At 43.7% G+C, this 144,179-nt stretch overlaps 1 protein-coding gene across 1 annotated transcript; it reads left to right on the top strand.

Moving 5' to 3' along the window:
* The first annotated feature begins 60,063 nt into the window (after window positions 1-60,063).
* On the top strand, window positions 60,064-136,453 carry MTPN (myotrophin). The gene is made up of 4 exons (XM_040345680.1): window positions 60,064-60,231; window positions 91,000-91,113; window positions 96,185-96,268; window positions 135,920-136,453. Exons 1-4 carry the CDS (start codon window positions 60,160-60,162, stop codon window positions 136,004-136,006), a joined length of 357 nt encoding a protein of 118 aa, XP_040201614.1. The 5' UTR covers window positions 60,064-60,159; the 3' UTR covers window positions 136,007-136,453.
* Window positions 136,454-144,179: the final 7,726 nt, after the last annotated feature.

The following is a 144,179-nucleotide window of genomic DNA, read 5'->3' as shown; positions in this document are numbered from 1 at the left end:
ATTTGAATGGAACCCACAGTACCGGACATACTAATTCAAACTGTATCCCAAAAAAATAGGGGACATTGTCCCAGAAGTGGGCAGGAAGTTGTGGCCAGCGGCCTCTCACCACCAAAGATCTGTGATTACATCTTCTCATTCTCTCTGTCTGTAATGAGTGACATTGGCTGTGACTCAAGATTCAACTGTAGTGGGGTATCACCCTTTCAATGTGATATAAAAGACTACCATTGCTGATCGTGAAGGATCTCAGTTCCCTCTTGTGACCGAGATGGGTTAGAGCCACTTGTTGTTTACATATTGTTCTGGTACCGCAGAGAATGTTGGGGAATTGAGTTCAGGAGGAGAAGAGACTCCATTTGCCCTGACCTATAATAAACTACATTACCCAGAGACCAGCTGGATAACCCTAAGATGCTTTGCCTTCTGCGTCGCCTGCTGTAGAAGGTAATTTAAGGGAGTGGACGTTTTTGGCGGAGTGCCCTTTGTAGAAGGAGAGACGGAACCTCTGTCTGAGTGATCGGACGGGCCTTCAGTATCCCTGCGACCTGTCTGAGAACCGGAGGCTGCCGGCTAACAGGACTGTGACTGGAGATCGGGAACGGAGTGCCCCAGAAGGACAGGGCCTGAATCGGTTGGGTGAGATGGGCACTTGCCCGAGATTACTGACTGTCTTGAGGGAGGGCGGATTGCTGATATCCATCTTTGCGGTTTGACTGCTCAGGGAACTTTCATCAGTTTACTATTTCTCTTTTGGATTATAAATTGCTCTTTGCGCTCCAACGCACAAGTGCATGAACTGTTAGTATAAAGTTGTATTGAGGTGAGGCCTGGGACGCCAGGCCAAATTGATTAGCTATAGCTATAATACTTAAGGACTATCTATGTAGTGTTACACACTGTTAATATATATTTTATTGCTCGTTGATCGAGTAATTGGTTTTATTACATTATACAGTATTGTAGAGAGACAGAGAGCTGGGTGAGGCTTGACAAGGGGGCGTTTTAATGTGTATGTTTTGTTGAAGGAGTTCCCCTTGCTGTGTGCTTACACAGGTCTGTATGACATTAATGTCTAGCTCACACCTATGCATCATCGTTGTTACTGATCTTGCAGGGCACTGCAAATAATTTATCACTGTTTTACTCATGTTCCTTTGTTTCCATTTCAAGTAAAGTATTACTTTGGTTATCTTGACGTCTGTGTGCAGCCTGTCTTTCATACTGCAGGATCCCTTCCATTTAAGGTACCCCTTTAATTTGCATAATCTGTTGTAGTGTAACGGGATATTGTGCTTCCCCATAAGTTACTGGGGTCCACAACTCCCATATTACCAGTTGTGTCAAGGGAGGGTTTTGAGCCACTTTAAGGGGTTGATCACAGAGGGTAGACCCAACACTACCAGCAGCTCCTCCGGGGGTAGTGCTACACAACAATGATGATCAAACTAATTCAGTCTTCCCTCTTCCTGGGCTTCCCCAGTGACGTAGCAGAGGGTGCGTCAGAGGGTGTGGGGTCACGTGACGGGTGGCCCTGCCTCCCCTATATAAGTAATGTCACAGCTTCAGCGCGTCATTCGCTGGGCTGTGCCCAGCGGTGAGAGGAGGTCGGCGATGCTGCTCTCTGGATGGATCTTCTCATCGCTGGAGATCACCCGCACCCATCGCTGGATCAGGACAACGTTGGAGCAGAAAGCCGGGAACGAGTGGATTATCACCGCTGGAGTTTTTTTTTTTTTTTTATTAATAAAGGACTTTATTCTACGGTGTGTGTGTGTTTTTTTTTTACAAGAATTTACACTTCCTTCGTGAAATGGTAGGGGTACAGTGTACCCCATTACCATTTCACACGGGGGGGTCAGGATCTGGGGGTCCCCTTTGTTAAAGGGGTCTTCCAGATTCTGATAAGCCTCCCGCCCGCATACCCCCACAACCACCGGGCAAGGGTTGTGGGGATGAGACCCTTGTCCCCATCAACATGGGGACAAGGTGCTTTGGGGGGCACCCCAAAGCACCCTCCCAATGTTAAGGGCATGTGGCCTGGTGCGGTTCAGGAGAGGGGGGGCCGCACTCTGTCCCCCCCTCTTTTCTGTGGCCAGCCAGGTCAACGTGCTCGGATAACGGGTCTGGTTTTGGATATTTAGGGGGAACCGCACGTCATTTTTTTTTAAATTGACGGCGGGGTTCCCCTTAATATCCATACCAGACCTGAAGGGTCTGGTTATGGATATTTAGGGGGAACCGTACGTCTTTTTTTTTTTTTAAATTGACGGCGGGGTTTCCCTTATTATCCATACCAGACCTAAAGGGTCTGGTTATTGAATTTGCGGGGACCTCCGCGCATTTTTTTTTCCCGAACTCCGAACCCGCACCCAAACTTTTTCCAATTATTCGGGTTCGCTTAACTCTAGTCACCAATTAAGTGCAGGGGAAAAAGTTAACAACTAAAGCTTCTATCTTGGCTGTGACTTCATGATGATTAGGGATGACCATGCAGAGGTGCATGCTCCTCGGATTTCTATTTTTTTGGGGGGAGGCTGCTTTAATTCTTGCAATCCTGAGGGTATGGTGGGTCTGGTGACATCATGGGTCCCTCCTTTTCTTCCTTGGGGCGGCTGGGGGAATTTTTTTCTGTTTACAAAGAAACGTCCAGGAGAACTGTGAGCCCCCAGGGCCCACATTAGGATCACAGCAAGTGTGTTGGATAACATGGCTATCACACCACTCGGAAGATGACGGGTGCTGAGTCTGCAATGGACAATGCTAGGCAGAAGATAACTATCGTAAAAGCTGCCTTTTTATTGTTTGCACTGCTGGTCTGCTGATTAAAAAAAAAAAAATGTGTAAAAGATTCTCCATTAATGTAAAAATACAATTTTATCCAGAGAACTATGACATGTAAAATTCGAACACCATGTCAAAATTGTTTTCAGAAACACGTATTTAACATGAGCAGATGATAACATTACGGTTTATCTTCAACAATGTGACTATTTTTAAGATACGACATGCATTTCTCTGCTTCGGTCTCATTGAGTCTGTAGTTTCCTGATTTCTCATTACAGTTTACTCTAATGCTTTCCTTTTTTCTTCACATTTTCCTCAAAATGTAATGATATTTAAATTGAATTCCCAAGTTGCACTAAACAGAGCTGATTGGAGCCTGTGTGATGCACAGCCTTAATATATCTGAAATGCAGCACCTGGGGCTCCTGGCTGCTGCAAAAATGACTAAAACAATAGCAGGTGAGGAGGGAGAGGAACAATGCGGGAAAGAAATGTTTTTACTGTGAAATGGATGATGGTATTGGTCAGGGAATAGAATCACAATGAAATGACATAGTAGCAAGAAAAGACATATAAACAGCAACAAAATTCAATTAAAACAAAAACAACGAGCAAGCCCTGCCTGAAAACCCAATGCTCTGAAATGATGTGGAATCGGAGGCTTCGTATTTTAAAATGCAGCCCAGAAATTAAACCAGAAATGTAATCTCCTTATATTTTGCCTTCCTTAGTTCCTCCTTTACCCTTCAGCAACATGTTGATGAATTAAAAAAAAAAAACGTTATTTTTTCAATTGATGATTATTTTTTTTGTTAATATAATTATAGTCCCCAGTGAAGTAATTACTGGGTCTCTGTGCAATGCAGGCATAATGGCTGGTGGAAGGGGTTGGCAGGGTGATCCCAGACCTTCTTCAATCTAATGAGAACCTGCAGAACCAAGAGCTGCTGACATCCTTCTGTATAGAGTGGGGGGTAATGCAAGATAGATTCATGGGCGCCAGACACTTCTTGAATGCAAAGAGATTTTATTTGTCTTGAACAGAACTTTGGGAGAGAGGGTTAGGGCCAGGGACACCCTTAGGTAGTGGCAATGTTAATCAGCAGACTCAGGGACTTCTACATGTAGACAGCCATCAGGCAGTGGCGGCTGGTGCTCAAAATTTTTGGGGGGGCGCAAACAAATGAAAAAAAAAAAACATTAATTGCAGCCTCACTGTACCCATCAATTGCCGCCACTGTGCCCATCAAACGTGGCCACTGTGCCATAATATTGTCGCCACTTGACCATAAAATTGTCGCCACTGTGCCATGCTATCAAACGCAGCCACTGTGCCATGCCATCAAACGCAGCCACTGTGCCCATCAATTGTCGCCACTGTGCCATGCCATCAAACGCAGCCACTGTGCCATGCCAAACGCAGCCACTGTGCCATCAATTGTCACCACTGTGCCATGCCATTGTCGCCACTGTGCCCATCAATTGTCGCCACTGTGCCATGCCAAACGCAGTCACTGTGCCATCAATTGTCACCACTGTGCCATGCCAAATGCAGCCACTGTGCCATGCCATTGTCGCCACTGTGCCCATCAATTGTCGCCACTGTGCCATGCCAAACCCAGCCACTGTACCATGCCATTGTCGCCACTGTGCCCATCAATTGTCGCCACTGTGCCATGCCATTGTCGCCACTGTGCCCATAAATTGTCGTCACTGTGCCATGCCAAACGCAGCCACTGTACCATGCCATTGTCGCCACTGTGCCATGCCATTGTTGCCACTGTTCCATGCCAAACGCAGCCACTGTGCCCATTAATTGTCACTGCTGTGCTATGCCATTGTGGCCACTGTGCCATGCCATTGTGCCCCCTCAAAAACCACCAGATTGCTCCCCCCCCCTGTCTCCCGGTACTTACCTTTCTCGGGTCAGCCATCCTCCCTCCACGCTCCCTCGATGTCTTCTCCCTACTCTCGCCCTCGATGTGGCTTCAGCCAATCAGGTTACCAGTAACCAGAACCAGTGAGCCGCTGGCTCTGATAGGCACTTCCGCACAGCCAACCAGCTGCCGTTATTCAAGGTCTGGCCATCTGAATAGGCGGCGGCAGCCGGCAACAATAACATAGATTCATGCAATGCATGAATCTATGTTATTATCAGTGGCGGTGCAAGAGCCAGAGGGGGTGGCGCTCCAGTGCCCCCTATAGACGCACCGCCACTGCATGCAGGGAAAGGCATCCAGCAAGACACCACATTCTTGCACAACTGCGTGTTTAGGGATGCTGTCTCCTATGGAAACTGTTCCTAACACAAGTTGTAACAAACTCCATTACTTTCTCTACAGTTACTTCTTGTAGGTTCTCAATCCACTGAGCTCCCAGTCTCTCTCACTAGACTTGCTGATTCACTGCCACGGAATCCCTTGAGCTCTTACAATCTTCACTTAAGTATCTTCCTCAAGCGTCACCACTGCTTCCCTGCTGGGTCCCTGGCTTGGCACTCCAGATACTTCTCAGGCTTCACCTCATTGGCCTGCTCGGTCCTTGGCTTGGCCCTACGCTGCTCTCTTGCTTCTGTATAGGCCCTCAGCCTAGCAGCCAGATGTGCCCGGGATAGGCCCAAAGTCCGGCCTAGCAGCCCGGGCAGTACAACACACGTCCACCCAGACAGCCGTTCAGGTGGCACAGAACAATGATCACCTGACTCCACCCAAATATTTAGGTTCTCCCAGCAGGCCAAGGGATTTAAGAAAACCCTGCCTATTGGCTGAGGTACCTCATATACTCCTAATCTGTCCTTGTTTTGCCCTTTTAATTCCTCTTTAAGGACTGCCACCATAGCAAATATACCACTGCAGGTTGGCCCTCCTGTGCAAAATCACGTATATATATTTGTGATTCTGCACTCCCGCCTAGGGGGCACGTGCACTGCCGCTGGCCCACTTCTGCTGTGTTTGCTCACAGCAGAAGCCGATCTGCCGGTGCCGGGCACTGGATGTCTTCCGGAAACTGCTGATAATCAAGTAGAGACACATATCTGTGATTTGCCTATGTAAACAAGGCAGATCTTTGTTCTGACAGGGGGGAAATAATGAATTTTGTGTCCCTATAAAGTAGGAAATTAAATCCATAATTTCCCCGAATAAAAGCAGCACACATAGTATAGTAAAACACTGGCTAGGCAGACATGTAAACCTTTGATGGCCCTATATGTTTAACCCCTTCCCAGCCAGTGTCTTAAGTACAGTGACTGTTTCCTACAAAGTGTCAGTTAGTGTCAGATTGTTCGCGGCAATATTGCAGTCTTGCTATAAGTCACTGATCTCTGCCATTACTAGTCTAAAAAAATGCAGTATATATACACAATAGTTCATAGATGCTATGGGCCAGATTCACAGAGGAAATACGCCGGCGTATCTACTGATACGCCAGCGTATTTTCAAATTTGCCGCGTCGTAGCGTTGTTTTGAATCCTCCAAACAAGTTACGACGGCTTTAGGCTTCGATCAGACAGGCGTACGGCTTCGTACGCCTTCGGATCGTAGGTGTAATTCTCTGGCGGCCGCTGGGTGGAGTTTGCGTTGTTTTCCTGCGTCGGGTATGCAAATTAGATGTTTACGGCGATCCACGAAGGTACGCGCGTTCGTCGCATTCGCTTACGTCGTCGCTAGTCGGCTTTTCCCGTCGCAAAGTTACAAATCCTCTTTAGGTGGTGTAAAATTACACCATCCATGTTAAAGTATGGCCGTCGTTCCCACGTAAAATTTTTAATTTTTTTTTTTTTTTGCGTAAGACGTCCGAGAATACGAAACGACGTAACGACGTAACGCACGTCGCCATTCAAAAAATACGTTGGGGCGCCATAATTTTGCGCAAAGCACGGCGGGAAATTTCCTAACGGAGCATGCGCAGAATGTTTGGCGCCGGAGCGTGCCTAATTTAAATGGTACGCGCCCCATTTGAATTAGGCGGGCTTGCACCAGACGGCTTTACGCTACGCCGCCGCTAGTTTACACGCAAGTGCTTTGTGAATCAAGCACTTACGCTGAAAACTTGCGGCGGTGTAATGTAAACGGGATACGTTACGCCGCCGTAAAAGTACCTGAATCTGGCCCTATAATTTTTGTGCAAACCATTCAATATATGCTTATTAGAATTCATATTAGTCTAAATTTATGAAGAATTTTTTTTTTTTTTTTTTTTTTTTATTATTGGATAAGTTTTATAGTAGAAAGTAAAACATATAGTAATTTTTTTCAAAATGCACAGTCTTTTTGTTTATCGCTCAAAAAATCAATAAAACGCGAGGTGATCAAATACCAACATATTTGTGGCAAAAAATTTTAATTTTATTTGGACACAGCGTTGTATGACCGCACAAGTGTCAGTTAAAGTAACGTCGTGCCATATCGCAAACAATAGCCTGGTCATGAAGGGGGATAAAACTTCCAGAGGCCAATTGGTTAAGCAATTTTCTGTACAGGAGAGGAGCCTGTACAACAGTACAAGGCTGAAGGGAAGGCTGGAGGTCAGATTTAAATAATAAAAAAAGGGCAGAGACTGTGGCAGTTATTCACTACAGGCAAATCCACTACAAGTGCAAACTACAAGTGCAAAAAGCACTTGAAAATGCACTGAAAGTGCACTTGGAAGTGCAGTTGCTGTAGTTCCGAGGGGGACATGCAAGGAAAAAAAACAGCATTTTAGCTTGCACATGATTGGATAATAAAATCAGCAGAGCTTCCCCTCATTTCAGATCTACCCCTCAGATTTACAGCGACTGCATTTTCAATTTTAAGTGCACTTTCGTAAAAAAAAAAAAAAAATGTTATGCTATGAGCAAAAAATGGAAAGGGTTGGGTGTTCGGTGTAATGCTTTAGGTGCTCTCAGTACCTGTCTCCAAAGGTGTGCCCAGGCCAGGCCTGCACAAACATGTAACACCTCTCTAACAGCATTTATAGAAATTATTCTGCAAAAATAATACTCGTCCTTTTTTTACTTCTGGTTTGTACTTTATGTGCCATTTTACTTGGAATGTAAATGCTTCCTGCAGTCATGTAGCATCAGATTCTGCCACAGAGGGATCATTAATTCAGTCATGCAAGCAGGGGACAAGAGGATTAATGATTGCCTTTCTTAAAAATAAAAGTAATCCTACTTGCTTCCTTTTTTATGATGAATTGTCTGTAGATGTAATTAATCAGACATGTTGCCCAGCCATTTACCTCTCATTGCAATGTAAGTACACAAGTCCATACAAATATGATTTTAAATACGCAAAAGCCCTAAAAAAAGAATTTAAAGTGGATGTGCCACTAAAAAAAAATATTAAAAGCCAGCAGCTACAAATACTGCAGCTGCTGACTTTTAATATTAGGACACTTACCTGTCCTGGAGTCCAGCGCCGTCCGCAGCAGAGGAGGAGCGATCACTCGTCACTCTGCTGCTCCCCCCACCATCCTCAGTGAGGGAACCAGGAAGTGAAGCGCTCCGGCTTCACTACCCGGTTCCCTACGGCGCATGCGCGAGTTGCGCTGCGCCGCTGATTGGCTCCCGCTGTGCTCTGGGAGCCGAGTGTTTCCAGAGCACAACGGGGGGAGGACGGGAGGTGACGTTCTGCCCGCAGTAAACCCGAAACTGCGTGGCCGGAAGTGGGTGCAAATACCTGTCTTTAGACAGGTATCTGCACCCCCCTCCCCCCTGAAAGGTGTCAAATGTGACACCGGAGGGGGGAGGGTTCCGATCAGCGTGAGTTCCACTTTAGGGTGGAGCTCTGCTTTAAGATACAAAAAAAAACAAAAAGGTCTTATAGAAGTCACCTAATAGGGTGCCATTAAAAAAGCATCAGACTTGATGCGGTCTTGTTTCTGCGCCACGTCTCCATTCTAGATCATATTGACACTTTTTCTGGGCTTCGGGTCAATTGGCACAAATCTACAATTCTTCCCCTGGGTAAGGATGTCTGTCAGTCTGTCACTGCCTCCACACCTCTCCAGAGAGTGTCGAAGGTTAAATATTTGGGCTTACCATTACCAACTCAGTCTCCGATTTCATTAGGGTAGGAAGGCTGCCGCTCCAGGTGAGCACACTAGAACAATCAATGTCCACTCAGAAACCAATGGGTGCAGGCAATGCACTGGATATGCAAAAGAGGAAAGATATGGACAGCCGCACTCCAATTTCTTAAAAAAACGTGCCCTTTATTGGGTAAAGGAAAAATGCACTACAGGTATCAGCACACAGTGGGAAAAACAGCTGATGCGTTTTGCATTGGATATCAATGCTTAGTCATAGCTGACTAAGCATTGATATCCAATGCGAAACGCGTCAGCTGTTTTTCCCACTGTGTGCTGATACCTGTAGTGCATTTTTCCTCCAAATTCATTAGGTTGAATGTGATGCCAATTATATAATTGTTTAAGCAAAAAATCAGTGCTTGGCAAAATCTCCCTCTCTCTTTGATAGGAAGGGTGAACTTGAGGAATTCGCCCATGTGGATTCCTAAAGCTAGTTTTAAATCATTACATGGTTTAGTGTTAGAATTGATATGGCAGGGGAGAGTGGCTAGACTTAAGCTTGGGGTGTTGCAGCAACCTTGGAAAGAGGGGGGTCTAGCTGTGCCAAATTGTTATAAATACTTCCTGGCAGGACAGTTGATGATAGGTAATAGGTGGGTTACTGGTCCATATGATGACGCTGCAGTTGCCCTAGAGGCGGCACTCGCGGGTTCTTATGAAGCGTTGGCTAATTTGGTATTTAGAGGGCCCAGATCACCCTATGTCTTAACTACTTCTATGAGGTCAGTTTTACATGCTTGGATGGTTGCCCATAGTGAGGAATCTGGGGGTCCTTTCCCACTTTGGCCTCATGCCCCTTTGTGGAGAAATCCTTCTGCCCCAATTTTTTACCTTTTGAAGACGAAATTTGGGATTAAAAAATGTCACCACAAATGGACAGATGAAATCTTTTGATGAACTGAAATCTCTATCAGTTGCCAAACACGCATTGTTTTCTGTTATATATAGTTACGACACACATACCAAACACAGTTTAAACATGTAGGCCTTCATTTCAAGTGTCTGCCCTTGAATCCATGCTAAGAGAGGATGATCTTCAAAAGTCCCTATTTAATGGGCCAGATTCACAAAGAGATACGACGGTGTATCTACAGATACACCATCGTATCTCTGACTTACACTGGTCCTATCTATGCGCCTGATTCATAGAATCAGATACGCATAGATAGGGCTAAGATCTGACAGTGTTACACTGTGTTACACTGTCGGATCTTTTTTTCCATTTAAAAATGGCGCCGGGGGCGTTCCCGCTGATTTACGATAAATAATATGTAAATCAGCGAGATACGCAAATTCACGAACGTACGCGGACCCGACGCAGTCTTCTTACGACGTTTCCGTAGCGGCTTTCCCGGCGTATACTTACCCCTTCTTTTATCAGGCGCAGCCAATGTTAAGTATAGCCGGCGTTCCCGCGTCGAATTTGAATTTTTTAACGCCGTTTGCGTAAGTCGTTCTCGAAATACGGACGGACGTCGTTTACGTAAGCGTCGAAACCACTGACGTCCTAGCGACGTCAGTGGGAGCAATGCACGCCGGGAAATTCCCCGGACGGCGCATGCGCATTTAAATCGGCGCGGGAACGCGCCTGATTTAAATAGTACACTCCCCTAGCCGCGGAATTAGAATTCCGCCGGGGGATTTAGGATCAGCCGTCGCAAGTTTGGAGGTAAGTGGTTTGTGAATTAGCCACTTGCCTCCTAAACTTGCGGGAGCGGATCTTAATGCAAGTAGATCGAGCGGATCTATAGATCCGCTGAGCTACGTGAATCTGGCCCAATATCTATAAGTTCCTTTTCCCTGAGACTGTTAGGATCCTGAGTGTGTGTGTGTAGAGCCGTGATTCCAGATTTGGACTCGGAGGATTAGGAGGATGTCTGGGATGCACCCTTTACCAGACTAATCTCGGCCTGTGACCAACTGATCCACTACAAATTTCTGCATCGAATATACACGACCCCAGAGAAGATAGCTAGAATTTTTGGTTCAGTCACCTCTTCTTGCTGGCGATGCTCTGCAGGGGGGGCTGACTGTATGCATATCTTCTGGGACTGTTCTGGTATACAGAAATAATGGAAGGATATTTTGATGTGTATACAGGAGGTGACAACTATCTCTCTAAGTCCTTCTATTAGACACTGCCTGCTCGGGCTGGTAGATGATTTGGCCCCTACTACATCTATACGGACCTTACTAACCTTGTTATTTTTCCATTCTAGGAAAACCCATAGTTCTGTCCTGGAAGAGTTCTACTCCTCCATCAGTAGAGTCATGGAAGGTTTCAGTGAATAGGGCCCTACCCTTTAATAAAGCCACATATTTAAACAGGGGGCACTTCTAAAATTTGATAGGATCTGGAGTGGATGGATGGCCTCACCTCTCACTGTAGCAGATCAGTCTTTTGTTAATGTTACCAGCTCTGTGCCAGAGATTATTTAACATACACAAAAAATGTCTTCTGGAGAGTGTGGGTAATTCTTTGTATGGATCTTCATATTTTGGTTGATTATGGGTGTGTGACTCTTCTGGGAAGGCGGTGTGGGTCAGGTTGGCATGCTTCACACGCAATGTTCATGTACATGAAAAAAAACAATTAGGTAGATTCAAGTACCTATGCCTAACTTTGCGGCGGCGTAGCTTAAGGCATTTAAGCTACGCCGCTGTAAGTTAGCTAGGCAAGTACATGATTCACAATGTACTTACCTGCTAAGTTACGGCGGCGTAGCCTAAATCGGCGGGCATAAGGGCGCCTAATTCATATGTGTTTGAGGGGGGCGTGGTGTATGTTAGTGGGGCTTGACCTTACGTTTTTTAAGTTTTTTGCGAACTGCGCATGCCCTACATTTCCCAGTGTGCATTGCGGCTAAGTACGCCGCACGGGCCTATTGATTTTGACGCGGACGTAAACGACGTAAATCCCGATTCACGGACGACTTACGCAAACAACGTAAAAAATTTGAATTTCGACGCGGGAACGGCGGCCATACTTGACATTACTATTCCAATAGGGCCTAGCTCTAACTTTACGCGGCCTATCTCTTACGTAAACGGCGTAAAAGTACTGTGTCGGCCGGGCGTACGTTCGCGAATCGGCGTATCTACTCATTTACATATTCTACGCCGACCGCAATGGAAGCGCCACCTAGCGGCCATCCAAAATATTGCAATCTAAGATAGGACGTCGTATCTTAGATATGTTTAAGCGTATCTGTGTTTGAGCATACGCTTAAACATAAGTCGGCGTAGATTCTGAGTTAGGTCGGCTTATCTACTGATAAGCCGGCCTAACTCTTACTAAATCTACCTATATGTACTTATTTTTAAGTGTTAACTGTTCTGTTTGTTTGTTTGTTTGTTTGTTTGTTTGTTTGTTTGTTTGTTTTTTGGATGGTCCATCGTATTGTGGTGGACGGTCTTTGAATGTTTTATATTTTAAACTTTGTGTGTTTTTGAAAACAATAAAAATAATTTTCGAAAAAATTTAAAAAGCATCAGACTGCTTTGTGTTAACTAGGGATGAGCAAAAAAGTTCTCGTTTACCAAAAGTTGCACAATATTGGTGAGATCATGCATTGAAGTCAGTTGGGAAGTAGAAATGAAGGTGGTTCTTTTGGGTTTTTAATGGTGACATTGGGTTTAAATAGCTTCTGAGGTTTACAGAAGCTCCTTCAACTATTATGGATCTTCTCTTTTTCAAAAAAACAGCCCCTTGTTCGACTCAATATTTTATTATTATTATTAGACATGATTAACATAGTGCCAACAGTTTTACTGTTATTATACAGGATTTATATAGCGCCAATCGTTAGCTCAACACTTAAAGGGAGACAGTAAAAGAGTCATAATATCATTCAATACAAAAAGATTACAAGGGTCTGACTCATGAGAGCTTACAAACTAAAACTGAGGGGCAAGTAATACAAAAGGTTAAATTTGTGAGGGGATGACTTGATGAAGATAGCACAAATCCAGCTGTTGGGTAAAGGCAGGATATACTTTGTTGAAGAAATTAGTATTCAGGGATTGCTTAAGCGTATGCAGACATAACCGCCGGTCCTGTTTGACAGGCATGCAGGTGAGCTTATGCCTCAAGAGATTTAATCTAAATGTTACCACAGAGCCTGGACCAGCTCTGTGACCTAACAGCAGGCTTTATTCCACTGTCTTATGAATATGGGTCCCTTAAAATAAGTGCACTCCTGTTACCCAAAAGAGAAGTATGACCAAGAAAACTTTTGTAATACTTCCCTTTTAAGAAACTCGTTCGCACCAGTGAGCCATGCTAAACACATGCCCGCTGGTGTTAGACACAGTGCCAATGCGCCGAACCTGTGTATTTCCTTTATAATGCATGTGTTTCTACTATGGAGGCTATCAAAATGTAGAGTTAGGACTGCAGATAATACTGGGGTGCCCTAAAGTAACTCTGCAGCTCATGCATGTATTTGCAAATGAGTGCAAACTAAACCCCTGTTTTTGAGGCATACTGTTAGACAGCATAAGTCGGTTGGTTGCAGGCTGGTTGGTAAGTTGAGCTGGAAATTTTCTTTGGTTTTGTTTGAGATGCAATGTGGTGGTTTGCGTCACAACCTGTTGGGAGTGCTGATTTGATTTATATTTGGGTTGGAAGGTATGAATGAGAAAGATGCCAATAATAAAAACATGCCATAACCTGAGCAGCAGAGACTTCCCATCTGGGACACAACCATAGGCCATGTGCGGTTGTTTGTCACACTACTTATAGACCAGAAAGTGCAAGCACTCTTCAACTACCCTCAGGCAACAGTAAAGAGAGGCCTGCAACAATTCAGCTCAAAAAGAGGTTATGTTTACTATGGGTAGAGAAAAGGGAAAATATGAGTGGTGCTTGTGGCTCTTATTTTAGGGGAACAGTAGCAATTCAAGTTTTTCTAATTTGCCCCTTAGATGGTTCTCACAGTAAGTGGTCAGCTGGCATATCCAGGGACCTTTTGACTGTCCTAAAGTAGAGGCAACCTCAGTTTCTAAAATCTTATTTAAGCTTTTACATGTGAATGCCATTTTAAAGAGTTTTAATACTGCAATTTTCATTTAAATAATCCCTGGAGATTCCTGGTGTCTCCAATTTGTTATCCTACATTGTCATTCTGTCATATAGGCCTTCAATGGAGACAAGTAGCCATTTCAACACACATCATATAGGCATGGGCCACTGTTGTTATCATCAGAGAAGATGCCTTGAGAAATATTATGCAGTCATCTCTGGAATGCATATACTGTAGACAGGAAGAAAAATCAAATCGTCCTCAGCAGCAGAAGCAGCACACGTCACCGGCAGAAGAGCAGACTGGGCTGTGACATGCTATGAGGACGTAAATCGCTATTACATGCTGCTGCACCCCATCGTGGATTTCTTAAAGGGACCGTGACCTGGTGTATTTCTGGCTATTATCCGGTGTTTCGGAAGTATCCTGCAGTAATTTGAATAACGCTGTTATCAAATTACCCTGTGGTAAGCCTCAGTCCATATGGTGGCGGGTCACAACTGTCAATCATCTTTACACTGGGTGCTGTTCGGGTCGGAATTTTCGTTTATGGACTTTGTTATTGGATTTTTTTAACAATTTGTTCACAATTTGTTCACGATTTATGCACTCTTATGGTGCACATTTTTTCTGTGTTTCACTTGTAGAAGACACAAAGGACTTCACTGTTTATATTATTATATTATAATATTGGTTGGCGCAATTTTTCTTTCTTTTTATAGTTAGAATCAGGTGTCAGGAGATAAGCAGCACTGAGTTGCAACAAAAAAAACTGTGAAAACTAGTGTTTTATTTAGAAAATAAAAACAATGGCCCGGATTCACAGAGACTTAGTTTGTATCTTAGTTGCATATTTACGCTGGACGCTAGGTGGCGCTTCCGTATATTTACGCATAGAATATGTAAATTAGGTAGATACGCCGATTCAGAAACATACGTCCGCCCGGCGCATTTTTTTTACGTCGTTTACGTAAGGCTTTTTCCAGCGTAAAGTTACCCCTGCTCTATGAGGCGTAGCCAATGTTAAGTATGGACGTCGGGCCAGCGTCGAATTTTGCGTTGTTTACGTTGTTTGCGTAAGTTGTTCGCGAATAGGGCTTTGCGTTAGTTACGTTCACGTCGAAACCAATGAGGCTTTGCGGCGTAATTTGGAGCATGCGCACTGGGATACGTCCACGGACAGCGCATGCGCCGTTCGTAAAATGCGTCATTTACGTGGGGTCAAGAGTAATTAACATAAAACACGCTCACCTCCTCCACATTTAAATTAGGCGGGCTTACGCAGGCCCAGTTACACTACGCCGCCGTAACTTACAGCGCAAGTTCTTTCTGAAAACGGGACCTGCCGCTGTAAGTTACGGCGGCGTAGTGTATCTGAGATACGCTACGCCCGCCGAAAGATACGCAAATGTATCTGAATCCGGGCCAATGAGCATTTGACATTTTGTCAATTTGATTCTGTCAAATGATCTTTAATGTAAAAAATGACCATTTGTCACAACAAAGAAACAAAAAAAAGGTCAAGTCAAGTCAAGGACGGGAGAGTAGGTGACACTGCCTGTGGATCTTGTTGAGTCAGGAAGTATCGTCCTGCTGTTGCAAAGGTATAATGCTGCAGAGGTTTATAGCCCCAATATTAGGGATAAGCTCAGCTTCTTCCTATTACCTATGTGGTAAATTAAGGCTGTAGCATTGCCCATACAAAAATACATGACAGAAAGCTGACTCTTTTGATTGGTTTCCATATTCTCAAGTTTAAAAGGTTTGAGAAAAGAAATGAGAATTGATTTTGCGGCCAACTTAGATTCTTTTTTTTTTTTTTTTTATCGTCAAAAAAACAGTCCATGCGGACCCACATTTTACAATCAAAACATATAGAACAAGTAGACCCTGCGTCGGGTAAGTAGTATACAGTTGCAATGTCATACTTACAGGCAATAACATTTTAGAGCACTCTAGTCTTAGATTACATCACTACACTGTACTCTTGTAACTCCTGGATCAAGTCCCTATGAACTAGCTCCTCCACCCATTTTCCATGTTCTGAGAGAGAATATAGAAGGGAAAGGAAAGATAGAAGTATAGAAAAGAGCAGAATAAGGTTGTAAATGAAGTGGTGGGGAGGTGTGATGGGGGAGGGGGAGGGGTGGTAGGGGGAAAAAGGGGGGGGGGGCTGCACGAGCAGGGTCAGCCCCAAAAGCGCCCAGGGCGTCACAGATTTTCCTGTCTCCGTGTATTACTTGGGTACTTAAGTCATCCCAGTTACTGGGGGTTTGTCTACTATCGGCTGGTCCGGCTGTTGTCCATCTGTCTCCCTGAGTCTCTGTCCCTCTTCCGAGAATCTGAAAATGTTGTACAGTTGCCAAGTGTCCGAATATGTTTCCCTACGCTGCTGGCTGGATAGGATCAAGTCTTCCATGCGGCTGATCTCATCAACTTTGTTTAGCCACATCGCTATAGTCGGCGGGTGGGGGGACTTCCAGAGAAGGGGAACGCAGGCCCTAGCTGCATCCAAGAGGTGGCGCACTACTGACTTTTTGTATACCCCAGGAGATAGATCATTCGCGTGTAAGAGGAAGTATGCCGGGTCCTCCGGTACATTGCTTCCTGTAAATTGTTGGGTGACTCGCCGTACCTCTCTCCAGAAATCCCCCAGCCGCGGGCAGGACCAAAAGATATGAAGCATAGTGCCTCTGTCCTGTTGGCATCTCCAGCAAGTGTCTGTCGTGTCAGGGAATAACTTACTTAATACGTCGGGGGTCCTGTACCAGCGTGTGAGTACCTTATAGTTCGTCTCCTGCGTCTTGGCACAAACGGACGACTTGTGTGTAAAGCGAACTATATTTTTTTTTTTGGCGGCCGAGAATTGCGTGCCCAATTCCCTTTCCCATTTGTCCAAGGCAGGGATCTGGTAGTCTCCCGATGGAGTGATCAACATTGTATACATCTGGGATAACACGTGTGGGAGTACTCCAGAGTCATTACACAAGTCCTCGAGTGCCGTCAGTGGCATCTGAACCCTCCCTGTGCAATACTCTGCAATAACACCAATACTCTGCAATACCCCCCATACTCTGCAATACCCCCCATACTCTGCAATACCCCCCATACTCTGCAATACCACCAATACTCTGCAATACCTCCCATCAGGGCCGCCATCAGGGGGGTACAGGCAGTACACCTGTAAGGGGCCCGAAGGTCCCCAGGGGCCCGGATGGCAACCCCCTTTAAAAAAAAAAAAAAAAAAAATTTTTTTTTTTTTTTTTTTTTAGATTTTTTTTTTTTAGGGGTCCGGAGGTCCCCAGGGGCCCGGAGGCCCACAGGGCCCCATATGGAAACTCACCCTTTTTTTATTATTTTTTTATAAAAAATATATATATATTTTTTTAAATATATTTTTATTTTATTTTTTATTAAAGGGCTAATTTTTTTATTTTTTTTAGAGGTCCAGAGGTCCCCAGGGGCCCGAAGGCCCCCAGGGCCCCGGATGGAAACCCCCCTTTTTTTTATATAAAAAAAAAATTCTAATATATATTTTTATTTTATTTTTTATTAAAGGGCCATTTTTTTAGGGGTACGGGGGGCCCGGAGATCCCCAGGGCCCAGGATGACAACCCCCCTTTTTTTATAAAAAAATAAGTATTTTTTTATATATCTTTTTATTTTATTTATATATATATATATATATATATATATATATATATATATATATATATTTATTTATTTATTATTATTATTATTATTATAGGGCCCAGAGGTCCCCAGGGCCCCGGATGGCAACCCCCCTTTTTTTTAATAATAAAAAAAAAATTATATTATTTTATTTCTTTTTTTTCTTTATATATATATATATATATATATATATATATATATATATATATATATATATATATTTTTTTTTTTTTTATTAAAGGGCTCAGAGGTCCCCAGGGCCCCATGTGGAAAAACCCCTTTTTTTTTTTTTTATAAATGTTTATTTTATTTTTTTTATTATTAAAGGGCCCAGAGGTCCCCAGGGTCCTGGATGGCAACCCCCTTTTTTTTTTTTATAAATGTTTATTTTATTTTTTTATATATATTTCTTTTTTTTATTAAAGGGCCCAGAGGTCCCGGATGGCAACCCCCCTTTTTTCTAATTTATTTTTATAAAAAAAATAAAAATCTGAGGTCCCCAGGGCCCCGGATGGCTACCCCACTTTTTTATATATATTTTTCTTTATTTCTTCTTTTTTTTGTAAAGGGCCCCCCACGCTTCTCAATTCGCACCAGCCCCCCCCCCGCTTCTCAATTTCAGGCGGCACCCCCCCCCCCCCCGGTTCTCTGCTCCAGGGGGCCCATGCCTGAAGCTGTGTAAGGGGCCCCATATTTCCTGATGGCTGCCCTGCCTCCCATACTCTGCAATACCCCCCATACTCTGCAATACCCCCCATACTCTGCAATACCCCCCATACTCTGCAATACCCCCAATACTCTGAAATACCCCCAATACTCTGAAATACCCCCAATACTCCGCAATACCTGCTAATATGACAGAAACAAGATTTTTTTTTTTTTTTTTTACAGAGTTTTCAGTGTTTTTTCTTTTATAGCGCAAAAAATAAAAAACCCAGAGGTGATCAAATACCACCAAAAGAAAGCTCTATTTGTGGGGAAAAAAAGGACAAAAATTTCAGATGGGCACAATGTTGTATGACTGAGTTATTGTCATTCAAATTGTGAGAGCACCGAAAGCTGAAAATTGGTCTGGTTAGGAAGGGGGTTTAAGTGCCCAGTGGTCAACTGGTTAAAAGAATTACTCCCTGCTAAAATGTACTTTTCTAAAAGTTTTTTTGCATTGGTACATGTCCTCCATGGCAGTGCTCAGCCATGTATCCCTTTTTCTCAAAAGCTTGCATATTGGCCTTGAAAAAAAAAAGAAAGAAAAAAAATGACAAGATTCCACTCCCATAGACTCAAATGGGGTTCGCTATGTTTGGGGTACGCAGATTTTTTCAATCGTTCAAAGAACATCCAGCAGACCAAACTTTGCTTGGTTCACTCATCACTATTTGAGAATAAATGTATTTGTAATTTCCATGTTTCAGAAGAATGCCAGGGTAAATGTACTTCCTATGGTGTTCTAGATGGAAATCTGTCACGTCGTATGTAAATGTTTCATTTTGCAATCAAAGAGGGGAATTTAAACCAGCCCTTTCAAGCAGAATCCCCACAATGAAACGCACTGCCTTTTCTTCTGCTGAGAAGGCAGCTAATGTTAGGTATTGGTAAATTCAACATTTTCTGCTTAATATTTTTTATGATGGTCATAGAGAATGTTCAGGTCTTCAAAGGTAAATCCCTGTGCAATTCAAATTCACGGGGAAGTCACAAATCCAAAGGCCATGACTTCTAGCAGCGACGGTGAATCATATTCATCTCTGAGTGATATTGTCTGTGAAATGGTTCTACTTTACTGGAAATGTAATGTCTCATCTGTAATTGTATCAAGAGAAGAGGATAAAGAAGATATGGCTGGAAGAGTCCCACTCTGCTATGGGCAGTCTTTGACAAGATGATTTTCAGTGTGAACATTGCTTGCAGAGAAGGGATTAAAATTAGTTTTCACCTTTAGACAAAAATATATCACAAATAAAATGTAGTTAGATCGCTGAATGTGCTTATCTAGCTCTTCTCAAGTGTTTCCATCTACTTTTGTGTCATTCAAACAGTAGCTTTAATCCTTTCAATAAAACCATCAAAACATTACGGGGCAGATCCACAAAAGGATTACGCCGGCGTATCTATTGATACGCCGGCGTAATTTTAAATTTCCCGCGTCGTATCTTTGTTTTTCATCCACAAAACAAGATACGACGGCACCTGGGATCGATCCGACAGGCGGCCGCTAGGTGGCGTTTCCGTCTAAATCCGCGTCGAGTATGCAAATTAGCTATTTACGGCGATCCACAAACGTACGTCCGGCCGGCGCATTTTTTTACGTCGTTTTCGTTCGGCTTTTTCCGGCGTATAGTTAGTTAAGTATAGCCGTCGTTCCCGCGTACAATTTTGAATTTTTGACATCGTTTGCGTAAGTAGTTCGCGAATAGGAATTTGCGTAGAATGACGTCACCGTCGTAAGCATTGGCTTCTTCCGGTCAAATTTCGAGCATGCGCACTGGGATACCCCCAGGGACGGCGCATGCGCAGTTAAAAAAAAATTTGTTTACGTCGGGTCACGACGTATTGACATAAAACACGCCCCCATTACATCCATTTGAATTCCGTGCCCTTACGCCGCCAGAGATACACTACGCCGCCGTAACTTTGTAAATTCTTTGCAAATTTTTTGTGGATACGAAAAAAATAAAATAAGTTGCGGCGGCGTAGTGTATCTTAGATACGCTACGCCCGGCGGGAAGATGCGCCCAGGTACGTGGATCGACCCCTGCATATTTTCTAAAGGCAGATACTCTAGAAAAAAAATACTGTAGTGTTACCATGACCCAAGCCAAGATGGCTGCTATTGAATTGGACATGATCCCCAAGTTCGAGAGGATGTGGTAGCCCTGGATTGCATATATTGGACAATAGAGTACTACTGCCATGGTTCAACATCTCTTGGATTGGAGCGGTGGCTCTTGGCTCGACCACGCGGACCCCCCTTCTGGTTCCAGTACTCTCTTTTTTCTCCATTGTATGTTCTTATAGTTATCGTTATTAATTTATTTTCTTTTTTTTCATTTTTCTCTGTTATTTGCTATTTTACTATTATGATTTTGAAGCTCCCTTTGTATTGTTAATAACTCTTTGCTTCACAGAGGACAGTAAATATGTCAGTAGTTACTAATAATTACATAAAACCTCTAAACTTAATAATCTTAATGTCATTAGTGACTAAATAGTATACCATACTTTGTCCACAAATATTTACTTTACTTTGTATATTTACATATATTTACATATTGGAATAAGAATACGTATTGGAATAAGAATATTTGAGCTTCTAAAAAAATACTGTAGTGGTCTATTTGGGTAATTTTTGTCCCCAGAAAAGAAATAAAGGGGACATTTTCCAATAAGGACAATAGTTCTGGTGACCTAGAGGTCCATGCAAACAAAGCCATTTTTTTTTAAAAGCACTAGATCTATGTTTTTTTTTATCTAATGCTTTGCATTGTAGATGAAAGATCTGGGGTCCTATTGACCCCAGATCTCTCCATAAAGATGACCTGTCACTGCTTATTTCTATCACAGGGGATGTTTACATTCCTTGTGATAGGAATAAAATTGATAAAAAAAAATTAAAGAAAAAAAAGAAGTAATAAAATAAATAACAATAAAAACATTTTTTAAAGAGCTCCCGTCCCCCCATGCTCATGTGCAGCAGTGAACGCATACGTAGGTCACGCCCACATATGTAAACGGTGTTCAAACCACACTTGTGAGGTATTGTCGCAAGCAATAATTCTAGTGCAAGACCTCCTCTGTAACTCTAAACTGGTAACATGTATAAATTATTAATCCTGCAGTGCTCATGTGCTAACAAAGTACACACTCAAAGGGGGAGAGGGCAGAGTGATGGAGAGGAGATCTGTAACTGCTGCTTCTCCTTTCACAGTCCAGTCACAAGCTGGGGGGAGGGATCTGTATGTGTTACTTAAAGCGGGGGTTCACCCAAAAATAAATGTTTAACATTACATTCAGCCGAGTTGTCCTAATGACAATCAGCTGTTTTTTTTTCTGTACATACCGTATTTTTACCGCTGCTTTCGGGTATGTCTTCTGCGGGACTGGGCGTTCCTAATTGATTGACAGGCTTCCGACCGTCGCATACATCGCGTCACGAGTTGCCGAAAGAAGTCGAACGTGGGTGCGGCTCTATACGGCGCCTGCACACCGACGTTCGGCTTCTTTCGGCAACTCGTGACGCGCAGTATGCGACGGTCGGAAGCCTGTCAATCAATTAGGAACGCCCAGTCCCGCAGAAGACATACCCGGAAGCGGCGGTGAAAATACGGTATGTACAGGGAAAAAAACAAAAAACAGCCGATTGTCATTAGGACAACTCGGCTGAATGTAATGTTAAAAATTTATTTTTTGGGTGAACCACCGCTTTAATTGCAGCAGAGATTGCCTGCCCTGCCAGATATTGAAGTGCTGTGTGGCAGAGCTGTATAAATCTAAGAACTAAATGAATAGAAATAGAAGTTCTATGGCAGGTATAACACCTTCCCCATATGCATTTCAACTGTGTGTTTATCTGTCTGCATGGAGTTCATTTGTATGATACATTTTTGTCATGTTTAGCAGTCTTTATAAATTACATTCACCTTTCTGACATCCCACTGATCCAATTTTCCTGCAGTCCTCCTTTAATTTACTGTTGGATGGTGGCCATGTCCAGACTCAGAACACTGTCAAAGAGTATGCAACTGTTTACATTCTTTCTTGTCCCGTTCTGCTTTAATCTACTTAGCCGGCCCCACGGGCATAAATTGGCTTTAATACAATCCACGTCCTTCGATACTCCATTACTGGCGATCACGTCCCTCCAGACTTCATGTAAAACCTTTGAAAGATATTTTACTTGCTAGATCTTTAGATGAGAAACATTCAAAAACACTTAAATAATTGAAGTGCCTTTTGAAACTCGAGATAAACTACATTTAAGATCACGAGTCTTTGGAGACTAAAACTCTAAGAAGAATTAAATGAAATTCCTGCCAGGACTCCCGGGATGGGCAGACAGGTGAGACTAAATGTTTTAAATAGAAAAACTTTAAAACTAACTTTAACATGATGAAGAACTTTCCTTTCATTCAGGGGTGTACAAAGTCATTTCTAGGATCCAGGGAACAAAACCTTCCACTGATAACTGAGAAGGTTGTACAAAGTATCAGATGAAATGTTTTGTGTACATCCTATGTCCTCTTCAACCCATCGCTAATTCATTACTGCAGGCTGGTAGAATAACCTCGGCAGGCAGATCATTGTACGAATTTAAAGCATATCAAAGCCCAAAAAAATATTGTTCAATATTTCTATTGAGGTTTAGCCAGATAAACAGAATGAACAACATTTGCAAAGCAAGTAAATAGTATCGCATGAGAGGGTACATATAACAGATCTATAAAAGCAAGCTTCTCTGAATGCCCAAAAAATTAAAAAGGTAATATATTGCAGTTCACTAGTCCTTATACGTGGTGACTGCATTCATCTTTTAAGCTTTTTTTCCCGTTATTTTCATCTGGTGATCCTGCCTCACACTGGTAGCTACACTCACTCCTCCACTGTATCTATGGAGGCGCAGCGTAGCTGCCCTTGGACAGCAGCAAAATCAACCTGCGAAGAGGATAGCTTTAGATCAGTGGCTCTCAACCTGGGGGTCGGGACCCCCTCGGGGGTCGAATAATGATTTGCCAGGGTTCACCGAATCCTGGGCTGTTCTTGAAGCCCACACCTCTCTCCCAGCCTCTTTGCAGCCACCCATTCAGTTCATGGCATGAGAAATGTGAAGTTGGAGGGACTGGAGGAGACCCTATCTCCTGATTTTGGCATAGGTGTCGATGCTTTGAGACACAGTCAAAGCCAGAGACAAAGTGAGTAACACTACCTGTGATTATAGTTGCCTGTAAAAGTCCCCACTACAGTTCTCAGATCAGCAGATGACCTTGATCAAGAGCACCAAAGTTGGCTGATCAGAACTCCCCCCAGCACTGCCACTGATCCCACCCCCCACCAGTAATGCCACTCAAAATTACTTGTCTTGCTTTGGGTGCTGACAACCCACGCTACGAAAATGAATTTAATAGTAGGGGTCCCCACAACTTGAGACATTTTATCAAGGGATCACGGCACTAGAAAGGTTAAGAACCACTGCTCTAGATGAACTAGAAGATTTAGTTGGACTTTACATAAGTGAATAACAAAATAAAGTCTAATTGCAGACAATTTTTTTTTTTAAATCAGTAGAAGGGATATTACTTACATTTAAAGTGGTATTAAAGCTTTGGCTTTAAAAAACAAACTGGTTTTGCACAGAGCAGCCCCAATCCTCTACTTCCTGGGTCCCTGACCGGTGCTCCTGGCTCCTTCCCCTTGGCCAGTTCCCCCAATAGCCAGCCGCTTGCTATGGGGGCAATGATGCATGCTCTTTAAGCCCTGCCTTATGCATCCATAAGACTCATAGAGCTGTGGCTTGGCCCCGCCCCTACTCTCTCCTCATTGGCTGTGATTGACAGCAGTGGGAGCCAATGGCTCTTGCTGCTGTCTCAGCCAATGAGGAGAGGGAGACCCAGGCTCTTGTGCACAGTGCTGGACTGAGAGAGGGCTCAGGTGAGTATTAGGGGGGCTGTGGGGGCAAGAAAGAAGATTTGTGCCTTCATGCAGGTAAAAAACCTTCAGCCTTTACAACCACTTAATTGTGAAGTGTCCCTTATTCTAATGCCACCTATCATCGTTTTTAGGAATCTTAAGTCTTCTGCCCTCCCCCTCCCATACTCTGCAGCTGTAATCTTGTGAAGCTGTGAGGGTTAATACAAGAGCTGGACCTGTGACAGGCACTCATCCAAACAGCCAGCTATGCCTGTCCTTTAGGCCCCCCTCTTCCATTCAATGGAGGAGAGGGGCCAAAAGGGCAGGCACAGTCGGCACTCTTGACAGGTTTGCACCCGTATTAACCCCTGCAGCACCAGAAGACTACCGCTGCAAGTTAACGCGGAGCTCCACTCAAAAGGGGAGGCCCAGCTCGTTCACGCCCCCTTTCCCATTCATTGCCACATTTGGCACTTTTTGGAGGGGGAGAAGGTACCTGGTTTTGACAGGTACCCGCTCCCAATTCCGGGTAAGATCGCCGGAGGGACCATTCAGAAAGCACAGCATGACTCGCGCATGCACAGTAGGAAACTGGCTGTAAAGCCTGAAGGCTTCACAGCCGGTTTACCTTGCCGGCGCCTGCACCCGAAGCAAATTGAAGAATTGACTCTGGGTGCAGACATCGCTGGATCCCTGGACAGGTAAGTGTCCTTATATTAATAGTCAGCAGCTACTGTATTTGTAGCTGCTGACTTTTATTTATTTTTTTGCCTGGACTGGAGCTCTTCTTTAAGAAAGATCAAGAAGCCACTACATCCAAGACCTGGTAAGCTGTAAAATATTACATTATTGATTTGGATTTAGATACACTATACAATTATGTAATGCTACTTTTATTTACAGGTGTATTGATAGCCACATTTTTTTTTTTTTTCGTTTTTGACTTAGGGTGGAAGAATTTTAACACCTGTCAGATTTGTTTTTGATGTCTGTGTCCTTTTGGGGTGATTTCCCTGCCCAAGAAAATAAATCTCTACAAACTGTAGGCACTTTCCATCTCTTCCCATCTTTGAATATCCCAGTTCCTGATATTGCAAAATAAATAAACAAGCAGGGATGGTGGGAACCTCTCATAACAGAAATTCAGATTTACACTGCTTGCACTAAAAAAAAAAAAAAAAAAATATTGATGCATTATTGATTACAGAGCAATAATGTGTGTCTTTTATATCTGTCTGGACGGAGCTGAGCATCATCAGTCATAGACCTAGTGAACAATGAGCCTGTTGTTTAAAGCTTGCTGCACATTGATACAACCACTAGAGGGCACACAGTGTCAGCATTCTGACAGCAGGAATATGTTCATCTCACTTGCAAATGTTATAGCAAAAAAACTAAAATTGGTGATTGCATTTTTATAAATGTAAACCAAGGATGAGTAACTGCCATTTATTTTACCATTGTTATAACAGGTTCTATTTTATGGCCCCTGCATTCATTTTGTGTGTTCTGAAATGCTTCTGTCAATGTGAATGTGATTCAGGGCAGTCTTATAGGCAACTGAATAATAATAAGATATGGTTGATTTCAACTGTCTGGACAAACATCAGAGATTAAGCAAACAACCCCATGGAGCAGATCGAAATTTGTGTTTTTTCACTGTCAGAATTTTCAATGACAGGCAAGAGAATGAATGTGGAAGGACGGTTTGTAGGTGGGGTGCAGTGCTTTGTGGTGAAAATAACACTCTCAGACCCAGTGCAACAAAATAATTTGTATTGAAATAACGCAGAGTCAGTTCACAAATAACCTGGTGGGAAGGCAGCCCAACCAGGAACACTTACAGTTCCAACAGCGTGTAGAGAGCAGAATGTAGGAGCTGAACTGACATCGTCTGAAGAGAGGGGAACGATGTGGCCTGGCTGTCTTGTGCCCAAACAGGCAGGTGTCTGGAGAAGCTGCAAGCTCTACACTTTCCTCAACAGGAACCTCCCCTGCCAGTTCTGTCCCTACCAGGCGGGGTATCTACTCTACCAACTCACAAATGTGTGCCAAACCTGGCAGCCAAGACTTTATAAAGGCTCTGCCTGACCCAAGATGGCGCCCAGAGTCACATGGGTCGACAGCATCCAACGGGATAGCTTCCCCAGTGACCCATGAAACCATAGAGGAACCCTGTTCCTCCTAACTTCCCCTCCAACTGCAGTGCTGCTGCGAGACAGCCCAACCTGCAGTGGAGAAAGTAGACTGCACCTGCCTACAGGTTTTATCAGTTTTCTGCAGGATAGGGGAGGCATTTCAGCTGTTACGCATTACTGAATATGCAGGCGCCACTTGTCTTCATTGTATGCACTGATGTCTGATATCTGGGAACAGCCGGGCAGTAAACACAAACATCTTGTGCTTAATCATTAATAATGATAATGGTAATGATTAAGCACAAGATGTTTGTGTGAAACGCGTCTACGTGACCTTGTGTTGGTGTCTTTGGTGTTATCACTTTAAACAATAAAAGGCAAATCTGAATTCCTGGATGTGCAGTCATTTATTTTCTTACAAGTTTCCCATGGAGGCGGGCACTCAGGTTATCATCATACACATGGAACAGCAGCTCTTTTTCTTTATAATTGGCTTTGGGGGATCACTCAACTGGAGAGCAGGTGGGTGTGGGGTATAAAGTATTTGTACTTTTTTCTTTCCCCCATAGTCAAATATGTATTTAAACCTTGCATTGCAGGGTAAACTGCATGGGTAAATTTAACAACAGCCACAAAGCTAAACTTTTAAAGCGGGGGTTCACCCTAAAAAAAATTATTTTTTCTAGCATGCCATCAAGCATACTGCCTCTAATTTGCCTAAAGGAAGCTCATCTTAGTCCAGGAGGTAGACGTGACTTTGGATGATGGCCAAAGATGAGTCCAACCTTTCGGAGAGAGAAGCAGAAAAAGGCATTGCCATGTGATCCGTATGTAATAAATACCTGTAAGTATTACACTTACACATTACTAGGTATGAATGCAATTTACACAAATGATACAGTATATTTGGTCCACTTAAAGCGGTGTTTCACCCTAAAAACAAATTTCTAGCATGTCATCAAGCATACTAGCGCGAGCTACTGTACGCCTTTCTTTTATTTTTTGGCGCCGTACTTACGGTTTACTGCCGTAGTGAAGTTTCAGACTCCCCAAATGGGCGTTCCTATTCAGAGGGAAGATGATTGACGGCCGGCTATGGCGCGTCACGCTTACCGAAGATAGCCAAAATAGGACTTGCCTCTTCATGGCGCCTGCGCAGTCAGCCGTGAAGAGGCAATTCCTATTTCGGCTGTCTTCGGGAAGCGTGACGCGCCATAGCCGGCCGTCAATCATCTTCCCTCTGCATAGGAACGCCCATTCCCCGCGGGGAGTCTGAAACTTCACTACGGAGTAAACCGTAAGTACGGCGCCAAAAAATAAAAGAAAGGCAGACTGTAGCTCGCGCTAGTATGCTTGATGACATGCTAGAAATTTGTTTTTAGGGTGAAACACCGCTTTAAGTGGACCAAATATACTGTATCATTTGTGTAAATTGCATTCATACCTAGTAATGTGTAAGTGTAATACTTACAGGTATTTATTACATACGGATCACATGGCAATGCCTTTTTCTGCTTCTCTCTCCGAAAGGTTGGACTCATCTTTGGCCATCATCCAAAGTCACGTCTACCTCCTGGACTAAGATGAGCTTCCTTTAGGCAGATTAGAGGCAAATTGGAGTGTTTTTTGGTCCCATAGACTTCAATAGGAACCTCTGAAAAATGCACAACATGAGCGTTTTACTAGCGTTTTGTTTCTCGTTTTATGGGCAAACAGCAGTTCTCCGCCCCAATCTCCTCTCTCTAGTGCATTCTATTGGCTAAAATAAAAAACACCTGAAGCTTAAATACACATTTAAAATGCTTATAATGCTCCTCTAGAACGTTCGTATACGCTTGCAAAACTCTCTAAAAAAAAAACACTTGAAAATCACTTTGCGCAAATGTGAATGCAGCCTCAAATCTGACACAGATCAGCCCCTGCTGCATCCTCTCACTTTGTGACTTGCTACAAAGGTACAATGTTACAACCTGAGGAGAGGAGGTTGGGACCAAAGCTCACACTCACATGGCTGCTATGTGGTGGGTAGAAATTTCCCCTCTTTCGGAGGAGGGAAGCTGTTGAGGCAAAAAAAGGTGAATTGTTCAGTCTAATATCACCAGACACACAGGAGGATCAGAATCATTAATGGCTACAAGTCTCCCATGTGAAGTAAGGAGTATTTGTTTAGCTGTCTTAGCAGTGTAGATTTATTCTCCTCACAATTTTTACTATAGACCATTTGCTTAAATGAACCCTGAATGAAGAATAACGTCTAAAATACCAGTTTTCTCCTCAGCTAAAACCTGATAAGACAGCTGAGGATTGTAGTTCTGCAACAAGACCGTTTAATGAAGTTTGTATGACAAAGAGTACTTTATATACATATATATATATATATATATATATATATATATATATATATATATATATATATATATATATAATAATTATATAATAATTATAATATCAAATATTGTGACGTCGTCAATATTACTACAACTCTTAAGTCTTCCTATATTTTTTTTACGGACTACTAGGCCACCTATTTCAACTCTTGCTTGCTGTGGCAGTGGAAGGGCTTAGAAAGCTTACCAAGACCCTGAAATCTGATATGCTGAAAAAAGTGTTAAAGTGGATGTAAACTCGGAAAAAATAAAAATGTCTTTGATGTCACAATGTACAGTATAAGATTTCCTATCATCTGTGCCCAGTCTTGCCACACAGAGTTAATCCAGCTCTGAGCAATCCTCTTTTATTGTTCATAAAACGGACTTACAGAGAAAAACCTTAGTCCGTTCCGTCTCCTTGTTGTGAGTTACAGGTTATTTACATATCTCATGCACTAGCCTGGAGATTATATTTTAATTCCCACCCCCACTCCTTTTCTGAAGTCATGTTGTTACTTTTCTGGATTTTGACTGGATGTTAGTGATCATAGCAGAATTTAGTGTAAGGAATACACAGGAAAAAATGCATGTTGACAACGGGAGTGTAGAGGAGGACGGGAGTCTACTGACATCACGACTCCACCCACAGAGCTCCAGACAACAGATCCACTCACAGAATCTGCAGTTTTTCAGGTGTCATAACAGACAGAGGGGTTAACATTTGACAGGTAAGGATACATGCAGGAGGCATGTATATCCTTATAGATCAGCACTATGGCAGTAGTTTAGAAAGAATGAGAGTGGGTTTACATCCACTTTAAGAGTGAATTCCCTTCACTTGCACGAGGGGTGCACATGCGCATAGTAGCCAGAGGTGGCAGTAAAGAGCTTGATGTCTGAGCTCAATGCCACAGATAGCAGACGCTTCAGAGATCATTTCAGCACTGCACAACACGGCTCCCTCTCACCAGCTCCTGCCTTCTCCTAGCCTGGTAGGGCCCCTCCAGATGCTCAGGCCCCTTAAAGTTGCATATCTCCCAACTTTTTGAGATGGGAATGAGGGACACCTATCACCAAACGTATGCAGGCATAGGACACACCCTTTGCCACACCCCCTTAAAGGAGAATTGTACAAAAGATTGGTTAAACCCACAAGTGCTTTTTTTACCATTACTATTCTTTTATGTTGGCTTTTGGAATTTACAAATGCAGCAATTTAGAAATCAGATGAAAGATTTAGCCCTGGAAAACACCTTTTGATAGATAAAAAGTGCATTGTATATACATCTATATTGATCAGGCCAAAATGAGGGACAAATGACGAGGAGTAAGGGACAGAGGAACATTGATCCAATATTCACTTTCTGTGTAATGTTGGTTACTATCCTCAATATGTATGTTGATACTTTGTATTTTTTATGCCAATGTGCTATTATGCATTTATATGGGTATGGGTTGATCCATGCCCTATTTTTGATCTAATAAAGAATATAATTTTTGACATATGTAAATGGTTTTGTCTGGCTCTACCCCACACACCTCATCTAAACTCCCACCCTCCCCCCTCTTTTTTGCATTGCTCCAAATCAGGGACAGTTGGAAGCTCTGCAGTTGTATCGGCTGTACCCCCCTGATGGCGCCCCTGTGAGTATGTCATCAGGTGTCATAACAATATAATGCCCATGCATGTTCCAGGATACCTTTATTGAGAGAAGGATTAAGACAAATCAGCAATGGCAGTTCCCATATTTTCAGGTCCCCTTTAATTTTCCTATAAAGTGTTACTAAACCCACAACAGTAAAATCAGTCTGTATATGCAGTAAAGCATGCTTGTTATACTTTGTTGTGCTTTTTTAAGGTCATTTTTACCCGCACTTATTTATTTCGAATTTCCTTTTTAATAAAGATATTTTTAAAGTCAATCTATATGACATAGTCGATAATATGAAACTTATTCACGGAGACGTATGATCATACAAAATAGCTAATTTATTTGTTGACAAAAATATGAATATTTACATGAAATTAAAATACCAATTGCGTTACATGAACGACTTGAAAGTCAATAAAATACCCCAAAAAATGGGCATGCAGTACACTTGACATTTGTGCCATAAGTTCTCAATGTGGTTTCAATAACTTTGTGTAAATAACAATGAAACAAAGCGTCTATTTCACATGTCCAACCGTTACTATACTGCAGGTAAGTAAGTGGCTAACAATGTGAAATATATTGGACATTTGCTTTGTCAATAAAATTGGAACTATGTAAAAAGAAAAATATCATGAAAAATGTACTCTTTAGAGAAAAATCTACCAGTTATTGATTGAGAACAAATCATGATTGCAAGACATTCAATACTTCAATATTTTTGAGAACAACATCAATACTTCAATATTTTGGAAAACAACAATAGATTCAAGATAAAATCAAAAATGACATAATTACCCATTCCAAAATGGCCTTTTTCCTACTTGCAAGTGGCCAGAGTTTAATGGCTGCAGTGGCTTTCTATGGATCTTCATGGGATAAGAATATGTCCTCATGCGTTGTGCTAGTGTGCCCCCCCCCCCCGTCGGAGTCAGTCCTGAGTCATCCCTACATGGGTCCTTCCTCCTCCAGTCATCCTCCAGTCATTGATCCATTCATTCCTCTTGATCTATCTTTATTTTCTTTTCTTCATCTAATTTTCTCCTTTTTTATACCCATCAGGACAATAAGACTATAAAGTTATACTAGGTTCTGCCCAACCGATATGTGTCCTTATCTCATAGGTGGGTTGCAGAAATGGGAGTTACTGTCAAGACGTGTCTGGTTTGCTATTGGCTGACCACTTAATAATCAACTGTTCTCTGGACTCTGAGATCCTCAAGAAATATCACTTTCAACCACCAGGTGTCTCACCTTTATTGTGAGATTATCTCTTTACATTAATATTTATATTATTGGGGAGACTATATATATATATATATATATATATATATATATATATATATATATATATATATATATACACACACACACATATGCACATTCTGGTAACTTTATATTATATAAAATACAATTAGTATATTTTTGAATCCTACATAATATGCTTCCATATTCCTTTATAAATGTATATCTTTTAAAAACAGTTTTTTCTAAACATGCACAGGTTATATCCCTCAATCAATTAATATCCTTTTATGATCACAATTTGATATATTTCATAATGTTGGTTAGCTTCTAGCACACTTCTATTTAAACTCACATTCATATATATATATACATATATATATATATATATATATATATATATATATATATATATATATATATATATATATATATATATATATATATATTCATATATATATATATATATATATATATATATATATATATATATATATATATATATATATATATATAATATAATATATATTTATATATTTCTTTCTTCTAACAAAGTCTCTAAATCAGCAGACTTTAGACTGTCTCTTAATGAAGACAGGATAATAGCTCAGGGACTCTCTTTTTGGTCAACACCATCCATTGTTTTTAGGACAGCTAGAGCCAACATTAGTGTCCATGGGTATATCTCCTCACTTGAAACCAGTTCAAACGTCTTGTTTGGTGAGAAAGCTACTATCATTATTTTAAGCTTTCAACCCAAGCTTGTAAATGTTATAGATAGCTAATCCAATTTTTCATGTCTTGGACACTTGGCAAACATGAGCTAAGGTGTGTTTTCTTCTTTTCTGAAAGGCTTTCATTTGCAATGCTTCACCTCAATTTTAAGGCCTACTGGACTTTCATATTTCTGCCAGTAAATATTGAATGTATTATTATTATTTGTATCATAACCCACGACAACTTACTGTGGAACCTAAGGGGTTAATCCTCTACACTGTGTAAAAAGGCTTTTTTATCCTGTCTTCTCTGATCCACCCCTTCTTCCACAGTCCCCAAATCATCTTCTGATAGTACAGAGCCTTGGAGGCACCCTGCACAGTTTAGTGTGTATTGTTAGAGAGGTTTTTTTTTTCCTTGGGAGAGTGCATGGGGTTGAACATCAGGCCAATTAGCACTGTCCAGACAGAGGGTCAGGGGTCCTGCAGTCTCATAGGACAGTCAGAGTAGAATAAAAACTCCTCCTACAAGCTTTAACCAGACACTGATACAAGTCACAAGACTGCTATATACTGCTAAAGAGAAAAGGTATTTAGCAGCAGCGGCCAGCCCCCTAATCTCTCTGCCCTGGCCCCTAACCTCCATGTGGGGTGCCAGATGCATAGAGTTCTACACATTTTCTATTTTTTTGTGAAGCACATGATTAGAGCACTGTGCCCTGAGCCCACCCACTTGTGACATTAGTGATTGTTGATTCGCTATTGTCTTCCTGCTTCTCCTCCCTGCTTCTCCTGGGAGGAAACGTGATCAAATTGACTGGGAGGAGTATCCAGGGAAGCCGCCAAAGCCGCGCATGACATCAATGGGGCAAGTGCGGGCCTGGCTGGTGAGTGGGCGAGCGAGTGAGTGGAGCATAGGGAGTTGGTTTGTTTGCCGCCAGCCGCCACTGATATTTAGCAGTTTATATTTTCTAAAACAATTTAATTCCCATGTTCTGTGTACTGTGGGAGACCAGATAGTGAAAAGAAGGGTCCTGGGTTTAGAAACACTTTAAAGCGGTTGTAAACCACTGCACTTTTTTTTTCCTGCAAGGCAAGGGCATAATGTGCTAGAATGCATTGCATACTAACTCATTATGTGAAACTTACCTCAAAACGAAGCCTTTCAGCGATGCAATGTGATGTCATCGCTGGAAACAGTGTCCATCTTTCTTCCGGGTTTGCGGACTCCGGCTCTGTGACTGGCAGGAGCCGCAATGACGTCACTCCCGCACATGCACATGGGAGCTACCGGTCACAGCACAGGGCTCTGAAGAAACGGCACAGGCAGCTGTTTCTTTCAGAGCGAATGCGCCAGTGATTTCACTGGCTGCATATACAGTAAATATCTCCTAAACGGTGCATGTTTAGGAGATATTTATACATAATTATACTAAGACTGCTACATACCTCCCAACATTTTGAGATGGGAATGAGTGACACCTACTAACAAACATATGTAGGCATAGGACACGTCCCCCTGCCATACCCCCTTAAAGGACAATTAACCAAAACATGGTTAATTAAATCCTTAAGGACTTTTTTTTACCACTACTATTCCTTTATATTGGCTTTTAAAATGTACAAATGCAGCAATTTAGAAATTGGATGAAAGGTTTAGCACTGGGAAACACCTTTTGAAAGATAAAAAGTGCATTTTATATACAACTATATAGATCTGACCAAAATGAGGGACAAATGAGGAGGAAATAGGGACAGAGGGACATTGCTCCAAATCAGGGACAGTCCCTCTAAATCAGGAACAGTTGGGAGCTATGCTGCTATAATAAGGCTTATCTATAGGTCAACGTTAAAGATGGAAGTTTACTTCCTCTTTAATGTTTTTCCAGTGCTTCTAGATAAATAGCATCAGAATCTATCTTGTTAATAGTCTTCTCCACATACACCCTCTAAGTCATGGCTGAGATAAGTGCTTTATACCTGCCAAAGGTCCTTTTGATACTTCTCACCAAAAAAAAGAAGAAAACTACAATGCCTTGCATGTAAAAGAGTCTGGATTCTAAGAAATCTGAAGTCAGCATCGATCATTAGCAGGTTTCCCGTGACACAAGTAGCCTATCCTCACAATCTTGTCTTAGTAAAAGAACACAGCATCCAAGGTCACAGCAGAAAACTGCTCACCTCAAATGCTGCATTCCGGGCAGAGCTGTACAATAGACGGAGAGCTCTGTAATTGACTTGTCTTTGTGCCATTACTCTATACAGACCCCACTTTTATTATGCTTTTATGGATTCCGTGGAACTCGGCTGCTCTGCCCATAGCTAAATGGTATGCATTTCCATGAACAAAGGCTGCATATATTGTTCCAGCAAAATAATATAATTGCTTAGAAAAAAAGCCACCATCTTTATAACAGAGAAAAAAAAATGTTTCCCATGCATATATTATCTTTAGATGGATATTTAATGCAGCCCTCTTTTGCAGGGGGAGTTATATGTCAAATGGCCTCCCCAAACAGGTTTGCTAAACCTGTAAGTAAATAAGAGAACCAAAACGTAGGAGTGGGTTTGATAATAAAGGTGGAAGTGCCTCCACCCAGGACAGGGCTTCTGAGAACAGAGGGGGGTCCCTTCCTGGGAAATTTAATCATAAATTAAAAAAAAAGTAACTGGGCACAGTTGAACTACTGAGACAAACATATAACATTAACCATAAGTATACATATGTACACAAGTATGGAAATACTATGAGCTTTATACATTAACCCAATGAGTGTACATTGATTGGTTTGCATGTAAGTTACAGTGTCTACAAACTATGGTATATATATATACCATAGTTTGTATACCCCCTACAATATATATATATATATATATATATATATATATATATATATATATATATATATATATATATATATATATATATATATATATATATATATTGTAGGGGGTTAGCTCGGTAGAGGGGTGTGTGACCCCTTGGATGGGTTCACTACACACTGAATTTATACAGACAGGCAGTCGAAGGCGGTTGAAAACAAAGATTTTGGTTTATTCTTCCATCTTGCTGGAAACAAGTGCAAGCATCCAAACAGCATAAACAAAATCAAACATAAAATAAACCCTGGCCACTTGGGGCGTCTATCTTCACCACACAGGAACCTATCTATGGAGTCTGGCACAGCCTAGTGCTGGGCAGACACTGCTGGTCATACAGCAGAAAAACAATAGTCTTTTGATTTTTATCACACAGAAAAATCAATCACCTCCTCACCTCCTCAGAAGACTTTCAGCTACTGCTCTCCTTCACTCAGAAAGCCTCAGGATGCAGAAAATCAGTGGCAATCCTCTGGATTACTTATAGAGGCCTTAATTGCCTCCTTCTGAACAGCTGAAGTTTTCCACCGCCCTTAGACCTTTTCTGGCTACTGTTGCAGTCGATGCCTAATAACAATTGGTGTATTGTCTAAACAAGGCAGAAATGTATGTCCTGTCTGTGACAACACCCACAGATTTACCTGATTTCCTGTCACATACCCCCCCCTCTTGTTTCAACCCTAGGGTTGGGACACAGGTTGCCAGGCAGGCATGCACTCGGGACAACCCATCTGCATTCCCCATTTTAGCACCGGGGCGATGCGTTACCACAAAACTAAATTCCTGGAGGGCCAGGAACCACCTATTTATTCTCCTATTGGTCTCTTTGTTCTGTGCCATCCACTTCAATGGGGCATGATCCGTCACCAGTTCAAACTGTCTACCCACGAGGTAGTACCGGAGAGAATCCAAAACCCATTTCACCACCAAACATTCTTTCTCAATGGTGGCATAATTCTCCTCATGGGCCTTCAATTTTCTGCTGAGGTACATAACAGGGCGTTCCTCCCCTCTGATAATCTGAGACAGTACAGCTCCTAAGCCCACATTTGATGCATCTGTCTGTACCACAAAGTCCAGTGAAAAATCTGGCGAATTTAAAACTGGCTGACTACATAAGGCCTGTTTTAAAGCCTGAAAAGCTGTTTCTGCTTCGGGAGTCCATTTGGTTATTACAGACTCCTTCCCTTTGGTCAAATTGGTCAGGGGAGCAGACTGAGGCAAAATTGGGAATAAAGCGGCGATAATAGCCCGCGATCCCCAAAAATGCACAAACCTGTTTCTTGTTGGTGGGACGTGGCCAATCCTGAATAGCCTCAACTTTGTTTATCTGGGGCTTGATTAGACCTCTTCCAATGGTATACCCCAGATACTTTGCCTCTTCTAGCCCAAGGGTACATTTTTTTGGATTGGCTGTAAACCCGGCTTTCCAGATGGAATCCAACACAGCCTGAACTTTTGGCAAGTGTGATTCCCAATCCTCACTGTGGATGACAACGTCATCGGGGTATGCAGCAGCATAGGCTCGATGAGGCCGAAGGGTCTTATCCATGTAGCGGGAGCATTCTGTAACCCAAAAGGCATCCTCCGATATTGGAAAGATCGGTCTGGAGTTACAAATGCTGTTTTTTCGCTGGCCGACTCCGAGAGAGGAATTTGCCAATATGGGACCTGGGCCCCACGATTGTAAATCCTTTGTTGAGCCAATTGGGCTTGGGCTAAATGTTCCTTCACAATCGGCATCACTTGGGCAATTCTATCTTGCATTTGGGCCACATGTTCAATCACACTTCGATGAGGGGAACTCTCACTCTCCCATGTTTCCCTGGCAATGTCCAGTAGGCCCCGGGTGTGCCTCCCATACAGTAGCTCAAACGGAGAGAACCCTGTGGACGATTGGGGAACCTCTCTTATTGCAAACATCAGATAAGGGAGCAGATAATCCCAATTCTTTCCGTCTTTATCCACCACCTTCCTCAACATTTGTTTTAAAGTTTTATTAAACCTTTCCACTAACCCGTCTGTTTGAGGGGGATATACTGATGTACGTAATTGGGTCACTTTCAGGAGTTTACAAAGTTCTTTGGTCACCCTGGACATAAACGGGGTGCCCTGGACATAAACGGGGTGCCCTGGTCAGTTAGGACTTCCTTAGGAAGACCCACGCGGCTGAAAACCTGAAATAACTCTTTGGCAATTGTTTTAGCAGAGGTGTTTCGGAGAGGAATCGCTTCTGGGTACCAGGTGGCATAGTCCATTATTACCAGGATGTGCTGGTGCCCTCTAGTGGACTTCAGTAAGGGGCCAACCAAGTCCATGGCGATCCTCTCAAAAGGGACCTTGATAATGGGCAGGGGTACCAACGGACTGCGGAAATGTGGCATGGGTGCAGTAATCTGACACACTGGACAGGAAGAGCAGTACAATTCCACTTCTTTAGTGATCCCAGGCCAATAAAACCTCTGGGTGATCTTCTCCCGGGTTTTTTCTGCTCCCAAATGTCCCCCAAGAATGTTCCCATGGGCCAGTTCCAAAACCATCTTGTGGTACGGTTTAGGCACTACCAGTTGCTCAATGGTGTCCTCTATCCTCTGTGACACTCGATATAACAGGTCCCTTTCAATAATGAAGTAAGGGAGGGCAACCCTCTCGTCAGGGTTAACTAACTCCCCATCTATCTTCACTACATTCTCCCAGGCTCTTAGCAATGTGGGGTCCCTCAATTTCTCAGTGATAAAATTTTCTCTGTGCACCTCAAGGTCATCAAACCCTATCGGCCGCTGTTCCTCTTCTGAGGTAGCAGGCTCCTCCCTAGGGACTGGTGTTTCCCCTGCTAATACTGAGAATGGAAAGGAATCCTCACAGTTATAGGTTTCTGGAGTAGATGGTTCAGACTCAGAAGAACCACCTACTGGGGAGTCTGGGCAATCCCAGAGTTCCCAGAATTTTGGGAAATCCCTTCCCACAATGGCGTCATGTGGCAGTTTGGGAACTAAACCCACCTGGTGACACAAGTTACCGAGGGAGGTTTCAAAGGAAACCGTAGTCACCGGATATTCTCGAGTGTCCCCATGTATACAAACTACAGCCATTTTCCTAGGATGTAAAAAAATGTAATGAACTGTCCGTAAGAATCAATGGATAAATACACTGCCAACCATCTCACTCCCGGGAGCTGTGGAAGGGCAGGGAGATGGAACCAGTGGGAAACTGCAAAACCCGGGTACCTATCCGCAGCCTATGCCTCATAGAATATACCTTGTGGTGTTTGCTTTGCAAAATTGAGTCATTTTGTGGGTAATTCCACTGTCCTGGTGCTCCAGGACCTTCAAAAGTGTGATAGGAAGGAATAAAATTAGATGTGTAATTTATGCTCCTAGAACGTCTGATGGTACTACTTCAGTGTTGGACCTCTCTATGTGGTCAGGCTGTGCAAAAGTCTCACACATGTGGTATCACCATACTCAGGACGAGTAGCAGAATGTATTTTGTAGTGGAATTTTTGCTATGTACATGCTGTGTGTTAGAAATATCTTATAAATTGACAACTTTGTGTAAAAAAAAATACGTTTTCATTTTCTTTCCACTTTTTCGGAAAAGACTTGGAAAAAAAATGAACTGTTCAAAAGACTCATTATGCCTCATAGAATATACGTTGGGGTGTTTGCTTTCTAAAATAATTTTGGTGGTAATTCCATTGTCCTGGTGCTTCAGGGCCTTCAAAAGTGTGATAGGTTGTTGGGAAATGTTATGTGCAATTCATGCTCCTGACGGTGCTCCCTGCATGTTGGACCTCTCTATGTGGCCAGGCTGTGAAAAAAAAGCAGACTAAGGACATGGATTACTGGAACCATGTCCTGTGGTCTGATGAGACCACGATAAACTTATTTAGTTCAGATGGTGTCAAGAATGTGTGGCGGCAACCAGGTGAGGATTACAAAGACAAATGTGTCTTGCCTGCAGTCAAGCATTGTGGTGGGAATGTCATGGTCTGGGGTTGCATGAGTGCTGCCGGCACTGGGGAGCTACAGTTCATTGAGGGAACCATGAATGCCAACATGTACTGTGACATACTAAAGCAGAGCATGATGCCCTCCCTTCGGAGACTGGGCCACAGGACAGTATTCTAACATGATAATAAACCCAAATACACCTCCAAGATGACCACTGCCTTGCTAAGGAAGCTGAAGGTAAAGCATGTCTCCAGACCTAAACCCTATTAAGCACCGGTGGGAAGGTGGAGGAGTGCAAGGTCTCTAACATCCACCAGCTCCATGATGTCTTCATGGAGGAGTGGAAGACTACTCCAGTGGCAACCTGAGAAACTCTAGTGAACTCCATGCCCAAGAGGGTTAAGGCAGTGCTGAAAAATAATGGTGGCCACACAAAATATTGACACTTTGGCCCAATTTGGACATTTTCACTTAGGGGTGTTCTCACTTTTGTTGCCAGCGGCTTAGACATTAATGGCTGTGTTGAGTTAGTTTGAGGGGACAGCAAATTTACACTGTTATACAAGCTGTACACTCACTACTTTACATTGTAGGAAAGTGTAATTTCTTCAGTGTTGTCACATGAAAAGATATAATAAAATATTTACAAAAATGTGAGGGGTGTACCCACTTTTGTGAGATACTGTATATACTAGACTGTATATGTATGTGTATATATATATATATATATATATATATATACTAAATACACTGCCATTAACTAACTAACCTGCCTGCCTAATCTAGCTCAATCTATCTCCGTCCACAGTCGCACACTATACACGGCCACTATGTAAGCAGCCTTATATAGTGTGGGGCGTGGCCTTAGTCCCCCACGCCCCACCCTGCACCCTGCCTTTGGCCAATTATGGCACAGAGTGTGCTGTGATTGGCCAAAGCATGCAGGTCAGGTGCATGCTTTGGCCAATCATCAGACATCAATGCACTGTAATCTCGCATTTCCATATGGGGCGTTCCGCAGCGATCTTATTTGCCACGAACGCCCCATAATATTCGCTGTTCGACAAACGGGTGAACACCCGATGTTCGAGTCGAACTTACGTTCGAAAACATCAAGCTCATCCCTAGTTTGTTCCCAGTGCACTACATTGTGGCTCTGCAAGCTATTGCTTAAAAAAAAAAGAAAGCTTGGGAAAATTTAATTTTTGTTGGCTTTATAAATACAATTATTGCTGCAGCAGCTTCTTTACACAGTACAGATGTGCCACTTTACAGGTAGACTAAAGGGACCCCCACGGGCACTATATTGAAAGGAATTTTTCATTTTTATGCTTTCACTTAAAACATCAATAAATCACTGCTCAATAAAAAATGATGTTTACAAACGTTTTTTTTTCATTAATACATGTCCCCCAGGGCAGGACCCGGACCCCCATAACCATTGTATGCCCAATTACATGCATATGAGGCCTTCAAAATGGGCACTTTTAAATTTTTACAGTTTGGGTCTTCATGGACCCCTGTACTCAAGAAGAGTATATCTGCCGTATATGCTTCCTTTGTTCGGTACCAGCACAATCCAAGGTCCCACCCAGTTACTCGTCAAAGCATCAGTGTAGGGTGGTAACAAAAAAAAGAGATATACACTCAGAGGACAATCCCCCCCTTCTTTGCATAATGAAACAGGGCGGGGTAAACTTTACCTCCTCCAGTAACAAGAGACACAGAGGTGTATTCAACTTTCCAACAGTAGACAGTCTTATCAGCAGGGAGGCCTGTTGGGGGAATTTCCCCCTCCTTTACATAATAACACAGGGTGGGATTAACTACATTCAGTAACAAGAGACACACAGACAGCATTTAGGAGTGGCTGCAGGAGATATCCCCCCCAGCAGCTAATCCACATATACATCCCATAATAGGTTGCTCCCAAGGCAGACAGAAATAATAAAATAATGGGATACAGCCACAGCTCAAACGATCTAGCAAAACGTGTACAACAGTCCATGAGACCAAGCTCATAAAATATTCCAGTTGGAAAGGTGAAATTTATTTATCTTTATATATTTCTTGAGGGATATTGTTCAAAAATATTACTGTCCCAAGTGAAAGAGCCCTTTCATTTTAAAATCACACATAAACAATCCAGGATAACAGGTATAAAAGGTAATTCTGAGTCTGGTGTGGTTGTACAGTGAGTGGGGTTAGGCAGACCCGACTGGGGTTCTCGGTCACCCTGTGCCCCTAATAGACACAGGGGGCCAAATTCTCAAAAAGCCTGCCTAACTTAAATTTCAGCAGTTAAGTTACACTGACTTAAAATTTCTACCTAAGTGCCCGATCGTCAAAGCACTTATCTAGAAATTTCAGGCCGTGTAACTTCAGTGCCGCCGTCGTAAGGCGGTCCTCCTCTCCTGGGGGCGTTTAAAATTTAAATGAGGCGCGCTCCCGCGCCGGCCGTACTGCGCATGCGTGTGACGTCATTTTCCCGACGTGCAGCGCGCGAACGTAATTAACGCCGGGCGGCTTTGAGAATTTCGACGGGACACTAAAGTTGCGACGGGTGAAAAAAAAAAGACGCGCCGGGAAAACAAATAATTATAAAAAAAAATGACAGCGTCGCTCAGCATGCATTCCTGAGAGGGAGAACTCCATGCCCCCTACAATCCATACCAGACCCGTATCCAAAGCACGCTACCCGGCCGGTCAGGAAGGAAGTGGGGACGAGCGAGCGCCCCCCCCCCCTCCTGAGCCGTGCCAGGCCGCATGCCCTCAACATGGGGGGGTTGGGTGCTCTGGGGCAGGGGGGCGCACTGCGGGCCCCCCACCCCAGAGCACCCTGTCCCCATGTTGATGAGGACAGGACCTCTTCCCGACAACCCTTGCCGTTGGTTGTCGGGGTCTGCGGGTGGGGGCTTATCGGAATCTGGGAGTCCCCTTTAATAAGGGGGCCCCCAGATACCGGCCCCCCACCCTAAGTGAATGGATATGGGGTACATCGTACCCCTACCCATTCACCTGGAGGCAAAAAGTAAAAGTTAGTAAACACACAACACAAGGCTTTTTAAAATAATTTATTATTCTGCTCCGGATGCCCCCCCTGTCTTCTTTATTAGCTCTATTTCCAGGGGGGGCTTCTTCTTCCACTCTCCGGGGGTCTTCTTCCACTCTCCGGGGGGGGTTTCTTCTTCCGCTCTCCGGGGGGGGGCTTCTCCGCTCTCCGGGGGGCTTCTTCCATCTTCTCCCCTCTTCCGCTGTTGACTCGGCGAACCCCGGTTCTTCTGCAGCTGTCCGGTGCCTTCTTCTTCAGCGCTGGCTGCCTGCTATGTTTGTGTGTTAGCTCAATTAGTAACAGGCAGCCGGCGCGGTCTTCTGTGACGTCAGGTTCTTCTCTTCTGTTCTTCTCCCCTCTTCCGATGTTGCCTCGTCGCTTCTTGTCGCTGTAATGATGGAAGCGCGCCTTGCATCCCATTTATATAGGCATCACCGTCCCATCATGCTCCGGCAGGTACCCACGTGGTGGGTGCACGTGGGTAGGCACCCACCACGTGGGTACCTACCGGAGCATGATGGGACGGTGATGCCTATATAAATGGGATGCAAGGCGCGCTTCCATCATCACAGCGACAACAGGCGACGAGTCAACATCGGAAGAGGGGAGAAGAACAGAAGACCCTGACGTCACAGAAGACCGCGCCGGCTGCCTGTTACTAATTGAGCTAACACACAAACATAGCAGGCAGCCAGCGCTGAAGAAGAAGGCACCGGACATCTACAGAAGAACCGGGGTTCGCCGAGTCAACAGCGGAAGAGGGGAGAAGATGGAAGAAGCCCCCCGGAGAGCGGAGAAGCCCCCCCCCCCGGAGAGCGGAAGAAGAAACCCCCCCCGGAGAGTGGAAGAAGACCCCCGGAGAGTGGAAGACCCCCGGAGAGCGGAAGAAGAAGCCCCCCCTGGTAATAGAGCTAATAAAGAAGACAGGGGGGGCATCCGGAGCAGAATAATAAATTATTTTAAAAACCCTTGTGTTGTGTGTTTACTAACTTTTACTTTTTGCCTCCAGGTGAATGGATAGGGGTACGATGTACCCCATATCCATTCACTTAGGGTGGGGGGCCGGTATCTGGGGGCCCCCTTATTTGAGGGGACTCCCAGATTCCGATAAGCCCCCGCCCGCAGACCCCGACAACCAACGGCAAGGGTTGTCGGGAAGAGGTCCTGTTCTCATCAACATGGGGACAGGGTGCTCTGGGGTGTGGGGGCCCGCAGTGCGCCCCCCTGCCCCAGAGCACCCAACCCCCCCATGTTGAGGGCATGCGGCCTGGCACGGCTCAGGAGGGGGGGGGGGGCCCTCGCTCATCCCCACTCCCTTCCTGACCGGCCGGGTAGCGTGCTTTGGATACGGGTCTGGTATGGATTGTAGGGGGACCCCCTACGTCGATTTTTCGGCGGAGGGGGGGTCTCCTTACAACCCATACCAGACCTAAGGGCCTGGTATGCTCCTGGGGGGGGAACCCATGCCGGTTTTGAATTTAAAAATTGCCGTGGAGTTCTCCCTCGGGAATGCATACCAAATGCCGTCGCTGGAATGGGCCTTTACAATGTGTGACTAACTTTCCACATTATAAAACCAGCCCTAGTTTTGCGCAGGCAAATTCGGAACTTAGGCAGAAATCACAGTGATGAAATGCTTTGAAAATCTGCTTAAGTCCTCATTTGCATACGCAAAGCTGCATTTCAATGAGAAATGCCCCCAGTGGCGGATGCGGTACTGCATCCTAAAATCTGACCGTGTAAGTGTCTTACACATGTCAGATTTTCTGACTAACTTTGGAAAAAGTCTTTTGAGAATCGTTTCCAAAGTTAGGCACAGGGATACGCAGGCTGAACAGCAGTTAAGTCTGCGTATCTCTTTTGAGAATCAGGCCCAGGGTACCTTAGACATAGGAGGGGCCTAAGGGAGCTGAAACAAGGGGTTCCCAACCTCTCCAAGTGATTCTGGGTTACACGCCCCCCCACCCAAAGTGACTCCGGTCACAGGGTCCCATAGACTTCAATGGGGTTCATTTTTTAGTTCCGAACTTTCGCAATGTTTTAAAGTTCTGGTGTGAACAGAACAGGGGGGTCATTTGGCCCATCCCTATTCTACATCAGGGGATATTGTTCTTTTTATTTAGTATTTTTTAATAAAGGAATTGTCATAAACTTGTGTTGTGCCTTTGTTCAACTTTTACACTTTTTTGATGAATGGGTAGGGGTATTATGTACCTCGTAGTAAAGTGTGGTATCTTCAAATAAGGGTGATACCAAGTGAGGGAGTAAGCTAATTCAGTTCCATTATTGCACAAATCTGTGTGGGTCAGCAAACATAAGGTAATTCTCAAAACAAAAAATAAGGAAAAAAAGTAGGTATAATACTCAACCTAAAATGGTAACATAAACAACTAAACTTTATTAAGTACTATAGTGTAAAATAGAAAACACTGACACGCCGTGTCATAACACATCTCCACCCCTCACCCTAAATAACAATGTTGTTATTATAAAACCATAAAACAGGGTCTGGACTTAATAGCAGCAAAATAAATGATGAATAGCAGTTTCGTTGGATGATGATGGGCAGGGCATCCATAGACTGCAAACTTGTGTAAGTGCCTAGATAGGGTGAATCACCCTTCTATGTCAGAATGGCCTGTGGGAATCAAAATGTAACAAATTGAGATACTGACGATGCTATTATATGGAGTCAACATCTAGAGATCCATGCAGTATCCAAGTTAGTGATACTATGTTGCGGTTTTGAGCAGATTGGGAACAGGGCTCACGCACACTGCAGCTTAAAGAAAAAAACAGCTTTTACAGGCATTTGAGCTTTAATTACTCTGCCAAGCTCGAAGAAGCTTGTGCTTTTTTATGCACTTTTGCGCATTTTTATTGAGCTTCTTCAAGATTTTTTGAGTATAAGCGTTTTTTGTTTTTTCACAAACCCTCCTCTTAGCTCATTTTATCTTTTATTTTTTTTGTATGCATTTTCTAGCTATTTTAAGCTTCTTTGAGCTTTTCCACGCTTTTTTGAATTTTTTCGCACTTATGCCGCGTACACACGATCGGACATTTCGACATCTAAACCGTGGATTTTTTTCCGATGGATTGTTCGCTCAAACTTATCTTGCATACACACGGTCACACAAATGTTGTTGGAAATTCAGAACGTCAAGAACGCGGTCACGTACACCACTACGACAAGCCGAGAAAAATTAAGTTCAATGATTCCGAGCATGCGTCGAATTGATTCCGAGCATGCGTAGGATTTTTGTGCGTTGGAATGGGCTACAGACGATCGGAATTTTCGACAAGAACTTTTGTTGTCGGAAAAATTGAGAACCAGCTCTCAAACATTTGTTGTCGGAAATTCCAACAGCAAATGTCCGATGGAGCCTACACACGGTCGGATTTAACGACAACAAGCTCACATCGAACATTTGTTGTCGGAAATTCCGACCGTGTGGCATTAGGCATCTTTTCTGCTTGCATGCACAAAACAAAAAAAAAGCTGCTTTCACAGGCATTTTTACTTTTATTTTGGCTTGAAGAAGCTTGCTCTTTTTCGTACTCTTTTGCACGGTTTTATTGAGCTATTGTGAGCAAAGTAGGAAATATTGGTTGGTCATCCTAAAGTGATCGTGACAGTGAACCTACTATTCATCATTTAATTTTGCTGCTATTATCTGTCTTATGGTTTTATAATAACAACGTTGTTATTTAGGGAAAGGGGTGGAGGTGTGTTATGATCCAGTTTTGTTAGTGTTTTCTTTAATAAAGTATAGTTGTTTATATTACCATTTGAGGTTGAGCTATACTTAATTTTTTTGGATCTCTTTCCCTTATTTTTTTGTTTTGTACAATGTACCATATACTCATTCACATGGAGGGCGGGATCTGGGGGTTTTCAGATTCTGATAAGCCCCCCACTTGCTGACCCCCACAACCACTGCCCAGGGTAGTGGGGATGAGGCCCCTGTCCTCATTCACATGAGGACAAGGTGCTTTGGGGCAGGGGGGGGGCAGAGGGTCCCTCCTCTCCTCACACGATGTACCGTTCTGTGTGAGGAGATGGGAGGAGGTGTACCGGACATGCTCCGGTTTGTTGACAACTGATCGCTCCGTCATTGGACAGATTGATCAGGTGGTAAAGGGCCAATGTCATTGGCCCTTTACCCTGATCCGTAGCCCCTTTCTGAATTTTATATTGCCGGTGTCCTGCCGAGAATTGTCCCCCGGCAAATTTTGCCCACTCTGTCCTGCGCAGGCGCAGCGGACCTACGAAAATTGCCGAACCTTAACACACCTCTCAATCGCCTGGACACGGCGCATGCGCATTGAGCTCAATATTGTGCCGCATGCTGACGCACGCTGCCGATGCTCGCTCCACTCTGCAAGGGGGGTGGGTGCAAAACTCGCCCTTCTTTTCATACACCCGCCCCCCCTTACAGATGATATAATAGTAATAAACCGCCACGCTCCCCAGGGTGATCTCCTCCAGGATCTCCCTCTTACGTGCCCTGCTGGTCCTGGCACTGTGGGCACCATGGAGGTACTTATCAAATTTCACTATTGCCGAAATAAGGACATCCCTCTCCTCCTTCGAAAAATTCCTCTTCCTCCTCTCCTTGCCTACATTTGCAGCTGCCATCGCTCAGCAAAAGTACCTTGCTCCAGGGGGGGAAACAAGCAGGATGTACGTTTGCCCCGGACGGGCGTATGGCTGGGCATATTTATGCGCTCGGCGTAAGCCGGTGGGCCGGCGTATCCCAGGAAGTTGCGCCGGCGTAGTTGTGAGCATGCGCACAGGGGTGCGGTCATACGTCACTGCGCTTGCGCCGTTCATGATACGCCGGGCGTAAAGCATTGCACCACGCTCGGACCATCATTTGCATAAGGTCACACCCACTTACACTTACGCTGGCTTACGCCTACGAAATTACGTTACGCCGGCGCAACGTTGGGAGCATTTGCTTTGTGAATTCCATGCTTGCCTCTCCACGCTGCGCCGGCGTAGTGTAAAAAAGATACGCTACGGCCGCATAAATATGCGCCGATGTATGTGAATCCGGGCCTTAGTCATTTATTACCATGTTGAAACACATGCTGGAACTGATATCTCAAGTCAGATGCTTTCTCTGTTCAGCCAAATTTGTCTTGCAGCATAGCAAGGTTGAAACAAGCTGTACAAGTTTCCTGACCAAACTTAGTCAAAAAAAAAGTGGAGGTTCACCCAAAAAATACATTTTTAACATTACATTCAGCCGAGTTGTCCTAATGACAATCGGCTGTTTTTTTTTTTCCGTACATACCGTATTTTCACCACCGCTTCCGGGTATGTCGTCTGCGGGACTGGGCGTTCCTATCTGATTGACAGGCTTCCGACCGTCGCATACTGCGCGTCACGAGTTGCCGAAAGAAGCCGAACGTCGGTGTGCAGGCGCCGTATAGAGCCGCACCGGTGTTCGCCTCCCCTCAAACACTTATGCGTGTTTTTTTCACATCGTTAAAGCCTACACACGACTGTTTTTTACGACGTGAAAAATGACAACGTGAAAAAGACGCGAAAAAATAGAGCATGTTCTAAATTTTTAATGCCCATTTTTCACGTCATGAAAAATGCTCTGGAGCCCACACACGATCGTTTTTAATGACATTAAAAAAAAAAAAATTCACGTCATGAAAAACGGTCGTGTGTACCACGAGTAACCAATTACACACAACCGTTTTTCGGGTTCTAAAAAATTATGTTTTTAATGGTTTTTTCAACCCGATCATTAACCACTTCAGTACCTTAGGTGTTTTTCAGATTTGGTGTTTACAAGACTAAAACATTTATTTTTTGCTAGAAAATTACTTAAAACCCCCAAACATTATGGCCCGGATTCAGATACAATTGTGTATCTATCGGCGGGCGTAACGTATCTCAGATACGTTACGCCGCCGTAACATAGGGCGCAAGTTCCGTATTCAGAAATAACTTGCGCCCTAAGTTAAGGCGGCGTAGCATATGTGGTCCAGTGTAAGCCTGCAGAATTCAAATCCGTGAATGTATCCCATTGCGCATGCTCCAAATTAACCCGCAAAAAGCCAATGCTTTCGACGTGAACGTAAATTACGCCCAGCCCTATTCGCGAACGACTTACGCAAACGACGTCCATACTTAACATAGGATACGCCTCATATAGCAGGGGTAATTGTACGCCGGAAAAAGCCTAACGTAAATGACGTAAAAAATGCACCGTGCGGACATACGTTTCTGAATCGGCGTAGCTACCTAATTTGCATATTCCTTGCGTAAATCTACGGAAGCGCCACCTAGCGGCCAGCGTAAATATGCAGCCTAAGATACGACGGTGTAAGAGACTTACGCCGGTCGGATCTTAGGGAAATCTATGCGTAACTGATTCTATGAATCGGGCGCATAGATACGACCCCGTACACTCAGAGTTACGACGACGTATCCGGAGATACGCTGTCGTAACTCCTATCTGAATCCAGGCCAGTATGTTTTTTTTTTCTAACACCCTAGAGAATAAAATGGCGATCATTGCAATACTTTTTGTCACACCATATTTGCGCAGCGGTCTTACAAGCGCACTTTTTTGGGGAAAAAAAACACTTTTTTGGAATTAAAAAAATAAGACAGCAATAAATGTGGCCCAATTTTTTTATATATTGTGAAAGATAATGTTACGCCGAGTAAAATGATACCCAACATGTCACGCTTAAAAATTGCGCCCGCTCGTTGCATGGCGTCAAACTTTTACCCTTAAAAATCTCGATAGGCGACGTTTTAAAAAATTCTATAGGTTGCATTTTTTGAGCTACAGAGTAGGTCTAGGGCTATAATTATTGCTTTCGCTCTAACGATCGCGGTGATACCTCACTTGTGTGGTTTGAAAACTGTTTTCATATGCGGACGCTACTCACGTATGCGTTCGCTTCTGCGCACAAGCTCGTCGGGACGGGGCGCTTTAAAAATATTTATTTTTTCTTATTTATTTTTATTTATTTTATAATTTTTTACACTGGAAAAAAAAAATTGATCACTTTTATTCCTATTACAAGGAAGGTAAACCTTCCTTGTAATAGAAAAAAGCATGACAGGTCCTTTTAAATATGAGATCTGGGGTCAAAAAGACCTCAGATCTCATATTTAGACTTAAATGCAAAAAAAAAAAAAAATAATATGGAAATTTTGTCATTTGAAAAAATGACAACAAAAAAATGTGTCTTTAAGACGCTGGGCGGGACTGACGTTTTGACATCACTTCCGCCCTGCTATGCTATGGGGATGGGTGGGGGCCATCTTGCCCTCACTCGCATCCCCACACAGCAGGCTGAAGGACCCGATCACCTCCGCCGCTACCGACGGCTCCGGTAAGCGGCGGAGGGCGCGGGAGAGCGACGGGAGGGGGGGCCTCTCCCGCCGCCGATAACGGTGATCTTGCGGCAAATTCGCCATGGAGACCACCGTTTTCTTTTACAGGACCGCTCACACTAAAGATGGATATCTCGGTTGTGGCAGCAGCGTACGACGGCACTATAAAGGGGAAGTTCCATTCGGATGGTGCCACCCTTTGGGCTGCTTTTGCTGATTTCCTGTTAGTAAAAGACGATTTGCGCTTTTTAGTCTGTTACAACGCGATGAATGTGCTATCTCCATTACGAACGGTAGTTTTACCAGAACGAGCGCTCCCATCTCATAACTTGCTTTTGAGCATGCGCGTTTTTTTCACGTCATTAAAGCCCACACACGACCATTTTTTACAACCTTAAAACTATGGGCCAGATCCACATACATTTACACTTGCGCCGCGTATCAGAGATACGCTACGCCACCGTACCTTACCTGGCGTACTTTCAAATCCTCAAAGATTTTGCGCCGTAAGTTACGGCGGCGTAGTGTATTTCTGGCGGCGGAATTCAAATCGGCGGGTAGGGGGCGTGATTCATTGAAAAAAAATTCAAATTTCGACGCGCAAACGACGGCCATACTTAACATGGCAAGTCTATCTATACTAGACTAGAGACGACATAAGAGAATGCAACGGCCTCGCGTACGTTCGTGGATCATCGGAAAAAGCTAATTTGCATACCCGACGCGGAAAACGACGCGAACTCCACCCAGCGGGCGCCGAAGTATTGCACCTACGATCCGAAGGCGTACGAAGCCGTACGCCTGTCGGATCGAACCCAGAAGCCGTTGTATCTTGGTTTGAGGATTCAAACTAAAGATACGACGCGGGTAATTTGAAAGTAAGCCCGCGTATCAGTAGATACGCCGGCGTACTTGCTATGTGGATCTGGCCCTATAACGTTAAAAACGTTGTGAAAAAATAGAGCATGTTCGAAATTTTTAATGGCCATTTTTTAGATCGTGAAAAATGCTCTGGAGCCCACACACGATCGTTTTTAATGACATAAAAAAAACGTCATTTTTTAGAACCCGAAAAACGGTCGTGTGTACGCGGCATTACTGCCTGGCTAAGAGCATTATAAATATTCATAAGCCCGGTTTAGTGCAGCTCATCATAATAATACCAGAGGTACCAATGACACCTACTGCCTTTTTTTTTATAATTTCTGCAACTTGATACTGCTGATCTCATCCAGCCTCATTCAGCTACTTCCTGTCTATATGCACATCATTGGGAGACAGTTGTCACCCTTTAACGAGGATCCTTAAAGTGGATGTAAACCCAAACATTTTTTTGTTTGTTTTTGATGTCACAATGTAGAGTATAAGATTCTCTATCATCTGTGCCCAGTCTTGCCACACAGAGTTAATCCAGCGCTGAGCAATCCTCTTTTATTGTTCAGTGAAAATTAACAGACTTCCAGATAAAAACTTGCCAAATTAAAAAGTCTGTTTCTCTGTTCTTGCTTTGTGTTACAGGTTATTTACATATCTAGAGCTTGGACATGTTTATCATATGTTATGTTATGTTTATCATAATATGAGGTGATCCAAAGTTCATTGTATATTACCAGCATATGTAAATAACCTGTAACACAAAGCAAGAACAGAGAAACGGACTTTATAATTTGGCAAGTTTTTATCTGGAATTCTGTTAATTTTCACTGAACATTAAAAGAGGATTGCTCAGCGCTGGATTAACTCTGTGTGGCAAGACTGGGCACAGATGATAGGAAATCTTATACTCTACATTGTGACATCAAAAACAAAAACAAAAAATTTGGGGTTTACATCCACTTTAAGGCAGAATCATCAGGGATTTCTTGAAATCTCACAAGAATGATTTCCTAGATTTTTGTTAGATTTTCACCCCCTTAGCTCCACTGGGCCTGCTGTAAGGTGTATTTCTAGGCACAACCCCCCATTTTTTTATAGAGTTGTGAAGAATTAACCCACTGTCAAGTTTTATTGCTGTTTGTGTCCCCATTCGGGAGATTTATTAAAGTGATTGTAACGTTTTATTTTTTTTTCTATAAAAATAACAAACATGTTACATTTACCTGCTCTGTGTAATAGTTTTGCACAGAGTAGCCCAGATCCTCCTCTTCTTGAGTCCCTCTTCAGCTCTGCTGGCCCCTCACTCCTGTTGAGTGTCCCCACAGCAAGCAGATTGCTTTTGGGGTACCCGAGCCGAGTCACAGCTCCCTGTGTCCATTCAGACAAGGAGCCCCAGTTGAGCCCTGCCCTATCTCTTTCCTGATTAACTAACTGGCTTTGATTGGCAGAAGTGGGATCCAATGACACTGCTGCTGTGTCTCAGCCAATCAGGAGAGAGAGGTGCTGGATAGAAAAAAAATGAAGCACCAGCCGCCCCTGGGGACACGTATTAGCAAACGTATGTAGGCATAGGACACATCCCCTGCCACGCCCCCCCTTAAAGGAGAATTCTACAAAAAAATTATTGGTTAAACAAAAAAATGATGGTGCTTTTTTACTACTACAAATGCAGCAATTCAGAAATTGGATGAAAGGTTTAGCACTGTAAAACACTTTTTGATAGATAAGTAGTGCATTTTATATTCAACCATATAGATAGGACCAAAATGAGGGACAAACGAGGAGTTAAGCGGGACAGAGGGACTTTATTCTGAATGAGGGACAGTCCCTCGAAATCAGGGACAGTTGGGAGCTATGTTTACCTGACTTACTACAGCTTCTAATGCACATTTTAACCACTTGCCACACACAGATGTACGTCGACACAATGGCACGGGCAGGCAAATGGGCGTACCTGTACGTCCCTTTAAATTTGCCGCCCAGCGAGCGTGCGCGTGCCGCTACGTGCCTCGTGAGTGTGCTCGCAGGTCATGGGAACTCGATGTTCCCGGGCGGCCCACGATTGCGGTCGGCAAAGGCAGAACAGGGGGTTGCCTTTGTAAACAAGGCATTGCCCTATTCTGCCTAGTGACATGTCACTGATGGCTGTTCCCCCATGATCGGGAACGGTGACATGTCACTCATAGCCACGCCCCCTAACAGTAAGAATCACTCCCTAGTGCTGACTTAACCCCTTCAGCGCCACCTAGTGGTTAACCCCTTCACTTCCAGTGTCATTTTTACAGTAATCAGTGCGTTTGTATAGCACTGATCGCTGTAAAAATGACAATGGTCCCAAAAATTTGTCAAAAGTGTCTGATGTGTCCGCCATAAAGTCACAGTCACAATAAAAATCGCAGGTCGCCACTATTACTAAAAACATATTAATAAAAATGCCATATAACTATATCCTATTTTGGAAATGCTATAACTTTTGCGCAAACCAATCAATAAGCACTTATTGCGATTTTTTTTAACAAAAATATGTAGAAGAATACGTAATGGCCTAAACTGAGGAAAATTTTATTATTTTTTTAAAATATTTTTTGGGGATATTTATTATAGCAAAAAGTAAAAAATATTATTTTTGTTTATAGCGCAATAAATAAAAATCGCAGAGGTGATCAAATACCACCAAAAGAAAGCTCTATTTGTTGGAAAAAAAGGGCGTCAATTTTGTTTGGGAGCCACATCGCAGGACCGCGCAATTGTCAGTTAAAGCGACGCAGTGCCGAATCGCAAACAGTGACCTGGTCTTTGGCCAGCGAAATGGTCCGGGGCTGAAGCGGTTAAGAAGCTCACAGTGTGCAGTGAAATCAGAGGGAGCAATTTCAGTAAAGGAGAATAGACGGTAGAACTGTGCAAGACTGGGAAAGGCTGGAGGTCAACTTTAAATCATATTTTCTCCATTTTTTAACTGGGTTTAGAAGCCCATACAATGACAATTGTTTCCCTTTTAAAAAAAGCACATTTTGAATTGAAAGAAATCTGGTTTTCTCAGCAGCTCTCTATTGTATTCTACCTGCTTTTGAGCTCTGACATAATTTGTGAGCACGTAAAAGTCAGTTTGCCAATGAAGCATGGCCCAAGTCTTTCAGTGTATCGAAAACCATCAAGTTGCTGTTTTATGGAGTGTGACTGCTCTGACGTTCTTACACAAATTGACAGATTCTCACCACAGCTAACAGTTTACACAGAGTAATAATCCAGCAAAATGGATTCAGTTAAGACTGTTATCTGTACTGCGGGGAAGAGCCAGCGAATCTGAACTGGAGCGCCTCTTCCTAATTCACTGCCAGATGTTTGTCTGCGCAATTTGTTGCAATTATTTGAATTGGAAATAGTGAAATTCAGCGCCAAACAATAAATCAAATAATTAAAATTAAAAAAGCTGCTCCTCATATACAATACTGATTGCAATAGTTGAAAGGATAAGTAGAGGGCGCTAGACCACAAGTGATAAAACAAATAAATCTCCTATAATCGTGATCATAAATACATAATAATCAATAAAGTGAACTATTTGAAAAAAATATATACTAAATAATGTCTCTGTGTCATAGGTAGCCTCTATGACATAAAGTCCCAATAAAAATAAGTAATAAGTAGGTAATTCAATCTTCTTATTTGCTGTAATCTTGATTAAGTGAAAATAAAGTGCCACCACCACACTTGAATCTTCTTTACACCCAAAATGTGCTGAAGAAAATGGATGCGCTTACCAGAACGAGTTGACTACTTTAATGAAAAAGATAGTCAAATGAGCTTGAGCAGGATTGTGCCTGCACACATGTTGACAGGAAAATAGATGTATAACCTTGTCCCCAGGCATTCCAAATAAGGATATGTGGAAAAACCAGGGAAAAGCCAATAGCGTAATATTGCTTTTATTTAAAACACTTAAAGTCAAATGGCCTCTTACTGTAAAAGTGCCTACCCGGCACTGGGGCTGCAGACACTTCACCGCCAATATGCGGTAAAAATTGGGTCATCAGGGATCGCCGCCACCTCCATAGCACACACACGAGTTCCCGGCTGCTAGCTCCACAGGTCGGAGAGCACGTCACGTGACCAGGTACCGCCTCCGACGTATGTTTCGTTAATTGAACGTCTTCAGATGCCCCCTCCCCCCACTTTATTTTCACTTAATCAGGATTACAGCAAATAAGAAGATTGAATTACCTACTTATTACTTATTTTTATTGGGACTTTATATCATAGAGGCTACCTATGACACAGAGACATTATTTAGTATATATTTTTTTCAAATAGTTCACTTTATTGATTATTATGTATTTATGATCACGATTATAGGAGATTTATTTGTTTTACCACTTGTGGTCTAGCGCCCTCTACTTATCCTTTCAATTATTTGACTACAGGAAAGCAATTAATAGAGGGCGTTTTCTGAATAGCAATATTGAATTGATTTTCCGCAAGCACATGGCACTCCTAATAGGGAACAGGATGATCACAACAGTGTTTAACCACTTAAGACTTGGACCATTATGCAGGTTAAGGACCTTGCCCCTTTTTGCGATTCGGTACTGCGTCGCTTTAACTGACAATTGCGCTGTCGTGCGACATGGCTCCCAAACAAAATTGGCGTCCTTTTTTTCGCACAAATAGAGCTTTCTTTTGGTGGTATTTGATCACCTCTGCGGTTTTTATTTTTTGCGCTATAAACAAAAATAGAGCGACAATTTTGAAATAAATTCAATATTTTTTACTTTTTTCTATAATAAATATCCTCAAAAAAGATATAAAAAAAACATTTTTTTTCCTCAGTTTAGGTCGATATGTATTATTCTACTTATTTTTGGTTAAAAAAATAGCAATAATTGTTTATCGATTGGTTTGTGCAAAATTTATAGCGTTTACAAAATAGGGGATAGTTTTATGGCATTTTTATTAATAATTATTTTTTACTACTAATGGCAGCGATCAGCAATTTTTTCGTGACTGAGACATTATGGCGGACATATCGGACAATTTTGACACATTTTTTGGACCATTGTCATTTTTACAACGAAAGTGCTATAAAAATGCATAAACATCTGAAAAGTGTGGCGTGCATTTATATTCCGATCCTTTTATTACGATACCCCTAACTAAAATCTAGTGGAACCAGTTGCCTTCAGAAGTCACCTAATTAGTAAATAGTGTCCACCTGTGCGTATCTCAGTATAAATACAGCTGTTCTGTGAAGCCCTCATAGGTTTGTTAGAGAACCTTAGTGAACAAACAGCATCATGAATGCCAAGGAACACAACAGACAGATCAGGGATGAAGTTGTGGAGAAGTTTATGTGGAGTTAGGTTTATAAAAAGTATCCCAAGCTTTGAACATCTCACAGAGCACTGTTCAATCCATCATCTGAAAATGGAAAGAGTATGGCAGAATTGCAAACCTACCAAGACATGGCCGTCCACCTAAACTGACAGACCGGGCAAGGAGAGCATTAATCAGAGAAGCAGCCAGGAGGCCCATGGTAACTCTGGAGGAGATTCAGAGATCCACAGCTCAGGTGGGAGAATCTGTCCACAGGACAACTATTAGTTGTGCACTCCACAAATCTGGCCTTTATGGAAAAGTAGCAAGAAGAAAGCCATTGTTGAAAGAAAGAAGAATTCTTGTTTTCAGTTTGCGAGAAGCCATGTGGGGGACACAGCAAACATGTGGAAGAAGGTTTTCTGGTCAGATGAGACCAAAATTGAACTGTTTCGCCTAAAAGCCAAATGCTATGTGTGGTGGAAAACTAACACTGCACAGCAGCCCGAACACTCCATCCCCACCGTGAAACATGGTGGTGGCAGCATCATGTTGTGGGAATGCTTTTCTTCAGCAGGGACAGGGAAGATGGTCAGAGTTGATGGGAAGATGGATGCAAGTACAGGGCAATCTTAGAAAACCTGTTAGAGTCTGCAAAAGATATAAGACCGGGCAGAGGTTCTCTTCCAGCAGGACAACATCCGTAAACATACAGCCAGAGCTACAATGGAATGGTTTAGATCAAAGCATATTCATGTGTTAGAATGTCCCAGTCAAAGTTCATACCTAAATCTATTGAGAATCTGTGGTAAGACTTGAATATTGCTCTTCACAGACACTCTTCATCCAATCTAACAGAGCTTGAGCTATTTTGCAAAGAGGCATGGGCAAAAATTTCACTCTCTAGATGTGCAAACCTGGTAGAGACATCCCCAAAGAGACTTGCAGCTGTAATTGCAGCGAAAGGTGGTTCTACAAAGTATTGACTCAGGGGGGCTGAATACAAATGCAAACCACACTTTTCACATATTTTTGTAGCGCTACCCCCGAAGGAGCCGCTGATTTGTTGTTGGGATCAGCGTATTAAGTTACCTTGGTGTTGTCTAGGGTGCAGTTGGAGAACAGAGTAGTGAGCGAATGTCCAGTCATTGAATAAAGGTTTTCCAATGCTTTATTTCCAGGCCCAACACGGCCAACATCAACATCAAATAGGAAGAAAAGGTTGATGAAGCAAGAGAGAGAACTTTGCAGTATCAGGCCTGGATATGAACCGAGCAATCCTGCTCTCAGTAGTATCAATTGCAGTTCGTCGCCACTCTAGCCAGAGTGGGTGAAGTGCCCCCGGACAGACTCCTGCCACGAGCCTGGCAGCCGAAGTGTCACTTAGGTTGCTGGGAGGAACAGGTCTCTCTCACAGGCCTGGCTCTAGGGCCTCTGCCACAGGCCTATTACTTTGGATGAGCTAGATGAACGAATTGAGCGAATCCTCCCAGTAGATTTAAGCTTAGGTCACCGGATGACAGCAAAGCATACCTGTCAGCATTCCGGTCACCAGATCTCTGATTGGTTCGTTCAAGCCCTGTTGGATAACCTGCCTCCGGGTTCTCCTCAAGCCGACCCCCCAATCGAACGGCACCCAGCCTGGGATCCTTTCAATAGAACTGGGGACCCAGTGAGTCACTGGGGCACCTCTCAGGAACATAGAACTCCGCGTGGAATGCACCATCGCTGGGGTCCGTTGGATGCGCGCACCCTAAAGGTGGAACATGGACCCCGCGGGAAGAAGGACCAAGAACAATGGAGTCCGCCACAGATATACCCTCCCCCAGCATGCCCAGAGAGGGAAAACTCCTCTAATTGGCTGCTGGGGAAAAGTGAATCTGCCAGAACCCCTCTAGCGCCACCTGTCGCCCAGGGGTGGAAACAACACCCCTGGAGCGCAGACTGACCCACAGGACAGTTCTGGAATGACAGGAGCCCAAAATTTCCACAAATTATGAATGGGAGTAAAATAACTCTCCCATTCCCCACTAACTTTAGCGCAGTGCCCATACTGAAAGTAAGGGAGCGCTACATTTATTTGTAAAAAAAAATTGAAAACCATTTGTAATTTTCCTTCCACTTCACAATTATGCGCCACTTTGTGTTGGTCTATCAGGATATGCAAACCCTAACAATGAACTTCTCCTATTTTGTCCAATTAAAGAAAAAATACCTGCCAGAAACCCATTCGGCCCGTGTGTTCCCGCGCTCTGTGCCTCTGCTGCACTGAAACCTCAAGCATTATTGTCAGCCCTGCTGAGTTCTCCTCTATAGTAGGGTGACCAGACATCCCCGGTTTCCAGGGACAGTCTCCGGATTGAGGACACTGGGCCAGATTCAGGTAGAATCGCGGTGGCGTAACGTATCGTAGATATGTTACACCGCCGCAATTTTTCATCGCAAGTGCCTGATTCACCAAGCACTTGCGTGAAAAATTACGCCGGCGGCCTCCAGCGTAAGCCCGCGTAATTTAAATGGGCGTTTGCCATTTAAATTAGGCGCGCTCCTGTGCCGGACCTGCTGCGCATGCTCCGTTTCGAAATTCCCGCCGTGCTTTGCGCGAAGTGACGTCATTTTTTCGAACGGCAACGTGCGTAGCGTACTTCCGTATTCCCGGACGTCTTACGCAAATGACGTGAATTTTTCATTTTCGACGCGGGAACGACGGCCATACTTTATACAGCACATACGTGTGCTGTGTAAAGTTAAGGCACCCAAAACGACGACTAACTTTGCGACGGGAAACTAGACTAGCGGCGACGTAGCGAACGCGAAAAACCGTCGTGGATCGCCGTAACTCCTAATTTGCATACCCGACGCTGGTTTACGACGCAAACTCCCCCAAGCGGCGGCCGCGATACTGCATCCTAAGATCCGACAGTGTAAAACTATTACACCTGTCGGATCTTATGGCTATCTATGCGTAACTGATTCTATGAATCAGTCGCATAGATACTCTGAGATATACGACGGAGTATCTGAGATACTCCGTCGTATCTCGGCTGTGAATCTGGCCCACTGTCCCCAGACCAAGTCTGTCCCTGGATTGGAATTGAACAGGGGATGGGGTCATTTCAAAGACAGTCAGTGCAGAATAAAAACAAATTATAAATTACACATCCCCCTACTCCACTGCTCCTACTAGCTTAGGGTGCTGTATTGTTTTCCATTATCTGTGCCCCTTTCTGATGATCATGTGTTGGTCGGAACGGAGGGAATATTTCTTCAGTTTCGGGTGCATGCCCATTCAGCTCCACTCGCATGTTCTTCTGCCTTGGCTGAAGTCCCAGCCACCCGCTTGCCTGCCTATCTCCTTGCCTTCCCTGGTGGAGTGATCTTCCTCCGCTCCCCACCCAGTAGTAGCCGGGGCCCGGAGAGTAAGACTTGACAGGCTGTGAGGCGGGTGGCACCGGCGACGGGCAGAGAGTCACTGATTGCTGCCATTACTAGTAAAAAAAAATATGTCCCCGGATTTTGTTTTAAAAATCTGATCACCTTAAAGGGGTGTTTCACTCATTTTTTATGTTTATTAAAAGTCAGCAGCTACAAAAAGTGTAGCTGCTGGCTTTTAATAAACATACACTTACCTGCTCCACCGTCGCGCCGCTCTCCCCCTGTCTCAGCCGGCGTCTCCATCCTAACTGTGGGCACCCGGCCGTGACAGCTTTCGGCTTCACGGCCGGGCACTCACTGCGCATGCGCGAGTGGCGCTGCGCCATCTGATTGGACAGGCGATCGCCTGGGACCTGTCACGTGTCCCAGGCAATCGCCTACAGGGAGGGGCTGCCAAAAGGCGATTAGAGTATTCGCCTTTGCAGCCCCTCGGCGGAAGGAGGAGGTGGGACAGGAAGTCCCACTTCTCCTGAAGCCCCCACTCCCCCCCCAAAAAAAAATGACATGCCAAATGTGGCATGTAAGGGAGCGAATGGATTAAGCGGAAGTTCCACTTTTGTTAAAGTTCACAATTCACAATAAAGTTCACAATTTTATTATAAACATTGCAGATAATTGTTTAGTAATTAATCACTTTTGGTGAATGCAGATCCAACGTGAATAAGAAGCTGGCCGAATAAGGAGTCAACTTCTGCATTAGAATAAGAAGCTGGCCGAATAAGGCGCTAACTTCAGCTTCATCTGTGAAGAGGAGATCTCTCCTCCTCATAGTACTACATTAGTCTCTCATATGTCATCATACAGCGGCCCCGCCTCTAGAACCCAGTTGCTAGGAGACGGCAGCGGTGTACAATCACGTGGCCGGAGAACGTAATGACGCGTACGTAGCGGGAGGGCGGGACCGGCAGTGTGTGTGGGAAGTAGATAGAGGCCCGGAGACTGCTGTGTATAGGCCGCTGTGTGTCTTCCTCCCGCCGCCGCTATGTGTGACAAGGAGCTGATGTGGGCTCTGAAGAACGGAGACCTGGACGTAGTGAAAGAGTTCATTGCTGGGGTGAGAAGGGGGGCCGCCAATGACTGAGGGCAGAGAGGGGAGTGCTTCCTGTCACTGTGGGGGAGGGGTAATGAGTATACTGTCAGTATTGGCGGGTAGAGAGTCTCCCATCGGTGTTGAGTGGGAGAGTAGTGTGCTGTCAGTGTTGGAGGAGGGGGGAGTGGTGTGCTGTCAGTGTTGGAGGAGGGGAGAGTGGTGTGCTGTCAGTGTTGGAGGAGGGGAGAGTGGTGTGCTGTCAGTGTTGGAGGAGGGGAGAGTAGTGTGCTGTCAGTGTTGGAGGAGGGGGGGAGTGTGCTGTCAGTGTTGGAGGAGGGGAGAGTGGTGTGCTGTCAGTGTTGGAGGAGTGGGAGAGTAGTGTGCTGTCAGTGTTGGAGGAGGGGAGAGTAGTGTGCTGTCAGTGTTGGAGGGGGGGGGGGTTAGTGTGCTGTCAGTGTTGGAGGGGGGGTAGTGTGCTGTAAGTGTTGGAGGGGGGGGGTAGTGTGCTGTCAGTGTTGGAGGGGGGGGGGGGTAGTGTGCTGTCAGTGTTGGAGGAGGGGGGGAGTAGTGTGCTGTCAGTGTTGGAGGGGGGGGGGTAGTGTGCTGTCAGTGTTGGAGGGGGGGGGGTAGTGTGCTGTCAGTGTTGGAGGGGGGGGTAGTGTGCTGTCAGTGTTGGAGGGGGGGGGGGGTAGTGTGCTGTTAGTGTTGGAGGGGGGGGGGGGGGTAGTGTGCTGTCAGTGTTGGAGGGGGGGGTAGTGTGCTGTCAGTGTTGGGAGGGGGGGGAGTAGTAGGAGAGTGGTGACTGAGCCTCCTGCCAGTTCCAGGGTGTGGGATAGGGGTGATAGAGCCTCCTGTCATTCTGGGGGGGGGGGGGTGCTCAACTGGTAGGGAGGTAGTGTGTTTTCCCTTAGTATAAACGCCTAGCTGGTTCACCTGATGTTCTATATATAGAAAATGTTTGTATTTGGAATTGTTTACCAGCCTTTACAGGTGTGTATTTGTAGTGTACATCAGGTGTGTATTTGTAGTGTACATCAGGTGTGTATTTGTAGTGTACATCAGGTGTGTATTTGTAGTGTACATCCAGGTGTGCTCAACAACTTGTATCACCATCATAGATAATTATATATTTTAACAACAAAAGTGATCTGTAGCTGATGTCCGTTGGTTTTTCACCATTGTAGCCATTATTGATCTAGAACGGAGAAGTTGGCAGAAGGTGTTTCCTATATGATATTGTTTACAGACGATTGGGCGTTTGAACATTTTCTGTCTGCTGCTGACCTGAGGCTTGTGGCCCGAATGTAAAGTTCTGGAACAGTTTGATGGTTATTCAGCCTTTGTTGTCATCCTCTGTATTTCTGTTTAGAGGGATCTTCTCCAAATGCATGTTTAACCACTTCAATACAGGGCAATTTTCAGCTTTCAGCGCGGTCACTTTTTAAATGGCGATTGCACGGTCATACAACACTTGACTCAAACAAAATTTTTATAATTTTGTTCACACAAATAGAGCTTTTTTTTTGGTGGTATTTGATCACCACTGAGTCTGATGCACGGCTTTTCCTGTTTACACTATAACCATCAGTGATTGGACACAGCTGATCATGTGGCAAAGAGCCTCCGATTGCTGCGTGCCCCTGACTTATCCTGCTGGATGTCATATGACGTCCAGTCAGGATAACTGACTGCTGCTCTGTCTAAGCCAATCAGGTGGAGTGTCCTGAATGGCTGAGGGGGTTGCGGACATCGCTGGAGAGAGATGGGGCTGAGGTAGCTAATTAGAGGGGTTGCTGCACACAGTTTTTGTTTTTATCTTAAAGCGGGGGTTCTCCCTAAAAAATGTTTTTTTTTTTTTTTTTTCTAGCATCTCATTCAGCATAGTAGCGTGAGCTACAGTATGCCTTTATATATTTTTTTGGTGCAGTACTCACTGTGTAATCGCGTACTAAAGTTTCCGGGGAATGGGCGTTCCTATTCAGAGGGCTCGTGATTGACGGCCGGCTATGGCGCGTCACGCTTCACGGAAATAGCCGAAATAGGTGTTTGCTCTTCACGACGCCTGCGCAGTCAGCTCCGATGTCTGTGCGCAAGCGCCGTATAGCGCCGGGAAGAGCCGAGACCTACTCCGGCTATCTTCGGGGAGCGTGACGTGCCAGAGCCGGCCGTCAATCATCTTCCCTCTGGATAGGAACGCCCATTCCCCGCGGGGAGTCGGAATCTTCACTAAAGGATTACACAGTGAGTACGGGGCAAAAAAATAAAATAAAGGCATACTGTAGCTCGCGCTACTATGCTGAATTTAATGCTAGAATGTTGTTACTGAGGGTGAACCACCGCTTTAAGGACAGAGTCTCGTTTTGAGATTTGGTGTTTACAGGTTTTTATGCTAGAAAATTACTTTGAAACCCCAATCGCTATCTCTATTTCCCTCTATTCTCTATTTCCCTAAAGAATAAAATGGCACTCATTGCAATACATACAATTCTCTCGCACCATATTTGCACAGCGGTCTTACAAGCGCACTTTATTGTAAAAAAAAAAAAAAAATACACTTTTTTTTTTTCATTAAAATATAAAACAGTAAAGTTAGCCCAACATTTTTTTTTATGTGGAAGATAATGTTACGCTGAGTAAATTGATACCCAACATGTCGCGCTTCAAAATTGCGCCCGCTTGTGGAATTGCGACAAACTTTTACCCTTAATCTCCAGATGTTTAAAAGATTCTACAGGTTGCATGTTTTGAGTTAGGGCTTTTGACCAACCGACTTGGAGGAGGGGGGTGTAGTAGTAGTTTTTCCCCAAACATGGCGAGTTGAGTTAAAGCGGGAGTTCACCCATTTCTATTTGTTTTAAAATATGAGCTGTACTTACCCGTTTTCGAGATGCATCTTCTCCGTCGCTTCCGGGTATGGGTCTTTGGGAACGGGCGTTCCTTCTTGATTGAAAGTCTTCCGAGAGGCTTCCGACGGTCGCATCCATCGCGTCACTCGTAGCCGAAAGAAGCCGAACGTCGGTGCGGCTCTATACTGCGCCTGCGCACCGACGTTCGGCTTCTTTCGGAAAATCGTGACGCGATGGATGCGACTGTCGGAAGCCTCTCGGAAGACTGTCAATCAAGAAGGAACGCCCATTCCCGCAGCCCATACCCGGAAGCGACGGAGAAGATGCATCTCGTAAACGGGTAAGTACGGATCATATTTTAAAACAAATAGCCGATTCCCCTAGAGAAAACGAGCAGGAATCTGAGGGGAAAATGTGTTCTCCATGGGTGAACCTCCGCTTTAATTCCAAAGAGCTCAATTTTCGTCTTATCTGACCAGAGTGGATTTAAATCAACTCCATTTAAATCATAATTTTTAAAGAGCAACTGTCATCTGACCTGCTGATCACTCACTGACAGTCTCTCTTTAATAGGACGGCTGGTGATTCAGCTGTGACAACAAGGTGAGGGATGTGGCGGGAGCAGGTGAGTGGATGCCCACTAACGGGCACTGCCATGATGGATCTGAAATGACAGGTGCTCTTTAAATGTAAGGACTTATTCTTGCTGGTAGTTAGAATCTTTAATATTTGCAAACAAAGTGACGGTTTTCTATTTAGAAAAATAATCTGTCCGATTAGTAAAACGGCGATACCAGAACCGATTTAATCGTACAGTTTTTAGTGTACGTAGATTTGCAAAACAATGGGATAAAGGCATATTCCTGAACTTTGTTTTATCTCATGGTTACTATGAAATTGTGTGAATGCATCAATGCAGGACATGTTATGTTACCTTGCAGAGCTTGGATTCATTGAATGAGTTTTCCAAAAATGTAAATCTTGTGGAATATACAGCCTCATGCTCCATTTCTTGCTGGATAAACAAAATGTATTTATGTATCTTAAATAGAAATCTCTCTCTGCTACTCCAAAAGCATCTTATTAAAATAAATATGGTAAAAATCAAATTTCATTTTTTGATTAAAAAAATAAATATATAATCATTGATCTATATCCACCATGAATCTGACCACAGCTCTTCTCCCAATCATTCTCTGAATAATTTAGATGTTCATTGGCAAACCTCAGATGGGCCTGTACATGTGTCTTCTTGAGGAGGGGTACCCTGCCGGATTTCAGTCCATGGCAGCATATTGTGCTACCAATGGTTTGGTGACTGTGGTCCCAACTGCCTTGAGATCATTCCCAGATCCTTTCCGTGTAGTTCTGGGCTGATCCCTCACTTTTCTCATGAACATCCTTATTCCATGAGGCAAAATCTTGCATGGAGCTCCAGACCGAGGGTGATTGATGTTTATTTTGTATTTATTCCATTTGCTAATAATCGCTCCAACAGTTGTCTCCTTGCTGATGGATTTGTAGCCCATTCCAGCCTTGTGCAGGGCTACAATCTGACGTCCTTTGACAGCTCTTTGGTCTTGCCCATGATGGTGAGGTTTGAATGAAAGAGAGATTCTGTGGACAGATGTGTTTTATAAACATAATGAGTTGACAGGACTAATCTGTGTAGTCAGCCTGTGGGAGCCAGAATTATTGCTGGTTGGTAAGGGATCAAATACTAATTTATAACATTTGTATCCTGTGTTTTTCTGGATTTTTGATTGATATTCTGTCTCTATCATTTAGGCCCCTTTCAGACTGGGGCGGGAGCTGCGGTGGCGGTATAACGCCGCTAAAAATAGCGGCGCTATACCGCCGGAATTGCCGCGGGTATCGGCCGCTAGCGGGGGTTAATACCGCACCGCTAGCGGCTGATACCCGCGGCAATTCCGGCGATATAGCGCCGCTATTTTTAGAGGCGCCTGCAATGCGCCTCTATAGAGGCGCATTGCGGGCGGTATTGCCACGGTTTCCCATTGTTTTCAATGGGAAGGAGCGGTATACATGCCGCTCCTCTCACCGCTCCAAAGATACTGCTGACAGGAGATTTTTTTGTCTCCCGCCAGCGCATCGCCTCAGTGTGAAAGCCCTCGGGCTTTCACATTGAGTCTGCAGTGAAGGAGTTTTTCAGGCGCGATGGCAGCGCTATTTTTAGCGCTGTACCGCCTGAAAAACTCCTCAATGTGAAAGGGGCCTTAGACCTAGAAAAGAAGTTGGGACTTTAAATGAGATGTGATTTGATGCAAACAGTAGTAAATTAATAAATGCGTAATAACCAAGCTCAAACTTACCACCCAAACAGCAAGCCACCTTCAACTGTCTAACTGTATGTTAAAAGCAGAGGATTGGTTGCACACATTTGCAAATGCATGGATAAGCTACAGGCCACTCCACGGCTCTCTGCGTTTCTGTAGTCCTAACTAAACTGATATAGTTTCCTCAATAGGAGGCATACAAATACTAATGAGTAGATGGAGGACAGGTGACTGGGAGTATGTGTCCCCGCCTCCACCTAGGAGTGGTATGGTAGTGAGAAGAATTGGAAAAGACGCATAAGGGTATATATATAAAAAAAATATCAAAATCGCATCTCCATCCCTGTAATATGACATAGAAATGGTTGGGGACTGTTGGGGTGGTAAGTTTGAGCTTGGTTATTACGCATTTATTACTTTACTACTGTTTGCATCAAATCGCATCTCATTTAAAGTCCCAACTTCTTTTCTTGTTCCAATTTCGCGGATGGAGGCATGTGCTGGTGCGGCAGTCTATATGCCTCATTTAAAGTCCCCAACCATTTCTATATCATTTAGACCTGGTTCACACCTATACATGTTGCAGTTTGCATATTCCATGTGCATTTTGCGTAATATTTTTTTTTTTTTTATACATGTTTTTGATCCTTTGAAGTCTATGGAACCAAAAAAAGACAAAGTCCCTGGTCCTTTCCATAAAATGCATAGATTTGAACGTAACCCATAGAAAACCATGTTAAATGGCCTGTAGTATGTTTCTGAAAAACTGAGATCTTCAGATACTCAAATCCACCATCCTGTTCACTCTCTTCTTCTAAACTAACCAGATTCTCCAAAAAGCTTAATGCCATTTGAAAACCGGTGCTGCAAATGCCCTACTCTGAAGGATCTAATGTCTGACCTATATGCCTACCTGACTGATGCAATGGCATTCTGCACGCTTCCCTACGTTCTGAACTGGGAGGTCAATCTAGGTGGAACCCTGGACCAGTCCAATTGGTCCTCCTAAATGTTCCCTGAATACATTTGCCTAGGAGAATGCCAATAAGTTGCTCTCCCACTATGAAGTGACACCGCTGTGCAGATAAACAAATTTGTTCCCTTGGCATCTCCCGTGTGTTTTTGTGGAGGCCGGGAACCAGCCACCCTTTTCCATATTTGGTAGGCATGCCTGAAGGCTCTGTGTTTCCGAACCCTGGTCTAATCTGATTGGATCAATTTTACAAGTTTTGTTCGTGTGCGACTCCTGCAAAGCTCTGCTCCATGAGCAAACCCCGTTTCTGTCCAAAGGAAGCTGGTGGAATTTTGTGTTTCTGGTGGCCCGGCAGACTCTTGCAAAGGCTTGTTGCTAGAGGTAGACCGATATGGGTTTTTCTCTGGCCGATGCCGATATTTCAAAATTGGGGCGGCCGATGGCCGATATTTATATATTTTTTTTCATTATCTCAGAAAATCTAGGTTGGGGAGGAGGTTATTGTTTAGGGTGGAGAGGTAAAGTGCAGCCTATCAGGCTACACTGGTGGGCACTGATGGACACTATCAGTGTCCAACAGTGCCACCTCATTAGTGTCCACCAGTTCAGCCTGTCAGTGCAACCTCATCACTGCCTACCAGTTCAGCCCATTAGTGTCCATCAGTGCCACCTCATAATTATTAAAAAAAGAAAAAAAAATACAATCTTAGTCATTTTAAGGAGGGGGGTACAGAGAGGTGGTTGTGGAGGAGGGGGGTACAGAGAGGTGGTTGTGGAGGAGGGGGGTACAGAAAGGGGCTGTAAAGCTACTTCTCTGTACCCCCCTCCTCTACAGCCACCTCTCTGTACCCCCCTCCTCTACAGCCACCTCTCTGTACCTCCCTCCTCTACAGCCACCTCTCTGTACCTCCCTCCTCTACAGCCACCTCTCTGTACCTCCCTCCTCCACAGCCACCTCTCTCTGTACCCCCCCCCCCCTCCTCCACAGCCACCTCTCTCTGTCCCCCCCCCCCTCCTCCACAGCCACCTCTCTCTGTCCCCCCCCCCCTCCTCCACAGCCACCTCTCTCTGTACCCCCCCTCCTCCACAGCCACCTCTCTCTGTACCCCCCCCTCCTCCACAGCCACCTCTCTCTGTACCCCCCCCTCCTCCACAGCCACCTCTCTCTGTACCCCCCCCTCCTCCACAGCCACCTCTCTCTGTACCCCCCCCTCCTCCACAGCCACCTCTCTCTGTACCCCCCCCTCCTCCACAGCCACCTCTCTCTGTACCCCCCCCTCCTCCACAGCCACCTCTCTCTGTACCCCCCTCCTCCACAGCCATGTGTTGTGGAGAGGGTGGATGGTGCTAGGCGTGGGTGGGGATGCGTTGTGGAGAGGGGTGGGTGGGGATGCATTGTGGAGTGGGATGGATGGTGCTTGGCGTGGGTGGTGATGCGTTGTGGAGAGGGATGGATGGTGCTGGGTGTGGGTGTGGATGTGTTGTGGAAAGGGATAGATCGTGCAGGGGATGCGTTAGAGAGGGATGGATGGTGCTGGGTGGGGATGAAGATGATTGTGTTGCATTGTGAAGATGGATGAGGATGACTCTGTGGGGATGAGAGTTACATTGTGAAGAGGATCTCCACAATGTAACTCTCATATCCACCCAGAGCCATCCTCATCCATGTTCTCAATGCCAGCCTGTCAACCTCAGCCAGGTTTCCCTTTAAACAGGAGTTTAAATAAAGTCTGCAGGGGCGGGGGGTGGCACAGTAACACACACAATTCCTGTGACTTACCCTCCATCCATGCTGCTTCCTGGTATTTATACAATAACATCATTGGCATGTGACAAGCCCAAGCCTCTGCTGCCTGACTAGTAACTCGACCCCAGCAGGAGATCGTGGCCAGCACTAGCTAAGCTTCTCTCTGCATGCACATGATAGGGCTAGGTGCATGCAGATTGGCTGGTCAGCTCATCAGCGTCCATCACAAAAAAAAAATTACAAGCAGCCAGCATGCTCCCTTCAGCAGGGAAGGAAGAGAAGTTTAGCTAGTGCTGGCCACGATCTCCTGCTGGGGGGAGTTACTAGTCAGGCAGCAGAGGCTCGGGCTTGTCACATGCTAATGATGTTATTGTTCTTCTGCTACAGCTTGCCGGGGGAGGGGGGCGGGGCAGTGCGGTGCCAGTGAAACTTTTTCTCCCTCCCTTCTCCTCTACAGTGGCCGGCTGCCGCGCAGGTGAATGATTCATTTCACATGCTGCGGGAGCGGGGCCCTGGTCAGTACTGCTGGCGGCCGCGAATCGGCCTGACTTCCACAATAATCGGCCGATGCCGATTTGTTAAAAATTGACAAATATCGGCCGATATATCGGCCGACCGATACTTGTTGCCAACCATTCCTCAACTTCGCTGAGGTCATGCAAAGGCTTATGGGAACCATGATCCATGAGAAAACTCTCTTCTATATGTATTGACTCCCATGCCAAGTTTTTAAAAGTGTGGGACTCATGGATATCCTACATTGACCATCTTAACCTAGACCACTCCTTACTTCTCTAACGGAGTGGACAGAGCTTAATTTGGCTGCTTGGAATGTGCTTGTACTGAGCACTCAAGTGTTTCCATGTGCGAGGGTAACCTGAAGGTAAATTGTGTTTTTTTTTTTTTCTCTTCTTATTGGGACTGTGGCTGGAGCTACTGTGCTCTTTCTCGTTGCTGGAAAGATCGGGTTTAGGTAAGTAGGAGGGCTCTGGGTGGCTGCTGCACACAGAAGGTTTTTCACCTTTTTGCATTAAAGTGAAAAACCATGAGGGTTTACAACTCCTTTTTAAGGTTATAAATAGAGGTTGACCGATATATCGGCCGGCTGATATTCGGTCATTTTGGAGAAATCGGCATCGGCTGATTATTATCCAAATGTGGCCGATATTTAGCACATCTGCATCAGCAGAGTGTGGAGAAGGAGGAACATGGGGTTCCTCCTCCCTTCTTCACACTGTCTGCAGAGCAGCGCTGTGTGTGTGAAACACAGAGAGAGAGAGAGAGAGAGGGGAGCTGTCATTAGCACGGTCTGATGTCGGGGTGGGCGGCACTCAGCTGTCCAACACCAGCCAATGGGATGAGATCATTGGCTGGATAGCTGCTGGGGCCTACCCACCCCGGGTCCCGCCCACCTTCAACATCACAATTAATCTGAGATCCTCTCTCTGCTCTCTGCAGCACCATGTGAAACTGTATGGAGAGAGAGAAAGAGTTTTACACCGCTACATTATGTGCTGTGAAACCTGCCAGTGCCACATGCCAACTAATGCCATCCAGTGCCACCTGCCAATCAGTGCCATCTGCTAGTGCCAATTGGTTCCATCCAGTGCAACCTGCCAGTGCAAATTAGTGCCACCTGCCCAAAAAAAAAAATCGGCCGCAAAAATCGGCATCATATATCGGCCGCCCCGATTTCTAAATATCGGTATCGGTCGACCTCTAGTTATAAATGTAACTAACTCCCTCCTCTCCCCTTCTTCTCCTTCTCCTCCCTTTTTTTTTTTTTTTTTTTTGTTCTAATATATTTTTATTCTGGAAAGATTTGCTTGCTCAATGGTATTATATATTGGCTTTTTAAAAACCTTGTTACATTCCTTGTTTATAATCTTGCTATCTCTAATAGATTGCTCTGGTAAACCTATACATAATGCTTATATCTATATACTCTGTGTACCCCAGGCATTGCTGCTTTATTTAGCTAATCTCATTAATGTATGGATGACAGGCAGTGTGTGATGCAGTGTATGTTGGTAGATCTGCTTCAGGCAGCTGTGGAATAACTACTGAAGGGAGTTCTGCTTGGCAGCGTGATCATAATAAACTACTGGTAAAAATACTGAGGGTGCCTTTTTTTTTTTTAAACATGCTCTACCAGTTTAAATCTTGAAGTTTATTGCTGAACCTCCAAGCAGTGTTTTTTTTTTTTTTTTTTTTAATCAATACTATGGTACGGAGGTGATGGGGGGGGGGGTGGTCTCTGGATCGTTGCACAGAATTTGCCATGTGTTATATAACAAAGGTGTGCCACAAGAGAATAAGATGTGTCTCGGCTCTTTCAGGCAGGTAAATAGTTTGCATGCTTTCAGCTGTGCCATGTTAAAAAAATAAAACTTTTAAAAACGCCTCCAATTCTGCAATCTAATACAAATGTACGCCAATTGTATACATATTCCCCCATCTGTAATTTTTTTTGGAATTGTTATCTGTTGGGGTGTCTTGGATGCTAACTTCTATCACTTTAAGTAATGTTTCCCTACAATACCTGAGTAGATTGATTTACTCGGGCTGCTGAAATGTTCACTCTAGACTTGTGAAGCAACATTTTCCAAGAATAGATGTAATAATCCTCCTTCGCTTTCAGCACATGAAACTAGCAGAGCTTGGATGAATAATAATCTTTATGTTCTAATATTACAGGCAGTAGACTTTTAGATTGGTGCTTGTGCAGAATAACTAAAGGACAAAGCCAGTGGCATTGCCGTGAGTCAGCTGGATGTGTGGATAAAGTTTTTTTTTTTATTTTTGGATGGTAAGCTGAAAGGAAACCAGTGCAGTTTAGAATTTTGCAATATCTACCAAATTAAATGCAAACCTCTTCACCCCATGATCTCCTCTGTTCCTTTAAAAATATAAGATGAGGCAGTACTGACCAATATCTGTTGGATGTGTTATTGCACCTTACCACCCCCCCCCCCCCCCCCCCCCCAAAAAAAAGATTGGTCCTGGGCATACCTAGTAAACGTCAGTCACACTTGCATATACAGTATGGCCCCTTTTCACACGTACGGATCCTTTGAGGATCCGTACCTTTCTCATTTGCTTGCCCAGCAGGGATCGCTCCGTTGATCCGGCAGATGACAGGGTGGTCCCTGCATGAGAGCACAGCTTGGTCAGTTTTCTGGCTGAGCTGTGATCTCTGCCTGCTCTCCTCCAATGATCAGACTTGTTCAGACATGCCCCTCCACTGCACAGCCCTTCACTGGGAAGCTCCATGTGCTGCTTTTGTTTGCCCAGCTTCTTAGGCCCCTTTCACATGGACGGATAGAATGGTGCTTTTAGCTGCGGATTTTACTGCAGCTAGAAGCACACACATCATTCACACACTACGGTTACATGCGGTTTTGTTCCCCATGGTTTTGTGCGGATAGAAAAGATTGTTCTCCATGCGTCCAGCTGCGAAATCCCGCAGCTATCGGCACATAACCGCAGGTAATCGCAGTGCACTGTGTCAGCTGCGTTTGGTATGAATCTTGAGGGGGAACACCACGCCAAATTTCAAATAAAAAAACTGGCATGGGTTCCCCCTACAGGAGCATACCAGGTCCTTGGATCTGCTATGGATTTTAAGGAGACACCCCGTATGATGAAAAAACGGCAGGGGGTTCCCCCCAAAATCCATACCAGACCCGTATCCGAGCAGCAGCCCGGCCGGTCAGGAAAGGGGTGGGGACGAGCGAGCGCCCCCCCCCCCCCCTCCTTAACCATTCCAGGCCGCATGCCCTCAACATGGGGGGGTAGGTGCTTTGGGGCAGGGGGGCGCCCTGTGGCCCCCCCACCACAAAAGCACCTGTCCCCATGTTGATGAAGACAGGGCCTATTCCTGACAACCCTGGCCGTTGGTTGTCGGGGTCTGCGGGAGGGGAGCTTATCGGAATCCGGGAGCCTCCTTTAATAAGGGGCCCCCAGATGCCGGCCCCCCACCCCAGGCAAATGAGTAGGGGGTGCCCCCTCTTTTCTTTAGCTCTTTTACGAGGGGGGGCCTTCTTGTTCGATGTCTTCTGTGGGGGGGGGCTTTCTTTAGCTCTTTTTACATCCCTGCCGTCGAAGAAGAAGCCAGGGAGGGGGGCCACTGTAAAAGAGCTAAAGAAGAAAGCAACCCATCCCCCCCTGGGGGAAGAGAACCAGACGGCGGTGAAGACCTGCACACCCCCCCCCCCCAGACATTGAAGAAGCAGTCCCCCCTCGTAAAAGAGCTGAAGAAGAGAGGGGTGGCACCGGAGCTGACTAATTACTTTAATAACCCTGTGTAGTGTTTTTTTCCGCCAGGTGAATGGCTAGGGGTACGATGTACTCCATACTCCTCCGGCATCTGGGGGCCCCCTTATTAAAGGAGGCTCCTGGATTCCGATAAGCTCCCCTCCCGCAGACCCCGACAACTAACGGCCAGGGTTGTCGGGAAGAGGCCCTGTCCTCATCAACATGGGGACAGGTGCTTTGCCCATGTTGAGGGCATGCAGCCTGGCACGGTTAAGGAGGGGGGGCGCTCGCTCCTCCCCACCCCTTTCCTGACCGGCCAGGCTGCTGCTCGGATATAGGTCTGGTGTGGATTTTGGGGGGGAACCCCACACCGTTTTAACATGGTGTCTCCCTAAAATCCATAGCAGATCCAATGGCCTGGTATGCTCCTGTAGGGGGGAACCATGCCGGTTTTTTATTTGAAATTTGGCGTGGAGTTCCCCCTCAAGATTCATATCAGACGCAGTGCTTGGTATTGGCAGGGATCCAAGTCGGATCCCCGTTCAATATCGTGCCGCGGCTAAACGCAACCGCAGCTAAAAGCACTGTACAAATGCAGCTAATCGCTGTGCCTGGAGTCTTGAATTCCAGCAGAACATAAACATGCTTTTAGCTGCGGCAAAACAGCCATTCGTCTGAAAGGGGCCTTATACAGCTGAGAACAAAATTTACGTGATAAAAAAAAAAAGGGGGGGGGGGGTGGTATTTACTAGTGAATCTCAAAAATTTGGAATATCATCAAAAAGTTAAATTTGATTTTAGTAATTTGATTCAAAAAGTCTAACTTGTATATAGATTCATTACACACAGTGTATATTTTTCAAGCATTTCTTTTAATTTTGATGATTTATGGCTTACAGCTAGTGACAACCCAAAGTTCAGTATCTCCAGAATATTGCGAGAAAGCTCAATATTATAGATGGATGCGCTGACTTTAGACTTGATAAAACACAGTGGACCAAATTTGCATTTCATTTGAAAATCAAGATCCCAGGGTCTGGAGGAAGAGTGGAGAGGCACAGAATCCAAGTTGCATGAGGTCCAGTGTGAAGATTCTAAAGTTAGCGATGATTTTGGAGCCATCTCTGATGGTGTTGGTCCATTGTGTTTTATCAAGTCCAAAGTCAGCACAGCCCTCTAGCAGGGAATTCTGGAGCACTTCATGCTTCCCGCTGCTGACCAGCTTTATGGAGATGAATTTTCCAGGATCGCAATCGCATGATGTCTATGCAATCTGCTGCGGATGTTAAATTAACGACACCCCGAAACAGATTGCAAAACGCAGTACAATTTCCAGAATCGAATCACAATCCTGTGAAACCCATGCAATGGTGTGGAAAGAAAAGGGGTCCTACACCCTTTTGTAGAAGAAAATGAACAGCGGGGTGCTGGGGTCCAGTATCAAATAAAAAATCACTTTTTTAAAATAAGCAGCACACTTGCATTGAAGTTGGCATGAAACCACATGGATAGGGAACACCTGAGACCAAGCAGCTGTGATCGGTGTGAGGCTGTAAAATGCTGATAACACGGTTTTCGCCCGATCTGTGTCGATGGCTGAAATTTCGGTGCATCTTATTCCCAATATTATTTTCTATCACAGGATTATTTTTGCATAACTGGATTATTTTACATTTCAAAATGTTGAACTGCAGTTTCCACTCCCTTTTTATCAATCTTTTAGCAATGCCAATTATGTTAGACGCCTTTGGGAATATCAAACCTATTGCACACTTTGGGGTGTATTTTATAAAACATTTGCATTGGTGTATGCCAGGATGGCTAAAAATCACTGATTTTTAAAATCAGATTTTTTTTTTTTTTTTTTTTTTTTAATCAAATTAATTTTAATAAAAATGCTTTTGGAGTAAAAAAATCGATCTAAAGATAGCTTTAAATTTAAGATACATTAATAACTGTTCAGCGTGACGTGGAGCTTGGTTATGTAGCATTAGGCTGTATATTCTGTAATGTTAATATTTTTGGTAAATTCATTCAATGAATGAAAGCTGAGAACATGCACTGCATTTCAGGGTAACTATAAGATAAACAAAGTTCAGGAATATTTTATCCCATTGTTTTGCTAATCGATGTACACTACAAACTGTATGATTGAATCGGTTTTACTAACCTGACAGCTTATTATTCTAAATAGGAAACCTTCATTTTGTTTGTAAATATTAAAGATTCTAACTACCAGAAAGAATAAGTCCTTACATTTAAAGAGCGCCTGCCATTTCAGATCCATCTTGGCAGTGCTTGTTAGGGGGCATCCACTCACCTGCTGCTGCCGCCACGTCCTTCACCTTGTGTCACTGCCGCATCACCAGCTGTCCCATTAAAGTGAATAGGACTGTTGGTGAGTCAACAGCGGGTCAGAGGAGGAGCTGCCGTGGGACAAAGATGACAGGTGCTCTTTAAAAATGATGATTTAAATCGATTTGATTTAAATAAAAATCCAACCTGGTGTTTGCAGACTGCATGGCATTAATTAAGGGGGGGGAGGTAATGAATGAGGTAAATTGCTATATTGGGGCCACTAGAAGGAGCTGAGGAGTCTACTTATTTCTTATGATACTTGGCACCATCTAGTGCCCATAATGTGCAATTTTTCTCTGTGTGGTTTTGGGGTGCGTGTTTTATTATAAATGCATGCTTTTTGTGTCATCCTTCAGTTTATATCTCTTATATTAAATGGATCATTGCAGCCATTACATCATTGCAGTCACATGACCCATATCTGTTTTTAATGGGCATCAGGTTTTATAATGCTGTGAGTAATTCTGTTTACTTCTGGAATTCTAAATAACTTTGGACCTTTCAGATATTGTAGTTATAAAAATGACTTAGATGACTTGTACCTGCCCTTCTTTAGTGCTCTCTAGGCAACTGCGTTTCCAGTTAATGCCATAAATGGACAAACATTACATTTTTCTCCATATATAGCAGCACAGCTTCTTTTGTTCATGGTAAAAACTTATGTGGTAAAGTATACCTGGCCAAACCCAATGCAGTGCAGGCACCTTCTGGTGGCTAACCTTAACTCTTTCACTTCAGAATCCATTATTTTTTTATTAATTTTTTTTGCCTGTTTAACCACTTTGCGTCCAGGGTAATTTTTTTTTTTTTTTTTTTAAAGCACAGATCAAAGTAATGTCACTGGTCCCCAAAAAGTGTAATTTGGGGTCAGATTTATCCACTGCAATGTTGTAGTCCTGCAAAAAATCGCAGATCACCGCCATTACCAGTAAAAACAATAAAAGTCCCAAAATCGATCCCATAGTTTGTAGACGTGATAAGCTAAACTAAATAAATAATAAACTACATTTTTTTGTGTGTGTGTGTGTGTGTGTGTGTGTGTATGTATATGTGTGTGTGTATATATATATATATATATATATATATATATATATATATATACATACACACACACATTTTTTTTTTTTTTTTTTACCAAAAATATGTAGAATATATTTTAGCCTAAACTGATTTTAACTTTTTTTTTTTTTTTTTTTTTCCACGATTATGTATTCTAGCAGAAAGTAAAAAAAAAAGTGTGTGGGGGTTTTTATTTTTTTTCAAAATTGTCACGTTTCTTTTGTTTATAGCGCAAAAAATAAAAACCGCAGAGGTAATCAAATGCCACCAAAAGAAAGCTCTATTTGTGGGGAAGTAAAGAACACACATTTTATGTGAGTACAATGTTGAAAGACCACGCAATTGTCAGTTAAATCGGCGCAGTGCCGTATTGCAAAAAATGGCCTAGTCATAAAGGGGGCAAATACTTTCAGTCCTTAAAGCGGTTCTCCACCCTAAAGTGGAGTCCCGCTGATCGGAACCCTCCCCCCCTCCGGTGTCACATTTGACACCTTTCAGGGGGGAGGGGGGTGCAGATACCTATCTAAAGACAGGTATTTGCACCCACTTCCGGCCACGGGCAAAAGACGGGTTTTTCTGACTTCCCGTCTGTCGCCCGTTGTGTGTTGGGAACACTCGGCTCCCAGCACACAGCGTGTGAGCCAATCGGCGGGCGCAGCGCGACTCGCGCATGCGCCGTAGGGAACTGGGCAGTGAAGCCGCAGCGCTTCACTTCCTGGTTCCCTCACTGAGGATGGAGGGGGGAGCAGCAGGGTGACGAGCGATCACTCGTGCTCTGCTGCGATCGGTGCTGGACTCCAGGACAGGTAAGTGTCCTAATATTAAAAGTCAGCAGCTGCAGTATTTGTAGCTGCTGGCTTTTAATATTTTTTCCCCATGGCACATCCGCTTTAAGTGGTTAAATAAACATTAGTACGATATTTACATCAAGTTGATTTATTTTTGTGTACATGTGTGTGCAATATAAAATGTAGATAGATGGATCTCTATCTCTCACCCGCCACTCTATTATGTACACCTGTTTAATTGATTGGCTGATTAGCAATTGTTTGTTATCAATCACATAGCAGCAACTTAAAGCGGAGGTTCACACAAAGTGAACCTCCGCTTTTTGGATCCCTCCCCCCCGGTGTCGCATTTGACACTTTTTTCAGGGGGGAGGGAGACAGGTATTTGCACCACTTCCGTGTTCGGATCCCCGCTGGGAATCCAGCCTAGCACGTCACCCCCCGCCGTCTTCTGGGAAACATTGTTCCCAGGAGAGAGCGGGGACCAGTGACGACGCACCGCGATCCTCGCGCATGCGCATGAAGGAATCGGGCAGTGAAGCCGTTAGGCTTCACTTCCTGATTCCCTCACCGAGGATGACGGCGGAAGCAGCCGGGGACCGAGCGATTGCTCAGCCTCGGCTGCTGACATCGCGGGCGCGCTGGACAGGTAAGTGTCCATTTTTAAAGCCGTCAGCTGCAATATTTGTAGCTGCTATCTTTTAAAAAAAAAAAAAAAAAAAATTGGCCGAACCTCCGCTTTACTGCTTTTAGGCATTTAGACGTGGTAAAGATGACTTGCTGAAGTTCAAACTGAGCATCAGAATAGGGGGAAAAAAAGGGGATTTAAGTGACTGAATGTGGCATGGTTAATGATGCCAGATATTTAGAAAAACTGCTGGGATTTCCACACACATCCATCTCTAGGGTTTACAGAGAATGGTTTGAAAAAGAGAACATACCAGTGAGGTACAGCAGCAGAAGACCACACTGGGTGCCACTCCTGTCGCCTAAGAACAATAGAAGATTGGGATAAACGTTGCCTGGTCCGAGTCACGATTTCAGCTGTAACATAGAGATAGTAGGGTCAGAATTTGGCGTAAATATGAAAGCATGGATCCTTCCTGCCTTGTTTCAGTGGTGCAGACTGGTGGTGGTGTAATGGTGTGGGGAATATTTTCTTGGTAAACTTTGGGCCCCTTAGTACCAATTGAGCATCGCTTAAACGCCACGGCCCACCTGAGTATTGATGCTGACCATGTCCATCCCTTTATGACTACAGTGTACCCATCTTCTGATGGCTTCTTCCAACAGGATAATGTATCATGTCACAAAGCCCAAATCATCTCACCACTGGTTTCTTGAACATGACAATGAGTTCATTGTACTCCAATGGCCTCCACAGTCACCAGATCTCAATCCAATAGAGCACCTTTGGGATGTGGTGGAATGGAAAATTTGCATCATGGATGTGCAGCCGTCAAATCTGCAGCAATTGTCTGACTGTTGTGTCAATATGGACCACAATCTCCTAAGGAATGTTTCCAACTCCTTGTTGAATCTATGCTTTTCAAGAATGAAGGCAAAAGGGGTGCACCTGGTACTGGCAAGGTGCACCTAGTCAAGTGGTGTGTGTGTGTGTGTGTGTGTGTGTGTGTGTGTCTCCGGTGGGTCCTGTGCCTCTTCTGGTCTGCCTCAGGCTGAAATCAGAGGACCTGATCCATTGAATGGAGGTACACTGGACCCCTGCTGTGGACCACTCTAGTGTGAACCCAGCCTTGGGGTCCTCTCACACCTGTTTGTGGTTATGCACATTAAGTGCATTTGGCACCCCAACGCACCTGCCGATGGATACGCATTGCAGCGTGGAAACGTAGTAGTGTATGGTGTAGTCAGTGTAAGTGGTATCGCGCAACACTGCCGCTCTCGATTGGAGCAACTGACGCTGTCCCTACCCCATCCTCGCAGAAGGAACGGGCTCCATCAGGTCAGCTTTGATACAACTCTCCATGCACTTGGTCGGGTGAGTGGACCTGTCTGTCAATGTTGTGATAACAGCAACTGTGTGCATTCATGCCTTACACAGATACTGTGAACTGATGTTACCTGCGTTCCTCATTATATCACAGTAATTAACCCATGGCATTATTTCTTATCTATACTTTCTGAGATTTATTCTCTTGATATAGAGCCAGCTCATGGTGATTATCACGGAGGGGTTTTGTGTTATACAACTCAATGGACACAACTGATTAACTGCTATCCAGGTTATACTCGCTGACAATCCTCTGTGGAACTCAACTTTTCAACAAGTGAAGTCTGTCTGAGAATATCTTTATATGCACTTTTTTGGGGGGCTGTACCCCACAATCCTTTCTATATGCTAATTTGAGTTACTTGGACCGCACCTATACAGGTGAGTCGGCAAACATTTGGGACGCTGCATTTGCTCATATGTTGAAGTTTGCACCCGTTTAAACACTGGTGAGTGCTGGCACAAACCTTGGGGTTTTTCTAAACTGTAAAATATGGTGCAGTGCACCCCTAAAAAATATTTTTTATTTGACAGCGCAACAATATCAAATTTTTCATAAAAAATGCCTGTTGATCCTTTTTTCAGGATGCCAACCGTTGCCTAACTTGCGTTGTCACCCAATTGCATGGGCTTTTGATGTAGACTATAGATGACCTTTGCAACTAACACAGGGCTCGACAAATCCCGGGCGCCAGGTCGCCATGGCGACTAGAAATAGGGTCCTGGCGACTTGGCTTGGAAGGGGGGGCAAAAAAAAAAAAAAATTTTTGTGAGCCGTTGGTATTACAAGTTATTACCACCAGATGTGTAAGCTGGCGCCATCTGGTGGTGGCCATTGGTATTACAAGTTAAGCATTACAAGTTAAACAGCAATTCTAATGTAATTTTTCACTATTTTCACTGCCATCTTCTTACCTCCTAATTAGAACCCCCAAACATTATATATATTTTTTATCCCAACACCCTAGAGAATAAAATGGCGATCGTTGCAATACTTTCTGTCACGCCGTATTTGCGCAGCGGTCTTACAAGCGCACTTTTTTGGGGAAAAAATTACACTTTTTTTAATTAAAAAATAAGACAACAGTAAAGTTAACCCCATTTTTTTAATATTATGAAAGATAATGTTACGCCGAGTAAATTGATACCCAACATGTCATGCTTCAAAATTACGTCCGCTCGTGGAATGGCGACAAACTTTTACCCTTTAAAATCTCCATAGGCAACGTTTAAAAAATTCTACAGGTTGCATGTTTTGAGTTAGAGGAGGTCTAGGGCTAGAATTATTTCTCTCGCTCTACCAATCGCGGCGATATCTCACATGTGTGGTTTGAACACCGTTTACATATGCGGTCGCTGCTCACGTATGTGTTCGCTTCTGCGCGCAAGCTCCTCGAGACGGGGCGCGTTTTCTGGCTCCTAACTTTTTTAGCTGACTCCTAGATTCCAAGCAAATTTGTCAACCCCTGAACTAACATTACACTGGTGTGGGCCACTCTTGTCACCTCCAGAGATTGGCCCTGAGACGTGCCAGGCAGCCATTGCCAAAGTGCAATGTAGACAAACGCTTAAAAAAAAAGCTGCAGGAGATCAACGGTGCTCAGTAGCAAGGATTTAAAGTGTAAGTTCACCTTTACAGAAAAATCTGTAGGGGGACCTTACACAGGACCCCCTCCTCACCCCCAGTCCCGCTGACCTGTTTCATGGCAATCTCCCATTCTGAGCCCCGGTATAGCAGCCTTGGGTCCAGGGCTTAGAAATCCCCTTGGCATGCACGCGTCGTCTTCCCCCAATGATGGGACGGACTACGCAGGTTCTGATTGGTCGGCACCGCCCATGTGACTGTGCCGGCCAATTAGAATGCTCCAAAACGTCCCTCCAGACTTTGTACAATTTGGAGATTCAGTTGCAAGGATTTCTAAGCCCCCAGGCCCCTGAGTCGGCTATACCAGGTCTCAGAATGGGAGATTGCTGCAATCCAGGTCAGTGGGACTGCATGGGGTGAGGAGGGGGTCCTGTGTAAGTTCATCTTATGGATTTTTATGTAAAGGTGAACTTACCCTTTAAAGTTGGGAGCATGTTACATGTTCCACTTGTTTTTACAGTGGAACATGTCCCTGCAGCCTCTCTCTACAATTCTGCCCTCCCCAGACAGCGGGCCGGGGATCTTCTCCTTGCTGTCACTATGTAAAAAGAGCAGATCTCCGCCCACACAGCCGCGTCATTTATTCAGAGTTATGTGAATAAATGGACTACAAGTACTGATTAGCCTTTTGCAGCCTATGGCTTGTAGTTCTTAATGCGCCTTTAAGGCGCTGTTGAGCGCTCTAGGTAGTTCATTGATGCTTCCTTTCAGCGTGTAACTACCTGCCTGTATAAGCAAATGGCTTACACTGACCGTCTGCATAGCACCCACGATTTGCTAATTGCTGGTACAATGCTTTACAGGCTTCTAAAAAAAAAAATAGGAAATGCACTTTTTTTTTCTTTTTACCTGCAAAAAAAAAGTGCATAATTTTTTTTTTTCCCCCAAGGTGAACCTTTTTAAAACAAAATATAAATGTTTTATCTGAAAGAAAAAAAACAAAAAAAACTGCAATTGAATATGATATACAGTGCTAATGTAAACTATAATTTAGCTAGGGTTTGCATTTATTTTTAACTGTTCTGTTACCAACTGTTCCATTTAAAGTGGTTCTAAACTCAAACTACATTTATGTTAACCAATTTTAATGGTGTGTTTGTGTTTTTCCATCTAGTGGAATTTTTTGGTCTCTAGTTGTAGCATGCATTTCCAAGAAACACCTGTGGGGTTGTTTTTTTTTTTTTTTTTTTTTGCTGCATCAGCAGCATTCCGATGGTTCCCAGGGTCTGACAAACCTGTTGGTGTTTATAGTGCACCTAGGGCCATGTATTCGGGCCTTATTTGCTCTTTCAAATGCTGAAGCGGCAGCTGAACTCGCTATATTCGCTATATTTCTCACTAATTTCACGGGCCGTTTCTGGAATTTGTGTTTTTCATATGAGTGCTGTGTGTGGGGTGTGTTTTTTTTTTTTTTTTTTTTTTCTTTTTTCCCTTCATTGTTTTTTTTTGACGTTCAGTGTATTTGTGGTTTGTGACCCTTTTTATTATATTGGGTCGACCTGTGTTTTGTCAATTAGGATGTTGTGTTTTTGCGGGCCTCTTGTTTGTAACTTGATTGTAAAGTCTTGTTTTTGTTATTAAAAAAAAAAGTTATATTTACTTCCTTCTCGGGTGCCTCTTTGCTGCTCCTGGCCCCTCCCACCTATCGAGTGCCCCCACAGTCAGAAGCTTCCTATTGGGGCAGCTGATCCACAGCTCTGTGTGTCCATTCAGACCCAGAGCACAACTCTGCCCCCCCTTCCCTGATTGGCTGACTGATTTTGACAGCCCTGGGAGTCAATGTGCTGCCAATCAGGAGTGTTCTGAACAGCTTCGTGGACGTTGCTGGAGAAAAATGGGGCTCAGGTAAGTAATTGGGGGGGTGATGGGATGGCTGCTGCACACAAGGGTTTTTTTTGTTTATCCTAATGCATTAGGATAAAAAACCTTCTGCCTTTACAACTCTTTTAAAAGCCCAGCCAACGCCTATGTAAGCTTTTTGTACAGATTTAAATTCTGAAGTGTTCCACGTCTGTTCTCTTCGAACTGGCCTAAAGTCTCTAGAACTTTAATGCCCCGTACACACTATGAGAAAATCGATGTTTCACAGCAAGTTGGAAATGAGAATAGAAATAATGTACAAAAATTCTCGTACGACAAAGGCTTTTGTTGCTGATCATGTGCAGCCTTTCGTAGCTGATATTTCTCGTACGAAAACGGTACACCTTACACAAATTGTTCGATCTGCTCACGTATGAGGAAAAATTATGCAGTTTGTTCCTTTGAAAATTTTCGTTTGGAAGATCGTAATCGGCTGTCTAAAGTTGTGTATACACTATCAGAAAATTGTACGATCGTTCTCGGTGTACGGAACATTACACTGACACAGTAGGTAGAATACCGTTCAAGTAGTACTTAATCCTAAGCTTTCCAAATACATCCCTTGTGAGCTGCTTATTCACTTGACTGTTAATAATTATTAGGCCTCATTCAACCAGGGCATATGATTCCTCGCCTTGTGCGAGGACCGTGTTTACCCCACACAGGGATTGCATCTCAGTTGACAGCAGTGGTACTGCCTGCATGTGGATTCACAGAGCACCTGTACATTGTGTTAATGAGGACTCTCGCATTATTTTTATTTATTTTTCATTTGACTGGTGCAGCCTTCAGCTTCCTGCTTGGGAAGTAAGCACTCTGGTTTTTAAACAAGTGTCACCTGACTACCCTCATTAGAAGTACCATTCCTAGCACTTGTAGGTATGTGCGTCTGTTTTAATGCCAATCTTTCTATTCCTCTGGGCTACGTGTGTGTCTTTCTCGGGTAGTGTCTGTACATACTCTGAGCATGCAAGTTTGGGGGTGGCTCCGGTGGGGCGTCATCAGATCCTGCAAGCAAGAGATCCGCCCCGTGAACCTCTGCTTGCTCAGCGGGGATCGCTCCGTTGATCCCCACTGAGCCGGCGTATGACAGGGCGGTCCCCGCACACTGTGCAAGGACCGCCCTGTCTTTTCTCCGCTCTCCCCTATGGGGGGATCGGATGAACACGGACCGTCTGTCCGTGTTCACCCGATCCGCCAGAAGGATGGAAAAGTAGGTTTTTCCTCCGTCACACTTTGTCGGATGTCAGCAGGCATGCCACCCGCAAAGTGCCGCTGAAGCATGGTTCATTTCAATGGGGAGGAGCCATGTTATGTTATACACCGCTTCTTCACCGCTCCAAAGATGCTGCTTGCAGAAGTTTTTTTAATGCATTGCCAGCGCATCGCCTCCGTGTGAAAGCACTCGGGCTTTCACACTGACACTGCAGGGGAGCCGTTTTTCAGGCGTTTATTTATTTATTTATTTTATTATTATTTTTTTTTTTTAAGCACAAACGTGCCTGGAAAATTCCTCGGTGTGAAAGGGGTTTTATACTCCATAAATCTTTCTTCTGTGGAACAAAAGCTTTTATGGAGCTTGAGATCAGTTGCTTTGTCAATCTGTTATAGAATTTACATGTTGGATCGCTTTGATCTTTGTGATATGCAAGCTGCCCAGGCCAAGGGGCAGAAAATCAGCCCTGGTCTTTGCAGTTAAAAGAGAACGATGGCCAAAGTTTTCCTTTTGCACTTCTGTGACCCTGAGGCCGCATTCACACCTGAGCGTAGCGTTTTTGGTCGCTTTGTCGCACGTATTAACACGTATTCACGCGTTTGCATACAGCGTTGTCCAACGTTTTTGAACTTCGTCGTTTTATTTTAGCCAATAGGAAAAATGCTCATCTTTCATTTGTTGCTATGTTTGTAGATTTTTTTTTTTTTTATCTTCTTCCTGGGTGAATATTCTATTTCACAGAACAGACTAAAGCGACAAAACGCCCATAGAAACGCTCGTTGTCGTGCTAGATGCTTGAATAGAGCGTTTCCATTAGTTTTGTATGGAAATACAAACGTTCAAAAACGCCCAAATCAGCCCAATTTGCGCGACAAAAAAAGGGTCCAGGACTTGTTTGAGCTTCAGGCGTTTTGGAGTGGAGTTGTGAACCATCTTCATAGAGAATAATATATTTTTTTTCCCCCTCTAGCGTTTTATAGCTTCAGGCTACAAAACGCTCAGGTGTGAATGCCGCCTGAATCCGCTGTCAGAGCTGTTCCTGCACTGGAAGGATCCCAACCATTTTGTTGGGATCCACCCAGCTTCATGATGGACTGTTGGCTCCAGCTTTCAGGCTTGACATCGCTATCCCAGTGAGGGGCTTTTTTCACAAAGCAATTGGATGCGCTAAAGTTTCTTGCTGAATCCTTTTTTATTTTTTTGACGTCTGTTCAGGTGCCACTTCTTTTAGATATACATAGTTTTTGAATATTCATGCTAAGCCTAGGTCTACACTAGTGCTGTTGGATGATGGTGCTATTTTGTAGTGTGTGTGTGTGTGTGTGTGTGTGTGTGTGTGTGTGTGTGTGTGTGTGTGTGTGTGTTTTTTTTATTTATTTATTTTTTATTATTATTAATTATATATAATGTGTTGAGTGTTTTGATCTGTGAACATTAACATTATAGCCGCTGTGTGTACCGTAACCAGAACAAGTGCTTGCATGCAGCATTGAAATCTTAGCCGCACCTGACATCTGATCTTTGGGTTTTAACAAGCTTACATGTCCCCTCACACAGCAGGCAATTGCATAGCACTTGATGGTGTCATTGTATCCAATGTTTTTTTCCTGGAAGAATGGCCTTGTGTCCTTGGTGTAGTTTTGTAAATGTGAACCTTGTCTAAACAACAATATTGATTCCCTTGCATCACTGTTTCTCAGAGTGTGGGGATGCATTCGCATATTTTCTTGAGTCCACTGCAATTCTCTGGACCAGCTTGGTCCAAATGATCTAATTAAAGTTCACTAAATACTGAAGTTGGCGCCGGTTCACACTACTGCGCTCTGTGAGATCGCATGAGATTCGCAGTGCAAATCGCATGCAATGTCTGCTATGCGATTTCAGGCATACAGATAGTATGGCTGATATCCCATACCAAACGCGCACAGGACCCCCTTTTTATTTTTTTGGGGTCCGCACCAGAATCGGATCGCATGGGTGTTCCGATTCATGTCCGAACTGACCGTTCGCAGTGCGATATGTGAGCTGAAATGTACAGCTCGCCAATGTGTCAATGCATCATAATTAATGCACCCAGCAGTTTGAATATGGCAGTGTGAACTGCCGTGCGATGCGGAAACCTTCAGTGGATTTGCAGTGTTCCCGCATCGCACAAGTGTAAACCGAGTCTTTAATAATAAAATGAGAGCGACTAGTTAACCTCTTTCTATTCCTTTGCTGTTTTTATAAACGGCGGTGGGTTGAAGTGGTTATGTACTGTAGCTGCAGTCATGATCTCAGGATAATTTTTATTCAGCCAGCAAGTGATCCTAGCGGCTGTACAGCTGCCGTATTCCCTTTCCAGGTGGCGGAAGGGGGTCACGCCAGCCACTGACAAATTTTACAGGGCTCTCTCATCCTATCAGGGAGCCCGGTAAAAATTTTAACCAGCTGCATCCGGTTCCTGAGACAGTGAAAGGAATTGATGATGATCCTCCCACTGTGTGATGTCAGGAGTCTAATAAACCCCAGATCTTTCCATAAAGAGGACCTGTCATGGCCCATGATCTCAAAAGATATGTTGTTTTATCCCTTGTGGTAGCAATAAAGTTGATCCAAAAAAAAAGGTACAATGTTTAACCACTTCAATACTGGCCCATAGTCATATGACGTCCACAGATGGGATCTCCCATCCTGGGTGGACGTCATATGACGTCCTGGGCTTTGTGGGGGGATATCTGAATGATGCCTGCAGCTAGAGGCATCATTCAGATATCACTCTTTAGTGCCGGCGATTCTGTGCACCATAAGAACGATCATATTGGCGGTTCCGCCGCTTGATCGTTCTTATAGGCGACAGGAGGGGACATCCCCCCCCCCCTCCCGCTGCCATCCGGTGCTTCTCCGGGCTCTCCCGTGCCATCGGGGGCCCGGAGAAAGAATCGTCCGGCGCAGGCTAGTAAGCATAGAGATGACTGGTGACCAGATGGTCACCAGTCATCTCTATGGTCGTCGGAGGCCCAGGCGCGATGTAATGACGTCACGCCCAGATACCCGGAAGTAAACAAAGCCGCAATTGCGGCTAGTAAGCAACACTAATCATGAGATTGGTGAAATTTTTTTTCACCGATCTCATGCTTTCCAGCCTGGAGGAGAGATGCAGGGTCTTATTGACCATAAAGAGGACCTGTCACACACATTTCCTATTACAAGGGATGTTTACATTCCTTGTAATAGGAATAAAAGTGTTATTTATTTTACTTAATTTTTTTAAAATAAATAAATAAGTCAAGCATTCTTTCTAGCAAAAGAATGATGATTTGTACATGTAGGAGAGAAGTGCCAGAATAGGCCCGGTATTGAGGTGGGTATAAAAGCCCGATATTGAAGTGGTTAAATAAGGTCACCTTGTGCCGAGGCCTGCGTGCATTTGTAAACAGCGATTGCACCAAATGTGAGGTATTGGCATGAATGACAAATGAGAGCGATAATGGAAGCCTGTAAAGGATTTTGAAGCGTCCCCAATGAAGATTTTTAGGTACAGTAGTTTGGTGGCATTCCATGGGCAGACACAATTTTAAAGCGTGACATGTCCTATCATCATTGGGTGTTATATTGCGTTTGTGTTCACTAAAAATCATTTAAAGTATATTTTGTCCTGAAAATTAGCATTTGGTAAACTGCTGTGCAAATATTGTGTGACAAAAAAAAAAATAGCAAGTTCCAGACCGCCCACCACATATATACTGTGGCAGGGCAGTGCGACTGCGCAAAATTACTTGTTTTTTCACATCGTTTTGGACACAGCAGAGCTGATCGGCGGTTTGACGACCCACCGATCATTCACAGAAGAGACAAATCGGTCATCTGCCTGTGTAAACAAGGCAAAACAATGTATCTGTCAGGAAGGCAAACGGTGATCTTTTGATTCAGGAAGTGGGTAAAACCTTCTGGATCTGAAGTGGTTAAAGTGATTGTAAATTCTGGTATTTAAAAGGGGCGGGGGGAATATGTTCTACTTACCTGCTCTATACAGTTGGTTTTGCACAGAGCAGCCTAGATCCTCCTCCTCCTTGGGTGCCTCTTCTGTGCTCCTGGCACCTCCATCCTGTTGAGTGCCCCCAAAGGAAGCAGCTTGCTATGAGGGCACCCGCGCCACAGCTCACTTTGTCCATTCAGACACAAAACCACGACTTGACCCCGTCCCCCCTTTCTCTCCTGATTGGCTGACTGATATTGATTGCAGCAAAAACCAATTGCTCCACTCTGCTGTCTCAGCTAATGAGGAGGGCAGTGGCATTGCTAGGCGGGTGCAGGCCGCAGTCGGGTGACATCCATGGGTAGCGGCACCACTAACCCCACCCGCTGCCCTGTGCCTCGCGCCATGGCTGTGTCCCTTAGCGGAGTGGACCGAAGCCACCTCCCCTTCCTCTCTGTTTACATCCACAGAGAAGGAGCCAGCACTCAAGGGTACACACCGTTGTGTGTATCTGCTGTTCTGAGGTCTGTAAGGGGGGCGTCTGTGTCTGTACTGCTGAGGGGGGGCGTCTGTGTCTGTACTGCTGAGGGGGGGCGTCTGTGTCTGTACTGCTGAGGGGGGGCGTCTGTGTCTGTACTGCTGAGGGGGGGCGTCTGTGTCTGTACTGCTGAGGGGGGGCGTCTGTGTCTGTACTGCTGAGGGGGGGCGTCTGTGTCTGTACTGCTGAGGGGGGGCGTCTGTGTCTGTACTGCTGAGGGGGGGCGTCTGTACTGAATTTAAGAATCCATGATCTTTAACTATGAAAGGGTTAAGCAAGTTTTATTTTATTTATTACGTTCCAAATTTTGCTGCGAGTAAAATCTTTTAATGTGTGCAGTTGCCGCCGGTAGTGTGGAGATATTGTGTGGGACTTAATTTAAAATCTGCAATTTTTAAATTTCCTCCCCGTTCTTGGCGTTTTTATCTTTCTGTGCACAGCCTCTTGTCCCGCGCTGGCAATGGGTGAGCGCCCTTTGTTTGGGAGGAGAGCATGGGCCAGCAGTGATAACTACTTGTCGTCCAGTTATTTTATATGCAATGCAGATCCTGCTTCCCTACTAATAATTGCGGTTTTCAAAAGGGCCCTGTGCGTTTTTAATATAAAGAAAAATGGAGGGGAAATGTCTGAAATGAACCGTAAAGTACATTGTGCTGCATTATAGTACTAAAGTAAATTGTACTTTTAACCTTTAAAACCAGTTCTGAAATGGTGGTGGGGTTTTTTTTTTATTTATTTTTTTTAGACATTATTTTTGGTTTGTCTGCCTATTTCTTTGTCCTTCTTGCTAAAGTCTGTCTCTTGTTACTTTATGTAATCACCAGGGTTAGCACATTGCAATGCTAGCTATACATGCAGCCATATCATGATGTCCTTGAGTTAAACCCCATCAATGAACTTCTTTTATTTTGTTCCCTTTTTAAAGTGGTTGTAAACTTCAGACTGGATGAAGAAATCATATCTTCCTATAGTGTGTACTTGTCTTAATTAACCACTTCCCATCCACGCTATAGACGAATGAAGGCTACAGCGCAGATCTACTTTGCCGGGAGGCTATCAATAGACGCGCCCTGTGATCAGAGGCTCGGGTGATCACAGGTCTAAATAAGGGGCCAGTCCTGGCCACTTACTATATGATCAGCAGTCAGCCAATGACAGCTGATCACGTGATGTAAACAAAAGCTTGGTAATGTGTTTTTTGTGTGTGTTTGTTTGTTTGTTTGTTTGTTTTTCTTCCCTCCTCACGCTGACAGTGTGAGGAGAAAAAAAAGCCGATCACCGGCTCTTGCGTAAGGGACATCGGTCCCAAGTGGAAGAGGTACATCCGCCTCATCAGTGCTGCCTAGCAGTGTCGCCTATCGGTGCCCATCACTGCCACCTATTAGTGCCAAATTTCTTGTTTTTTTAATAAATGTCCCCCAGTGTAGAGCCATCCTCAATCACGACGCCCACCACTGCCATCCCCCCCCAAAAAAAAGCTCCGCTCGCAATCCAGCTGTATGCCTGCTCCGCTGTCTGAGAGCTCTTAATAAGCTAGGGGGTGGGGCTACTCAGCGACATCACATGCTTGCACCGCTCTTTGTTAATTTTAGGGGAAATATTCTTACGAGTGTAGCAATCCTTGGTACTCTGGAGCAAAGGAAAGGCTTAAAGCAACCAGCAGATCGTAACGGTCATCTTACTTGAGTCCTAGTGATATGAAACGGACCTAACAGTAATTTTCCTAGAGAAAAGGTGGCACTGTGAAAGGCCTCTCAAATTTTCTCACCAGCTTTTTTGCAAAGAATGATTTATTTAATAATTAAAAGGAGGTGTAGAAAACTTTTTGCCAGCTGATCTTGACCCTCTTCACCCGCTCGCAAATTGAAGCAGAAGAGATTTTTTTTTTTTTTTACTTCTAGAAAACTAGTACTGTAAAACCCAAGCACCTATATATTTATTTTTTTAACTAATATTTTCCAGCAAACACTGCACCTAAGTTAAGTCGGACATTATAAAACAGTCTGCCACAAGTGATAACATGGACCTAGATTTAAAAAAATAAAGGCATAATTTTAAAATGTGGTCATTAAGTCACATTTTCATTTAAATGCAGTTTTTTGTTTCTTTGATTAATTTTGTGCGATATTCAGGGCTCTTGTCCTAGCGGCCATTTTCAATTGCAGAAGTTTTTTTTTTTTTTGCACTCAGAACACAAAATCTGGCAGTTTAGAAACAAGATCTCCTCGGAAGGCACTGGTGACGTAGGTGTCTTTTGTCAACAACAGTGCCCATTCAAAACCAGGAAATGGGATAGCAAACTGTGTAAATTAATATATATTTTTATTTTATGGGACAAAAGCTGACACCTTTTTTTTTTTTTTTTTTTTTTTTTTTTTTTTTTCCCATGTAGTTTCCTTTTTAGATTTTCCTTCAACTATGTAGTGCAAGGGCCTGTCTGAGTTGAATACATATTAACCACTTCAGCTCCAGAAGGTTAACCCCCCCCTTCATGACGGGCCTTTTTTTTTTACAATACGGCACTGCGTCACTTTAACTGACAATTGCACAGACGTGCAACACTGTACTAAAAAAAAAAAAAACGATTTGAATCGAGTTGGGAGGTCAAATCGATTCAGATTTTGACCCAATCTATTTTTTTTCGTGTGTGTGTATGTATGTGTGTGTAATATATAAAAATTCCATAGAATCTGTGCTCTGCGGACTAGGCCAAAGCCGCAGCCTCGCCTATATTGAGCTGCGGACAGGACTTTTTAGGCGAGGCCGCGGCTTCGGCCCAGTCCGCAGCCTTTTGCTAGGATCGCTGCGGGCAGGATTTTTTGGGCGAGGCCCAGTCCTGCCTGCAGTTCCTTTAGGACCGGCGCGGTGTCCATCAGAAAAAAAAAACTTGCTGTGAATCGAGGGTGTTTTTTTTTTTTTTTTTTTTTTTTTTAATTTACAGATTTTTTGGGGGGCCAAAATCGCCAGCTCTACTTGGTCTACATGAAGTGCTCTAATCCTCTGCAACCACATGCAGACTTTACACACTGATAACCATGGATTCATCAAGCCTAAATAAGCATATGGAAACAGTTTTAATAGGTGTCGTTTACTAGGTAGATTACTTTGATGTCCTGCCTTACAATATCAAAATGGGCCGAAAATAATTAAAGTCTGATTTAAAGTGTAAGCTCCTCGCTGAAACAAAGATGCAGTAAGCCATGTCTTAAGTAGTCTTTGTTTTCTTTCATTTTTAGGGTCAGGATGTTAATCGGACGCTAGATGGTGGTCGCAAGCCTCTCCATTATGCAGCAGACTGTGGGCAAGAAGAAATACTGGAGTATCTACTCTCAAAAGGAGCGGATATCAACGTAAGTCACTTGTAGCTTCCCTCCCTCCCCCAAAGAAGGCAGGTTATTATTTTTAAATCGGAACTCTCTGGGTTTTAGTCTCTGCTTTAAAGATTTTCTGACCACTTCAGTGACATAAGTGGTGCTGGCGAGGGTGTTATGTGCTTACTTCTGCACAGAACAGCGCTCACGCAATGACATGTGAGTGTGCGCTATTCAGTGTGCACCAGCATTATCGTGCATCCCTATAAGGCGGGTCCTTGACCATCTGGGCATAGAGGAAATGGGTTGAGTTGCGCTAATTAGGACAACTGGGGACTTCCAATGGCAGAAATTAAGTACTGTGGCAGGGATTTTTATTTGTATTTATTTTTTTGGAAAAACTTGCTATTGATTCTAAATATTTGCATGCTCTTTGTAATGGCAAGGTGTCGGCACTAAACATACTAGAATGTTAAAACGGATTATTTAAAAATGCAGCTATGGTTGGTGCCCATCTGTGGGGCATATTTGTGTGTGCACGTGTATTTCATTAGTTCAAATGCCTGTTCCGACTGCCTGACCTGTATGAGGCCAGCGCTGTAAAAACACCCCTTGGCACACACTGTAGTGTTGGTAGGCTAGGCAGACCATCCTGCAACTTCCTCTGTAGAGTGTGCTGCCTGCCCTACTGATGCTGCAGGTCCTAAAAGATGTACAGTGTGTGCTAATGTTGTATAAACTTTGCGCTCCTGGCTGTCAAAATGGAGTGTAGATGGTTCTCTCTGCACAGGACACCACAAAGTGGAACGTCGATGTACAGATTGCTGGTGGAAATGGTTAATTACTGAGATTTTTAGGGTAAAAAAAAACATTTATTCATCGATAGTTTATTTACACCAAGCTGATTGCATGCATTTGTTAGAAATAAAAAATAAATAAAAAGATGTTGTATTTTGATAAAAAAAATTGCACTTCTCTTTTAAGGCGCTTAATGCACACTGAAGCTAAAAAAAAAAGCTATACAAAAACGCCAGTAGCTTTGCCCGGAGCCTTTTTTAGCGTTTTTGCAATAGCGTTTATGAGCGTTTTTCAGTGTAGCATTTTTTTTTTTTTTTTTTCAATGGATTAAAAAACGCTGGAGCCAGCATTTTTGAACATTTTGCATTTTTGACTGCTGAAAAACTGCACTTTGAACGCAAATTTCGGGCATTCAGAAAAAAGGCAATAAACTCCAAAGCTGGGGTCCCGCAATCGGTCCCCGGAGCTGAAGAACGGGGAGAGCCGCGTGTAAACACGGCTTCCCCGTTCTTCACTGTGGCGGCGCATCGATCGAGTGATCCCTTTTATAGGGGGACACAATCGATGACGTCACTCCTACAGCCACACCCCCCTACAGTTGTAAACACACATTAGGTGAAACATAACCCCTTCAGTGCCCCCTGTGGTTAACTCCCAAACTGCAACTGTCATTTCCACAGTAAACAATGCATTTTAAATGCATTTTTTGCTGTGAAAATGACAATGGTCCCAAAAATGTGTCAAAATTGTCCGAAGTGTCCGCCATAATGTTGCAGTCACGGAAAAAAACGCTGATCGCCGCCATTAGTAGTAAAAAGAAAAATAATAAAAATGCAATAAAACTATCCCCTATTTTGTAAACGCTATACATTTTGTGCAAACCAACCGATAAACGCTTATTGCAATTTTTTTTTTTTTTTGTAGAAGAATACGTATCGGCCTAAACTGAGGGAAAAAAATGTTTTTTATATATTTTTTGGGGGATATTTATTATAGCAAAAAGTAAGAAATATTGATTTTTTTTTTCAAAATTGTCGCTCTGTTTTTGTTTATAGCGCAAAAAAAAAAAAACGCGAGGTGATCAAATACCACCAAAGAAAGCTCTATTTGTGGGAAAAAAAGGACGCCAATTTTGTTTGGAAGCCACGTCGCACGACCGTGCAATTGTCAGTTAAAGCGACGCAGTGCTGAATTGCAAAAAGGGGCAAGGTCCTTTAGCTGCATTTTGGTCCGGGTCTTAAGTGGTTAAAAAAAAAAGCCCAAAACGCCAATAAACTGCACTTTATCAGCTTCAGTGTGCATGGAGCCTTATGCAAAGCTTTTCTCAAATCGCCGGAAGAAATGCTTTTTCTGCAATTCGGTAAAAAAAATTGCAGCGCGATTACCGGCAGCCCCTTGAGGATCTGGTTAAAGTAGTCGCAGTTTATCAATCATTAGATGTTTTGGTTGCATTCATTTCCTTTTTTAGGCCTTTTCCCTCTGTTTTCACCCCTGGTGATCTGACCAGTAACAGCTCCTTTGAGTGTCCCTGCTCTGGATGAAGGAGCACAGAAGGCACCTTTTGGGCAGCAGTATTGTTGGTCTGGGGAGAGGGGAATGTTAACCCCTTGGCGCCAGCCGTGTACAAGTATGCACCCTCTCTGCGCCTGGTCCTTGGCGCAGAGGGGCCGCATATATTTGCAAAAATTGCTGTGCTCAGAACGCACTCCCGGCACAGTTACTGGCACCTAACAAAGCTTTTTTTGGATCTCTTGACAGCCAATAATGGCAGCCACATGCTCTTGAGCCCCGCCCTCACCTTTCAGCATCATAAACCTCCTAAAGGGTCAGGAGGTGCTGGTGTTTGGAGGTTAAAGGGGTTGTAAAGGTTTGTTTTTTATTTTCTAAAGAGGTTCCTTTAAATCTAGTGCATTGTTGGTTCACTTGCCTTTTCCTTCGGTTTTTCCCTTCTAAATGTTTTTTTTTTCTTTGTCTGAATTTCTCACTTCCTGTTTCTCCTCAGTAAGCTTGCCCCCATCATCCGAGCTGTTCTGGCTGGAGGTTAGTCCGCATGCTCACCCCCTCCTTTGGGACTACATCCCTCGCATTGTCTCCCCGCAGGAATGTAGTCCCAAAGGAGGGGGTGAGCACGCTCAGATGATGGGGCAAGCTTACGGAGGAGAAACAGGAAGTGAGAAATTCAGACAAAGGGAAAAAAAACATTTAGAAGGGAAAAATCGAAGGAAAAGGTGAGTAAACCAACAATGCACTAGCACGTTATGAAATGCCTTTTAGGATGAAGCCCTGTAGCGGCGCACTGTCACTTCTGACAGGGCTTCCATCTTCACCCTGTCTTCCTTCCGGGTTCATGGGCTCCAGCTGTATAAATGTATGTGTGTCACGGCCCTGACGCGGAGCTCTAAATGTATGGCACGGGTATGCCGTCCCTTCAGAGCGCATGTGCCGATGACCTCACCGGCTGCATCCCATGTGAATATCTCCTAGACAGAGCAAGTTTAGGAGATATTTACTATACAAATTAGCACTATTATAGCCTTACCTGTGGATACAAGTTCAAAAGTGGCCTTTACTACTGCTTTAAATGTACTAGCAGATTAAAATGCACTAGCAAATTGAAGCTAAACCCCAGCGAACACCTTAATATAAGTTACAGCAACATTTATTTTATTTTATTTTTTTTTTACTTTTTGGGGTACATTTTTTTTTTTATTATTATTATTATTATTATTATTATTATTATTATTATTTTTTATATGCTGGGTTCACACTGCAACATGTAGCGGTTCAACACAGCAATTTTTGCTAGGAAAATAAAATTAATTCAACCTTCACATCTAAGAAATGATAAGCTGCAATATGTTTGCTGTTGGGTTTAATACTGCTTTAGGAGCTACTACATTGTGACTCTGTGCTTTAAAAAAATAAATAAAATGAAAGCACCATATATCCTGTGAGATTTCTAGGAAATATGTCCCAGCCATGCTTCATTATATGTTCTCTCTCAATGCCTTGCAAAGCCCCAAATTTCTGTGAACTTTGCCTGCCATCAAAGGGCAGCCTAGCCAACAGGCCTGATTGTAGAGACATTCCATAAGCAGCATGGTCTTTAACTCACTTGCCAGCCAGTAGGGAAGTAAACTCCCAAGGTAAGTACTTTTGATGTCCTGTCAGTGCCGTGATCATGTCCAATGTCAGGCCTGGTTTAGCTTTAGGCAAGATCTTAGTCCCCACTTCCTTCGGAGACCCTCTGAAGAAAACTTTCAGAAATCACTGATCGCTGCATCTGACGTGCCCTGGCAGGGCTGCATCTGACGTGCCCTGGCAGGGCTGCATCTGACGTGCCCTGGCAGGGCTGCATCTGACGTGCCCTGGCAGGGCTGCATCTGACGTGCCCTGGCAGGGCTGCATCTGACGTGCCCTGGCAGGGCTGCATCTGACGTGCCCTGGCAGGGCTGCATCTGACGTGCCCTGGCAGGGCTGCATCTGACGTGCCCTGGTAGGGCTGCATCTGACGTGCCCTGGTAGGGCTGCATCTGACGTGCCCTGGTAGGGCTGCATCTGACAGGCCCTGGTAGGGCTGCATCTGACGGGCCCTGGTAGGGCTGCATCTGACGGGCCCTGGTAGGGCTGCATCGATTTCTTGAACAATGTCTGCAGTTTCTGGCCATTTGCTGTAGCGTGTATGCTAGAGGTGCACCGAATGGAAATTTTGCTAATACTATCAGCAGTTTGTTTAAGTTTGCAGACCTGATACAAGAGATGTTTAGAGACTGCAGACTGCATTTTTCTTGAGCTTTTCTTGCACTAAAGGTGCCAATAATGAAAAAAAAAAATCATATTTAATTTAAATTTGATATGAATTAAAAAGTCTAATATAATACAATTTTATATATAAAAATGTTTTAAATTGTCATTTTCGTCTAAGTGCATTCTGTGTTTTTGGTTTTCGGTTTTGGCACCAAAACTTCCATTTGATGCACCTCTGTTTCTGGGGTTGCTTGGTGTCAGCATAGACGGTCAGAAGTCACCCATGAAGATGGCAGAGGAAATACAGGAGACAGAAATCACAGTTGGCGCTTGGCTTTTTCTTTTTCTTTTTTTGCCTTTTTAATTTTACTTTAAGCTTAGACTGTTCGTATACAGTCACACGACTGAAGTACTCCACTTACTAACTAGGAGCTGCCATCATAACCTGTTCAGTTTGTCATTAAAGTGCACATTTATTTATTATATATATATATATATATAATCTCTCTATATCTATATATAAATTGTATATTATATAAAATGTTTATTTTTTTATTTTTTATAGGCACCAGATAAACATGGCATCACTCCTCTTCTGTCTGCCACCTATGAAGGACACATGAGATGCGTCAAGCTGCTCCTGGAAAGGGTGAGGATAATGTTTGCATACCTCCCAACTGTCCCTCATTTAGAACTAAATCTCTCTGCCCCCCTTTCTCTTCATTTGTCCATCTTTTTCGTCCGATGCTATGTTTTGGTTGTTCTTCTTACCTCCCCTTTCATTATTTGACTACTTCTTTAACACTGGATTCACACCAGTGTGATCACAGACATTGCATGTGATTCGCACCGCATTGCTGTGCAAATCACATGCAATGTCTGTGCGGTGCAAACTCAGCCACACAAACTGTATGGCTGAATTTGCATCGCATTCGCACCAAAATGGTACCGAACCCGTTTTTTTGGACCGCACTAGAATCGGACTGCATGGGGTGCTCACACCAAAGCGATCCAATTCCTGTACCATTTCACGGTACGCACTGTGATCTGCGAACAGATTTGGTAGGATCATTAACTTTGATGCCCACAGTGGTCCGCAGATGTCGGTGTGAACTGCCTGTGATTCAGGTATGATGCGGGAACCCGCACAGGAATCGCAGGGTTTCCGCATCGTGCCAGTGTTAACCGAACCTTAATGTTTTATTGGTATAAAGTTATGCATGTTACAAATTGTGTATTTGCCTTTTTTCTTGTGAGAAGACCAGACATGCAAGTTTGTTTTGTTTTGTCCTAAAAGGCAGTCTTATCCTTTAACCACTTGCTTACTGGGCACATAAACCCCCTTCGTTCCCAGGAAAAATTTCAGCTTCCGGCACTGCGTCGCTTTAACTGACATTTGCGCGGTCATGCGACGTATCGGACACTTTCGAGACAAATTTGGGACCATTCACATTTATACAGCAATCAGTGCTATAAAAATGCACTAATTACTGTATACATGTGACTGGCAGGGAAGGGGTTAACACTAGGGGGTGAGGAAGGGGTTAAATGTGTAGCCTTGGTGTGTTCTAACTGTGTGGGGGGAGGGGGGTGACTGGGGGAGGTGACCGATGCTGTGTCCCTATGTACAGGAGACACAGATCGGTCTCCTCTCCTCTGACAGCACATGGAGCTCTGTGTTTACACATCTCCCCAGCGATGCGGCGGCACAGTGTTTACCCGCTGCGCGCCCCCCAGAGGCGCGCGCGGGTAATGCTTATAAAAAGACGTCCAAAGACGCCCAGTTGGCACCTGAGAGCCGCGCTGTTGACGACGTCTTTTGTCAATAGCGCGGGTCTCAAGTGGTTAAACGTATTTACACTTTTGCTCTTAAAAACGTGTGCATTATTAAAGAGGAACTGCAGTCTGCTCACATAATTTGTAATAAAAACGTATTTGCCATTTCCGAAGCTTGTACAGTGATTCTGTACTTGCCAAATTATGCTGCAGAGATCTCCCTCCACTGAGTCTGGCTGCAATCATTTTAACTGTGTGGGCAGCTGAAGCTGCTGCCTGTTGACTTCCTGGATTTACACACACAGAGGCTCACCTCCAGCTCTGCAGCCCTGAAGCTTTCATTGGCCCTCTTATGACTCCCCCCCTCCCCCTGGCAAACTCTCACAAGGGGGTGAGAGAGAGCTGTGTATGATGTGATAAGCCTTGGCTAATGACCAGACAAGAAACAGGAAGTGGGCTGTATAAGGTATTTACTGGCAGAAATCTGTTTTACTGTCCAAAGTTAAAACAACAAGGTCAGAAGATTTAATAGATGGAAAGACGAAAAAAATTATTGAAGGTCCGCTTTTAAGTGGATCTTTTACTGCTTTGCATCCTGTGTTTTGATGTTTTGCATGTATTTTATATGCATTTTCCAGGGGGCAGGTAACTGCATTTTCATGCCTTTTTGACACCTTCCCGCCCACCATATAGCAATATGATGTGCGCATAGTGTTTCTGTTATCCTGATCGCACGTAGTATGACGTGATCAGGATAACCCGCTATCACACGCCCCCTGGGGCGCGCAGCGATCAGTGGTGCGGCGTGTCAGTCTGACACACCACATCTCAAATCTGGGTAAAGAGTCCCTGACAGGGGCTCTTTACCGTGTGATCAGCTGTGTCAAATCACAGCTGATCACGGTGTAATCAGGAAGAGTCGTTTTATCGGCTTTTCCTCCACCTCGTGTCTGACAGGCGCGAGTACAGGAGAGCCGACCGGCTGCTGCTCACCTAACGGGGGGTCTATGCTAATTTATTATCAGAGCAACCACCCCAAGGATGCCCATCCAAGGACCCCCCCGGGACCATCAGGGATGCCACCATTTATGAGGTTTATAGGTGCCAATCGGTGCCCAGCAGTAAAGCTTGCCAGTGCCTCAGTGCTGCCCATCAGTGCTGCCTAGGAGTGCCTCATCAGTGCCACCTTACCAGTGGCAATCTGTGCTGCCTTACCAGTGCCTTTCAGTGCAACCTCATCAGCGCTCATCAGTGAAAGAGAAAAATTACTTATTTACTAAATGTTATAACCAAACCTTTTTTTTTTTTTAATTGTCAGTCTTTTTTTAATTTTGTTTAGCAAAAAAATGTGGTGATCAAATACCACCAAAAGAAAGCTCTATGTGTGGAAACCAAATTTATAGAATTTTAGTTTGGGTACAGCATTGCATGACCGCGCAATTGTCATTCAAAGTGCAACAGCGCTAAAAGCTGACAATTGGTCTGAGCAGAAAGGGTGGAAAGTGCCCTGTATTGACGTGGTAATGATCCTGCTACAATTCTGAAGCTACCGTGAGCCAAGTACACTCTATGTCAGGGATATGCAATTGGCAGACCTCCAGCTGTTTCAAAACTACAAGTCCCATCATGCATCTGCCTCTGCATGTCATGCTTGTGGCTCTCTGTCTTGCTATGCCTAATGGGACTTGTAGTTCTGCTTCAGCAGGAGGTCTGCTAATTGCATAGCTCTGCTTTATGCGATGGTGAACCTTGGCACCCCAGATGTTTTGGAGCTACTTTTTCCATGATTCTTATGCACTCTGCAGTGTAGGTGAGCATCATGGGAAATGTAGTTCCAAACGTCTGGGTTGCCAAGGTTCGCCATCACTTCTCTAGGAGGTAGAAGGTCTTTGGGCACACTAGCAAACCTGTCCCTAGCAACCAACAGTGGTTGGTACTTCTGCCCTGCTGCATTGGGGTCCAAATCCCAATCAGGTCTCTATCGGCATAGTTGTATAGGTTTTCCTCCAGGTACTCCTGTTTACTCCCACGCTCCAAAGACCATGCAGGTAGGTTAACTGGTTCCTGTCCAAATTGGCCCCAGTATGTATGCATGCATGTTAGATAGGGACCTCAGATGGCGAGCTTCTTGAAGGCAGGGCCTCATGTGATGCACAGTATGTATGTAGCGAAGCTTTAATTGTCAGAACTATATACAAACTTGTAATAAATAGTTACCGCTCCTCAGTATCAGGATTGCTATACAGTTTCCATCAGTAAAACAGGTGATCACTTTCTTTGCATTTAGGGATCCTAAAATGGCTCTTACCTGGAGCAGAGCTGTATAAGGGCTTATCCCTGATGTATTAATGACAAGACTTTCCACTAACACAGTGGGTCCAGTTAAAATCTTTATGCTTAAAATACCACATCGGGGGAAGCTTCTTTTTTTTAAACTAATTTTAAAGTATGCCCACAAAATCCTGTAGGTTGTCATTGTTGAAATCTCCTTTTGAGAATGTTGGTTCTCTTGCTGCTGTTCTGAGCTACAGTGCTTTCTGAGTCATTCACATGGAACTGGCAGAGAGGTGAGAAATTCTACAGCTTTGGTTGTACTTCTTTAAGTGCATAGACTTGACTCATTGCAATACATAGAAATACATGAATCTGTCACGCATTCTCCATGCATTTAAATTTATAAGCATCTTGTAACAGGTAGTGTTTAAAGCATAACTTATAAAAACAAATGGTATTTACAGGTAAATAAACCAGCCTACACAAATGACCATGTGGTTGCCATCATCCCTTGAAAATTTGTAATGCGAAAACCTCTAGGGTTGGGATTATATAGGCAACAAAAAAATATATATTCAAGAATTATAAAAAATATATTTTAATGCATATACGTAGAAAAAGTACAAAAATTACATTGAAATACAAGATAATATTGTGAAAAGAAAACAAAACAGATTTTAAGACGTATAAATAACAGATTGACACTATGCCATATTGCATGGGTGCTCAACCTGTGGCTCTCCAGCTGTTGCGGAACTACAAGTCCCATCATGCCTCTGCCTTCGAGAGTCATGCTTGTAACTGTCAGCGGCTTCCAATGCCTCATGGGAATTGTAGTTCTGCAACAGCTGGAGAGCCACAGGTTGAGCACCCATGCCATATTGCAACAGAAATTCCCCCCTAAGGGGTGAACTGTAGAAGGTAGGCTGATCCGACGCTTTTCCGATCAAAAACGTTCAAAGTTTGATCTTCATCAGGGATATAATGTGTCTTTAATATCTGAATAAGGAAAACATTGATTGAAAGATATACAATAAACTATATCCAATATTATACATGTTCATACAGATGCGATATAACTCACTTCATAGTGCCTATAACTGTGTCTCCATTCTACATCTGAACAAGCCTCCACACCGCTGACCAAAAGTCCCGAACCGATCCGTAATCCAAATCCACAAAAAATCGCCAAACGCTATCTCATCAGAGATTGAGACCAAAAAGGTCAAAAATGGCATCTAAAAGTGAATCTGAGAAAAGAAAAAAGAAAAACATACATAGTGCGGGATAGGTCACTTAGATACTCATTGATGATTAGAGAGGGTCTGTGTTTGTCAATAGACAAACTAAAATTGCCACTTACTTGATATAAACTGGACTAGCTCTCAAGATGAGATATTTTCCCATGTAGAGAGAAAGGTGCCCCAAAATATAGGCTGTGGATAATACACAGCAGATGGACTGAAAACAAAAGAGAAAACGGCACCATTTAAAGAAATGTATCCACTATAGCAGAAAGATGAGAATAGGGCATAAGCCATCAAGTGGGAAAGGTGAAGAATTACAGGACTCACTGAGTATGTGGACAAAAAAGACTTCCAGCAAAGAGATCCTGGGCGGAGGGCACCTTCTTGCGGGTGCCGTGGATTAGATCTGTTCGGTGCTCCTCGCAAGTGCTGAGGAGAGAGAATGGCGCCATTCAAACTCCCTGGCGTTCTTATGTAGCATAACTACAACCCTGATTGGTTGATATCTGACATGTGACCGCATCAGCTGTAGGATGCGTCACATGTCAGGTCATGATAGAAGGGAAACCCCATACTAATGGGAGCGGGATGCATGCAGTACCGCCCATCCCGAAGCAACCACCAATAGCAAAACTGACAGGGGGCGGTGCTGGGCGTCTGCACAGCTGATCACACACAACAAGACGTGTGCACCGTGCTTATCAAAAAGCCGCACCAATTGAATCATGGGTGAAAACGGTCCTATTGCAGTGGACAAAGGATCCTAATCAAAGGAACAGTTTCCAGCGCAGATGCTGCTTATAGATTAACAAGAAAATGCTTGTTTGAATCTAAAGATTATCTTTGTCACAGCTTATGAAGCAAGTGAAAAAAGACAAAAATAAAAATAAAAAAAGCAGAAGTATAGGAAGCGCCCTGGCTAAGTATAGAGCTTAGTAAAGTCCATAAGTAATTAACCAATTACTGTCAGGTTGGGCTAAAGATGTAAGGGGTTTATTGTCATATCGGAAGTAAAAGAAAATGCCACAAAAAGAAACAAAAGATTAGCCGGCGGTGCCAGGGAATATCCCCAACAACAATTAGGGATCAAGAAAGTCTATAATTTCAGCATAGCTAAAAAGGACTTCTTACCCTGGCACCGGATGATTAGGAAGACGATTGGGATTGGAAAGGAAAGGCTCGCTGCAGGGGCAATGCGGAGGCAGTCCAGGTAACAGAAAACACCAGGAAAAGCACCCGAAGTGTGCAATTCACCTGTATACACACAGCATGAACAATTTTCAAACAAGAAATAAAAATTATATATATATATATATATATATATATATATATATATATATATATATATATATATATATATATATATATATATATATATATATTTTTATTTCTTGTTTGAAAATTGTTCATGGAAAATGCCAGCAAGGCAAAATATGTTATATTACTTTGGGAAATCGGCAACCTAGTGGCGATCCATCCTTAAAACATAAGTAATATAAATAAGATTATTAAAAAAAAATTATATTCATGAAAAAAAAAAATTTAAACAGTTGGAACTCCACTTTAAGGTAAGAATTCATTGCATGCCAAACCATTCAAACCTTTTTGCAGTTTAGAACAGGATGTTCAAGGCTATATGAAGGGACACCACTGACATGAAATGGTTATTCAGTCTTCAACTGATTGGCTCAGGAGTTTCTCATCACGTGTCTTTGGGGTCATATTTGATTTTGTTTGGGATTCTGTCTGCCTTCTGCACCATCTAGGTTTGCAATAGCCAGGTTGGAGTAATCTAATCCTTGCACACTATCTGTTTTGAGTGCCTTGGCTTGATAAAGGTGCCTCTCTCTCTTGTCATCAGACTATATCCTTTTTAAATAGATCCAGGAATCAAGCACAGCTGCTACAGAGTAGATCAGGTTTTCACTTCAACCCATTCCTTTCATATACTGTAAGTGGCTTTGACATTTCCATTGAATCTAATTTAATTGTTGTCCGAGACCTCTCCCCTGTGCAGCGGGAGTGCGCCCAGTGTACTTCTAGGGTGCCAAAGTTAAAAGCAGCCATGTGAAACGGAAATCCCTGTGTGCCATCCTATTGAAATGACTAGGCCTAATCTACTTGGGCAGCAGTAAAGAGTACTTTTCTCTTTAGTCCGGTCGTCCCCACCAGACAAAACACTTTGGTCATGCTCTTGATACTGTAAATGTACACAATTGTATTTAATGCTTCTGTGCTACTTGGCATTCCTAATTTGTGACTTTTGTATAGGAGGCACATGCATGTTAAACCTTTTTTAAATGTGTGCAAAAAAATATATAAATATTATATTATATAATTATATTTTACGCTTGAAGATTGCATAAAACCCCCAAAAACATTTTTTATTTTTTTAAAAGAATATATGAATATATTGTAGAGAATAAAATAAAGTGGTAGTTTCATTTTTTTTTTTATGTTGGACAATATTGGCGTAAAGTGTAAAAATACACCTAAAGGGGTTGTAAATTCAAAAGTTGGTGTCCTGTCTGTCTGTCTGTCTGTCTGCAGCAGCCCTAATACTTACCTGAGCCTCATCTCTCTCCAGCCATGTGCACAAGTGTCTCAGCTGTCCTGGACTCTCCCCTGAATGGCTGAGACACAGCGGTGACATTGGCTCCCGCTGCTGTTAATTAAAGTCAGCCAATCGGGAGCGAGAGGGGGCGGGGACGAACAGGGGCTCCGTGTCTGAATGGACACAGGGAGCTGTGACTCGGGTGTCCCCATAGCAAGCTGCTTGCTGTGGGGGCACCCGACAGGAGGGAGGGGCCAGGAGAGCCGAAGAGGAACCCAAGAGGAGGAAAGTATGCCCACACATACCCACTGCACAGAGCAGGTAAGCATGACATGTTTTTAAAGTGTGTGTGTGTTTTTTTTGTTTTTTTTTATTCTCTAAAAGGTCATTTTAAAGCACATTTATGATAAACTACCCAACTTTTTCTAAAATGTAAACAACGAGGTTGCTCCGAGTTAACCCTAAAATTATGTGTGCCCGTGAAATGGCGACAGACTTCAGTACCCCATCTTCAGTATGAGGTCTGGACTCTGCAGACCAGTCAAGTTCCTCCACCCCAAACTCGCTCATTCATGTCTTTATGGACCTTGCTTTGTGTGCTGGTGTGCAGTCATGTTGGCACAGGAAGGAGTTCTCCCCAAACTGTTCCCACAAAGTTGGGAGCATGAAACTGTCCAAAATGTCTTGGTATGCTGATGCCTTAAAAGTTCACTTCACTGGAACTAAGGTGCCAAACCCAACACCTGAAAAACAACCCCACACCATAACACCCCCCCCCCCCCTCTGGAAGAATAGTCAAACATTCCCATAGACACCCTCCCATTATAGCTGCAAAGGGTGGGCCAGCTTAGTATTGAACCCTGCAGACTAAGACAGGGATGCCATTAAAGGTCATGTAAAGGCAGGCATCACAATACTTTTGACAAATATAGTGTAAGTACCTGACCTCACATGTTCTATTGCTTTAATAGGCAAAAGGAAAACCTTACCAGAAAGCCCCATACACACTATTGGTTTTCCTGCAGGTTTTTCTCTTCAGGTTTACCAAAACCATCTAATTTGAGGTCAAACCTTAAGAGTTTCAAATCGTACGCAATCGGGCAGGCCCTTCCACTACATGGTTTTGGTAAACCTGAAGAGAAAACTGATAGTGTGTATGGGGCTGAAGAGTGGAGACTGTTATACCTGCAAATGTAGCCAACATATTGATGTCTATAATTTAGGAATGGAATGTCCAATAAGCTCATAAAGGTGTGTTGGTCAGGTTTCCACATATTTTTTAACCACTTAGGGTAATTTGCACCTCCATTTAATATAGTGACCTCCGTGGAATTCCTAGTGAGCCAAGACAAAAGAGCAGCTACATAATGCCTAGAATAAAAGTTTTGTTACAAGGGTATCTGGCTTAAAGTCCACTTGGTTTTCTAATGGGTAGGAAATATTAGTGATGTCCCTCCAGTATGAAGTGGTGTTCCTTTTCTGTATTCTTCATACACCATATGCTTCTAAATCTAATTAAATGTTTACTTGGCGCGTGACTGTGGTACTGGTGCCGTGTTTTACGCACCGTTTCAGATTGCACATCAGCTATGTTGTTTTAATATGTTTCTGTTCTAACCAAGCCAGTCAAGCACAACACAACCCTCTTTATAATTCGCTCTGCTCCTTTGTAACCAACAATTGATAATTCATTGAGGGTGCCAGAGTCCTCCGCCAGTTCTCTCTCCTGCCTTTTACAAGGCTAAGTCTTTAATTTTCCAAATGGCTCTGTTGGAATTATTGGCTTTAATGCATTCCAAAATTACTTTTTCTGTACCTTGTTTTACAAACTTTTCTCTAAGTTTGTCACAGTGATGTACTTGAATAAAACGGGAAATAAGAGGCACTTTCTAGCCTTTTTAGAGTTAAACTTTGTAATGAAATAAATTATGCAGTCAAGGGCTCCAGTACTTTTAGGGCTAGTTTATACTCGCTTCAAAACATGGCTTCGAACACGCGTTGGTAAAGCTCTCTGAATGCCAATCAAAGCTTCTGTCCCTAAATGGTTGGCTTAGTCCTGTTTACACCAGCTTTGATGGGGCTTCTGTGAGCTTTGCCATCTACTTCTATGGAGGCTTTGAAGACTCTTTGAAGCACCACTGAAGCTACATGGGGTATCGGTTTTGAAGCAAAAGCAGATGTAAACCAGGACTGTAAGCGAACCATTTTATTTAGTGACAGGTGCTTTTGACTAACATTCAGATTGCTTTAACAAAGCCTGTCCGAAGCCAAAGAAAAAAAGTTTTTTCTTTTTTAACTTTGCACGGTGTGTCTCCTACCTTGCTGCTTGTCTCCAACACCACCCCTTGGGACTAGCAAGGAGGGGGGAGACCTTGCTATATGAGGAGCACTGATTTGGGTGCTCATCAGGAAAGGGGAGTGTCAAGCTCTTACCGTTTAGCAGAAGCGCATCTGCTGAGAGAGTAAATGAGGTGTCGGCCTGAATGAGAAATTGCATTTATTTTTTTGGCCTTCAGATTACCCTTGCATATGGAAGCACTTAAATGCTCAGTACAAGCGCATACAGAGCGGCCAAATCGAGCTCCAGTGTCTGCTCTGTGAGCCTCCATTTGCACCTGGGCGTTTTTGGATCGCACTTACAATGCACTGCAGTCGCAAAACGCAGGTTCAGGTGCCATTATTTTTGATGGCACCTAAAACGCTGTGCAGTTTTCCCGTGATTGTCACATTTATTTTGTGGAAAATCGCATCACGTGAAGCTTCAAGGGGTTAAAGCTGCGCCAATGCACCAAAACTTTTTAGAGTCCACTGAGACTAAAAGTTCTTAAACATGTATATACAGTCCTCGGGGGGGGGGGGAAACTTTCACTGTATGTCTTATACGATATGCTCATAACCACCACCGTGACTTTCACAAGTAATGCACACTCTCGGTGAAGACCCGCCACCAGATATTAAAGCCGCTTACCAGACGGGGCAAGCTCAGTTTGCAGTCAGCTATAGCCCAGCCGCGGCCTTTAACGTTGTAATGAACCCACAGGTTACAACTTACTGGAACTGGCTTTCTTCACTCCCACAGGCTCCGCCAAATGGTCATGTGTGAAAAGAGAGGATGCATCATAGCTTAACTCCGCAAAACATATTTTATTTAAAAAAGTAAGTTGTACTTGCAAAAAAACTGTCAAAATCGCGAACGGAGCCCTTCCTCCTCTGCGTGGTGACATCACTACACGTGGTGGGGGACGTGTAGTGACGTCACCACACCGAGGAGGAAGGGCTCCGTTCGCTTGCCGGCCGGCAATTTTTTACATTGACTGGCCCAGATTCAGGTACGACTTGCGCGGGAGCAAGTGTGATTTGCGCCGCGCAAGTACGGATTTGCTCCCAGGCAAATTTGCGGGTGACCCAGAAAGCAAGCTAAGCCTGAAATGTGCCATTTTTGCACGGAGGCAGTTTCTCTGCCCCGGCGCAATTAAGGGGCAATTTTGCTCAGGGAGCAACTTACGCTCTCATGGTTTTCCCTCAGCAAATATGCAAATGAGGAACTGCCACTGATTCATAAACTTGCGCGTGTGAGGAGCATTTTGCTCCCAAAGCGCGCAAGCTGTTTAGCCGGGGCAAATTTGCACTTTATAAAAGCAGGGGCAAGTTAGCAACAGATGGCCACAGGTCAGCTGGAGAGAAACTACAGCACTCCTCACCGTGTGTAGGGACTACAAACAAAAACAAAAAAAAAAAACTTTGAGCATAAACTAAATATAGAAAAGCTCCTAATCTGAGCAAAAAAAAAATATCCCCAAAAAAAAATAATATAAGCATAATCAAAATAAATAGAAAAGGCTCATTTTTTTTTTTTTTGGACATCCTTGTGCCAAGGGTGCCCCGGCTCTGGCTCCTCAGTCTGCGTGGTTGAGCCTGTGGTGGGGATGGAGCCTGAGCTGAGGATGGAGCCTGTGGTGGGGATCGAGCATGGGGTGGGGATGGAGGGGGGGAGGAGCATCAACCCCTACTTCCTCACTCCTGGCAGGTGGTGCCTGCATGCCCTCCATGGCGTTGGCCAGGCGGGTGAGCACGCTGTTGGTTTGGGCCAACATCCGCAGCTGCCGGGTGGTATTGGTCCTCTGCTGCTGCCGGGTTAATCTCCCCTCCTCCCGCACAGCAGCAGTGTTGGCCTCCACCGCACCTGCCAACCTGCTCACCTCCGCTGTTAGCAAAGCGATGGCGCCCTGCTGCTCAACCATGCAGGTGACCATGGCTCCACAGTTGGCACTGACTTCCTCCAAGCTCTCAGTATCTCGTATCCCCCGGTCAGCATGCAGGGTGAGGGCCTGCTGCAGAGAGGAGGAGGTGGATGCCAGGCTGTCCGCCACCCGCCTCAAGTCTCCCACCATGTCCCCTATATGGCGGGTCTGCCGGGCCTGCTCCTCCTGCAGACCTTCACGGAGGCTGGAGGGTACACCCCTCGTTTTACATAGAGCCTTTCTTGGAGGAGAGGCTGGGGTACGAACTGAGGGAGAAGAAGGGGAGTGGGCCACACTGGAGGGAGGGACACTGGAGGGGGGGACACTGGAGGGGCTTGCCCTGGAGGGGGATGACGTGATGGTCGGGGGGGTGGTGGGGAGGTCAGGGATGGTGGGATCCTCCTGGAGGTACACAGATTCATCCAGGTTGAGGATAATGGACTCCTCCACCACTTCCTCCTCCCTAGATGGACTATGGGCGATATCCTCCTCCACCAACATGCCCAGGATCTGCAGGGGGCCTGACTGGACCCCATGATGTTCTGGGGATGGCGTGAGTCGCCCTACAGCCAACGACGGCCCAGCCTCATCATCAACATCTGTGGATGACACAAAACAAAAATGTTGCTGGAGCAACACACTTATCACATGTTCCCTTCTACCCCCTCCCATGATACACAGCAAATATGAGAAACAAAAACTTGTTACATGTTCCCTTCTACCCCCTCATATGTTCCCTTCTACCCCCTCCCATGATACACAGCAAATATGAGAAACAAAAAACTTACTAGTCCCCAAGTCCCCAACAGTGGAGTCATAGCCTGGCAGTCCCTCCACCTGCTCCAGCGCTAGACTCTGAGAGATGACCTCCTCCTCCGGATTGAGTTGCACAGAACAGGCTGGTCCTCCTCCGGTGCCCCTGCTATGCTTTCTGATTAGGACAATTTTGTCCCTGACTCGACGACGCATGTCAGTAAATTTTTTTTGGATGTCCTCACAGGACCTCTCCTCAATGCCCAGGGCATTTATGTCCAATGTAATAGCCTCATATATTGCCCTCCTTTGAGCTATGGTGGTATTCTTCCGCTCTGAACCAAAAAGAACGGCAGTATGGCGCGTCAGTGCCGCAAGCAGTATATCCATCTCAGCGGAGACAAAATTTGCCTTTCTTTTTTTTTTCTTATCAGGAGGTGCCATCTCAGAAAAAAGGGCAAAATTACCTTGCTCAGGGGGGGTGGAACAAGCAGGATGTAATTTTGCACAGGACCTGCGCAGGTCTGCCCCTATTTATTTGCTCAGTGCAAGCAGGTGGGCAAAATTTGCCCTGAAAATAGGCGCAAACCACTGCTGAGTGGAAAAAAGATCATTTGCATAGGGCACACCCACTTTCACTTGCGCTGCCTTAGGCCCTGATTTTTGCCTTACAAAGGAGCAAGTTAGCAGACAAAAGGAATCCTGAATCAGGTGGCAATCTTTCCAATTTGCCCCAGCGCAGAGCAAATCAGCTGCTCTTCACATGTGCAACTAAAGGGCAAATCTACCTGAATCTGGGCCACTGACTTTAACCGTTTTTTTTTTTTTTTGTAAGTACAACTTACTTTTTTAAATAAAATTTGTTTTGCGGAGTTACGCTATGATGCATCCTCTGTTCACACATGACCATTTGGCGGAGCCTGTGGGAGTGAAGAAAGCCAGTTCCAGTAAGTTGTAACCTGTGGGTCCATTACAACGTTAAAGGCCGTGGCTGGGCTATAGCCGACTGCAAACTGAGCTTGCCCCGTCTGGTAAGCGGCTTTAATATCTGGTGGCGGGTTTTCACCGAGAGTGTGCATTACTTGTGAAAGTCACGGTGGTGGTTATGAGCATATCGTATAAGACATACAGTGAAAGTGTACCCCAAGGACTGTATATACATGTTTAAAGTGGAGTTCCACCCATAAATATAACATTATATCAGTAGTTTTAAAAAAAAATGTTATTAGTCCTTTACAAATTTTTTTTAATTTTTTAGATGCTTTCAGAGTGTTGTTGCTAGGCAGAATAGTTAATCTTCCCACTTCCTGCACCTAGGTGCTTAATGCTTCCTAACCTACACCGCACAGACTCCTGGGAATGTAGTGGGTGTAACTTTCCAGGAGTCTGTGCACTCCGCAGTCTCAAAGAATCATGTGACTTGGACGGCACAGGTGCTGAAACCTGATCTGACACTGCTTGTGCAGCACTGAGCATGTGCGAGATTTGCAAGGCTAAAATCCAGGAAGTCATACAGTCTGGCTTCATGATGCCCACACTTAAGATGGCCCCAGTCAATTTCTATTTTATAAAGTGTCTAAATGCTGTAACAACCTAACAAAACGGACCTTAGTTTACAGACTAACTTTACTAGAATACATTAAGCTTGTGTATTACAGGGGTATTTATATTTAAAAAGTGAAATTGTGGCCGGAACTCCGCTTTAAGAACTTTTAGTCTCAGTGGACTCAAAGTTTTGGTGCATTGGCGCAGCTTTAACCCCTTGTCTATTTTTGTGCTTTGCATGCTAGCTGCTGCCTCCCTCTATACTCAATTCGTTTTTTAACCTGCTGAGTACTTTCTTTCCTGAATGTTACTATTTTGACTAGCGCAGTTTTTTTCTTTCTTGATCACGTGAAGCTTGTTGGCAACGTCATAAATCATGCTGGGTTTTAGTTGCTGTTGAAAATGATTGCACCTGAACCTGCATTTTGTGAGTTTAGTGCCTATTGAGGTTGTGGGCAGAATTCCAGCGATTCTGACCCACTCCCAGGTGTAAATGGAGCCTTAGTCCTGGTTCACACTGCTACAGATCAGATGCGATCTGAAAGGCATAGATTTGCATGGTATCTGTAAATTGTTTTCTATGAGGAATATTCATATCTGTCGTGCGATTTTGATCTAGAAACAAAAAAAGGGCCCTGTGTGATTTTGGAGTGATGCGTTCCAAACTCGCACAGCAAAGAGTATAGTGAAATTCTAATTACTGTTTACGGGATCAGTTCATAGGATGCGATTCATAGCAGGTTTTGCATGGAAAGCGGTTTTGCATAGAAGATGATGGACAGCATTTCTAGCCTATGAAGGCAGATTGAAAATCGCAGCAGTGGTAAGCTCGCATTGAACAAAAGGGTATTCATTCGAATCCCTAAATCGCACGTAAACAGCTGAACTACCTTTTCATAATTTCACTGAAAACTGACTTGAAAATCGCACTGCATAAAGCGGGGCTCGACAATCCCCAAGCGCCAGGTCGCATTTGCGACTAGAATTAGCAACCTGGTTAATTTTTATATTGAAAATAAAGCTTTGGTCCTTAAAAAAAAAAAAAACCTGGCTCCTAACTTTTTTAGCTGGCTACTAGATTCCAAGCAAATTTGTCAAGCCCTGGCATAAAGCAAACCCTGCTGCTTGCCCACAGGACTAAATGGGGGGGGGGGGCACAAGAGGACAGGATCATTTTTAACACAAGTATATCAGACGCATGTTGGGAAAATGAAATGTTGGGGTAACATTCTTTTAAACCTATCCAAGGCTCTTTTTGAGGTCAGTGAACGCTTGTTGTGAGTTTAAAAATGCAAGAAGTGGGGTGTGGCAGTGGCACAGGCCGCAGCTCTCATCTGACAAGTTTTTGTCCCCTTTTAATAAAAGAACATCAGAATAGGGGTTTTACAGAATTATATTTACAAATTTTAATGGTATAATAATTGGTAAATATTATTTATTTTTTTTGTTTTTTTAATGGGGTTACTTGTAAAATAGCCCTTTATACAAAGGCTAAGCAATAGTATTTAGAGTTCTTGTCACAAGGCCACACGTACATTGTAGACTAACACCTGGTGACACCACTAGTCTGCTACTGCAGGATCTGTACAGTGATGTGAACAAAACTTGGCCTTTCTAAAAAAAATTTAACTTTCATATTGTTAAAAGTGGCGTCCCTTTTGTATTATTTAAAGTTTAATTGCCTCAATGTCAGAACTCTTTGTTGTAAACTGACACAAAATGGCCTTCTTCCCAGCTCTGTATGAATATATTTACATTCATTTATAGCTGAATTAATGTAGTTTTTTTTTCTTCATAGTTCACTTCTGCTCTTTTATATGCATATATCGTTCCTTGTGTGTTGATTGAGATGCGCTCCATTGCCTTTTTGGCCAGATAACTCCCGTGTTCTAACGTGTTTGGTCCTCCTTTATGTAATGCAGAAAAAATACATTTGTCACAGAATTTCTAGTGCATAGTCAATTCCAGCCAGCACTGATATATTGGTTTTTATGTGGCTGTATGTTTAATTACTTAAAGTAGTGCCAACCCTGCACCCACAACCATATAGTGGTGGTATCATCCCCTAATTAATTATCCTTAAAACTGAAGTTCAGCAGGGAAATTTTCCTCTTATGAACAATAACCCCCTCCAGCTAATTACTGCAGCAATAAAAAATAAAGCCTAATCTAAATGCCCTTAATACTTGCCTAAATCCATAAGCACGTGGCATGCTGCATCTTGATGCACAGGTACCAGCAAGTCCGGTAAAAGTGCATAAAAACTGGACCTTTGCCCAAAAGTAAAACTTTCTTCCTATGCCTTCTCCCCACCCCCTCTCACACATTCAGATTTATTGTATTTTATATATTTTTTTGGTAACTGGTTTATGTGCTTTGGAAAATACCATGTGCCATAATTATTTTAAATTTTTTTCAAAACTCGCCAATTTTATTTTCCAAGGCCTCTGCTTTAAAAAATATATATTGTTTGGCAATTCAAAGTAATTTTCTAGCAAAAAATACTGATTGTTGCATGTAAACGAAAAAAAAAATGTTATGGAAAAGGTCAGGTCTGGAAGCGGGTAATGTCACGTTTGCACCCTTTTTAATACCCTTTTATAATTATACCCAATGTATTTTTTTATGTTTATACATTAGTGCATTAGTGTTTCCACAACCAACGTTCTCATACAGCATACAATAGGAACTGGTTGGAGAGCTTGCCGTAACTCTGATCAGTCTGTAAACAGGTAGGTTTTTTTTTAAAAAATGGCGCCAGCAGCTACAAATGCTGTAGCCTCTGAATTTTAATATTCGGACACTTGTATTTCAAGGGTTCCCGTTATATTGGCACCCCACCAATTTTCGGATTATCTCTCGGGTGCTGCCATCCCATTCATGGTAAGGAAAACCGGCAGTTAAGCTTATTGGCTTCATAGCTGGTTCCCTACTGCGTATGTGCGAAGCGCGCTGCACTTTCTTACTGGCATAGCGGCAGAGGAAAGAGGAGGCCGAACTTCCAAGGGGTGGCGCCGTCTCCCAGAACTGGGGCAGGGGAGCTGTCAAAAGCCGGTGTCCTTTAGTGGCACCGGAGGGGGGAGGAAGCAGATAAGCGCAAGTTCCACTTTTGGGTGGAACTCCCCCTTTTAAGGCTTTGATTTAACTAATGACTTGCTGATGTTTTTGGGGAATTCACAAATCGTGGATTTTTGGGGGAGCCCAATTTTCTCAAACTGACAGCTCTAAGCGCCTTTTAGTAACTGGATCTTTTATACTATATTGAGTAGTTCACGCATGTGTTGCATAACTGCAGAAGAGAAAAATCAGGTCTTCTGCACTGCCAGACAGAGCTGTGCTTTGTGGCAGACCTGTGTAAATCTCAGTACTGGATGGACAAATATAAATTGTTTGGCAGATAATACAGCTCCTGGAAATGTATGTAGCTGTTTACCTGAAGTTCAGGTTTAATGAGTGCTGTCAAACTAGAGGGTTTATTTATTTATTTTTTATGTTGAAATGTCCTTTTAATATATATTTATAGATTCTAGTCAATCATGTCAAATATTTCTTTACTGTGCGGTGATTGAAAATGTAAGCACCTTTATGTGTTGCCAAGCCGCCCACGCAGAACACAGACCGATCTGTTTACACAAGCTCGTTTCAGCATCGCGCCTCTCAATCTGTTCCGTGGCAGGAATCAAGGCCGTGCTGTAATGTTTCTCTTACAAAACTGTTGCAGCTCTCTAGGGAATGACACTGTTTGCATTGTCATCTATGGATTATATTTTATCCTTTTCCTGGCTGCGGCGCATAAAATGTTCCATTTAAAGCATCCATAACCCAAATTTGTTTTATTTAAGAAAAACAAAAGCTCGACGTATGGCCACATTTTTCACCTGCTGCTTCTTCAGAAAACCTTTCGGCTGCTGGCACAGAAAGGACAGCATCTGTGAGGGATTGTTATGCCAATAATAATGGCTTTTGGTTTTCTAGATCTCAAAACAATGTGTGCTTTTGCTAAAGAGAATGGAACAGCATGCAGAAGTTTGCAGACTAATTTACTTATGTTGGCTGCAGAATGTTGGCCCTGGAGCTAGACGTGGTAAATTTTATATCATTGAAGGAACTGTCCAGTCCAAATGAGCCTTTGAAATGCATGGATGAGAAACGGCCTGCCTGATCGTGGCTCCTGTTTTTTTTATGCTGGCATAACTATAGTGTATGAGGAATCCCTAATGCTTGGAGCTAAACTCCTCGGAAAGAACAGAATGCACAGATTAAATGTTTTATCATAGGAATGGATAGAAAGAAATAGAAATCCTTTCTTGAGATTTTAACAGATCTGGCACATCGCACAACCCTGGCTGTGTATTCCTAGGCCCTGGGTTATAGGCTTATATCATATGTTCAGATGATTGGACGTTGGCAAAGCCTTTAAGGACACACCCCCTGGGTCCCTTTCCTAACCCTACCTCACTCTGAGTCCTCGGTTTTATTTGCTAGTGTTCTAAGATGGACCGTCTCTCCCTTTATGGAGGAATCACGCTTACCCTAATTAGTTTATTTTACCTTCCTGAACCAACTCTTTTCAGTCTTCTAATGCCACACATTGGCGGCTGGTACTCCAATTTTTGGGGTGGCGCAAACAAACCGAAGAAAAAAAAAACTCAAACGCAGCTACTGTGCCCATCAAACGCCGCCAGTTTGCCCCCTCAAATGCCGCCAGTTTGCCCCCCCCCCATGCTTGGCACTTGCCTTTCTTGGGTCAGCCATCATCCTTCACACTCCCTCAATGTCATCTCTGCTCGCCTGTCGCTTCAGCTAATCAGGTGACCGGTAACCAGACCCTGTGCACCCGATTGGCTGAGAGGAGGGTCAGTGTTGGGAAAGTGATTCCCCAACACAGCACTGTTTAAACAGGGAAGGTACAGCCGTGCGCCCTCTGTTTAACCATTTGGAAGTTGATTAGAGCCCACAGGCTCTAAGGAAGCCTATTGGAGCCTCTGGCTCTAATCAGGCACTTCCAAAACACACCCACCGCTGTTATTCAGATGGCCGGCGCGCAACAGGGGGCCGGATACCTGAATAGTGGACGGCAGCGGCGACAATACATGGATTCATGCAATGCACAAATCTATGTGTTGTTGATTGACAGGTGCAGGAGAGAGGGGGGGTGGCGCTCCTGTGCCCACTATAGACGCAACGCCACTGATGCCACAATAGAATTGGTAAAATCCTGGAAGCCATACTCAAATCCCACACCATTGCAATGGCCTGTAATGTTGGTTTGGACACTGGATCCTGCATGGGTGCTTACTTCAGTACTGTGTGCACGTGTAGTCAGCCGCAGGGTTAAAGAAAATGGCACCACTCCAGGCCCTGTGCAAATAATCCTCCAGGCCACTTAGAAAGGAATAAAGAGGACCCAGAAGCAGTGTTAGAGGAGGCTATTTCTCCCCCCCCCCCCCCCCCCCCCGACTCCTATACACCTAAAGTTGCAGCTTCACACAATACAGTGCATCCGGAAATATTCAAAGCGCTTCACTTTTTCCTCAGTTTGAGGCGATTCAGTTCACATGTGTTGCGCTATACAAGTTTCTCACTCACTCACATTTTATGTTACAGCCTTATTCCAAAATGTATTACATTTATTATTTTCCTCAAAATTCACAAACCAAGCCATGAACCCCAAAGAATTATCTGTAGACCTCCTGAGACAGGATTGTATTGAGGCACGGATCTGGGGAAGGGTACAGAAAATAGTTTTTGCCATTTTAAGGTCCCAATGAGCACAGTGGCCTCCATCAACCAGGACTCTTCGGGCCGCCCGGCCAAACTGAGCAATCAGGGGAGGTGTCCATGAACCTGAAGTTCACTGTGACGGAGATCCAGCATTTCTCTGTTGATAGAGGAGAACCTTCCAGAAGAACAACCACCTCTGCAGCATTCCACCAATCGGGCCTGTATGGTAGAGTGGCCAGGCGGATGCTACTCCTCAGTAAAAGGCACATGACCGCCCACCTGGAGTTTGCCAAAGGCTCCTAAAGGACTCTCAGACCATAAGAAATTCTCTGGTCTGATGAAACAAAGATTGAACTCTTTGGCAAGTGTCATGTCTGGGGGAAACCAGGCACCACATCACCTGGCCAATACCATCCCTACAGTGAAGCATGGTGGTGGCAGCATCATGCTGTGGGGATGTTTTTTGCAGATTGAAAGATTTCAAATAAACTTCTTTTGAGTTGTCATTATGGGGTATTACTTGTAGACGTTTGAGGAAAATTTATGGATTTTAAACCATTTTGGAATAAGGCTGTAACTTAACAAAATGTGGAAAAAGTGAAGAGTATTGTGAATACTTTCTAGATGCACTGTACGCTTGCTAATTTGGATATGCTCACTTCTATTGTGCACAAAAGCATCAGCATTGTTGCACTTGATTCACCTCTGTCTCTCACCATATTTTTTGGGGGGACAAAGAACTCTGAGAAAGTAAACCCTGATGGTTTTACTTCTTCTTTATTTCCCTGCAAAGGTAAAGCATAATGGGCTAGTATGCATCGCATACTAGCCCATTATGTGTCACTTACCTGAAAACGAAGCCTGCAATGTCGCCGCAGTCCCCCCCCGCTGGGTGGAAGAGTCCATCTTCACTCACAATGACGTTGGCGCATGTGTCTACCATGCAGGTTTAGGAGATAGTTTCATCCCCTACAGGTAGGCTTTAATATAGGCTTACCGGTAGGTAAAAGTTGTTGTACAGTGTTTACAACCACTTTAAGTCTAAAAAGACATTTCCACTTATGAACAAATAGAATGTGGTTCAATCCAGAAAAGATTTTCATTCCTCTAAAAATTATTGCTGAACTTGTATCTAGTATAAAAATAGTTCACCAATTGAAGATGTTCCTTCATGCACAGATTTTGCAGATGGGTAGTTTTGAAATGCTTTTAAAGGCTCTCTATAGAAGGCTCCCAGAATAAATTTCAGAATAAATAACTCTATTGGCATGAGTTCGTCTTCACCCCCGAATATAAATATTTGCTCGAGGCAGACCTTTTATGTAAGCTAAACATAACCCTCTGATGGATAAACAGGTTGTGTTTTTACTCCATGGCTGAGAATGGAGAAGAGTAGAAATTTACTCCACCCCTTTCTACACCTATCTTTCCCTGCTCCCTTTGGCCTGAAATTCTGTCAATATATCGTACACCTGTTATCCCCGCTTTACGACACGCTGTGCTTTGCTTTTAACTTCAGGTCAGTGTACCAAAAATGCAGATTGTAGGACTTTTTTTTTTTTTTTTTTTTTTTTCCTAACATAAACGTCTCGTAAACGTCTCATAAAGGAAAACATCTCGGAGAAAGCAATGTATTCTCTTATGTAATGCATTTTGCCAATGTTGGAGAATTGTTTGCATTTATTAATGAAAATGTAGTGAGCGTGTGTGTGTGTGTTTTTTTTTTTTTTTTTTTTTTTTTTCATTTATAATATATAGACTATATCAGGGCTCAAAATATTGAGTCCTGAGCTACTAGCTAGGCCTTAAGAGTTACTCGCCACCAGTTGTCCCACCCAACCTTCACTCTGCCCTTAAAGTGAAAACCCTTCTTTATTCTTGCCTGAGCTCATCCGACCCAGCGATGTGCACAAGCCCAGCAGCTCCACCTGCTGTCTCTGTCCTCATCAGAGAGATTGATAGCAGCAGGAGGCATTGTTTGCTACTGCTGTCAATTAAATCCAGGGACACAGGAGCAGGGGGTGGGGCAGCAGCAGAAACTTGGGAGCAAGCCCACATTGGTCCCCCCATGGAAAGTGGCTTTCTGTGGGGGCACCTGATGAAGGGGAGGAGCGCGGGTGGGGGACCCCAGAAGGAGGATCGGGGTTGCACTATGCAAATCCTTGCACAGAGCAGGAAATATAAAATGTTTGTTTGAGTTTAATTTACAACCCCTTTAAATGTTTTATGCAGAATTAAGTTACAAAAATAAATATGAACAACTTTTTATCAGTGCTGCCCCATCCGTGCCCATGAATGCAGCCTATCTTTGCACGGGAACCACAGGGAGGAGTCGGCTGGATCAGAGAGGATCTCCTGCTGTGACACAGCTTGTATCTGAAATGCTGCCCGCTGTCAGTCCTGCCTCCTGGACCAGCTCCTATGATGGACTTCACACTACTTAATTTTTTCAGCATTGGACCAGTGTGCTGTCTATCATAGGAGGCTGGACTTTTTTGGGCGGTGGCTGGAGTTTCAGATACAAGCTGTGTCAGAGAAGGAGTTGCGTTCCCCTCTCTGTGTGATCCTGCTGGCTCTCCTCTCCCTTCCCCACAGTTTTCTGGCTTTGCTTGGAGGAGAATCGGCTCCCTTTCAACCCCGCCTGTCAGGAGCAAACACCCCCCCTCCGATGTGGCTTCCCATATGCCCTAGGCAAATTTCCACTCTCCAAATGCAAGCAGGCTATTGGAAATTGGGGCTGCACTATATGATCACTAGTTTGTGACCTACCTATATGGCCAAGCACATGGACACTTCTCCATATTACTGAGATTAGGTGTTTCCAGTGAAGGTTACTAAAAGTTTTGGTATGCTGTAGTATTTAACCACTTCCCGACCTCCTCATGTACATATACGTCAGCAGAATGGCACGGACAGGCACATGTACGTCCTCTGCTAGACGTGGGTGGGGGGTCCGATCGGGACCCCCCCCCCCCCCCCGGTACATGCGGAGGTCGGGTCCGCTCGGGGAGCGATCCGGGACGACGGCGCGGCTATTTGTTTATAGCCGCTCCGTCGCGATCGCTCCCCGGAGCTGAAGAACGGGGAGAGCCGTGTGTAAACACGGCTTCCCCGTGCTTCACTGTGTCGGCGCATCGATCGCGTCATTCCCTTTTATAGGGAAGACACGATCGATGATGTCATTCCTACAGCCACACCCCCCTACACTAGTAAACGCACACAAAGTAAACCCTAACTCCTACAGCGCCCCCTGTGGTTAACTCCCAAACTGCAACTGTCATTTTCACAATAAACAATGCAATTTAAATGCATTTTTTGCTGTGAAAATGACAATTGTCCCAAAAATGTGTCAAAATTGTCCGAAGTGTCCGCCATAATGTCGCAGTCACGAAAAAAATCGCTGATCGCCGCCATTAGTAGTAAAAAAAAAAAAAAATGCAAAAAAACTATCCCCTATTTTGTAAACGCTATAAATTTTGCGCAAACCAACCGATAAACGATTATTGCGATTTTTTTAGAAGAATACGTATCGGCCTAAACTGAGGGGAAAAAAAAATGTTATATATGTTTTTGGGGGATATTTATTACAGCAAAAAGTAAAAAATATTGCATTTTTTTTAAAACTGTCGCTCTATTTTTGTTTATAGCGCAAAAAATAAAAACCGCAGAGGTGATCAAATACCACCAAAAGAAAGCTCTATTTGTGAGGAAAAAAGGACGCCAATTTTGTTTGGGAGCCACGTCGCACGACCGCGCAATTGTCTGTTAAAGCGACGCAGTCCCGAGCTGTAAAAACCCCTTGGGTCTTTAGGCAGCAATATGGTCCGGGGCTTAAGTGGTTAAACAGATGTGTACAAAACATTGTGTGGGACCCTTTGTGGTTTTGCCACTGTGGTATAGAGGAATTTAAGTGGCCTCTGAGAGCACAGACCTCACTCCTACTTGGACACCTTTGGGAAGAATTAAAAAGCCAATTGCAAATGAGATCTTCACCAACCTCAGGACCTGACCTCATAAAAGCTCTTTTAGCTGAATGGGTTGTGGAAAGGCTTTCCTGAGGAGCAGAGGTTGTTATAGCTGCAAAGTGGATTAAATCTGCTTTTGAATCTTATTAGGTCTTGTTAAAGTTTCCTACATTTTGTGAGTTGCTGCATTATTGCTATATTCTCGCTTTACCCCCTTTTTATATTTTTACTTGTGTAAACATGGACTTCCGACATCGAAAAGTTGATTTATATTTCTTCCCCCATCAGTCTTCAACATCCATGCCCACCAGCTGCAATTCAACTTTTTACGTCCAATGACGTGACAGCTGTGCTTTGGACGGGGTGATTTGGGCAATCCAACAGTGACCAAGCTTCCTGCCAGAATATCATTACTGATAGAAAACAGATGCCAGGTTGCTGGTCAGATGCCAGCGTACCTTTTAATTTCTGCTAACCAAGACGGCTACAACAGAATAGTAAAAATCTAATTTGCCATCAATAACTGAAAGTCTCATGAGCCTGTGCTCATTAGTAAATTGGCATTAGAGGCCTGTGTTTAAATGTGGCTTGTGGTTTGGGGTTTTCTTTGTAAAGTATAGCTAGACCAGCATTTCCGCTATGCTTCTTCTTCCCTTTTTTTTTTTTTAATTAACCAGCATTTCTACTATGCTGTTACAATTATTTATATTTTTCCAATGCTTTATTTTTAAAACCGGAAACGGTAGCCTTTAACATTTTGTAAAGTCCTCTATACAGTATATTGTAATGTAAATAATTTCATGAAGTAGAATTTAAAACATATTTGTAAAGTTTTTGTTATTTCAAGAAGTATGGCAAAAGCTCTTTTGGTTATACTTCTCCTGTGGGTTACAGGAGTGCACTTAGTTCTGCACTCCTGTGACCCAGATCTAGCTGACAGTGGGCCAAAGCCCTGACGTCTCAGAGCTTAAGCCAGCTCTCCTGCCCCCTTCTCAGTCCAGTGCTCTAGTGAGCACAGAGCCCATAACTGACACTGTACTCGGAGCAACCCTGAGAACTAAGCAATCGGCCTTGCATTGAAGAGATGTTTTGCTGCTTTTAGGTGTGTAAACCCTTTTTACAAGAAACACAAATTGGTGGTGCCCATATTGAAAATGCAGGATGCACTCGGCCAAAAGCGAAACCAAAGTTGACGTGTTTTTTTATTTATATATATATATATATATATATATATATATATATATATATATATATATATATATATATATATATATATATATATATATATATATATATTTTTATATATATATATATTTATTTATTTGAGTTAATTAATATCATGAATTTAAAGCGGAGTTCCACCCAAAAATTGAACTTCCGCCCTCCCTCCGATGTCACATTTGACACCTCCGCTTTAAATGAATATTTTATTGTTGGTCATTATCGGCACCTTTTTTGAAGCGGCATATTTATTTAGCATACTGCACCAAAAATGTACCCGTGTTGTGTTTTTTTTTTATGCATTTTTTTTTAGTCGCATGACCTATGAAAAACACACCATAAGCAGGGTAAAATTGCAGGCGTTTTTGGCAGCCATAATCGGCACTTTGTTTTTTTCAGTACAGCGCTGATCACCCTATTTTCGCCCGATAATTTTCAGCGGCCGGACTTTCGGTGCGTCACTTGGGCCCCTTTCACACGTGCAGATAGGATTAAGCTTTTAGCTGCAGATGGATCTACCACAGCTAAACTCAGACAATGCTTTCCTATGTCTCCATTCACACACTGCGTTTAGCAACGGTTTTGTTACATGGGGTTTGGTGCAGTTATAAAAAAAATATTTGACTGCGTCCAGGAACAATTTATTGCGGCTATCTGCACATAAGTGTAGGTAATCGCAATGTACTATTTCACCTGCAGATAGCAGCGGCAACAAGGAAAGAAAAACAGGAAGCACATCAGAAATGGCAAGAATTTTCCAACGCAGCTCAACGCAAACGCAGGTAATCACAATGTACAACTGCAAGTGAACGCTGTGCCAGGACTCTCTGAATTTTAAAATAGCAAAACGTGCGGCAGAACAGCTGCCTGTGTGAAAGGGGCCTAACAAATATCGTGTTTGGGATGCACTGACCTCAAAGTATTTCCCACTGAGGCTTTATACGAGAGCTTAGTTCTGGTCACCTTGTACAAGTCATTTGATCTCCTAATGTCATTGTCACCAGATTGCGAGCTGGATTGGTGTTCATTACTGTATAACACAGTTTGCACCTAGGTGTACATTGTGTTTACTTGTCGTCTAGAAAGACGCTCGGAGAAGTAATTCAGGTATTGTTGCACGCTGATGGTGCAATCAAGCTGCTTAAAGCTTCTTTATCTGGCACTGTAGGGAGGTCACTACCGCAGCTTCCATTAGTTTCGGCTGCACATGACAAAAGATGGCGTCTTGACTGTCGTCCGATAACATCACACCATGCAGGAGCTGTTTATCTTTCCAGGAATAAATTGCGGACAGTTGAATGGGATGAGCACGAAGTAAACGTCCTGCATTACCTGTCCAGCATTTCATGGAAAGAGTTTGAATGTCAGATCTCACTTTCTACTATGCTGGCGAGGCACTGATAGTTGCAGCCAGACAGATAAGGAGTAATACATTAAGCGAAGACAGCCGAGAGCGTGAGAAAAATTGTAATGCTCCCCTTCAGAAATCTGAAGGCTAAGAGAGCCAGATGGGGGTTCGAAAGAAACAATGTATCTTATATTTAATGCAAGTGTGTGTGTGTGTGTGATTTAATACACACACACACACACGCACGCTTGTGCTCATAAGTTTACATGGCAGAATTTGATTTCTTGGCCTTTTTTCAGAGAATATGGCCTCGTACACATGATCTGATTTTCCGCAGACAAAGCCTCTGACTTTTGTCCGAAGGGCGTTGGAGAGGAACTTGTCTTGCATACAAACGGCACACAATTTTCGGCCAACAAACCGGAACGTAGTTACGTACTACTTGGTTTTTCAGCTCTTTAGCGCCACCCTTTGGGCACCTTCTGCTAATGTTGGGTTTTGGTGAGCATTGCTTCCAAGCATGCGTGTTTGTACTTTTGTCCGACAGACTTGTGTACACACGATCGGAAAATTCGACAACAGACTGTTGTACACAGAAAATTTGAAAGCCTGCCATCCAACTTTTGTCTGCGGAAAATCCGACAACAATTGTCCGATGGAGCGTACAAACGGTCAGATTTTCCACCAACAGACTTTCGATGCACAATTCCCGTCGGGAAATCCGATTGTGTGTGCGGCTTAAGAATAACGCAAAAACATTTCTTTCACTCATGGTTAGTGTTTGGCTGAAGACATTTATTATCAATCAACTGTGTTTACTCTTTTTAAATCATAATGGCAACAAACTACCCAAATGACCCTGATCAAAAGTATTATGGCCAAAAAGTTCAACCTTGGTGTCATCAGACCACATTTTCCCACATGCGTTTTTGGGAGACTTCAGATGTGTTTTTGCCAAATTTAGCCGGGCTTGGATGTTTTTCTTATGAAAAGGCTTCCATCTTGCCACTCTACCCCATAGCCCAGACATATGAAGAATACAGGCGATTGTTGTCACATGTACCACACAGCCAGTGCTTGCCAGACATTCCTGCAGCTCATTTAATGTTGCTGTAGGCCTTTTGCCAGCCTCCCTGACCAGTCTTCTTTTTTGTCTTTTCATCAATTTTGAAGGGATGTCCAGTTCTTGGTAATGTCACTGTTGTGCCATATTTTCTCCACTTGATGATGATGACTGTCTTCACTGTGTTCCATGGTATATGTAATGCCTTGGAAATTCTATGTGCTTTTCTCCTGACTGTTGACAATGAGATCCCTCTGATACTTTGGAAGTTCTCTGCAGACCATGGCTTTTGCTGTGGATGCGACTAAGAAAATGTCAGGAAAAACCTACTAGAATAGCTGAACTTTATTTGGGGTTAATCAGACAGTTTAAATCAGGGGTGCCCAACCTTTTGAAGAGCGAGGGCCACTTAAGCAACTTGGTAACAAGTCAAGGGCCACAATGAGTGGAGTGGGCTGATGACAGGTCATGGCTACTCTATAGGCCCTCTGATCCGCCCAGATGAAAGGGGCGGGGTCCTATTTGGTCAGGCTGATTGTGTGAAAAGGGCCTAAGACTGCTTTCACATTGATGTGCTGTGGTTTACCCACACCTCGGGTGCAGCATAGTGCACCTGTGTCTAACCTGCGGGTTAGCTGAACTTTGCCATAGACTCCACCTGTGGCAAGACACTGTAGAGGAAGCATCGGTTTATGGAGCTCTTGGTATGGCGGGTCCCAACCCACTATTCCAGAGCAGGAGGTTGCGGGCCACATCAGAGGGCTCCACTACATGATGGCAGGTGTGTACTGACTCCTATTTAACATAAGCTTGTATGTGATTGCTTAAGGGGTTGTAAAGTAAAAAAAAATCCCTAAATAGCTTCCTTTACCTTAGTGCAGTCCTCCTTCACTTACCTCATCCTTCGATTTTGCTTTTAAATGTCCTTATTTCTTCTGAGAAATCCTCACTTCCTGTTCTTCTGTCTGTAACTCCACACAGTAATGCAAGGCTTTCTCCCTGGTGTGGAGAAAGCCTCTTGAGGGGGGAGGGGGCGAGCAGGAGGGTCAGGACCAGGGCTTTTTTTCAGGGGGAACTTGGGGGAACTCGGTTCCACCACCTTTGGCTCAGACCCTTTGGTGCCTGCTCACCACAATCACTTGTAAACACAGAAGTCTGTTTTATGTGTTTACAAGTGACAGCTCTGCACTGTGTGTAACCCCCTGAACTCTGCACTCTATGTAATGCAATCCTGGTATTTAATGCCCCTTTAAGACCCTTCTACTGTTTGTGAAATCCGAACGGGGTCGTGGTTGAGTTCCTGCACCTATTTTCTGAGAAAAAAAGCTCTGGTCAGGACACTCTCTACTTTGCAGATAGAGAAAGGAGCTGTGTGTTAGTGGGCGTCCTGACACTTCTGCTCGCCCCCTCCCCCCTGAAGAGGCTTTCTCCACACCAGGGAGAAAGCCTTGCATTACTGTGTGGAGTTACAGACCGAAGAACAGGAAGTGAGGATTTCTCAGAAGAAATAAGGATATTTAAAAGCAAAATCGAAAAATGAAGTAAGTGAAGGAGGACTGCACTAAGGTAAAGGAAGCTATTTAGGGAAAAATATGTTTTACCTCTACAACCCCCTTTAATTCTGAACACAGCTACATCCCCAGTTATAGGATGGGGTGCACACTTGCAGCCACGTTTTTATTTTAAAGGATTTCAGTTTGTTGCTCAACTGAGTTGTACAGTTTATAGATCACATTAACCACTTCATTTTAACCCTTAAAGGATTTGCACCCCTAATAACCAGGCCATTTATTGCGATACGGCACTGCATCGTTTTAACTGACAATTGTGCGGTCGTGCAACGCTGTGCCCACATAAAATTGATGTATTTTTTTTTTACCCACAAATGGGTCTTTCTTTTGGTGGTATTTGATTAGAGTTGTACTGCAACATTGCGGTGGACAAATCTGACACCAAATGACACTTTTTGAAGATCAGTAACATTAATACATTGATCAGTGCATTTTTATAGCACTGATCAATGTAAAAATGACACTGGCAGGGAAGGGGTTAACACTAGGGGGCGATAAAGGGGCTAAATGTGTTCCCTCAGCGTGTTCTAACTGTAGGGGGGGGATGTGCTTACTGGAACATGACAGAGATCCCTGTTCCCGATCACTGGGAGCAGTAGATCTGGCAGAATGGGGGCCTTGTTTACATAGGCAGTTCCCCATTCTGCCTCTCCTCACCGCAATCAGACATTGAGTTCCCCTGGACATGCGGGCATGTGCCCGCTATCCTCCTTGCATAGACCGACTTACAGGTACGTTGGTTCACGCAGAAGAGCCTACCTGCCGCAGTAAATGTACGTGAGCAATTCGGCAAGTTGTTAAAGTTGGAAAAACTTCGGAAATTGTATATCTTTATTTTTTACATCACAGAAACCTGCCATTTAAACAGCGGTGTGTAGACTTTTTATATCCACTGTACATACCATATTTATCGGGGTATACCGCGCACTATTTTGCCCTGAAAATCAGGGCAAAATCGTGGGTGCGCGATATACGCCGATACCCGCTTTCCCGCGCCGAGTTTGAATACTGCGCCGACATATACCGAGCGCAGTACATTCGTGTATAGTCGGGCAGTCTCGGCTACACTCGCGCTCACGTCCTGTACGTCCAGGACGTCAGCGCGAGCATTGCCGACTATACGCGAGTGTACTGCGCTCGGTATATGCCGGCGCAGTATTCAAACTCGGCGTGGGAAACGAGCGAGGAGGACGCCGCAGAAGGATGCCGGACCCGACGAAGAGGACACCCGAAGCCGCAGACGGACGCCGGACCAGACGAGGCCGCCGATGGACGCCGTGCAAGACACCAAACTGTAAGTACAAAAAAAAAAAATTTCACAGGAATTTCGGTGCAACTTTAGCGGTGCGCGCTATATGCGGGAGCGCGCTATACCCCAATAAATACTGTATACTCTTGTCTGACGTTTTTGGTAATTTTCAGTCATAGCTGGAGTGTGCTTTCTTTTTTCTTTTTTTTCCTATTTTATTCTCACCTGTGTTAGCAGGAGTGTTTTTCTATATAAAGTCACTTCTTTTATTATCAAAGTGATTGGTCTGGTTTGCATTATTGTGTTGCTAGATAGCAAAGAGATTATGTTCTGGGAAAGTTATCAGCTCTATCCTAAACTGCTGTTACTCATAAATAAAAAAGACAGGCATGTAAGTGACATCTCCGCATCCTACAAAACACACTCGGAATAAACAAATACGAGGAATAATTAATGTCTTTCATCAGTGTTTTGGATTTTGAGATTAATCTTGTCGTCTTCAGGATGCGCCGTTGTCAATCTTACTTCAGCCTGACTGTAGTTTTATCAGCAACGTCCTTCAAATATAGAAAGCTCCTCTAGCTGTGATATCATTTTTTTTTCTCTTTCTAAAGCTGCATTATGATTTTATTTGTAATTGGTTCACAGAATGTTAATTACAAACTTGGAAAGTTTGTGATACCCTAAAGGTTGATCCCCTTTTAAACATCAAACTCAGGGATTTGGAGCAGCCTGATCATACAAAAATCCAGATTGTTTTGTTGTATACTTTTATGTTGTCGGGGGGGGGGGGGGGGGGGTGGACACATTAAAAACTTTTTTTAAAACTATATTCAAATCCCTTTGTCTGTTTTTTTACTTAAATACAAATATCTCTAACCGTGAACTGTAGCTCAAAAAGATGAAAACAGCGCTAATGAGTGAATATGACAACTCAGAAAGAGAGCACTGGTGGACAAAATGGCACAAAAGGTGATCAGAACCTGAGTGTAAGTGCACCAAAAACAACTCGAGTAAAGGATGCCTCAAAAGTGGCTAGTGTTGCCCACAAGGGGTGCAAACCTGCCACAGCAAAGAGATGACTCTGCATATGCACCATCAATTCCTCCAGGTAATGTATGGGAGATATACGTCTCAGCAAGATAACATGAAAGACAAAAATCAACAAGCAAAGTGATAGTGCAGTGTTGTCTTAATGTAACCAAGTGATAACAGGTCAAACAGAAACCATAAGTATATGCCCGTACAGTATATCACTGAAAATGTAGCAATAATAAACAGAAAGATTTCACCGCTGTCACCGCTGTTGTCAGACACCTCCTGGGGCCGCGCGCGCTCTGTGCAGTTGTTACTGTCTCAGGTGCTGGGCTGCGATTGGAGATCTGTGGAGCGCGGTGGAACGCAGGCTGCTTCCGTGTGTAGCGTCGTTGTAGCCACGCCCTGACGCGTTTCGTCACTTCCGACTTCAACAGAGGGAGTTGAAGTCGGAAGTGACGAAACGCGTCAGGGCGTGGCTACAACGACGCTACACACGGAAGCAGCCTGCGTTCCACCGCGCTCCACAGATCTCCAATCGCAGCCCAGCACCTGAGACAGTAACAACTGCACAGAGCGCGCGCGGCCCCAGGAGGTGTCTGACAACAGCGGTGACAGCGGTGAAACCTTTCTGTTTATTATTGCTACATTTTCAGTGATATACTGTACGGGCATATACTTATGGTTTCTGTTTGACCTGTTATCACTTAGTGCAGTGTTGTCTTAATGTAACCATCACTTTGCTTGTTGATTTTTGTCTTTCATGTTATCTTGCTGAGACGTATATCTCCCATACATTACCTGGAGGAATTGATGGTGCATATGCAGAGTCATCTCTTTGCTGTGGCAGGTTTGCACCCCTTGTGGGTAACACTAGCCACTTTTGAGGCATCCTTTACTTGAGTTGTTTTTGGTGCACTTACACTCAGGTTCTGATCACCTTTTGTGCCATTTTGTCCACCAGTGCTCTCTTTCTGAGTTGTCATATTCACTCATTAGCGCTGTTTTCATCTTTTTGAGCTACAGTTCACGGTTAGAGATATTTGTATTTACACTTTAAAACGGCTCACCCCCGTTTTATTAAAATAGCCGCTCTATCATTTTAAACACCACTTTCACCCATTTTGGTGTTTTTTTATTCTGCAAGTGGTACATCTAGCTCCTGTATTAAGTCACCTTCAATCACTCTGTGCATTCATTTGGCGCCGGCTGTGCATTTTAGGCCCTCACTTGCACTTTTCACTTTCATATCTGTTTTTTTACTTGCCTGTGTTCTGCTGATATTGGGATAGGCTGTTCAACGCACTTACAGAAATCTTTCAGCATGAAACCAAAGTGTGAGGGGTTTTTTTTTTTTTTTTTTCATAACACACACAACACTTTTGGGTGACTTAGAGGGGTAACCTTTACCTTTTCATTTTGCTAGCGGATATGGATCTGTATGAAACTACATAGTTTGGGTCCAGAGAAAAGCATTTGACTTGCTTTTTAAAGGCCACATCACACTAGCGAATTTGCTGCTGGCGAGAACTGTGTTCAGAATGTCATACAGCAAAGTTCAACGTTTGGAAGCTACCAGGGTTCACCAGGAAAAAGTGACACAAAGGGATCCCTGGTGGTCCTGAAACGTTACACACGCAGAATGGCCCCTACCCACACTCCCTCTTCACAGCACTTGATTGACAGGAGCAGGAGCCAATGTCTCCTACTGCTGTTTCTGAGCCTGTGAGAGGGGAGAGAGAACCAGTGCTGCTACAAAAAGGTACAGCTCTGAATCAATACAGAACTCTAAGGTAAATAATGCAGGTAATTCATTAAGGTAAACAACCTTTTTGCTTTAGAACACTTTTAAGGTGTGCTGGCAATATAATTTCATCAGTTTTTACTTACTACATTTCTACAAACAAGCCCTACTATACTCTGGCTTCTCGTTGACTAACTGTGTTGCAGTAATAAGTACTAGAATGCCTCGTACACACAACCAGTTTCCCCTCAGGAAAACTGCCATGACAGATTTTGGTCTGGAAAACTTGCCATGTGTATGCTCTATGGCAGTTTTCCCAACAGGAAAACCGCCAGGAATCCCGGCAGGAAAAATGAGAACATGTTCTTCCTTTTTTTTTTTTTTCTGCTGCGTTTCCCGGCGGTCTTCTTCCCGGCAGTTTTCCTATGAGAATCTGTGGTGGAGCATACACAGGGCCGGGTTTCCCGGCCTAAGCTCTCATGGCAGTTTTCCTGCCAGGAAAACCGGCTGTGTGTAGGGGGAAAAAGCTGCCGAGCCAGTTCTCGGGTTTCCTGGCGGTAAAAAGTATGCCTGGAAACCCGTATGTGTGTACGGGGCATGAGATTTGTGCATAAAACAGAGACACTACTATACCCAGAATTGTAATTGAGCATCGCATAGACATGTTTACAGCACATCACCTTGGAATTATATTTAAATGATGATTTTTTTTTTTATTTACTTCTGTGCAACACAGGTATTCCAATGCACGCATGAAGTGTGTATCTTTTTACTGCACATACGCTATGGAAAGAGGGTTCTCACTCAGCCAGAAGTGGCAGAATCCTGTCCTCAACCCTACATAGCACACCCCTATACTATGCACTCTGTAGCCCAATTCTCAACCCTACACAGCGCAGCCCTGAACTCTGCACTCTGTATAGGGCACCTCTGTGCCCTGTACACAGTGCACTCCTGTACATCCCTGATCCTCCCACTGTTGTTACTGCAATTTTGCCTCCCCCATTATTTTCTGAGAGAGAAAAAAAGCTCTGGTTAAAATGTTAGTCTTACAGATACAACTGGCCCTTTAAGGATATCTGTGAATGTGAGTTCACCCATTCTATCCGCTTTCCAGTGGTGTGAGGCTCACAGAGGAGAAAGATGAGCCCAGAGACCACGAGGGGAACAGGTGTTGCAGTGTTCTACCTATGGGGTTATTTGCTGGCAGCTACCCATGGGCAGCTGGGAAAAAGCCCAGTAGAAATCCCCTAAGGCTTCATGTTCACTTGGCCGTGATGTGCCACAGGAAAGTGCAGTTGTGCCACAATTTTGCTATGTTTTGCAGTGTCCCGCAGCCAACGGTAAAAAAAAAATTCCTACCCTGACCGCGATTCTTCTGTGTTCAAGGGAGGGAGGTTGGACCTCCTCTAACCGCAACAGCTCCTAAACAATGTTAAAAGCCTATGTGTACATGGACACACAGGCTTTTATGGAGTTGAGTTTAGGAGCTTTGGCAAAAAAACAAAACGCCAAAAGCTCCTAAAATCAAGTTTAGGATCTGTAGTGTACATGAAGCCTTAGAACACTGATCATGCATGGTGACCCTCGGTGTACAAATTGAGTCTTTCCCTGCTAAATCTTCCCTGCTCTTCTTATTTGATTCCGTGAGGTTGTATAAAATGCATGGCAATTGAAAATCTCTACTTATTACATTCTAGAGCTAGCATTAGATCTATGAGCGCAATCAAAACCCTTTGAGGTCTGTTCAATGATAAACAAATGACACCGGGCCGCAATACCCATTTCCCACTGCAGAGAGAAACTGTAATTACTTGTGTTTTTAGGCAATAAAACCCCTCAGACCGAGCACATAGCACAGGAGAATAGAAGTGGTATTGGCCCTTGTGCTGTTATTTAATTTTATTTATTTTTTCCATTTGTGCTTGAAGGTATTTTCTGCAACTCATAAAAAACAAATCTGTAGCTGAATTTAGAGATATTGTATACAGCAAGAACATAATTTAATGAATCTTGTGATATATATATCTCACGTGTGTTTTATGAGCTCACAAACGGAGGGGAAAAAAAGGATGTTTGGTCTAATTTTTTCCTGTTTTGTCACAAACCCGTAGAGCAATAATCTAATAGTGATGTGCAATGTCTTCTGCCACACATACTTTTTGGCCTTAAAGCAAAATGCTAACATTTTGGTCTTGTATGAGCAGAGTGCCTTCTTCCACATGTTTGCTGTGTCCCCCCACATGGCTTCTCACAAATGGGACTTCTTATGGCTTTCTTCTTGTCACACTTCCATAAAGCCCAGATTTGTGGAGTGCACGACTAATAGTTGTCCTGTAGACCGATTCTCCCACCTGAGCTGTGGGTCTCTGCAGCTCCTCCAGAGTTACCATGGGCTTCTTGGCTGCTTCTCTAATGTTCTCCTTGCCTGGCCTGTCAGTTTAGTTGGACGGCCATGTCTTGGTAGGTTTGCAGTTGTGCCATACTCTTTCCATTTTCGGATGATTGATTGAACAGTGCTCCATGAGATGTTCAAAGCTTGGGATATTATTATTTAGACCCTAACGCTGCTTTAAAAGTCTCCAACTTTTATCCCTGACATGTCTTGTGTGTTCCTTGGCCTTCAGGATGCTGTTTGTTCACTAAGGTTCTCTAACAAACCTCTGAGGGCTTCACATAGAACAGCTGTATTTATACTGAGATTAAATTACACACAGATGGACTCCATTTACTAATTAGGTGACTTCTGAAGGCAATTGGTTTCCACTAGATTTTAGTTTGGGGTATCAGAGTAAAGGAGGCTGAATACAAATGCACGCCACACTTTTCAGATATTTCTTTGTAAAATATTTTTAAAACCATTTATCATTTGCCTTCCACTTCACAATTATGTGTCACTTTGTGTTGTTCAATCACATAGAATCCCGAAAAAAAAACTTTTATGTTTTTGGTTGCAACATGGCAAAATATGGAAACTTTCAGGGGGTATGTCTACTTTTTCAAGGCACTGTAGTGGCCACCAGTCACAGGAAAAGGAAATGCAGGGGACTGAGCATACATGCATGCATGCATGCATGCATGCATGCATACATACATACATGCGGTCCCCGGGTTACAAACATCCGACATACAAACGGAGGGAGACAACAGGAAGTGAGAGCAAATCTACCCAAGGAAGGGCAATTTACTCCAGTAAGAGTTATTATGGGGAAAAAGGTGTCTTCACTAAAGCTTTATCACCAGTCCTTGTTTCCACAACAACCCACATTTTTCCAAATACAATTGCCATAGGGTCAGAAAGTGAGGTGAAATTTTCTGAATGGGGCACAGACAGCGAAAAAAATATTATAGGGGTGTTAACCCTTCTGTATGCTATTCAAAAAGCTTAAAAACATTGTTTTGGCTTGAGCTACACCTAGAAAATATACCTGTTCCGACTTAAAAGAGAAGTATGTTTGTTTTTTTTTTGTTTTTTTTGTTTTGTTTTTTTGCTAATCCTACTTGCCTCTGGATGGAGCATCAGACCGATGCTGCAGCTGTCCCCGGCATCTCTGCACGGAGAACCGAGCCACCGAACACCGCTGATGGCTCGGTTCTCACTCATTCCGGAGCAGAGCGATGCTGACTGTCAGTTGGCATCACTCCTGTTCTTGTGCACACTCATTGGAGCAATGAGCTGTGGAGGGGTGGGGAGCGGCCATCTCAGCAACTCGCTGAGACTGCCATCAAAGTAACTCGCTGAGACTGCCATCAATCAAGGCAGCTGACGGATCTAGACTTGGGAAGTCGGGATGATATGCGGCCTCAACTGGTGTTAGTGGTGTCAGCGGAGAGCGCAATTTAGACTGATCTCTGCTGGAAACTGGTCACAGGAGTGCAAAAAATTGCGCTTCTGTGTCCCAGAGGAGAAGCCCAGCTCAAAAAGCTCAGACTGGACTCCTCTTACTCCTCCTCCTCCTCTTCCTCTTCCTCCTCCCTTTTCCTCCTTCTCCTCTTCCTCTTCCTTCTTCTTCCTCTTCCTCTTCCTCCTTCTTCTCCTCTTCCTCTTCCTCCTTCTTCTCCTCTTCCTCTTCCTCCTTCTTCTCCTCTTCCTCTTCCTCCTTCTTCTCCTCTTCCTCTTCCTCCTTCTTCTCCTCTTCCTCTTCCTCCTTCTTCTCCTCTTCCTCTTCCTCCTTCTTCTCCTTCCTCTTCCTCTTCCTCCTTCTTCCTCCCTCTTCCTTCCTCCCTCTTCCTCCCTCTTCCTCCTTCTTCTCCTCTTCCTCCCTCTTTCTCCTCTTTCTCCTCTTCCTCCCTCTTCCTCCTTCTCCTCCTCCTTCCCCTCTTCCTCCTTCTTCTCCTCTTCCTCCTTCTTCTCCTCTTCCTCCTTCTTCTCCTCTTCCTCCTTCTTCTCCTCTTCCTCCCTCTTCCTCCTTCTTCTCCTCTTCCTCCCTCTTCCTCCTTCTTCTCCTCTTCCTCCCTCTTCCTCCTTCTTCTCCTCTTCCTCCCTCTTCCTCCTTCTTCTCCTCTTCCTCCCTCTTTCTCCTCTTTCTCCTCTTCCTCCCTCTTCCTCCTTCTTCTCCTCCTTCCTCTTCTTCCTCCTTCTTCTCCTCTTCCTCCTCCTTTTTCCTCCTCTCCTTCCTCGTCCTCCTTTTTCCTCCTCTTCCTCTTCCTCCTTCTTCTCCTCTTCCTCCTTCTTCTCCTCTTCCTCCTTCTCCTCTTCCTCCTCTTCCTTCTCTTCCTTCTTCTCCTCTTCCTCTTCCTCTCCCTTCTTCTCCTCTTCCTCTTCCTCTCCCTTCTTCTCCTCTTCCTCTTCCTCTTCCTCCCCCTCCTATCTTGTTTGTAACCCAGGGACTGCCTGTATTCAACTCGGGATTGCTCTGCAGATCCCTACCTCTTTAACAAAATGTGATGTTTTTCCAGTTCATTTACACTTCTCTAAGATGTTTTAGCACCTTAAAATCGCTGTAAGTACAGAAGAATGCCTGTTGATCTACCAGACATCAATTGTGCTCCTAACTCTGTGCTGTCAACATACTGTATTTATCGGCATATAGCAAGCACAGCCGTATAACACTTGCCTTCATTTGAAGAGGGAAGTTTCAGGAAGAAACAAAAAAATTTAAATAAAGAACTTTGAAGCAAAATAAGGGTCAGTGCCCATCAATGCAGCTTGATCAATGCCCATCTGCAGCTTCACAATTGCCCATCAATGCAGCTTAATCAATTCCCATTGTTGCCCATCAATACAACTTGATTAATGCTCATCTTCAACCTCCCCATTTGCATGAATGCAGCCTGATGAATGTCCATCTCAGGGAAGGGGCGGGATGAGTGCCGTCAGATTACATACAGCGAGAATCTCCTGTTTATTCAGCGGCCTCCTTAACACAAAGTCCCGCCTCCTAGACAGAGCATTGGTACAATGTCTGCTCAGGAGACGGGACTTCCTATTAGAAGCCGCTGAGTAAACAGGAGATTCTCGCTGTATGTAATCTGACGACACTCGTCCCATCCCCGTTCTCTCCGAGGCAGCCCAAATTGCAGTATCGGCATATAACATGCACACACTATTGGCAACCGATTTGTAGGGTGAAAAAGTGAGTGTTATGCGCCAATAAATACAGTAATTAATTTTCTTCATTGAGCCCTACCCTACTATGTTCTCTCTGGAACAGAAGTTTGTCATTACACTCTCTTCCGTCAAACAATTCCTGCTGGAAAACCGGCATTCGATCAACCGCTGCAGCCGTGGCTTACTCAGTGAATTCTGACAGGGGTCCCCCCTGTCAGAATACAATAGCGCAGTGGGGGGAGATCCCTGCATCAACATTTCTTTTTGTATTCATTACAATTTAACTACATCAATACAAGCATGTTACGCCCACTTCTTCTTTTCCGGACCATTTTTCAGTGCGGTTTTACTTTTTCTGTGTGACTGACAGCTACTTGGTCATGCAACACTGTACCCACATAAATCTTTTATAATAAATATATATATATATATATATATATATATATATATATATATATATATATATATATATATACACACACACCGTACCTAGAGATGTCTTTTGGTTGTATTCAACCTCTTCATGCTTGGCGTGCGAGTCTTCACAGTGAGTAGCCGCATATATGTAGCCCTGTGTAAAGCGCTTGCCTTGCTGAGATCGTGCTCCCAGCATGGTAGACGGCAGTTACTGGACAGCTCCTGAGATGCATACTAGCGATTGTGACCTTCTGATCATGTGACAGCCAATCACAGCGGTCACTTGAGCCACATGCTCGTCTTTCAGTGTTTAGAGCCCTTAAAGGGTTGCAAGGCTGCCGGTGGGAAGGGGTTAATAACCATATTTTGGAAAACAAATATTTTAATTTCTGTCCTAAAAAAAAAAAAAAAAAAAAAAAACATTTTATTTATTTTTTTTGTAACTGAAGAAACTGGTATTGAGTTGGTTAAAGTGGGTTTATCCTTTCAAAAAGTCACCCACTTGCCAAATGCAAGTCTTCATTGGTAGTCAGTAGCACTTTAATTTCCATACCCAACAATCCCTCAACATTTATGATCAGTGTCATTGTAACCCTTACACACACAAACACACACAATCACACGCACAACAATCGCACACACACACACACACACAATCAAATCCTGGAAATCATTCACAGTAACTGGAATCTCCCTTTCCCTAAACAATCACAAAACTTTGGAGGCCAGTGCCATTTTAAAAGCCAGAAGGAAGGTACATAACTGCCTGGGTTCAGGAGAAGTAGGTTGAATGATGTCATAATTAAGACTGAGGACCTCTAGTGGTGGAAAATAACCACTACAAGGAGCAGCTCCAGGTTGACGGCATGTAATGCAGCAAAATTAGCTTTTTTTTATTTTCGTTATTACTGTGCTAAGATTTTTTTATTTATTTTTTTGGAATTCAGCTGTAAATTTTATTTATTTTTGCCAGGTAGGTTTCTGGTCACTTAACTGTTCTCTCCCTTTTTGTATTCCTGCAGGGAGCTGACAAGAATGTGAAAGGACCTGATGGACTAAGTGCCTTTGAAGCTTCAGACAACCAGTCAATTAAAGATCTACTGCATTGATGGAACTGGAGATTGTCAGCACCGTTTGCCTCTCACCTTTTATTTTTTTTTTCTTTCTTTTTTTTTTTTCTGCCAGTTCATCCATAATTTTTTATTTTAACTGTGGGGAAATGCAGTGACGCTTGAGAGAGAACAGCCTCGGTTAGACAGAATGCCCCAATGTCTCTGCTAACTTTTTCCAAAGTTTGGAACATACCACTGTCTGCAAAAGCACAGGGGTATTTAAGGATCATTCGACGGAATGAATCACAGATCTTAATTCTAGAACATATACCTTGTTTACAAAAGATATAGAACAACTTCCTCTTGATTGTAGGGATTGTTTGAACTTGAAGATTAAATAAGATTTTTTTTTTTAGCTTTCTTATTTAGAACATTGAATGAGAACTAGCATTTTCTTGGCTTTTGATCATGTTCTATACTGTTTAATAAATACTCTTCACCTCATGCAGCGTATGGAGTGCGTTTGAAGGCCTTGTATACTTAAGAACAAATAATTCAGCAGTATGTACTTTGGACCTTTCATTAAAGAATCACAATATGTTTATGGTTTAAACTACTGGTTTGCAAAAATATCAGCTTATGTTTGAAACCCTCTTTCCCCTTCCTAAGTATTTAAGGGCAAACCAAACATTGGAGAAAATATAGTGTAGTGTATAGGTGTTCCAGACCTCGCTGTGATGCATTGTGTAGATTTATTTCAATAGCACTTTTCTTCCTGGGGACACCAAGCATTTACTAAATTGGAGTTGGGAGCTCCAAAGAGGTTTGTCAGGGGTTGCTATTAGGCTGGGTGAATAGATGCCTCCTTGAATCTGCCTAAATACATCCAGTGAGGGTGCTTCCTGGACAATGGATAGCTATTAAATCCATATTGTTGGTGCTACATGATGGAATGCACAAAATCCAAAAGATTTAGCACCTCTAGGCACATGTAGTTTTCCTTTCTCTGATGAGTGGAGGGAGGGTGTGGGATTATGGGTAGCCAGTTCAGTCAGATAGGCATGGCACAAGTTATTTCGGGCTCTATAAATAAGTGGGCTAATTTTAATTTAAGTAATATGCTCCATTTGATCTGATTGATGCTCAAGTGGATGAAAAGTAAAAAGGACCATGGTTGTCATAGTGTCTGGACTGACAGCCCCTTCTCTAAATCTCTACTCCTAAAAAGCTGTCAAATTCAGCACACATTTAAAAGTAATTTAGCTTTTAGGAAGTTGATAAAGGTAACCTGTCAGTATCCAATATGGGGAATGTGCTTGCTGACTGGACGATGACCAACACTGGTCATGCCGCTCTGTGCTTATTTTCACTTAGTGAGCCACTTGGCAATTCATCAAAAAGAAAAAGCATAAAGACCAATTTCAGACCCACCACCGAATATAGTTGTGATATACTACATACCATTTTTTTTAAAAAAAAATTTAAGACGACTTCTCACGTGATGTCAAGTGACGCACTGGGTCTGCTTACTCTTCACTTCTTCTTCTCTGGTGCTGGGTAGTTCATCTGACATTAAGTCCATGAAGCATTTGTTCTGAGGTATTGTGCTGTGAGCCTGGGGCAATGTGATGACGTGCTCCCAGGAGATGTGTCCACGATGCCTTGGACCCACAGAAAATGGCTTGAATGATAGTGAGCATCCCCTAGCCTGTAAGAGGAAAACTTAAAGTGGATGTAAACCTGATTCATGAAAATTGACCTTAGCACACATATCTGTAGTGTTTTCTTATCTTTCTCCAAAGCACCAAGTCATGTGTCTTTCTGCTGCTCCGTTCTTCTGTTATCAACATAATAACTTCTGACAACTGAGATAAAATCGGCCTGAAATTTGTGTCGGGGTGGGTGCTATAAATTAGCAGAGAGCTGTTCTATTCACAGCAGAACTCTGCACATTCTTTCCTTCCTTTTGCCTATGTGGAGTGGGGGGGTGCCTTTCCTCCAATCAGTGGTCACACCATGTATGGCAAGAATCCAAACCCAGTGCTGAACAGGAAGAAAAAAATCTCTAACACAATGTGCATTTTCTAAAGAATATAGCAAGCTGCAGATATACATATAAAACCTATGTAGGGAGATTTGTTTAATCCCTGTGTATCATCTGAGGCTTTTCACTTCACTGGGTATAGGAAAGGGTTTACATCCACTTTAAGAAAGTACCTCCTTCCAAATATTTTTTATTTTTGATAGTGGGAGCCATTTATTGCTAATATTAATCTTTAACCGCAAAAAGTCTGACTTTTTTGAGTTGTTCTCTAAACTGGAATAGAGTAAAAATATTCCAATGGGAACACTCTAGGAGAGCACTTGCCTCATTTTGAAGATATTTCCTCCTACTTTATATTTGGAAAGTGTTTACAGGACAGGAAATTAAGTGAAATTTTGATTTAGAAAAAAGATAACAAAAAAAAGGTTTGACCATTTCCACCCTATCCAATTTAGAAAAAAAATAAGCATTGTACAGGCCTCAGGCTGAGTTCTTATAGATGCTGGGTTATCGGCTCTTACCTTCAGGTGACTGAACACTGGCAAAGCTTTTGAGAACATGCTCTCCTACCCCACATAAATCCTTAGATATTATTTGAGGCTGAATATGCAAAGTCCAGTCATGACTAGTTCTCTTTTCATGTTTTAGCATACTTGCCTATTCTGCCCTTAGGAATTCCTAATTTCTGCATCTAAAGAAACATTCAAAAATGTACATGTTCTTGGCACCAGGTGACTAACAAATAGAGCTTACTTCTTGAAGGATCAGATGACTCCAAACTACCCCATACTTTATTGGACATTGAACTGCAACAGTGTGATTTCTTCTACAGTGTTGCCAGCCTTGAATGTATCTGCTGGGGAGTGTTGTGTTTTTAATATGGGGAGTCAGACTCCCCAACAAAGTACAAACCAGCTGGGACCTCACTGCAGACATCTTGCTAGAGGAGTCTCAAAGACTTGAGAGAACAGGTGGGTAAGTTAACACAGCAGCATCAATACTAATATTTCACCTTTTGGGGCTACTTCAGATATTTAAATTGATATTCTAAATGAATGGCATCTCAATGCACCAGAAGACTGATATACACTATATTACCAAAAGTATTGGGACTCCCTTTACACACACATGAACTTTAATGGTGTCTTAGTTCGTAGGGTTCAATATTGAGCTTCAACTCTTCTGGGAAGGCTGTCCACGAGGTTTAGGAGTGTGTCTATGGGAATGTTTGACGATTCTTTCAGAAGCGCATTTGTGAGGTCAGGCACTGATGTGGGACGAGAAGGCCTGGCTCTCAATCTCTGTTCTAATTCATCCTAAAGGTGTTCTATCAGGTTGAAATCAGGATGCGGGCCAGTAAAGTTCCTCCACCCCTAACTCGCTCATTCATGTCTTTATGGACCTTGCTTTGTGCACTGGTTTAAATCATTTGGTGAGGGGGGGATTATGGTGTGGGGTTGTTTTTCCGAGGTTGGGATTGGTCTCTTCCTGTTCTAACATGACTGCACACCAGTGGACAGCCTTCCCAGAAGAGTTGAAGCTGTTATAGCTGTAAAGGGTGGGCCAACTCCATATTGAACCCTACAAATTAAGACTGGGATGCCATTAAAGTTCATGTGTGTGTAAAGGCAATACTTTTGGTAAGTCCTGTGGTGCATTGAGATGCCATTTATTTAGAATGACACTCCAATGCACAGAGGAGGGCAGCGTACATCATGTTGGGCTGCTTTACACAAGAGTCATGTCCATAAATTTTAAGCATTGAGATGCATCGGCCAAATAATTGACCTGCCGTGATGCAGTGCTTGTTAACACTCAAAATACCACCTGTTAATTCTGAGCTACCCACAAAAGTTCCGAAGGGGCCTTAAAGATTTTCACTTCCACTAAAGCACTTTTGGAATCGCAGTAATTCATTGTACAAACTTGAAGTTGAGGTGATGATTTTCCCCCCCACCACACAAAACCAGCAACATTTTCATGACTATTCTCAATGTACATCGAGCCGCCTCCTAAATGCACAAAACTTGCACATAATTAGTCTAGCTTAGAATATAACAATTTAAACTAGCTTTTCTAATCCTTACAATGCTCAGTGGTGGTGATGATTTGTTTTTGAATTTCATGAAACTTGCTTTAAGCAATGAATGTATTTTGTGCATGAGGCCCCAGCTTGGGTTTTTTTGGGTATATTTTTATCATTTTAGGTTTCTTTGTTTTGTTTTTTCATTTACCTGCTGGCCTCACCAACAATTTGGATATTTTTGAGGCCTTAAAATACATATCCCCCTTTTACGATACCCATATATATATATAAAGAACCATAGCAACATTGCTGGAAAAAAATTATATTTAAAATGGTGAGAATGTTTATTTAACTTGTCACAATCGTAGGGCGAAGTTTAAAATTGGAGCTTGTACTTAAAAAGCTTGACATGTATTTTTCTTAACTATTTTTGCTTTGCTTGCTTTTATTTTTTTGCTTACTGTAATAAAGAAAAATAACCGCTGCAGGTGCTTTAAACGGTCTTATTTAATCCTTTTTTTTTTTTTTTTTTTTTGTATCCTTCACTCCAAAGAAACAACAATGTTAGTGATGTTGAATGGTTTTGATGGTGATAGAATTATGAACTATGGCCTGCTTTCAGTCAAGTGCATATTGTTGTGAGATTTTTCTGTACATATTTGGATGACCTAAGGAAGGATTAGAACCCCTGTCAAGTTTTGATTGCTATGAAAGGGATTCGAGCAAAACGCCATCCAAAAATGAGATGAAAATGAACAGTCTGTTAAATAAAATCAGATTTTGCAGCAATATTCACCATCAATCCAGAGGTTTCTGCCACCTTACTTTTTTTTTTTTTTTTTTTTTTAATATTGCCCACATATGTCCTCAGTCTGATAGCCAGAATTATTCAAACCACTTCTGAGTCGCTGCCATCATGCATCCACCTCCACACCCGCTTTTGACTGGACGATGAACAGAGAAATACTATAGAAAAAAAAAAGCTCATCTTTATTACTCTGCTTTCTCCTCTTTTCAGCACATGAATTGACTTCTTCTTTCTCTCCCCTCCCAGCCATGCTATATAGGGGACTGCAGAAGGCTAATGCCAGGTCAAGTTTAAGTTAAGAGAAATTCAGGATTTAAGAAAAAATATAAATATGTATACTCCTCTTGGTGGGTGCAGTATCGATTCAATCCTGCATCTGTCTCCCCCTCTGACTCTAGTGAGAACTGAGTGATCAAACACTAATTGCTCAGATTTCCCCCTCCCCTCTCTTAGCATAGAGCCGAGACTGTAAGTCAGCTGCTCTCCCCTTCAGCGCTGTGGAGGGGTGGGAGGGAATTCCTCAGGCTCTTTTTGTCACCCGACAGAGGGCTTCAGCTAAAAAAGGAACACAGGAGAGCAGAATGAACTGCACTGCTTTGATCTGTAGGAGAAGTATGTAGAAGTATGGCCAAAAAAGCTTTGGCCAGACTACTTTTTTTAAATAATGCATTTAGTGATGTATTAATGATTCCAGAGCTGCATTACTTTGTGTGTTTTTTATTTGTTTTTACTATATGTCTGTCTGGAATTCAGCTTTCATTATAGAGTAATCCTAATTGTACAGGAAACAGGATTTGTAATCGTGAACAATGGGTTTTATGCAGTTTCCTCTGGGTGATTGCATACTGGGAAAAGCCTTGCTGGGAATGATTCCCCCCCCCCCCCCCCCCCCCCCACACATTCTGTGGGGCTCACCACTTTTGCAAGTGTCTCTCTAGGCAATGGACCTCTTCTCCTCCAGAGAAGTTTTCTAAACCAATTATTTTTATTTTTTTCCTTCACTACTTTGACTGACACTTATATCAAGATCCAGCTGCTTATTTCCTCAAGACTCGCTAGCAGTATCTGTATTGGTTGCCCTCAATGAACAGGTGCATATCATAAAATTAGAATATCAACAAAAAGTAAATTTTATTTCTGTACTTTAATTCAAAAAGTTAAACTTGTATATTTTATATAAATGCGTTACACGCAGCGTGACATACAGTATCTCACAAAAGTGAGTACACCCTGCACATTTTTGTAAATATTTTATTATATATTTTCTAGGGTTGTCCCAATACCAGTATCGGTACCGATACCGAGTATTTGCGGGAGTACTTGTACTCCCGCAAATACCCCCGATGCCTAAATTGAATACTGGATCTGTCCAATCGCGAGCAAGGGGGAGTGTCTCTATACACAGCGCGGCAGGGAAAACAGCTTATTCAAACGAAAGCTGACTGTAATGTTCCCCGCGCGGTGATTAACGTGGCGGCGGAATCATTTAGGTACGGGGGACATGGCTGGATATGTGGGGGACATGGCTGCGTATATGGGGGACATGGCTGCAATATGTTTGGGGACATGGCTGCAATATGTTTGGGGACATGGCTGCAATATGTTTGGGGACATGGCTGCAATTTGTTTGGGAACATGGCTGCAATTTGTTTGGGGACATGGCTGCATATGTGGGGGGACATGGCTGCATTTGGGGACACATTTAAAAAAAAGTATCGGTATCGGCGAGTACATAAAAAAAAGTATCGGTACTTGTACTCAGTCCTAAAAAAGTGGTATCGGGACAACCCTAATCTTTTCATGTGACAATACTGAAGAAATTGCACTTTGGTACAATGTAAAGTAGTTGGTGTACAGCTTGTATAACTGTACATTTGCTGTCCCCTTAAAATAACTCAACACACAGTCATTCATGTCTAAACAGCTGGCAACAAAAGTGAGTACACCCCGAAGTGAAAATGTCCAAATTGGGCCCAAAGTGTCAATATTTTGTTAGACCACCATTCTTTTACAACACTGACTTAACCCTCTTGGGCATGGAGTTCACCAAAGCTTCACAGGTTGCCACTGGAGTCCTCTTCCTTTCCTCCATGATGACATCACAGAGCTGGTGAATGTTACAGATCTTGCGCTCCTCTACCTTCCATTTGAGGATGCCCCACAGATGCTCAATATAGTTTAGGTCTGGAGACATGCTTGGCCTGTCCATCACCTTTACCCTCAGCTTCTTTAGCAAGGTAGTGGTCATCTTGGAGGTGTGTTTGAGGTCGTTATCACGTTGGAATACTGCCCTGCAGCCCAGTCTCTGAAGGGGGGGAGGGTATCGTGTGCTGCTTCAGTATGTCAGAGTACATATTTGCATTCATGGTTCCCTCATTGAACTGTAGCTCCCCAGTGCCAGCAGCACTCATGCAGCCCCAGACCATGACACGCCCACCAGGCTTGACTGTAGTCAAGACGCACTTGTCACATGTTTGCCGCCCCACACGCTTGACACCATCTGAACCAATTAAGTTTATCTTGGTCTCATCACACCACAGGACATGGTTCCAGTAATCCATGTTGTTAGTCTACTTGTCTTTAGCAAACTGTTTGCAGGCTTTCTTGTACATCATCTTTAGAAGAGGCTTTCTTCTGGGACAACAGCCATGCAGACCAATTTGATGCAGTGTGCGGCCTATGGCCCACTGACGGGCTCACCCCCCCAACCGTCAACCTCTGCAGCAATGCTGGCAGCACTTGTCTATTTCCCAAAGACAACCTCTGGATATGATGCAGAGCATGTGCACTCATCTGACTGACCATGGTGAGGTCTGTTCTGAGTGGAACCTGTCCTGTTAAACTGCTGTATGGTCTTGGCCACCATGCTGCAGCTCAGTTTCAGGGTCTTGGCAATCTGCTTATAGCCTAGGCCATCTTTATGCAGAGCAGCTTTTTTTTGTTTGTTTCAGATCCTCCTTCTTTGCCATGAGGTGCCATGTTGAACTTTCAGTGTCCCGTATGAGAGAGTGAGAGCGAGAACACCAAATTTTACATACCTGCTCCCTATTCACACCTGAGACCTTGTAACATTAACGAGTTGCATGACGCGGGGGGGGGGGGTGGCTAATGGCTCAGTTTTGTTGCCAGCGGTTTAGACATGAATGGCTGTGTGTTTTTTTTTTTTTTGAGGGAACAGCAAATTTACACTGTTATACAAGCTGTACACTCACTACTTTACATTGTAGAAAGTGTAATTTCTTCAGTGTTGTCGCATGAAAAGAGAATATAAAATATATTTACAAAAATTAGTGTTGTACTCACTTTTGTGAGATACTGTATTTCAAGCATTTTTTTCTTTTAATTTTGATGA

The sequence above is a fragment of the Rana temporaria genome, chromosome 3 (genome assembly GCF_905171775.1).
Source record: "Rana temporaria chromosome 3, aRanTem1.1, whole genome shotgun sequence".
In the NCBI taxonomy this organism is placed as follows: Eukaryota; Metazoa; Chordata; class Amphibia; order Anura; family Ranidae; genus Rana; species Rana temporaria.
The sequence above is the reverse complement of the archived record's forward strand: the minus strand, read 5'-3'. Positions and strand labels throughout refer to the sequence as shown.

Coding starts and splice junctions, on each gene's coding strand:
- MTPN (XM_040345680.1), top strand. CDS start 60,160: ATGTGTGACAAGGAGCTGATGTGGGCTCTGAAGAACGGAGACCTGGAC. Junction 91,114..96,184: donor CAAAAGGAGCGGATATCAAC/GTAAGTCACTTG, acceptor TATTTTTTATAG/GCACCAGATAAACATGGCAT. Junction 96,269..135,919: donor TCAAGCTGCTCCTGGAAAGG/GTGAGGATAATG, acceptor GTATTCCTGCAG/GGAGCTGACAAGAATGTGAA.